General features: G+C 42.5%; 3 protein-coding genes and 1 non-coding gene across 4 annotated transcripts; 1 reads left to right on the forward strand and 3 right to left on the reverse strand.

Moving 5' to 3' along the window:
* Positions 1-8,486: 8,486 nt before the first annotated feature.
* Positions 8,487-48,445, forward strand: LOC129510713 (uncharacterized). The gene is made up of 19 exons (XM_055326910.1): positions 8,487-8,589; positions 17,301-17,389; positions 18,401-18,515; positions 20,766-20,894; positions 24,555-24,671; positions 24,768-24,886; positions 25,086-25,187; positions 26,712-26,838; positions 28,875-29,076; positions 37,023-37,167; positions 38,732-38,917; positions 39,992-40,056; positions 40,876-40,960; positions 41,543-41,612; positions 43,799-44,018; positions 44,157-44,247; positions 46,620-46,733; positions 46,972-47,096; positions 47,888-48,445. Exons 1-19 carry the CDS (start codon positions 8,515-8,517, stop codon positions 48,031-48,033), a joined length of 2,322 nt encoding a protein of 773 aa, XP_055182885.1. The 5' UTR covers positions 8,487-8,514; the 3' UTR covers positions 48,034-48,445.
* Positions 48,446-53,068: 4,623 nt separating this feature from the next.
* Positions 53,069-97,878, reverse strand: BUB1 (BUB1 mitotic checkpoint serine/threonine kinase). The gene is made up of 25 exons (XM_055327683.1): positions 97,765-97,878; positions 94,231-94,290; positions 94,013-94,151; positions 92,823-93,019; positions 89,529-89,572; positions 88,629-88,729; positions 86,677-86,729; positions 86,393-86,577; positions 85,029-85,180; positions 79,616-79,875; positions 77,818-77,876; positions 76,401-76,529; positions 76,195-76,305; positions 75,332-75,431; positions 74,206-74,287; positions 71,845-72,019; positions 69,572-69,656; positions 65,455-65,693; positions 63,684-63,827; positions 57,443-57,558; positions 56,938-57,099; positions 56,599-56,756; positions 56,332-56,506; positions 55,682-55,788; positions 53,069-54,329 (listed from the first exon to the last, which is right to left on the reverse strand). Exons 1-25 carry the CDS (start codon positions 97,788-97,790, stop codon positions 54,134-54,136), a joined length of 3,255 nt encoding a protein of 1,084 aa, XP_055183658.1. The 5' UTR covers positions 97,791-97,878; the 3' UTR covers positions 53,069-54,133.
* Positions 67,654-67,794, reverse strand: LOC129511233 (small nucleolar RNA SNORA29). Its single transcript, XR_008664782.1, has one exon. It is a non-coding gene; the product is annotated as a small nucleolar RNA SNORA29 (small nucleolar RNA).
* Positions 97,879-104,518: 6,640 nt separating the features above from the next.
* LOC129511197 (uncharacterized) lies at positions 104,519-108,110 on the reverse strand (the record flags this gene model as incomplete). Its single annotated transcript, XM_055327760.1, is given in 3 exon segments — positions 104,519-106,350; positions 107,100-107,300; positions 107,303-108,110. Coding segments are annotated over 3 exon segments (2,817 nt in total), but the record flags the coding sequence as incomplete, so codon positions are not given.
* Between the last annotated feature and the right edge of the window lie 2,528 nt (positions 108,111-110,638).

Below are 110,638 nucleotides of genomic sequence, written 5' to 3' on the forward strand. Positions count from 1 at the left end.
ACACTGTTTGATTACTGTAGGTTTGTTGTAATTTAAAAATCAGGAAATGTGACCATGCTGGGTGTGGAGCCTACTTAAAAAATCAGGAAATGTGAGTCCTCCAACTTTGTTCTATTTTTGATTTTGTTATGGATATTCTCCTGAATACAAAGTGGTATATCATTGTGATTTTGATTTGTGTTTTCCTAATGATGAATGATGTTGAATATTTTCATGTGTTTATTGGCCGTTTCTTTATCTTCTTTGGAGAAAAGTCCTTTTCCCAGTTTAAAAACTTGGGTTCCTTTTTTGTTGTTGTTGATGAGATGTAAGAGTTCTCTCTATATTTGGAATACTAGACCCTTATCAGATATAGGTTTTCCCCACTATCCAAAGGCAGAATATTCCTAAGAAATCTAAAATGGTGTAAAGTGAAGAAGCAGTTACTATTAATTTACAGTTGACCTTTGAGCAATATGGGGGTGAGGGGTGCCAACCTCCTGTGCATTCAAAAATCCATATATAACTTTTGCTTCCCAAAAAGATAAGTAGTAATAGCCTGCTGTTAACTGGCAGCCTTACTGATAACATAAACAGTTAACACATATTTTGTTTGTTATATGTATTATATACTGTGTTCTTACACACAGTGAGCTAGAAAGAAGAAAATATTATTAAGAAAATCATAAGAGAAAATAAATTTACAATACTATACTGTATTTGTCTCAAAAAAAAATCTGCATATAAGTTGGGCCCACACAGTTCAAACCTTTGTTGTTTAAGGGTCAACTTATATGGAAATATTTTTGAGTGTTCTGAGACCCCGAAAATAACCTCTTAGGCTTTTCGGATACCTTAGGACACATCTTGTTAATGGATGCACAAAATAAGTTGAGATAAAGCATATGTGTTCAAAGACAGAGTTCTTAAGTACGGCGGCTGGATGCTGAGATGCTGAGTGTGGCTCCTAGGAAACGAGTGTGGTGGCGCCATTCTCGCTGCTCAGGCTGCCTCTAGGGCTCAAAGCAAACCCAATGCTGAACAACTTGGCCAACAGACAGGAGAAAATGCTCAACATCACTTGGCACCAGGGAAATACAAATTAAAATCACAGTGAGATACTACTTCATACCTGTCGCAATGGCTAAATTGAGTTTGTGGAGAAAGGAGAACGCTTTCTGGGTTGGTGGGGATGCAAGCTGGTGCAGCCACTCTGGAAAGTAGTATGGAGGTTCCTCAAAAAGTTGAAAACAGAGCTGCCGTATGATCCAGCAATTGCACTACTGGGTATTTATCCCAAAGATAAAAATGTGATGATCTGAAGGGGCACTTGCACCCCAATGTTTTATTTTTTATTTTATTTTTTTAAAAGGTTTTATTTGTTCATTCGTGAGAGACACGGAGGTGGGGGTGGGGAGAGAGGCAGACATAGGCAGAGTGAGAAGCAGGCTCCATGCAGGGAGCCCGATATGGGACTCGATTCTGGGTCTCCAGGATCACACCCAAGGCCGAAGGCGGCGCTAAACCACCCGGGCTGCCCACACACCAATGTTTTAGTAGCAATGTCCACAATAACCAAACTGTGGAAAGAGTCAAGATGTCCACCAACAGATGAATGGATAAAGAATTAGTATATATATATATATATATATATATATATATATATATATATATATAATGGAGTATTACTCAACCATAGAAAATGAAATCTTTGCCATTTGCGATGACGTGGGTGGAACTAGAGGATATTATGCTAAGTGAAATAAGTCAGTCAGAGAAAGACAATTATCATATATCTCACTCATGTGGAATTTAAGAAACAAAACAGAGGATCATAGGGGAAGAGAGGAAAAAATAAAACAAGATGAAATCAGGGAGGGAGATAAACCATAAGAGACTTAATCATAGGCAACAGGGATCCCTGGGTGGCTCAGCGGTTTAGCTCTGCCTTCAGCCCAGGGCGTGATCCTGGGGTCCTGGGATCAAGTCCCACATGAGGCTCCCCGCATGGGAGCCTGTGTCTGTGTCTCTGCCTCTGTGTGTGTGTATGTGTCTCTCATGAATAAATAAATAAAATATTTAAAAAAAATCATAGGCAACAAACAGGGTCACTGGAGAGGAGGGGGCAGGGTAACTGGGCGATGGACATGAAGGAGGGCACATGATGTAATGAGCCCTGGGTGTTATATAAGACTAATGAATCACTGACCTCTATCTATGAAACCAGTAATACATTATATGTTAATTAATTAAATTTAAATAAATTTTCTTAAAAAGGAAAAATAACCCAATGCTGAATGCTGCTTTTGCTTTTCATCTTTTTTCATAACAACGAAAATCCTCTTCAGTTTTCTTTTAGTTAGTGAAAACAGATACTAATGCAGGTCTTTCAAAAAAGCTAAGTAAGGGGATCCCTGGGTGGCGTAGCGGTTTGGCGCCTGCCTTTGGCCTAGGGCGCGATCCTGGAGACCCGGGATCGAATCCCACGTCAGGCTCCCGGTGCATGGAGCCTGCTTCTCCCTCTGCCTGTGTCTCTGCCCTCTCTCTCTCTCTCTCTCTGTCTCTCTCTCTCTCTCTGTATGACTATCGTAAATAAATTTAAAAAAATTAAAAAAAAGAAATCAAAAAAGCTAAGTAAAACAAGCAAACAAATAAACAAAAACAAAACACCTAAGTGGCTCAATGAGAACTTTCAAAAAGCAGAGGATACCTGTGTATGATTTTAGATACAGTATTTTCCTCATTCTGTGGGTTGCCTTTTCACTCACTGAATAATGTTCTTTCATGGACAAAAGCTTTTTTTTTTAATTTTAATGAAATCTAATTTATCTATTCTTTTATTTATCTATTTTTTCTTTGGTTGTTTGTGCTTTGGGTGTCATATTGGAGAAGCCACTGCCAAATCCAAGGTCATAAAGATTTTCCTCTATGTTTTTCTTCTAAGAGCTTTATAGTTTTAGCTCTTTTTTTAAAAAATTTTATTTATTTATTCATGAGAGACACAGGGAGAGAGAGAGGCAGAGACAGAGGCAGAGGGAGAAGCAGGCTCCATGCAGGGAGCCTGACGTGGGACTCAATCCCAGATCTCCAGGATCACGCCCTGGGCTGAGGGCAGGTGCTAAACCACTGAGCCACCTACGCGTCCCCAGACCAGGGTTTTAAACAGCAGATTTCATTTTTGAACTCTTTCAGGGTTCAAAGAATACATAGCTAGGTCAGACTGCAGCTCTGGCAACAGCCCTTCCACTTGAGGGAAATAAACAAGTGACCATCTCTCCATCAGGGCACAGGTAAGATGCAAAGTGGGGCTCTGGGCCTCCTAAGGGAGGGGAGGAGGAAGCCTTGAGAAAAGTGTCATTTGGAAATAGCTTCACACTCCTCTTTTCTGTGGTTGATTGCAAGGTATTGATTGAAACCATTTCATACCACTTCTAAAAATTCTCACTCAACAAATACTTGTTGCGGGACATCTGGGTGGCTCAGCGGTTGAGTGTCTGCCTTCAGCTCAGGGCATAATCCCGGATCAGGGGATGGAGTCCCACATAGGGCTCCTTGTAGGAACCTGCTTCTCCCTCTGTCCATGTCTCTGCCTCTCTCTCTCTGTGTCTCTCATGAATAAATATATAAAATCTTTTTTAAAAAATACTTGTTGCAAACCTTCTATTTTTCAGGCACTGTTGCAGATGCTTGAGAAATATTTATGGACAAAATAGAGATTTCCACCTATATGGAGATGCAATTCTATCAGGCATAAACAGGCACTCAACAATAAACCTGAAAGATTAAAAATTATATGGTGCAGTAGAGGTGATAAGGGCAATGCCGGAAAGTAGAAGATCAGGAAAGGAGAGCAGCGGGAGAGCAGGAGTGGCTTAAAGCATTGAGTAAGTGGGTCAGGGCCCATCTCCCTGAGGAAATGGGATCTGAACAAACACTAGAAGGGATGGGGAGTTGGGCAGGTGGGTGCTGAGGGATTGGTTGGAGCTAAGGCCCTGCAGAATGTTTGAGAATCAGAAAGGGGGCCAATGAGTCTGGGGCAGAGTGAATAAGAGGAAGGAGAGGGAGATGGAGTCACAGGCTAAGCAGGCCTTATGGATGCACAGTCACGTAGATGAGTTGAGAAGATTTGCCCTCTACTGTCAACTATGTTGTCTTTACCCACATATCCTGACTCCGGCATCTTGGTGTTTAAGACACTACACCGGGGCACCTGGGTGGCTCAGTCGGTTGAGCCTCTGCCTTTGGCTCAGGTCATGATCCCAGGGTCCTGGGATGGAGTCCTGTATCGGGCTCCCTGCTCTGTGAGGCGTCTGCTTCTCCCTCTCCCTCTGCCCTTCCCCCTGTGCTCACATTTCTCTCTCTCTCTCTCTCTCTCTCTCTCTCTCTCTGCCTCAAATAAATAAATAAAATCTTTTAAAAAAAGTAAAACATTGTACCAAATCTTATAGGATTCTAGGAAATAATTGGCAAATGCAATTAGGTAGAATCCTTTGGTTAAATATGGACTTACTTTTTCTCAGCTGAAACTACCTTATAGCTACTTTTTTTTTTTAAGATTCTTTCTTATTTATTTATTCATGAGAGACACATAGACGGAGGCAGAGACACAGACAGAGGGAGAAGCAAGCTCCTTGCAGGGAGCCCGACATGGGACTCGATCCCCAGATCCGAGATCACGCCCTGAGCCGAATGCAGATGCTCAACCACCGAGCCACCCAGGTGTCCCTGCAGCTACTTCTATACAGAGGAAAGCAGAGCCTTTGGGCTGGTACATCTGGGTTTATGATCCCAGTGCCACCTCATCCAAGCTGTGTGACCTGGGACAGGTCAATTATCCTTTCTGGGCTTGTTTCCTTGGTTCCAAAGTGAGGATATGGGAATTAGTACCTGTTACAGGCTTCATTGTGCCCCTTCCCCATGACCAGATTCGTATGTTGAAGTCCTAGCCCCCCAGCATTTCAGAATGTGACCCTATTGGAGGTAGGATCTTTACAAAGATAATGAAGTTAATGTGAGGTCATGCGTGAAGGTCCTAATCCAATAAGACTGCTGTCTTTAGATGAAGCAGAAATCTAGATACAGAAGCACACAGAAGAAAGACCATGTGGGGACACAGGGAGAAAGTGGCCATCTACAAGCCAAGGAGAGAGGCCTCAGATGAAACCAACCCTCCAACACCCTGATCTTGACTTCTAGTCTGAAGAACTGTGAGAACGCAAATTTCTGTGGTGTAAGCCCCCCAGTCTGTGGTATTTTGTTATGGCAACCCTAGCAAACTTACACAGTATCCCAGAGGTACTGTTATGGGGTGCGCTTTTTGGTAACTGGTGTCTAAAAGCTGTGCTTTCTAAATATGTTTCATTCTTTCCCTGCAAATGTACATTCTCCCCACCAGCAGAGATGCTGCCAGGAACAGACATTCTCAGGCACGGTTACCAGACTTTTAATTTTTTTCCATTACAAAATAGACAAAATCTTTCATTAAATAGACAAAATTGCCATTTAAGCTCCATCCCTCCATCTCTGTTGATTTTACTATATACAAACATATGAAAGTAAAATAGTTAAAAATGAAACCTTGTAGGAAAGTGTAAGAGGGAAAAATTTATCTCTCCCTTCAAGCTCCTACTCCCTGCTGTGTGCTCAAAGGAAAGCACTGATGACAATTTACTTATGTATCCTCCCAGGAACATATTTTATTTGTTTATCAGAAAATATAAGTAAACACGACCTTTACAAAATTTATACAAAAGATCCCTCCTCCCCCATTTAATATCTTGTAGATTTTTTTTTTCCTATCAGCCATATAGACCAACTTCATTCTGTCTCCTGGGCTGTATAATATAGCTCACATAATTCTAAGTTTAAAGGTCAGATGGTTCAGGGGAGGAAGGTTCCAAAAAGTAGTCTTTCCATGAGGCCATCAGAGACCTGGCTGCTTGCATCTCTCTGCTGTGCCGTCTGCAGCATCATCTTCAGCTGAGACTGGTGGCAAGATGCTTGCCAGTGGCTGTTGGGAATACATGTTTTTTACCTTTGCATTCATAGGACAAGGGGAGGGAAGAGAAAGAAGCCTCTTCCTATGGGCCCTAACTTCTTTTTAGCCAGGGCTAGCCACTACAGAGGCATAACTGTATAGATTGGCCTAAGCCAAGCAGGATCATTCCCTAGCGGGAGATGAAGTGGAGGCCTGACCGAGTCTGGGTTCTTGGGTGGGCAAGGTGTGAACAGTAGGTCAGGGGGTCAGCAGTGTTTGCAGGGTAGGAGTAATCTCATTTGCATAGAACTGCATTCAAGTGTGTGCAGGTAAAGAAAGATGTAGAGAAGAATGTCACCACAACTGACTAATAGTGGTTATCTTTGATTCATTGTTTCAACTCTTTACAATGAATGAATACATTTACACTTTACAAAAAAAAAATCAATTTTAAAAGACCTGCCATAAGACAACCATTCCATAAGTCACCACATGGGCTAGAAATTGGATAACTGTCTTTTCTCAAGGGCATGCAGAGTTTTAGGTGATTTTCACAATAAACATTATAAGAATTATTTCAGACATACTGCAGACATGGGTCATTGGCTACAAGCTGGTATGAATTCTGCTTTGCCATTTCACCTACTTACCATATGTCTACTCAGGAGATGGGGATTCAAAGATGAAAGTTTCCTGCTTTTTCCTCCACTGGCAACTTATGTCCTAGTAAGGTGGGACAGCATATAGCAAATAGAAGAACTAAGGCACCATGTGGTGGTTTTCATGAAGAGCATGGGACGACAGAGAGGAAGCAATCCACTGACTGGGAGAAGTGGAGAAGGATTTGTAGGGGTTATATTAGAGTTATGTGGGAATAATCAGAGGAGGTGGGTGGCGGCAAATGCAGTGCCTAACATGCCCATGAAGTAGCTGGGGCCACATGGTATTCTCATAGCAGGCCAGCCTCCTGGCTAGAACTCAACTCTGGTGTTGAAAGGCAGGCTGGTGTCCTGTATTCATTTCCTATTGCTGTGTAGCAAATTGCCACAAATTTAGAGGTTTAAAACAACATCCTTTTATTATTTCATAGTCTATAGGTCAGATGTCCAGCAAGGCATGGCTGGACTCTATGCCCTGAGTCTCAGGTGCCTGATGTAAAGGTGTGGGCAGGGCTGTGTTTCTGGAGGCTGATGGGGGGAGAATTTGCTTCCAGGTTCATTCAGATTGTTGGCTGAATTCAGTTTCTTGCAGTTCTCATCTATCTTAAAGGCAGTAGCATCCTGGCCAGGCACATTGAACCCTTCCTGGACTTTTAATCTCTCACCTCCCCCTCTGCTTTTCTCTGTCTGATGCTTTTAAGGGCTCATGTGATTCCATTGGGCCAACCTAGATAATCCAGGATAATCTCTGTGGTTTTTTTTTTTTAAGATTTTATTTATTTATTCATGAGAGACACAGGGAGAGAGAGAGGCAGAGACACAGGCAGAGGGAGAAGCAGGCTCCATGCAGGGAGCCCCATGTGGGACTCGATCCCGGGTCTCCAGGATCAGGCCTTAGGCTGAAGGCACGCTAAACCGCTGAGCCACCCAACCTGCCCATAATCTCTGTATTTTAAGATCAACTGATGAGTGACCTAAATTACATGTTCAAAATCTCTCTTGAGGAGTAAAAGAAACAGATTCACAGTCCTAGGAATCAGGAAGTGGAATCTTTTGGTGGAGGGTAGAAGTGATTCTGCTTGCTACAGTTCTGGAGTTGGACCTTGGAAGTCGTCAATACCTAGCACAGAGTCCTGATGAACCACCATGCTTCCTGCTGGGTGACCAGGGCCAGTCCCAGCCCTGCCAGGCCTCCTCCCTCTCTGGAAAGTGTCAGTGAAGTTGGTTGGTATTGAGCCAGGGACCTGTTGGCCATCTACCCTGTTGGCCAAGGCTCATTTCAGAATTGGCCTCCAGTATTTTATACTCACTGTTATAATAAATGCATGATCAGCATTTTAAAAAATCAGAATCGGTCTCAGGAAAAATCTACATTTTTGCTTTCTCTGGAAAATTCATCAGTTCTGGCAACCCTGAGTTCCAGGCCAAGCTGGAAATGGGGACAATGGGGGAAGGGAGGAGGGTCCGCGCCCCTTCTCCAAAGGTATCTGCCTTAGGAGGCTCCGCTAGGACGGGGAGGGGAATTCACCGGGGCCTCGCCACGGCCAGCCACTGAATCTATATGTATTAACCCATTTAATTCTAAAACGACTATTTCATTGGTGCTTCCACGGCCGGGGCTTTAAGCCGGGGTGGCCTCCCAACCCGTCGGCGGCCCGCCCCCGCCCCCGCCCCGCCCCCGCCGCCGCTCCGCCCCCCCGCCCCCGGCCCCGGAGCTCCGAGCCCGCCGCGCCCGCCGCGCCCGCCGCCGCCGGTCCTCCCCCCTCGGGCCCCGCGGCCGGCCCCGCCGTGGTCACGTGAAGGGCCGAGCGCAGCGCCCAGCGCGGGCCTCCCGGCCGAGGACAGAGTCCGCCGCGGCCCCGACGCTCGCGCATCCCGGGCCCCCGCGCCGCCGCCCAGATGCCCGGGGCCGGCCGAGCCGCGGGGGTGCGCCGCCTGCGCCCGCGGCGCCCCGAGGAGCCGCCCGCCCGGGAGGTAAGCGGGCGAAGCCGCCGGGCTCGCGGGGAGCCCCGAGCGCTGGCGGCGCGCGCCGACCGCGGGTCTCCAGCCCCGGACCCCGCGCTAGGTCCGCGCGGGCTGCGGGGGCGCAGGGCGCAGGCACGAGACCGCCCGCCCCGGCCGAGTTCGTCCTCGGGGCCGCGGGAGCCCTGGCGCCGGGCCGCTCCGCTGGGAAGCGCGCAGGCGTTGGGAGCTCTCGGCATCCGCGCCCCGGGATGCCCCGGGATGCCCCGGATGCCCGGGCCGCAGCCCTGCGCGCCGGAGTCCGTGGGGCGGCTTCGGGTCCGCGCCGCCTCCCCCGGGCGGCGGCCGAGCTGAACCCGCGCCCCAAGCCCGCGCCGGGGCTCCGGTGCCAAGACAGCGCGCGCCCCTGCGCTCCCCGGGTGCGGGTGGCCCGTGCTCGCCGCACTGCGCTCCATGGCGGCAGAAAAACATCCGAGGGCCCCCTTGCAGGAAACGCCCGGGAAGAAGGCTGCAGGATGTGGGGCTGGGAGTTGCTGATGCAGCCCCGGCTCTTCTGATCCCCGCGGGACGAAGCCGCTGGGCTCAGCTCTGCACTTTGGAAGACGTGGAGCTTCCCAGCAAACCGTTCCTGGGCTGTTTCCTCTCGCTGAATAAGAAAACTCAAGAGTGCAGAGGGAGCCAGAACTCCAGTCGTTGGAGCCCCAGCTCTGATCCAGAAAAATCCTAACTGTGAATTACAGGATGAGGGGGCCCATTACCTGGTGGAGCCTCTGGTGTGCCCAGCTGTAAGGTGGAGATGATAAGTCACATCCCCTTAGAGGAGTCTGAGGACCTGTCAGGCCCAGGGCACAGTGCCTGGCACACAGTGTAATGACAGCCAGGCTTCAGGCGGCTGGGAACGTTCATGTGTGCCTCATTTCCTTCGGGTTGTGCAAGCGTGTGGGAGGTGAAGGGTGCCTTACTCCCCTCTTCCTCTCCTTCTTGAGCTGGCTTCTTCAGCTCTGGCCTTTCAGGTATCGCTCCTGCCTCTTCTCGGAGGGCTCCCTGTAGCCTGCTGGCTCCTTGTGTAGGGTTGAAAAGCCCTGCCCGGTGCATTGGCCTCCCTCTTTGGTCTGCTGGTCTCTCAAAGAGGCCTGGCCACTTCCAACAGGCGAATTCTACTATGTCTCCTTAGGGGAGAGGAAAGCAGGTCATGGAGAGAGAGGAGGGGAAGGATTCTTGGTCTCTAGCTCTGACCCAACCCAGGCTGTGCTCTCTTCGTACTGCACAGCCACGGACCTGTGATCACCAGAGTGTTCTGTGACAAGAACATCTTTTTAGATTGAGATTGTCACTGTCCTCCTTCTGTGTAATGTTTCTTTGTCTAAATAAGAGAAGAATGTAAGAAACTAATAATAACTTGAGACCTCAAAAAATGCAAGAAGGGTTGAAAATAGCCCAGAGTTCTTGATTAAGTCCTGGGTGAGGCTTTTGGCTTAATGCGCACATGCAGGAATCACATACTTATGTCTCAACATCTTTCAAAGACTGCTCCCTGGGGGACAGGCATAAAAAGTGAGGAGCCTGGTACCAACTGGTAATTCTAGCAGAATCCCCCATTTTCTGAGATAACTGTGATGACTGAGTCATTGAGCCAAGCAAGGCTCTGACCTGAGACACTTGGTAGCTACCATGACATGGTTTGTTTGGGTCGCTTAATAAAAAACTACCTAGTCATCTGAAATGCATATCCACCCTCTCCTTTCAAGCAGTTTTTTAGAACCTTTTTCTGCCTGGTGTTTCTTTGGGAAGATTCTAAGATGGCAATCCACTCCTTTGACCAACACTTTCGGCTTTGAAATTGAAATAACCCAATGCTAGTGATTCTCAGCCTTACTGTTCTTTAGAATTCCCTGGAGAGTTTTGAGAAATGTATCTGGGTTTGGGCCCTACCCCAGAGATTCTGATTTAATTGGTCTGAGTGTGGCCTGGGTAACAGTAACTTTAAAGCTACCAAGTATTGAAAGTGCAGCAGAGGCTGAGAGCCCATGTCCTGTATGCTGTTACTTTGTGATCTATATGTGATTACCTCTTGATATTTCTGTGCTTCTCTTTGAATGTTCTTATTCTTAAAACTTTTCATTCAAGTCTTAGATTACCTGTCTTCAGGGCTTTTGGTCTCCTAGTGTTCCCTTATAGTGATTTGCAGAGAAGTTTTTTGCAAGAGGAAAATGGAGTAACCAGGAAGGCTTGGGAGAGTATTGGTTAAATCCGGTAGTCAGGGACACCTCAGTGGCTGAGCATCTATCTGCCTTTGGCTCAGGTCGTGATTCCAAGGTTCTGGGATGGAGTCCTGATTTGGGCTCCTGGCGGGCAGCCTGCTTCTCCTTCTGCCTATGTCTTTGCCTCTCTCTGTCTCTAATTAATAAATAAATTTTAAAAATCAGGTGGTCATAAGCTGAAGTGCCCACAGGGGCCAGGGAGGGGCATAAAACCAGTGGCCTAGGTGAGAATGATTCAGCTGGAGAGGAAAGTGGGGCTTGTGGTGACATAGAGGGCATGTCTTTTGCCTGAAGAAGACCTTGGTTATCCACCTCCAGTTGGTTATAGCTACAGGGGCTATCACAGATTGCAAAAATGGCCACAGACTCTTCCCATCCTGGCTACAACCTCATTTGCAATTCTTTACATCAGGAGATGGAGTCAATTTCTCTAGCCCTTGAGACCCCCGACCATGAGACTTGCTTTGGCCAGTGGGACGTTAGCCAATGTGACACAAGCAGAGACATGAAAAATACTCGAGCATTGGTCCTTACTCTCCTGATGCTTCTTGGAACCTTTTGACCACCAGCATCTGGAAGACCCCTGGCTAGCCCGCATGGTACACATGGCCAAGACATGTGAGTGCTGCTGTCCCAGGCCATCTCCTCCAGATGACCACACAGATCAGTTACGTTGGCCTAGACCAGAAGGACTGCTTGGCTGACCCACAGAATTTGAAAAAAATAATGATTGTTTATTCAGGTGACCTGAATATCAGGGTGGGTAGCAAAAGCATATTGAAACAGGACTCAGCATTACCAGATGTTATGACCTTTCAAAGAGAAACCAGAAGTTTCACATTTTTGTGTAAGCTCCAGTTTTTTAAAAAATTTGTATTAGTAGCCAGCATCCATAAAGCACTCTCAGGGCCAAACAAAACATATCTTTAGGCTGCCCTTGGCCTGCAGGTTGTTGGTCTCTCTGCACAGAGGGACATGAGGTGTTCATACTAACAGTTAACTGCCACCTGTTCTCTCACTGTCTCACCATGGCTGCTATGCCCCAGCTTACCCTTAGCAGCTAGCTTTTTTTTTTTTTTTTATGTGAAATGCCCACAGTATACTTTATAACTCCAGCTTCTTTTGGCAGTCTTTCCTTTTGGATTTGGAAGCTGCTGGTATTGCCAGTCTTCACGGAGGAAGTGAGATTTGATGTGGGCCCCCAATGAAGGAAAGTTCTAGAAAGGGTACTCCAGGTTTTAGGTGAGCAAGAGATCAGGCATGGAAGTGGGGTTAGCGATGGGACAGTGGACAATGCATGCCCTAGTTTTGGCTGGAGAAGAGGCTACAGAGGGAAATAAGGGAGACAAAGTTGGAGAGAGGGGAGATCGTGGAATCCCTCAATGCCAAGCCAGGAGTTTTACATTTGATTCTTCAGGCACTCCTGGCAAAGAGAATTCACTAGAAGCTTTTGAATGGAGGTTGCGTGGGAAAGCAGGGATCAGCTCCATTCCAGGCATCAGTGTGCCCATAACCAGTGGGGGGAAGGAAGGGAGGCAGGATGACACAGACTGAAGATATACTGGTAGAGGGAAAAACTGAGATGGGAGAGAATATTCCTTAACATTTATGGTAACTTCTTTTTACCTTAGCTTATGGTTAGTTAGGTTAATTTTCTTATATATCGAAACAAAACACACTGGCTTTTTTTCAAAGCCCTTCTATCCACAACTTTGTCAAGGTTCTTGTCTGACTTAAAGGTGTCTGGAGCTTCCCATTGTTTGTTCCTACACTGGGGACTTTGGGGAAGTTCCTAGCTCACTACTAAGGCTTCTCGAAATGATCATTCCCTCCCCTGCTGTGCTTACGGAATTCTAAGTTATTCACCTTTCCTCAGAATGAAGTTTCCCAGGATTGAGCAGGTTGGAGGAGAAAAACCCAAAAATCTTAAATACATTTTCCAATCTTGGGGAGAGGAAAGAAAATGTCCCAGCTAGAAGAGGAGAGAAGGAAAATCCAGAGAAGTCAGTTATTGCCCTAGTGCCATGAGAATACAAAGCATACAAGAAGCTGGGCAGCCTGGGTGGCTCAGCAGTTTAGCGTGATCCTGGAGACCCAGGATCAAGTCCCATGTTGGGCTCCCTGCATGGAGCCTGCTTCTCCCTCTGCCTGTGTCTCTGCCTCTCTTTCTCTCTCTCTCTCTCTCTCTCTCTCTGATGAATAAATAAATAAAATATTTAAAAAACAAAAAACAAGGGAGCCCAGGTGGCTCAGGGGTTTAGCGCTGCCTTCAGCCCAGGACATGACCCTGGAGACCTGGGATCAAGTCCCACGTCAGGCTCCCTGCATGGGGCCTGCTTCCTCCTCTGCCTATGTCTCTGCCTGTGTGTGTGTGTGTGTGTGTGTGTGTGTGTGTCTCATGAATAAATAAATAAAATCTTTAAAAAAATAAAAAACAAAAAACAAATCATACAAGAAGCAGTAGCAAAAAGGACATATTGAGACCAGTGATTTTCCATCTTACCTGCATGTTGGGAACTTCACAGATTCATCCTGGGTCTCACTTCCTTGAGGTTCTGATGCAGTTGGTCTGGGCAACGGGATCTTTTGGAACAAAGCTTTGGAGGTGGTGGTATGTGCTGTGGGAGTTCAGAACTGCTACCCAGGCAGACATTGGTGCATCCTCAGGGCCAGGGCAACTATTTTGAGGTGCAGAGCCATCTATAAGCTACATCTGGAGGAATACTGCTTTTCAGTCTTTGCTTGTTTTCATGGTAAGACACAGGCAGTGGTTCGCTTGGAAACTTGAAGTATGCAATTTTGAAACAGCATGTCTAACACAAGCCACATTCTTGAGTTGGATGAAAATGATTTGTTTTATGGGGAGATCCAAATGGCCTTAGTACTAGTGAGAAAGCTCATTACAGTAAGTTTGCTTGTTGAGAGAACTTCTTCCCATGCAAAGAGGGGCAGGCACCTTAGAAGTTGCAAACAAATAGGATGGAGAGAGGGAAGAAAGTAGAAGCAGAAGACAGAGTAGATGAGATTTTAAAAGAGACAGGTGTCAAAAATGGAATAGCTAAGAATGGGAAAGCTTGGAAACATTGCAAAGGTATTGCTGTGGTTGAAAATATCAGCATATTTGAACATAACAGGCATGAGTTCAGATGGCAAGTAGGGAGTTGGAAGAGGTGCCATGGTGCTTATATCATTCAGTATGGGGAGCCTGGTGATGTCTGAGGTGATGTCCTAACCCCCAGGGTATGGCTCGCCAAGGAATTGCTGGTGAGCATTTTTTAAAAATTAGTGTGCGTTCATTAAAAAAAAAAAAAAAGCTCTTGTTGATACTAGCCATTTTCTACCTAAAACAGATTTCTAAGTATATCCTGGCGAGCTCTAGTGTTCCTCAGTGTTTGGGATGTTCAATGGAAAAATACTTGGTATTAATAGATTGCCTACTGAAATATTTTTTAGATATGTAAAAGAAAAATGTGTGACAAGTGTTTAGCACATTTATATGGTGCCTCTTAGTTTTTAAAGATTTTATTTATTTATTTATTTATTTGGAGCACAATCGAGGAGGAGGGGCAGAGGGAGAGGGGGAATCTCAAGCAGACTCTGCACTGAGTGCGGAGCCCAATGAGGGGCTCCATCCCATGATCCTGAGACCGTGACCTGAGCCAAACTCAAGAGTCAGATGCTTAAACAAATGAGTCACCCAGGTGCCCTAGTGCTTCTTAGTTTTTAATAATCTGCCTTTAAGGATTGTTATACCAGCTCTGAGATGGCATATAACTCAAGAGGTGATGGGTTCATTCTTATAACAGTTAATTCATCTTTGAGATTGTTGCTCCACATCTATTTTTAATCAAAATGTTTATCTTTCTTTTTTGGCCAATTTTTAACAGTTTTATTGAACTATAATTGATATAAACTACACTTATTTAAAGTGTGCAGTTTGATGAGTCTTGGTATATGAGTAAACTTGTGATATTAATACCACACTCAAGGTAATGGACATATCTGTCACACCTACAAATTTCCTCATGGCTGTTTCCAGCCCATCCCTTTTCCCATCCCTTTCTCCCTGTCCCCAGGCAACTTATCTGGTTTCTGCCACTATAGATTAGTTTGCATATACTAGGGTTTTTTTGTTTTTTTTTTTTTTCATATACTAGGGTTTTATATACTCATATATAGTAGGTACTTTTGGTGGGGGACAGGAGTTAGCTTCTTTCACTCAGCAAAATTATTTTGAGATTCATCCATTTGGTTGTGTTTATCAGTAATTCATTCCCTTTTATTGCTGAGTAAACTTTCATAGTACACATACACCACATTTGTTTATCCATACACCTCTTTGTGGACATTTGCTTCTGGTTTTTGACTACTAAGCTGCTATGAACATTTGTTTACGTCTTTGGAATGATGTTCTAACATAAGCCACATTTTTGGATTGAATGTAAAGTCTTCGTATAGATCTATGCTTTCTTTCTCTCTCTTTGGTAAATACTTGGGAACTGGAAAGGCCAAGAAGCCACCAAACTGTTTTCCAAAGTAAATGCACCATTGTCCAATCCTACCAACAATGTGTGCGAGTTCTAGTTGCTTCACAACCTTGGCAACACTTGGTGTGGTCAGTCTTTAGTTTTAGTCATTGTACTCAATATGAAGTGGTATCTCATTGTGGTTTAAATATGTATTTCCCTAATGACTAATGATATTGAGCATCTTTTCATGTGCTTATTTGCCATGTAAACATATATCTTTAGTGAAAGATCTGTTAAAAGACATATCTTAGTAATTAACTGATGTTTGTGATTTTTAATGCAATATAATTTACTTTTTTTTAAAGTGTTGCAATATGAAATAAATTTAGGAAATGCAGTTCTACTGTGTCTACAAGTATGTATTTTTTATTTTAAATTTTAAAAATGATTTTATTTATTTATTTATGGGAGACACAGAGAGAAAGAGGCTTAGACATAGACAGAGGGAGAAGCAGGCTCTCTGTGGGGAACCCAATGCGGAACTTGATCCCCAGACCCTGGGATCATGACCTGAGCCAAAGGTCGATGCTCAACCACTGAGCCACCCAGGTGCCCCTACAAATATGTATTTTTATATATTTGTATAAAGTTTCAAATCCTTTGACCTGTCTGAATACTAGATGTGTTTGCAAAATTGACTTGCTTGAGCAGCGATGGATTTCGATTCCAACTCAGACAGGAATATGGTCTATGTTTTGAGGAGGTAACTCCGGTAATTGAATAGATAATCAGATTGTTTCTCTCCTGAAGTACATAGGATGGTCTAAATAGCTAGTCTGCGTGTGTGTGTGGTTTTTTAAATCTTATTTATACAGAATCAGAAGTGTGAGTCATCACAAATGGGGCTCAACTGTACTGGTCATGAGGAGATGTAAAGTCAGATCTCAAGATGCTCCTTTGGCTGATTGATTATAAATCATTTTCAACTCTATGAATGTTGGTGAGAAGCAAGAAAACATGATGCTCATGTACCATTTAGAGTTATATCAAAGCTGTAACTTTGGGGGGAACAATTTGGTAGTATCTATCAAAATAAAAAATGCAAATACCTTTCATTCACAAGTTCAACTCAATCCCACAAAAACATTCATATGGCATAAAGATATGCATGTGTGTAATATGTATTTTTAAATATTCAATGTAATTGTGTTCAAAATAGAAAAAAAAGGGAGCCACTGCTACAAAGGAACAAGCATTTGTTAAAAAAGAATGGGGTAGGTCTATATGTGCTGTCATGAAAAAAAAATGTCCAGAATATATTGTATCATACGAAGAAAATTTTATTATTTTTAAATTATGTGTATGTATAGAGTGGGGTCGTACCTTAAGAAGAAGTTAGCTTCAAAACTCATCAAGCAAGGCAATAATGCATGTGTCAAAATTACCCTTGAAAAACAGTCTAATCAGGCAGCCCTGGTGGCTCAGTGGTTTAGTGCCGCCTGCAGCCCGGGGTGTGATCCTGGAGACCCGGGATGGAGTCCCATGTCAGGCTCCCTGCATGAAGCCTGCTTCTCCCTCTGCCTGTGTCTTTGCCTCTCTCTCTCTGTGTCTCTATGAATAAAAAACAAACAAACAAACAAACAAAAACAACTCTAATCACCCATCAAGTACCCTAAATATAACTTAGTGTTTCTATATATGGGTGTGTGTAGCTCTATATATGTTTGTATGAATATACCACTTAAGCACATGTATACTATTTGGTGCTTTCTTGTTTTCATTTCTTCCTCCTCTGAGAGCCTATTTTTGAATTCAAGAATGTTAAGCATGCCTGTGTCCAGCCTCACTGCAGGGTTCCAGTGCTTGATTACCTCTGGCAAGAGTGGGATGGGAGGGAGATGGGGGTCGAGTTTCTTTTTGTACTTACGTATGAAAAAGAGAAGTGTCCTTTCCTATTCTGACTAATATTCTCTCCTTACTTTCTCCCACGGAGGACGAGGACCTTCTCTTAGCAGCTGCTTATGTTTCTGATGCCCAGTACAACAGAAATGTTCCATTTGAAACATCTCCTCGGGCCATCAGGTAATTAAAGTGTTAAACTGTCACATAGAGCAAACTGTCCTTTACTACTTGAAGTGAAACCCAAACAGAAGACAGAAGACGTTGTATACACAAACATTTTGAGAGGTCTCTAGGGTAAGGCACATAGATTTGGATAGAATCCTAAAATTTCAAGTTTGTTTTTTTAAGTTATAAGAGCATGATGCCTCACACACAGAAAAGCATTCAATAAATACATTAAAGACAGATAAATGAGTAAATGAGAACATCCAGAACAGGAGATAGGACATCCAAAGTAAAACACCTACCATCTTTTCCTCTTAGACATGGTTTGTCCTCTTAGAGCCATCTAAATGAAAAGATTTATTCTTTTTTTTTTTTCTGTTCCCTTGGGACGTAATCCATACATTTGTTCTTTTCATAAGAATTGCACCTTTTCTCTCTCACCCCTAAAGGTTGAACTAAGAGCAAAGATTTGGCTCAAAATAAAACATTTCTTATCATCAGGGCTCAGCTCCAGTGCCTCCAAAAGCAATGAACACTTCATTCCTGGAAGCTTCGAGCAGTTTGGGGGGACTGTCCCCCACCCCCAGGAAGAGAACTGTGTGACTTCGAGATCTCTCTGAGTCTATCATGTTGAGATGGGATGATGCACATTTTAAAATTGGTTAGGCTACCATGCCGCATAATGATAGGTCACTTTAACTGAGGGTTTGCTCTGTACTGGTCACTGTTCAAAGTCCTCTAAAAGTATTCTCTTATTATTGTCACAGTCACCATAAGGAAGGTACTAATCCTAGCTCGAGACTGTTAAGAGACTGTGCTATGAGAGATGATAATATGTTGATTTTTTTTCTGTTAGTGTTTTGTAATGTGTGCTCAATGCAGCACTGTCCCTTGCTCCCTAGAATTTAAAGGAAATGTGGCCAGAGCCATAGTTTGTATTTTATCTACCAAGTCTTCGTGGGAAGTTTGAATGCTGTTCAATTCCTGCTCCTTGATTATAAACATCTTTATTCTTTTCGTCTTCAGACTTTACTATTTTTATAACCACTGGACAATGCAAGTAGCCATCTACTTCTTTATTTGTGTAGACCTTTCTCTCGCTCTGTTTGAAGAACCTGCGCTGTTTCCACTGCCTTTCTTGGTAAGCATTAAGAGCAAAATGGCTACCCAGACTTTGCCATTGCTGAGCTGGGTCCCATTCCTCTTCATCCCCCCTTCCCGCCCCGATTCCAATAAATATGAACATGGTTTTATTTTTATTGCTGGGGACTGGAATAATTCTCCCTACCCATTGAGCTGATGCTTCAGTCATAGGGCATTTTCAAAGGAGTAGAAGTTAAATTGGATAGACATATGATATTTTCTATTTTTTAAAATTTTTATTTAAATTTTTAAAAAAGGGGGAGGTGGAGCAGCAGGCAGAGGGAGAAGGAGAAGCAGACTCCCTGCTGAGCGGGGAGCCCAGCATGGGGCTCGATCCCAGGACTCTGGGATCATGACCTGAGCTGAAGGCAAACACTTAACCGACTGAACTACCCAGGGGCCCCAGACAAATTATATTTTCAAAACATATCTATTAAGTGGCAAGTAGATAATGTCATGATATGGTGGAATATGCAACTTCTTGTGCTTGTCACATTTCCAGCTTTTTCCATAGTCCTAAATCACTAGAGTATTTATTGGTGGTTAGTAGCTGATCACATATGATTTTGAGTAATACATCAAATTAACCAACTATTCTAAATCAGTCTAAGCGATAAATTGATGATCTACTCATGTTAATTCCCGACTTGGTGCTGTCCTGCCTCTGAGAGTAGTTATAACAGAGACAGAAGGACTTGTAAAGCCCAGAATATTTACTGTCTGGTCCTTTAACAGATAAAGTTCATTGACATCTAGCCCTAAAGAGCAGACTTTTATTGCCTCCCATGATTCTGTGGGTAACTGGGCCTAAGTGGGCAGGTTTTCTGTTCGTGTATTATTAGCTGGGGTGGTGGATAACTGGAAGCTCTGTTGATTGCAGGCAGCTGACAGGTGCTGCTGGCCATCAGCTGGGAGCTTGCCTGGGTAGAGTGGTGGCCCAGAGTGACCTGCTCTCTTTTGCACAGCTGCTGCATGTGGCTTAGGCTTCTCTTGGCGGTGGGGGTGGGGGGTGGGTAGGGGGGAATCCAAGAAGGAGCATCGTGGTCTACAAGCACTCTGAGCTCAGGCAGCCCAAAGCTGTGCGTAACCACTAACAAACAGAAGGGTGAGGCCTCGGCAAGAGAGGCAAGGGGCTGAGAAGACAACCCCAGGGAAGGCTCATTGAGTCCAGAGCGGGCCTTGCTAGGGAAGGACTGACTGGGTCTGCATCACACTTACTGATGTTCTTGTTGGCTAAAGCCTCTCAGATACTGGAGTCCTGAGTCACCACGGGAGGACCCTCACTCAGAGGGCTGAAAACTGGAAGCATGGTTCATGCAGGGCCACCAAAGTGATGGTGTAACCCACTTCCATATGATTAAGATGCCACAATTGATGGAATCTCTGAATAGAAAACTTGTAGCCCAGTGACTATCAAACACAGAGTTGGACAAAGTGGAGCTGTACTGGCCCAGAGTCTGCCCCTTTCTTCTTGTCCCTTAGGGAATCCATTCCTCCAGCCCTCACCCCAGACCTTTCTGTCTTCCCAGTCTCTGCCAGATTGCCCTTTCCCTATCTCTTCCTGCTGTGCCACCCTCCTCTCCCCGTGATGGAGATAATTGCCCTGGCTAGGGAGGACTTACTGCCTCAAGGCAATCACAAGACAACATGGGCTGCGGTTACAGGCTGCCCATCTGGCTGGCTGTAGGGATTTTGGAGCTGGTGTCCCGTAACCTATGGAGGAGACAGTGAGGACTTGACACTGGGGCTCAATGGCCTCTGTTGTTTGCTCTAACCAACCACACACAGGCAGAGGGCAGCAGTGGCAGAGATGGCTAAGAACGACCCATATTTCAAATCCCATCTTTGGGGAGTACTCTAGTATTAGAAAAGCTGAATGTCTAGATGCCTACTCTAAATATGAGCATGGGGATTGGAGAGCACAGAACATGGCTGTTTCTATCGTCCCTGGCCTCCTTTTTCTGGGGAAATGCCTTCTGAGTCCCTTGCCTACTGATTAAGCCCCTCCCAGGAAGCCCTGCCTGTTGGGTCATGGGATTCATGGCTCAAGGGCAGGTTTCCTTTTAAGAGTAAGAAACCATCCCAACCAGCAAAGAATTTGACTGCAACCGTCAGTGGGATTAAGGGACACGGCTGATTCTCAGAGGGTGGCATCAAGGTGGCTGGGGTGTGGGGCAGTTACAAGAGAGCTAAAGCTGAAACTCCCCATGGCTGGGGGCTGTGTTTCTTCTCCGTTTTCTGCATGCAGGCTACCTCAATAGCAGAAGTGCTCTGTCTGACTGCGTTCTTTGGGAGACTTGTACATTTTGCAAAAGTCACTCCCCAGATGGTTTTCTGGAAGGATACGAAAAACATCTGCATCATGGTAACCATAGTGGTGAGTGATCATTATAGTGCCCTGAAGAGTTTGTGATCAAAGGCAGAAACTATGAAGAGAAAAGGTGGAGTAGATTTGACTTGGTTAAAGCAACAGTGACAGACTTTGGCACAGCAAACACCACTAGCACAAGTACAAGTGAACCCCAACTGTGAAGCAAATAAGGCAAAATATGACAGTGTGAATGCTGTATTTGAAGGTAACAAGAGCACTTCCAAATTGAGGGGGGGAAAAAAGAAACTCCAATAATGCTGAAAATAGAGGAAGGCATCTTGTAGAAGAAAAAGTAAATAATGGTAAATATGAAAAAGATGTATAATTTCATTACTTAAGAAAAATATATTAAGACAGCAATTAAAACACCATGTGTTTGTCTATGAAGTGGTGTGAGCAAAACTGCGAGAAAAAAGAACCTCTTACCCTCTACTGAAGGGACGAATAAGCTGTCTTTCTGGAAGGCTGTTCTGCAGTTCCTTTCAGAAGCCTTCAATGTGTATTCCATTCCTGGGAATTTAGGAAAGGAGGATGTGTTCAAAGATATAGCCACAAGAGTGGTCATGGCTGAACTGTTCATAATACCGAAAAATTGGAAACAACTCCATTTCCTGACAGATACATGCTAAAGAAAAGGTGACACATCCATTCAGCCCTTTAAAATAGTGCTGAAGTAACATCCTGTGTCTGTTCCCAAGGGGAGGTGCTTATCATTCATTAGGTCAAAAGAACAAGTTACAATAGAGCTGAATCTCATCTTGGTTAAGAAGAAAAAGGAGAGAAGGTGTACAACATTCACAGGGCAATCTGGGAGGATATACGCTAGGCAGCTATGCCCAGAGGGGCTGTACGTAATCCCCAGGGAGGCCCCTTCGGTGATTAGATAAAGGTACTTGAGAGTTAGCATATGGCAAAGCAGCCAGCCTGCCTGAACCATGGTTCTTTCCAATTAACCCCTGGCTCAGGCTGCAGGCCTCTAAGCCATCTGTTCTCAGAGCTTCCACAAACACTGATAGGTAGGGGTCACCATGCTATAGCTGTTACCCATTTCGCCTCCGAGTTTCTTTTGTCTGTGGCCAACTGCTTGCTAGCAGTTTCTACATCTGCGTGTCAACACAAACCTAGTGGGATGAGACCCACTGTCTTTGACTCCAGCGCTCCCCTAGCTGTTTGTGCCTTAGGTCCCAACACCCAGTTCCTAATCCTCTTAGTCAAGATTCCCTTTTCTTTCTTGCATTTGGCCTCCTCAGAGACCCTCACAACACCTCTTGCCCCGTGTCCATCCTCCCTGCTTGGACTATTGCAGTAGTCTCTGATGTAGCCACACATTGTCTCTTTGTTGCATGCCATTCTGTTCCCACAATGTGGTCCAGGCCCTGGCCACCCCTTTTGGGAACTGCCACGGTCACCTCAACCTCAGTTCCCCGGCTGATACATCCGTTTGAGATACCGCAGCTGGATTAATTCTCCAGAAGCACATCGTCGATCATTTCCCTCTCACACTGAAAAATGTCTGTGAGCTCCACCAGACAATTCAGTGCCCCCAATCCTGCAAATTTTTTCACAGAGGCCTCTTCACTCTAGCCAGCCCGAGTCACCTGCCACCCTACGCACGTACCATTGACCCCTCCTCAGGCTGCGGTGGCTCTTGTGCCTGAAATACCCACGGTCTCTTCTCACCTTGCTCTGAACATTTGTTTTGATCTCCCTTCACGCATCTGCTGAGCCCTCAGAATATACAGACTACCTATCTGTGCTTTTCTTATTTTTAGAAATATTTATTAAAATATTTGTGGCACACTCAGTCTGGGAGGGGTACCTGTGACCACAGGCTTGGGTTTGGTCTACAATGCCATCCATGCTGCCCAATGCAGAATGGCAGAAGATGGAGAGGGGAAGTGGGAGAAGGAGGTTATTTTTGGAAGAAAGAGCAATCCAAAAAATCCTGAATATATAAGATAGAGGCAGATGCTCCTGCTAATCTCCTCCCAAAAGAGGGTGTTCTTTCACAACCTCATCTGCTGCTTGGCCCCATCCTAGGCCAGGGTCTGATGTACCTCTGTATCTCCTAAAACTCCTAGCCCAATGCTTAAGATACTGTGGGCACATAGGCACTCTAAAAATTTAAGTCAGATCACAGTGCTTCCCTGCTTTGAATCTTCCAATGCCTTCCATCTCACGTTGTAGAAAAGCCAAAGTCCTTGTCACAGCCCAGGCTCTCTCGTCCTCTCGTGTCTTCCACCCACCCCATCCCACACCCTCCGTGCACAGTGGGGCTGCTTCAGGCTGCTGTGTGCACCCTCAGCCCTTTGCCACACCTGGGTGTTCTCCAGAGCACAGACTACCACCTGCTGCAGAGCATATTTATCATTGGGACTGTTCTTTCTTACTGGAATGAGCGCTCGTGAGGGCAGGCATTGCTCACTAAGCTCTTTGCTCTCTCTCCAGAACTAGAAGGACACCCTACACTAAGACACACTCTGTAAATGCACGGATGGAGTGAATCGAATGAGAATGCACTCTTGCCCTGTCTGGGTTTGTCCATCATCTGTTCCCTGGCATCTCACTCCTTTGCCTTTGATGCCCTCATTTGAAAGACTTCCAGGATTCTCCAGGTCCTGGGAATAAGACTTACCCTTTTAGCCTGGCCCTCAAAGCCACCTGCCACTAATCCTCATCACTTCCTGCTTCATCTGACTGCACCCCACAGGGCCCTCTGCTTCCCAGACACACCAGGACTGTTCCTCCCTGAGAGTCCCTTTACTATGTCTTATTGCTGTGGCTCTTGACTTTTTTGAGTTTTATACTTTTCAAACTATCTTTGCTTTAAGATTACATCAAGGAGTGCCTACCCATGTAGCCTTCTCTAATGCCATAATGTTTGGTTATTGCCTGTCCCAAGGGAGCAGGAGCCTGTCCCTGCTCCCCTGGGACAGCCACACTGGGTTCCCTCTGATCGGTACCCAGCACAGCTAGCCTCCTCCTATGTCTGCGTCCTGTCTCTCACCTTGTGTTGGATCTTACTGGGGCCTCTGTGCCTTGCTCAACAAACACTTTGATGGTGGTAGATTATTATTTTTTACTTACATTTTCCTAGAACACATTAGGTTCTTCTTTTGCCCTGTTCTCAGGTGATCACAAACCCAGGCAATAAGGATCAGTAAGGATTTTCTGTGTTCTGGATTTTCCTACCTCTATTGCTAGGCAACACAACCTCTCTTTCATATGTCAAATTGAAGAAAAGTTAAAGTTAATTAGGATGTAGTGTGGAAGTATGTAACAGTGCAGATAACTGCATGGGCTCTGATGTCAGACTCCATGGGTTCCACTGTCAGTTCTGCCCCTTTCTAGCTATGTGGCCAGGGCCACATGCTCACCCTCTCTGTGCCTCAGGGGTCTCTATCCAGGGATAGTGCCCACCTCAGAGGTGTGGTAAGGATAACCGAGAATAATTATGGGAGGTGCTTTTTATATTCCATGGCACATAATAAATACACAAATGACAGCAATTATTAATCTTCTATTACAAAATTAGAATTATACTCTTTATGAAACTTGCATTAGTCACCTTCCTTCTGGGTCAGCGAACGCGCATCCACACTGTCACTTCCTGTGTGTGTCCTCTAGCAGTGTGACACTGATGGTTTTGTCCTGTGTCTCTTACAGCTGACCTTAATCGATTTGATTATCTATGGTTCCCTGGAAGCTGTTAATATCCACAGCATTCGGTGGTCCAGGGCCCTAAGGCCAGTCTTCCTAATTAACTTCCCTGAAAGCCGTCAGGTAAGGATATACCTTAAGGATATGCAAAGGTTTGTTTTTGTTTTTGCAGAAAATTAGCTGATTTCTTGTACCTGAAATTATATTTGATCTCCACAGATCCGAAGAACTTTCAGAAGCATCCGGAACACTCTGCCCGATATCCTCTACGTCTTCCTCTTGTTTATGTTCAGCGTGCTAATCTTCTCCCTTATGGCCTTGAAGCTTTTTGGGGTTAGGTGAGCACACTGCTTTGGAAGTTTCTGCCTGTGAATTCTCTCCTGTGTGGGTTCAGCCTGATGGTGGCAGAGTTTGTCACAGGAGTCTTCCTCATTCAGACCCTCCAGGAGTGCTCTTGAAAGGGGAAAAATGCGTCAGAAACCACAACTTTTTTTATGTGTGTGAGTTCCTCACTCTGTGTTTTTGGTTCCTCCTTAGGAGTCTTAAAACAGTGGAAGGCTTGCCCTACTTCACAGATATCCTGGAGATAGCGTTTGAACTCTACGTGCTGGTCACTACTGCGAACAGCCCCGATGTCATGTACGTCCATCCCAGCTCACGTTCATGGACATTTGCTACCAGGACAGACTTCACTTAGTTAAAGACGGCTGTCTGCTAACACCAGCAGGCCTGAGAAAGGCGAAATAGTGATTTTTCTATGTATTCATATTCATTATAAAAATTTTCAAGGAATGTGAAATGTTTACACTAATGATAGCCTACCCTCTTTATTTAAAACTGAATTTAGGGGATTAAAAAAAAAAACCTGAAAGCAACAGGAAACATTTCTTGAGACACAACTCTTAAATATTTGAGCCCACTTTCTATTCCGGGACTTTTTTGAGTCTTAAATTTAAGTAGTAAGACATCTGTATGAAGGAGTCATGACTTGACCTTCTAAGCATTGGTGTGCTTTTCTGGTTAAAGGAAGCGAGAAAGAAATGTAAAGATTCACAGTTGTTGCCTTCCTCCCCAAAATGCCAATTTCTCCACACAGGTGGATTTTACTTAGGAGGAAGACATTATGTGGGTTTTTTTTTCCCCTAATGTCCATTGTATTATGGATTAGCCCTGTTTGTGGAAGTGAAATTATTAAACAGCACTATGGAACTCTAACTGCAAATGTCAGTCCCAACTCATGCTGTACTGCTCTTTGGGACAGGTGCAGGTTTTCTGTCATCTAGTTCCTTTTTTTTTTTTTAAGATTTTATTTATTTATTCATGAAAGACACAGAGAGAGAGGCAGAGACATAGGCAGAGGGAAAAGTAGGTTCCTGCGGGGAGCCCGATGCAGGACTTGATCCCAGGTTCCTGGGATCACGTCCTGAGCCAAAGGCAGACACTCAACCACTGAGCCACCCAGGTATCCTTGTCATCTAGTTCTATGTGGGATCATCACGTTGTTCTGGGTTGTTGCTCACTCTTGAGCCTGGTTCAGACAAAACACAGGCAAGGTACAGTTCTGGCCAAGGGTGTTCTCTTGGATCTTTCCCTCAAACCCTGCCACCAGTGCCCCCCCCCCATTTAAAATATGATTTCCATTAAAGGTGGAGTAAGCACACATCCTGATTTATGCCTCTCATCCTGGTGCTATTATTATGGTGCCCCTTTCCTTCTCACTGTCCTAGAGTGGCTAGAAAATTATTGGGCCCCCCAGCAGACCACCCTGGTGTCCCTGAAGGGCCTTGAATATAAGCCCAAGCCACACTGCTTTGAGAGTTCTGGGCAAGTCTGTGTCCTTTCTAGGCTTCAGTTTTCTCATTGTGAAGGGAGGGAATGGGATCAGGGAATCTCCAGGGTCCTAGCTGCCAACTCTATAAGGCACTAAGAAATTCAGAAGGCAAGTTCTGAGTCAGCTAGTTAGCGTTAGGGCTGGTGATGGCTCTGTGGCCCCATTGGATAGCGGATAACGATGCAGCATATGCAGGGCAGTGAGAGTGAGAGAAGTTTTTGCTATGCCTTGTGCATGTGGATTGTCCATCCAGGATGGCACCTAAGGCCAGCCTTTTATGTGCTGGGGACCTAAGCTATGAAAAACCATGCAATATCATTCTTTCATTCTAGGATGCCTGCCTATAACTTCAGTCGGTGGTACTCTCTGTACTTCATCACCTACATCATCATCAATACCTACATCTTCATGTCCGTCTTTCTGGCTGTGGTCTACAACAATTACAGGAAGCACTTAAAGGTACCATACATGAGTGAAAGGCGGGTGGGGGTCGGGGGACTGGGCATCTGGGCTGGGTCCACAGGCGGGGAGGCTGACAAATGCATGTGGTCAATATTTGAAAGTGTCCTTTTTCTTTTTGCTTTGGCCAGTCTGAAGACTTATTCGGTGTCTTGCTCTATTCTGCTAGGTGGGTCGGCTCTTTACCAGTCTAGTCATGGGTCTAACAGTGAGTCTCGACATTGTGGGCAGTGACAGGGCTCTTGCTTTACTCCTTGCTCTTAAGGCATGAAGTTGCTCATGGCTCCTTGAAATGTTTTTCCTAAGAATGGGGGTTGGGGGGAATCCCTGGGTGGCGCAGCGGTTTAGCGCCTGCCTTTGGCCCAGGGCGCGATCCTGGAGACCCGGGATCGAATCCCACATCAGGCTCCCGGTGCATGGAGCCTGCTTCTCCCTCTGCCTGTGTCTCTGCCTCTCTCTCTCTCTCTCTATCATAAATAAATAATAAAAATTAAAAAAACAAAAAAAAAGAAAATCTTAAAAAAAAAAATGGGGGTTGGGATATTCTGCAAGCTCCCAACTCCTTTTCCCCTCTCCAGCAGAAGCAGAAACTTCTTAAAGCCAACAGTTCCTGCCCTGGTACCTGCCTGTTTGATTTATGTCTGGAGAATTCCTGGAGGTGTTGGGTGGGCAGAAGCTTCTGAGTACTCGGAGTGGAGGATGTTTTATTTCCAGCCCAGAATCCACCAGGATACCTCAGCCATGTCACCCCTGCACACCTCTCTCCTTGGTTGTTTTTTCATATTGCAAGACTAGCTGCACAGATAGGCTTTTCATCAAAAAATGATTTTCCTTAAGGGAAGACTTTGCCTTTTGGCTCGTGATCCTTTTCGTTCTGTCCTGAGTTTTTCATTGCATAGGGCTGCTGCCACCAGGGAACAAGAAGAAAGTCAGGGAGAACTTCAATAGTTTGCAGCTAAGGAGAAACAGATGGTAGGGCTAAGCCTGAGATTTGGCCCAATTGGCCTTTGAAGATGTCTGACCTGTCTGGGCCCTGATGAGTCTATGCACTGTGGGGCCTTGGGCTACCCCTGCCTCAGACACCAGGCCTCCAGGGACCCTCCTATCCCGACTTCCTCCCTCTGGGTGGAAAGAGGCTGTCCCAGAGGCTGTGTGCCTCTCCTCTTTGCCGCTGCTGGACAGAAGTGTTGCTCTAGCCCCCACCCCCAACCCCAACCCCAACCCCAAGGAAACATTTCTTTGGGTAATCCTCTGCAACAGGGATCCATCAGCAAATGTCTTAAATGTGCTTTAGGTGCCCAGCACCATTCAAAGCTCGGAGAAGTCAAAGACGATTAAGACACAGCCTACACCCCTTAAACAGTCACAGTCTAGCCACATAATCAATTAAATGAAGATGTTATTGGGTAACAGGCTTACAGTGAGCAGTAGGAGTGGGCATCAGGTGGCTGGCATAACCTGAGGAGGGCCACCCAGCCTATTCTCTCTTCAGGAAGATTCCTGAAGCTCCAGCCAGATGGCAGCTCTAGGCAGGCCAGCTGTTCTTCCTGCCCTGGACCTCTTCCTTCCGGACCACTTCTAGCCTGGTTTCACTTCCCCCACTTTTCTCCTCCCCCTCTTGTCTTTCTTGACTGACTTAATGGCAGCTCTATCTTCTCCCTTTCTGGGTTCTCCCTGTGTCTCGGCAGCACACCCGATTTCCTTCCTTTCTGGAATCTCCCTTCCTCCTGGGCAGAGTGGAGTTGGGACCAGTCTGCCTCCTGCTGCTCTGTTTCTCATCACACAGATTATCCTTCACAGACTCCCTCATTTCAACTTGGTAAGATGAGTTTTGTTTATGCAGACGGGATAGCTATGCATACCTGCAGCCGGGGAGGGATTGTATACCTTGCTTCATAGACCCATTGGTGCCTTCTCTTTGGCTTGTCAAATACCCTGAAACATTTAGGGGAAAGAAACAAGGCTTTCTTGGATCTTTCTCTTTCAAAAACCCACAATCCTGTTTTTTAAAAAACCCACAATTCTGTTTTTTAAAGAATGAGATTCTCAAACTGGCATACCTGAAACGTCGCAAAATGATAGAGGCTTTCAACATTCTGAAAGTCAAGGTGGGCACAGAGTTTGTGGTGACAGAGGCCCAGTGGAAGCGGCTGGCCAAGATCGTGATGCCACACATCAGCAGTCCCCACCTGGAGCTCCTTTTGAGGATCTCCGACGAGGGACAGAAGGGGCACGTGGGTAAGAAGCCTTGGCCTCTTACATTCCTCTTTGCTGTATGTTCAAAAATGGGTGACTCCTGAGGGTGATTCATAAAACAACAGTATATTATTTAAGTTTGCAAATAAAAATGTATGCTGGTGCTCCCTGCTGGCAGCAATTCAGTGGAACTTGGGTCTTCACGCTGTGTTCCAACAGGGCTGTCCCCATACGAGTTGTCAATGTGTAAGGAACCATCCCAAAGCTTTTACCTTGTCACAGTCATTCCACTGCTGATCCTGCCTTAAGGAAATCATCTAAAATAGAAGAGAGCTGTGGAAATGAACATCTACATCGCATTCAATATTTGAAAGCAAAAAGTTGAAAGTAACCTGAAATTCAGGTATTAGTGGTGGGTAGCTATTATGAATGGCACTTCATATCTGTGGCATGTTTAGCATGTGTGAGCCATTGCCATGAGTGTTTTCAGTACATGGTGTATATGTGATCACTGAGGTGGGATTTTTGTCATCCTCATTTATCAGTATGGAAACTGAGACTGGAAGAGGTTAAGTGATTTGCCCAAGGCCACGCAGCTGCAAAGTGGTCGAGGCTTTCTGATTCCCAGACCTGTGCTTTGTGTTAAACCGACCCCAGATTCTGATAGCCATGTAATGGGAAATCTTGGTGACATTAAGAATGACTGTAAAGATGATATGTCAATGTGGAAAGATGTGAAGTGACTAAAATACATCCCAAATTGTAGCATAACCTTGCTTCATCCGTTTCCAGAAGAATCTAGATGGGAACAGACCCCAGGGGAGTGGTAGGTTCTACAGGATGTAAATTTACCTGAGACAAGGACTCTCAAACTAGTCCTGCAGAGCCATAGGCCTAATGAGGACTCCATGCACGTGGGAGAAAGAGATGACAGCGGGTCTCTGGAACTTATGTAAAAAAAAAAGAACAAAGAGAAATGTACAGTAAGGCACTGGTCAGTGGGTAGTGCTCACATCTTCCAGTGTGAATTTGGGATCTGGGATAGAAAACCACCTTTGCCCTCTTGAATTAGCAGGATTTGACAAGCACCTTCCATTGAGCCCTGAACGTGTCTCCTCAGCCACCCCGCTCAACATAATGGCTCTGAGTGTCTGGTCGGGAGCCAGCCTGATGACCCCTGTTAAGGACTGGTGATGGTTGCCTATGCCACTGAGCATGTCAAGGTTAGGGTTCTGCCGGTGGTGGGGAAGGGCAGCTGGTGCCCTGGGCAACCCCTGAACGTGGTGCTTCCTGAGTTGTGTGTAGTGAAGCTTCTTAATTTCTCACCTGTCATATAGTCTGTCCCTTTGGTAAAATACAGCAAAAATTAAATACCCAGAAAAATTAAATTAAAAAGTGTAAAATCCAAGTCCCATCTTTTCATTATTAGAATCAGTGAACATGATCCTGGCAATTGTTTGACAAGTTTTTATATTCAGCACTTATCCCACAAAGGGTGGGGAACACAAGAACAGAACCAGGGACCACTATTTGAAGACCACTGCTCTAGTACTTAGAGGAGAGGGTTGATACTTGAGTCTCCTTGGATGTCCCACTTCAAGAACCAGGGTACTGTGGCTGGTCACTCTAGTCGAGGTGTTCCCAAACTTCAGCCCCTCTGTTTTTGAGAATTCCCCTTTGGTGATTTTTTAGTACCTCTGTTGCTTCTAGACAATTGGGACTCTGAAGGTGTCAGTGAATCTTTAGAGCTTTATGAGCTTTCTTCGCAGTTCCTTCTGTAAAGTTTATTCCTAGATTAGTAGCAAAAGGTCAGATGTTCTAAACCTAGAGATGGGAACTTTTAGGAGTCTTTGTCATGCATGAGAAGGCCCATATACTTGGGTATCTCCGGCTCATCTAGAAAAGATACACATGGTCTCCAGGACATACTCATACAAATGTTTTTTGGTTGATGGGGTCCATCTAACTTTTGATAGTCATCTCTCAAGTGGGAGGATGAACAGCTTTTTTATGTCTTGTCAGCTTCTTCCATGTTCTGGGCTGTAAGTAGGGTAGCTCTTAAACAAACTGCTCGGTTGTATAGGATAAATATGGAGCATACCAAACACATCCAAGTTCTCCTGGCCCCCCTGCTTGTTTGGATGTATCACTCCATGAATTACATGAGCAAGAGGAAGGAGGAGCTTTTTGATGCTACCCCACAACTTCCTGGAGAGTGCCAATGACGATCTGGATACCAGACACCACCACCACCACCTGCCCGTCTGTAGAGGTTCTTTTCTGAATGTGGGTTGTGATCTTGTACAGGGTGAGATCCGTAAGTGTTACCGAAGGACAACTCAGTGACAAAAGGGAGCAGAGGAACCTGACAATGAGGCATGGCTCAAAGCCGCTGTGCTATAGAATGTTTTCATGCTGGCCAAGAACAATCATAGCAAGGGAAATGTGTGAACCAGCTGACATTATATCTCCTCCAAAAGTGAGAAGCTTCGTGTCTTTACAGTGCTCCACAGTCATCCAAGACATAATAAAAGTCAGTATAAGTGTTGCAGACTTGTGAGAAATAAGAGAATCTCCATGGGCAAGGGCTGTAAATCCAGATCCCTGAGCAGAAGACAAAGATGGCAAGGACCAGCCTTCTGTGCCTCATATGAAGAGCATGATGAACCTGTTCTGAATTTCATCTATTAACTTTAATATACGTTATTGTAGACACATACACAGATAGTCATACCAATGAATATGCTTAAATGCCGGTGTGACTAAAGCCTGAAAACTTTAGTTTTTATAGCATAATGTGAGACAATTGTTGCATAATATTTTAATTTGAGTGCCCTGAAGAACAAATCTATTTATACATAGGGACATGACATTTTAACTTCTTTGAAAGTCTTAGGTAAATCCAGGTTGTTGACTATTTATCTCAACATTCATTCATGCAATGCCCCCAACTCAATTAGTAATTTTAGGAAATACGCTTTAAAAACCATATTGCTGACACTAAGGATTTGTCAGAGAAGAAAACTGCTTGCTGTTACCACACGGTTGAAGTGGGCAACTCTACAGGGCCTTGTGATTTATAATATTGTGTAAGATTTACACAAGATGATTGATGAAGATCTAACTTTTTAAACCACAACAGTTTAAATCATGCCACGTGGTTCTAGCCGATGGTTAGGTTTATGGATGCTTAAATGTTAGTTGAGATCATGACACCAATTGACCTATAAAGGTGAAGGATGTGAGTAGTTCCAGCCATTTTAACCTCTTTGGAGAAAAAAAATTATACATGAACTAAAATACATATTTATAGTTTGTATTTACATTGGAAAAATCAGGAAAAAGACATGAAGCCACATTTTAAACCCTAAATCATAGAACAATGTACTAGTTTTTCTTTACAGGGAGCATTATATCAATTTGGTTTAAAATTTTAAATTATTTTAATTTTTTTAATGAATTAATTTTGTAACATTTTAATCTTCATCACAAGTCTTTAGATTTCAACTTTTTAAACCAGATCTTTAAAATGTGTCTTTTTACCAATAAAATTAATGAACATTATTTTTCTCTCCCAGTGGCCTTTCTGCAGCAATTAATTGTTGGCCTATTGTTAATTTATACATCTTTATAAATAATTTTTTTTAACTAGAGACATTAAGAACATTAAATAAAGCTAGAATTTCCTGGTTTCTACCTGATTTTCTTAAGAAATTATAGGAATAGGGGATCCCTGGGTGGCGCAGTGGTTTAGCGCCTGCCTTTGGCCCGGGGCGTGGTCCTGGAGACCTGGGATCGAGTCCCACGTCCAGCTCCCTGCATGGAGCCTGTTTCTCCCTCTGCCCGTGTCTCTGCCTCTCTCTCTCTGTGTGTGTGATTATCATGAATAAATAAATAAAATCTTTAAAAAAAAGAAATTATAGGAATACTGTTTAATAGTTTGTTGTATATATTTTATACTTGAGGTCAGACTTTATAAACCAATTTGTTAATTCAGGGTATTATCTGGAAGACATGTGTGTCAAGGAGAAAATCATTTAAAAACCTGTTCATATTATACTTTATTTCTTTAGAATTTTTAATATGTTTGTGCAAGCTAAGAGTTTGTCAAGGATTTTGTTAAAAGAAGCAAAAAACGTGATCATTGAACTTGAAATTCCCCTTTTCTTCACTCTAGTGGGTGTTTTGTTTGTCAGTTTGGTTTATGATTTTTTATAAGGGGTGGATAGGACATTTAAAGTATAAAGAATTTTTTATTGATTTCTTAATTTTGTGAGAGTCTTTAAGTCTCCTTTCAGAACTTTAGGAAAGAAGTGTTTGCTTTAACATAATCAAATTAACAATGAGTTGAGAAATTTCCTGGTTGTGTTGGTTTTCCAGGGCAGCCATGACAAAGTACCACACACTGGGCGGCTTAAACAACAGAAATTTATTTTCTCATGGTTCTGGATGCTAGAAGTCCAAGATCAAGGTGTCAGCAGAGTAGGCCTCTCTCCTTTGGCTTGTAAATGATTGCCCCCCCTGCATCTTCACATGGTCTTTCCTCTGTGTGTGTCTGTGTCCTAATTGCCTCCTCTTGTGAGGACACCAGTCATATTGGATAAGGGCCCATCCAGTGACCTCATTTTAACTACCTCTTTAGAAGAGGCCCCTTTCCAAACACAGTCACACTCGGAGGTCCTTGCAGTTAATACTTCAACATATTAATTTTGAGGGGACACCTGTCAGCACATAACACCTGTTTTGCTGGTTCTGGCCAAGATTGTTGTCCTCCTCTAGAACTTTGTTCTATCTAAGGTTTACCTCCCCCCACCCTTCCACATAACTAATCTTTGATATTTACATTATCTAAATCTCAGACTTGAGGGTGCCTGGATGCTCAGTGGTTGAGCTTCTGCCTTTGGTTCAGGTCATGTTCCCAGGGGTCCTGGGATGGAGTCCCACATCGGGCTCCCAGTAGGGAGCCCGCTTCTCCCTCTGCCTATGTCTATGCCTCTCTCTCTGTGTCTCTCATGAATAAGTAAATAAAATCTTTAAATAAATAAATTTATAAATCTCAGACTTGAGCATTTGCTTCAGGAGGACAGAACCGCAGTAGTTGTAATTCATCTGCTGCAGACTTACCCATCCATTTAAATGTGACCTTCTTGTCCAGGCTTCAGATGACACCACACTGACAAAACTAAGCTACACCTGAATGTAATTCTCTTACTCTCTAGTGGCTCTACAGACATTCAGCAGAAGTAGCTCATGACCTTCTGAGCAGGTGAAGGAGGTAGGAAGGCACTCCCAGGACACACCCCTGGGACCTCGATCTCTATTTGGTGGCTCATGATTGGGAGTCAGCAGGGAGTCTGGGTCATCGGCCCTTCATTCTGAGAACTTTCAGAGATAGGACAAGAAGAAGGCACCAGTGAGCTTATGGCTCAGTAGACTCCCCAGTATTTTACTTTTTGCCAAATAGCATGGTTGATTGAAATATTGTTACCAATGCAACCACATCTTTACATGAGATGGCCGGCCAGTAAGATTTGTCAGCTTTTAGGAACCATAGGGTATATTTGATAGGATCTAAGTCTAGATGTCCAAAAGACGCCTTTGTTCAACTAACACTTTCAAAGACAGTGTTAATAACAGAAAGTTGAACAGAATTACATGCTACATGGTGGTCTCCACTCTGTAAGAGCAGAGGATAGCAATACTTCTGTGAATATTTTCTCTTTTCCATTTGATCAGCAGTTATGAGCATTTGTCGTTTTCAGGGCTAAACACTGGAATTCTATTAGTACCCAAAATGTTAAAACTTAATCCAGTATTAAACTGAAAAACACAAACTTACCAATATGGGAAGAAAAGGGCTGAATAGAATTAAAGAGAATATGGCAGAAGTAATGTATCTACAGCAATAGTTGGCCGATTATGGTCCATAGGCTAAATATGGCCCTACACCTGTTTTGTAAATAAAGTTTTATTGAAACACATCCATGCTCATTCATTTGTGTATTATTTATGGCTGCTTTCACGCTATAACAGCAGAACTGAGTAGTTAAAATTGAGATCATTTGACCTGCAAAGCCTAATATATTTACTATCTGGCCCTTTACAGAAAAAGTTAGCTGACTTCTGATCTTCAACATAAGAATGTCCGATGAGTATAAGTTCCTTCTTAACACAAAATTACTATTGTTTTGATTCTCTTTTTTTTTTGTTGTTGTTGTTGTTGTTCTACTGAATCTTCTGGATGAAAAGATGTGAACCCAGTGAGACTAACAGATTCCCTTTTGGTTTAGGTTGCTTAACGTATGATGTTTTAGCTGGGTTCCTGTCAGTAGGTCACCCAAATCCTACTCATGCTTGTCATGTCATTGTCTCCCTAGCCAGTGATGGTGGGGTTCATGCAGCCCAGGCCCTTGGATCCAATTATCCTGTCACCTAATTCTCCAAGTTTGCACTTCTGCCTGAGTAGGTGTTCCATGCCTTTGGCTATTAAGACATGTATGTATATTTTCTTTCTAACTCTGAAGACTCAGGAACTTGGATATCCTAAGACATCTATGTGTGTGTGTGTTTTTTTTTTAATTTATTTACTCATGAGAGACACACACACAGAGAGAGAGAGGCAGAGACAGGCAGAGTGAGAAGCAGGCTCCATGCAGGGGGCCCGATGTGGGACTCGATCCCAGGTCTCCAGGATCACACCCTGGGCTGAAGGCAGCGCTAAACCACTGAGCCACCCGGGCTGCCCCATGTGTGTTTTTTCATCTAATTTTATGGATTCATGTTCTTTTGTGTTCTTAGCACCATACAACTGTTGAGGAAAATAGCAACATGAATGTGTGACATCACTCAAGGCTGTATTTGATTCAGGCTCATCACTCGGATGAAGCCACGCTTCTGCCAGGGCTGAAGCTTATTCTTTGCCTGGACATCTGTTGATGGCAGTTCTGTGTCATCTTTCTTGCACAATCCACGCTGTACTAACTGTAGAGCCATCATTCATTGTTTGCTCCTGAAAACTGGAATGGAGCTATGTATATCTGCCAGGCCCTCTGAATGAGAAGACTTCTAGGATAAAAAAATGCCCACCCCAAACTTTGCCTGTTGTCTCAGCTAGACCCAATCTGCACTGGTGATTTCTTTCAACAGCTTTTTTAAAGTTTTCCAAACATCAACTTTGTTTCTAAGCGTCAACTTAGTTTTCAAAAAAAACTTGGAAAGAAATTGTAAGAAGAACTTTGTAGGAAGCAGTAACATCCTTTACATATCCTGATTTCATCTATGGGATGAAATTCTTTACATTGTATGGAGCAGAAAGTTCATACACAAATGGGGTTGAAAACCAACCCAGTTGAGTCATAGTCAGCATCCAGCCTGTCTGGTTGGAGAGAGGTGTGCAGGGTAGTGACCCTGGACATTTGGCAGATCTGGAGAATACTGGCTCTGTAGCCACATGGGTCCAGGCTGGTCAGAAAGAGTCTGGTGAACTTTGGCTTGGCTCTTGGGCCAACTTGTTGTGGAAGCTGTGGATTTGAGTGAATCTCTGAGGAGGGGCAGGGAGGGAGGGTGGGCAGAGAAGAGGATAGGAGATTGAGGGAAGGGGAAGGAGGTGGATTACAGCTACTTTGGAGGCTTGGTGGGGAGGCAAGAGAGGTGGAGTGGAGGCTGGAAAGGTAAGTCAGGCAGACACTGAAAGTAGGGATGGCCCATGTGAAGAGGTAGGTGGGTAGAAGGCAGGGGGTGAGGTAGCAGCATCTGTGAACTACCAAAATCACATGCTAGTGTTGGCTGCCTTGGGTTGGCTGCAGATCTGAGTGAGGACAGGTGGCTGTGCCACTTGATGGCTCCTTGGCCTTGGGCCTTCACCTTTTGAAGCTTCAGATCTTCACCTAGGAAACGCAGAAACAAGAGTCTGCCAACTTAGTGTCACCCTTTGAACCTTAGTGTCGCAGTGGCCGTGCATTTGGGATCATTTTTTTTTTCCATTGCAGACAAAATGAACTTTCTACGCTTGGCTGACCTCCTCAATATTCAGGTAGTCGCCATCAACATCAAGAGACACCCACTGGAAGACTGGATGCCTCGGGTATACCAGTCGTCTGCAAGCCTCCTGGTCCAGAGAATGGTTCGGCACAGGCAAGTGAGATAGGGTCTGTTTTTTCTCAAGTTGCTTTAAAAAGAGACGAGTTTGCAAATGCTGTTTGGACTTAATATATTTCATTACTGAAGCTATAAATCAGCCCCTTGCTTGCTGCTTTTTGTTCTGGCCATGCTATGTTTGACCTCAACCAAAAGGACAGGCTTCTTGATTATGCTTCCTTCTGCCCTATTTCCTAAGATGCTCAAGGGCCACAAACTGGATGTGTGCTCTCTGAGCCAGAGAAGCTGACTGCTCTCTGAAATCAGAAGGTTCCAGCCCCACCCAAATCATTAGGAAGTTAATTTCAGATATGGTGCTCTGACTTTGTAAAGTGCATAGTAAGAACTCATGCATTTGAATTATTGGAATGATTGTTAAGAAGGCCAATTAATTCTCTTATTCTCAAATAAGTGAACTCCAGAAAGAATCTTTCATTCTAGTTGCAGATCTTAGGTTTCATATGCGTGGCCTGAAGTGTCCCTATCATTAGTGGCTCATCCTCTTGCTGTCCTTGAATTTAATGTTTCATGGAAGAGAATGGTTGAGAAGTCCTGGAAAGTGGCTCAGCCTGTGATATTTTTTTTTAATTTTTATTTATTTTATGATAGTCACACAGAGAGAGAGAAAGAGGCAGAGACATAGGCAGAGGGAGAAGCAGGCTCCATGCACCGGGAGCCCGACGTGGGATTCGATCCGGGGTCTCCAGAATCGCGCCCTGGGCCAAAGGCAGGCGCCAAACCGCTGCGCCACCCAGGGATCCCTCAGCCTGTGATATTTGATATTTATCAAAGCTCTTTATGTAGAAGCTTCTTCCCATTAATCCCAGCCTTGAATTACTGATGTGTTTCATGTGCTGGAGGTTTGTGTGTCCACATGTGGCATCCAGGATCCTAGGTCTACAGCTTCACAGAGAACAGTAGGGTTGGAGCCTCTCCTGTCTTCCCAGTGTCGTGCCCAGGGTTCACCCGGGGTTCTCTGCAGCATGGGAGATAGCTACCTGAGCAGAGCAGCCTGCTTTTTCATTGGAAAGTTGGGGCTGAGCCCACTTCAGACTTGGTGAGGATGATGGACATGTCAGTTCCCTGAAAGGCTTGTGTGCATTAGGGGTAAACAGGTTTTCAGCAGCTTTCTTAGTTAAGGATGTTAATTTTCCAGGGACAAACGGGTGTCATGATCCCATACTAGGCCCTAAACCTTCTACTTGCCCCAGTTCTGCCTAAGCTTTCATCTGAGTCAGGGACTGTGCCCCCAGAGGGGCACCTGGAAAAACCACACCTCTATTTCCCCTGTCCTTGATCACCAGGTCTTCATTTTCTCCTTGGCCAGAAGGACTGCCCCAGTGTCAGGGGGAGGCAGGTGGATTTCAGGACCCTGGCTGTGCTGGAACCTTTATGTACTTGAGTCAGAGTGTGCTCATGTGTGTGTGCCCATGTTGGGATGGGGTTGAGAGGCATCTCAGAACCATGACATTGTCGGGAACACAGTAGCTGCTAGAAGGTTCTGACCATGCTCCTTTCACTGAAATGTGTGATGACAGAATCTCTTCTTTTTTCATGGCAGGATTTTTGTCTGGGTTTATGATGTCATCATTCTAGTAAATGCCATATTCATTGCTCTGGATGAGAAAAAACCCTTCATCTCTAACGCAGAATGGCTTTTTCTTTCTCTATATATTATTGAAATTCTCCTGAAACTGTACACATATGAGCCCAGAGCCTATTTTGGCAGGAAGCAGTTCTGGAACTGGTGAGCATGTGTGTTCTGGGGAGTGGAGGGGGGCTTAGAGTCCATGGGCAAAGGGGGGGGTCTCTGTCCATTTGGGGAATATTGTTATAGTTTCTTCAAGCTCTAGCTGCCTAGTTTTGGGGCATCTGATAATGAAATCTTGAGGGTGTAGGAACATCTGGTTCAGACAAAGCTGTTATTTATGATGTCAGTTTCAACTGACTCTAGCTAAAATTAGAATCACAGATCACAGCATCCTGGTTTTGGAAAGGATATTGAACATCATATCCAAGAAGTTCCTTCCATAGCTCCCTTGGCCCACTCCCTAGTCTTTTTATCAGAGAACTTGGCACGTAGGCCTGGACAACGAGATTGTTAACAAGCTCTTTCCTACATGAGATGTGTCACCTGTGGCCTCTTTCTTCTACAGACTGTGTACCTCCTGGTCTTGAACCATCACCCATGTGCTGCAGACCATCTCAAATGTCACTGCATGTTAGAAATGGCAGGACACAAAGATACAAGGCACACACACACATGCCTGTCTTAAGTAGCGCACAGCTTGGCAGGGTTGGATCTCTGCGATCACTGCATTTGGTGCCAGGAAACTCACTAGCATGCACATGTGGCCAAAGGGGAACTAGCTAGTCTTGTCCAGTGCTTTGGCACCATTGTCGTTTGGTACTATTGTTAGGCAGAAGAGTAACAATATGTTGGATTTCCCCTTTAGTTACAAAGTTACCATGCACTTATTAAAATTAATACCTAGAAAGATTATACTGTGTATTCTGAAAATGTGCCAAAATATTCTTGCAAGCATATAGCTATTTTGGAAGACAAAGTGATAAGAATTGGCTGATTACTACACATACCCTTGGGTGGTTCATTAGAGCCACTAGTGAGTGATCACTGGATCATTCAAATGTAGCATTTCTTGCTTCGTCTCTGTTCTTCAAAAATTATGGAAATCAGTTTCTTGGCTGGATCATTGCTTTGCCTAAGATACTGGATTCAAAGTTTTCTTGGGATCAGTGGCATCCTGAACTTCTAGGCTTTTCCCTTGATCTTTCACCAACTTTGCTTCTGCACCATTAGGTTTGATACGCTGATCATCATCGCGGCCCTGGTGGCCACTGTGGCCAACGCCACCATTCAGTCAGGTCAGTACCATGGACCCTGGGCCTCACCACCTCCTGGGATCTTGCATTCCATCCATAGTCTTTGTGGAACTTCCACTGGGTGGCAGTAAGGAAGACATTGGAGATGGGGCAGGGGGTACCCAAGGGAATTAATAGAAGTGTTTCATGTTCTGGAGAGAGATGGTAGCTTAGTGTTTAGCTGTATGTTAGAGATTATATTTGTATGCATCCATCACACCAGATCCTGCCCTGGTCACCTCCTCTCCAGACCTGCCCGCAGTCTCATGGCTTAACCTCCATGCCTCTGACCCTCAGCCCATCTCGGCCCCCTATCCAGGGTCCAGCTGGAGCTGGAATTCTGCATAGTTCCTTGCCCTCTGCCCTATTGTGTCTACTCCTCCTCTGGCTGCACCCGCACATCCCACCCCACCATGCACAATCCTTTTGTAGACAGCAGAAGGTGTTATTTAGAGATGGTGCAGCTTCATAACACAACTCTCTGAAAGGAGTATTGGGAAAGGAAGGGCTTGAAGAAATGTGTTCTGTAGAACCTGATGCACAGTCATTTCTTAGATATGGCCTGAAGCCTACACCTGCTCTCATGATTCTCTAGCTCTCAGGGGAGGAGGGAATGCCTGGAGTGGCTTGGCTTTGCTAGGCGAGTGAGTGATTCAAGGTGGCACTTGCTTCCTCACAGCTCAGAGCCACTGTCCTGCTCTGGAAGTGAAGCCGCGTCTCTCCCCTGAACCCACAGAGTCTCAGACCTCATTGATTACATGGGACAAGCCAGAGGCACTCACAAAATGGAATGTTAAACGACTGTGGTTTCTGTCCTAGCAGGAAATTATAACAGTCAGCAGATACTGGATATTGTCTTGATATTGAGGATACTCCGGCTCCTAAGGATCATTGTCAGTATTCAGAGGTAAAGAGGGAGTCATGTGCACCCGAGTGGTTCCCACAGTGGGCCCTGCTGGAAATCGCTCCTGCCTCAGAATGATAAACACCCCCCATTACGAGCCTGGAATGGAACTTGTATGGAGGACCCAGCCCCCTCTCAGCATGTCAGGGCAGGCAGGGGAGCCTTCGAAGATGGCAAAGAGCACTCAAACGTCAGCTTCCTGAGGGCAGGGGTTCTATCGATCATTTTCATCCCTGTGGCCCCTTCCCTCAACCATGCAGGCTCTACAGTGGCTGCATAACAGTGGCTGTGGAGGCAGCTAATGCTAACCTGAATATGCCAACCATTGTCTTTTGAAATTCTTCCAACAACCTTTGAGAGGGGGGCTTTTCTTAGCCTTTATTTACAGGTGATTACAACAAAGCTCAGGGAGGTTAAATAATTCCCCCAGTGGTGCACAGCTAAAAAGGCAAATTCCTGACAGTTTCTAAACAGATCCAGTACTGGGGGGAAGAGATATTAAATGAAACCTGCTAGCGTGGTGTCAGCTTTACTTTCTGGCTTCCCCTTTTGCCGCCTTGTGCTAGAAACTTTGTTTTATCCTAGATTCCGGCTTATCGTGACCACCTTAATTAACATTGGCCCCACGATACTGACGTTTGGTGGACTTGTCTTGGTAAGTGGCTTGTTCTTGTGGCTGTTCTATGTGAAATAAGCAGTATGATGTTCGTTCTTGGCAACTCTCCGTAAGCCTTATTTTAAGCAAGGAAAAGAAAGGGAGATTAAGTAAATGAGACTCACTGATTTTGTGTAATCCTTTTTAGAAATATCCAGTGTCTGGAAACACTGGGCATATACCAGCTAAGGTACACCGGCTACTGTGAGAGACACCAGAACTGCAGTGGGTTAACTCGGCCATGATTTCTGTGTCACCCACAGCCTGGGTAGGTCAGCATGACTAGCAGATGCTTCTCAGGGGTGCAGGCTCCTTCCGGCTCATGGCTGCCTGTCCCTCCCCCACCCCCCAACCTCAGATCCTTCTTTGTTCTGCTTGTGGCTAAAGCCCACCTGCTCCTCACATCCCCAGTGGTGAGAACAGCCACCCAGGGATGCATGGGGGCTGTCGCCTCCTGCTTAGGAGAAGTTCCACACTGTGAATGAAGGTGGTCACTCTGCCACAGGGTACTCACTTTGCTTTCCTGTTCTCATGGTAAGAAATTCTATTAGTACAGAAGAACAAAGGGCAGACTCTAGGTCACCCATTTCCATTCCCCATATGTGTCTTTCCTGGAGACAGCCATTATTAAAGTTTTCCTGTTCCTCTTCCTCAATATCTCCGTGTACACAAGTATATCCCATAATTGTGTGTATGTATCTAGTTTATTGTTCGGTCAGATAGAATAATCCACACGAAATGCTGCACGATTTTGAGGACACATGCATCGTGTAGGCTCTGCTATGATTAAAAGTGTCCCACTGAGGGAAGACTCTGGAACACATCCAACTAGCCCCTCTACTGACAGACCACTAGGGGGTGTCACTTTCTTGCCACCACAGCTGATGTAGTGAGGTCCTTGCACCTGCATCTTAGTGCCTCTGTTCCAACTGGATGCATTCCCAGGCAGCAAGGCTGGGTCAAAAGGTAAATGTGTTCAAACTTTGGTCGGCCAGTGGCTCCGTCCAGAGTCATGCTTCCTGTGTAGTCCAGACGACAGCATGTCACAGCCTGTGCCTCTGCACCCCTCACAGCCGGGGCTTATGAGTCATTGCACGTCTTCCAGTCCGATGGGACAGAATGGTGCTGTGTGGCTCTGACATGCACTTCTGTCCTGTTTCACAGGCCTGAGTGTCTTCTCCATGTTCTTTTGGCCACTTAGCGCTTATTTTTTCGGTAGACAGTGTGTTCATATCCTTGGTCCATTCTGTTAACTTAAAAATATGATTTGCAGGAGTGTTTTGCCAATTCAGGAAATAGGCTGTCGGTAAGTTGTTTCTAGCATAATTACTTTTCCTTCTCTGTCACTTGTTTTTTGAGTTTTTATTTTTTTCCTTCACCTAAAGGATTTTTGTTGTCTATTTTGGGAGCTGTATAATCTTTTAAATTAATTATATAGTCGTCTTTGCTAATCTTTTATTTCATAGATTATTGTATAATCTTTTATCTTTTTTAGTCATGCTCAGTGGGGACTTCTTCTACTCAATTTATTTTTTTTACATTGGACCCTATGGTACCTTTGAAATTCATCTTATAAAAAATGGGATTAAGATACAGCCTTATTATTTTTTTCCTAGCGGGCCATCTATTGTTTTGGTTTTTTAGATTATTTATTTATTTATTCATGAGAGGCACAGAGAGAAGCAGAGACACAGGCAGAGGGAGAAGCAAGCTCTCTGTGGGGAGCCCAATGTGGGACTCCATCCCAGGAACCTGGGATCACAACCCAAGCTGAAGGCAGACGCTCAATCACTGAGCCACCCAGGCATCCCCCAGCTGTTGTTTCTTGAGGATTTAGCCCACTAACTTGCCCAGCAGCTTTGTTTTGGGCTGTAGAAGCCCACTGGAGAGGCGGTGCTGTGGTCCAGCTGGCTGGGTCCTGTGTCTCCTCCGTGGACAGTTCGGGCTTCTCCAGCAGAGAAGAGCCAATTGGTCCACCCTTCCCCACCCTGACATGCTTGAAACTCGGCTGGGGCGGGCAGCCACTCCGGAATCAGAGTGTGGCACTTCCTGCCAGGTCCACCTGCGTCCATGTCCGCGATTCTCCCGCCCCTCCTGCTGGCTTCTCGCCGCCAGCTGCAGCAAGGATGCGCCCTTGCACGGCTGCAGCTCGATGCGCCCTTGCTGACCTGTGCTGCCCCTCCCAGGTGGTCTACTACGTCTTTGCTATCATTGGGATGGAAGCATTCCAAGGCAAAGTCCGGTTCTTCGACCCGAATTTCACCACTCCCGAAGCTCAGGTGTGTGGGAACCCAGCCTTGACCGGCTCCGCATTCGCCCGAGACCACTATTGCAAGAACAACTTCAACGACCTCGCCTCCTCGTTCATCGTGCTGATGGAGCTCACGGTGGTGAACCAGTGGCACGATATCCTTTCTGTGAGGGGACGGACTCCCAGGGCCTGCCTGCTCCCTGGGTTTGGGGGGGAGGGCACCGAAAGGAACTTCCAGGAGCATCCTGGTCACCTGCCCAGTTCCTTGAAGCTTTGATTCCTTAGCTTTGCACTCCTCGCAGGTGGCTTCGCTCTGGTGACTCACCAGGCGGCAAAGCTGTACTTCATCAGCTTCCACATTGTGGTCGTCATTCTCATTGTTAAGTGAGTTTACTCCTGCCCCGTTGGCGATTCCAGATCTTCATCCCTTGTTCTGGCCACCTAGTGTGCACCATGCGAAGGCACCGCAAGGGAGGAGTGTCACTTGCGTTCCTATTTGTGTTCATCGCTGTCTGCCGGTGCCGTGCACATCTATAGCTCATGCATATCTCATAGTTTTATAAGTTGTTTGGGTCAGAAGGACCCCAGGGTCCTGGCCAGTCTCCCTCCCCTTCCTCACCCAGACCAAATCCCTTTAGAGCATCCCTGTGAATACGGTTCACCCTCTGCTTAAATCCATGCATCTACTAGCTTCTTAGAGCCTCAGAGGTTGTTCCCTAGTTGTCCATCTCTGGTACCTCTCTGTCCTTGCACAGGTAGAAGGCACTGGTACAGTCCTTTCATTGGTTCTAGGTCTGTCCTGGTCCCTCTTTCAGGAGAGAACTCAGTCACTGAAAGCTGCTGTGACATCCCATTACTCTAGAGGGCTTCTGTTCCAGCTTAAGAGTCTCTGATTCTAGCTCCTTGGTTCCTCCATGGGACCTGAACCTGAGTCCTCATGATCACTAGAATTGTCTTCTAGAGAGGTTTTCTGGTTGTCATACCCCTCTCACAGCCTGGGGTCTGCAGTTCTTGGGGTGACAGCCCAGCACCCGGTGCCTTCCTTATTACATCAGGCCTGCTTTGGCCAGCCACCACCTACTGACTTTGGCTCAAGAATGACTCAAGAATACTGGCCGAGGGGCACCTGGGTGGCTCTGATGGTGAAGTATCTGCCTTTCACTCAGGTCATGATCCTGGGGTCCTGGCATCAAGCCCTACATCAGGCTCCCTGTTTGGTGGGGATCCTGTTTCTGCCTCTCCTTCTGTATGCCACTCCCCTTGCTTATGCTCCCTCTCGCTCCCTCTCTCTCTCTCTCATAAATCAATCAATCAAATCTTTTTTAAAAAATATTTTATTTATTCATGAGAGGTACAGAGAGAGAGAGAGAGAGAGGCAGAGACACAGGCAGAGGAAGAAGCAGGCTCCATGCAGGGAGCCCAATGCAGGACTCGATCCTGGGTCCCCAGAATCATGCCCCAGGCTGAAGACGGTGCCAAACTGCTGAGCCACCCAGGGATCCCAATCAATCAAATCTTAAAAAAAAAAAAAAAAAAACTGGCCAAGGGAGGAGAGGGGAAGAAACCCCACTGGTAGCTCTGATCAGGCTTGCTTGTCCTTACACAGCCTGAATAGAATATGTAGTGGGAACACGAGAGAAACGCCTCTCTGGGTGGCTCTCACAGAGGTTGCCGGAGTGCTGGGACCAGCAGAGGCAGGGCTTCTCTCCTCTCAAATCGTGTGCCATGGTGGGAGCCCTGGGCTCCATCATCCCCGTAGGTCAAAAACGGCGGAGGGTCTGAGGTTCTTGCCTGCTTGCAAGCCAGCAGCTTCGTCTGCAAGCACATGCCCCATATACACACCGTATATACACCGACAGAAGCCACGGCCCCCTGGGTCAGAGACAAAGTTTATTAGTTGTGGCGGAAGCGGCCACAGAGCAACACACCGTGTCAGCTCCCTGAACCTTCGTCCCCACTGGAGAAGGAGGAGGAGGGAACCCCACAAGGAGGAAGGTGAACTTATTATAGGGTTGCTGGGGACCTGCCTCTCCTCCCTTCTGCAGAGAGAGAGAAAAAGAGGGATTTTAGTTTCACCTGGAATATAAGCAGATCCCCAGGGAGGGCAAGGTGAACTTTGTATCTTTACTATCCAGGACTGTCTCTGAGGGGAAGCATCTTGGAGCTTTCCAGCTTACTGGAATGTCTCGTGGATGAACCTTCCTAAATCAGCTCTCAGTGCCTTTGCTCAGACAACCCAGGCTGCACCTTGAGATATTCAGGGAGAACTGTCTACCGACAATTGTTGGGCTTAAGCCCCTGTCCATCCCAGAAATAAGCTAGATTTTCTTTTTTTTTAAGATTTTATTTTGTTTATTCATGAAAGAGAGGCAGAGAGAGAGAGGGGCAGAGACACAGGCAGAGGGAGAAGCAGGCTCCCTGCGGGGAGCCCGATGCGGGACTCGATCCCAGATCCCAGGATCACGACCTGAACCAAAGGCAGACACTCAACCGCTGAGCCACCCAGGCGCCGCTATAAGCTATGTTTTCTTTTTAATATTCACTGGTTAAATAGGTTGTAAAAGAAAAATGTTTTTTCTCCAAATGAATGAAAGTTGTATCCAGTCCTTGAGAGACACCGTCGTTTCTCTCTTATGCGTTGCATTGTCTTTGCAGCAATAGGCTGCCTTCCTGTTCAGGCTCAGACACTCTTTAGAACTGGGATTCCTTGTTGCCTAGACCACAGCCTGCACCCTCTACCTCTCACTCTTTCTCAGTATTTTCATAGCGTTCATCTTGGAGGCATTTTTTGTGGCATACTCCTTAGAAAAAAGTGAAGTCGAAACTGCTATCGAGAAGAAGATTCAAGAGCTTGGAGTGGGAGTTCAAGAGTGAGTAGTGTGTTCCCCTCGATATCACTTACAGACTTTGGGAAGCGGACTGGCCACGTCCACTCACTCAGGGCCCCATGGCATCCAGCATGGTCCTATGTGCCAGTTCTCAGGGACCCTCACTGGGCAGGGGAGAGCCCCGGATGTGGCTGGACAGTGACCCGGGGCTATGGCTGGGAGGACATGTGAGGGACTCAGTGAGGGACTTGACCCTGTTCATGTCTCTTCTTCCTTGAAGAGAAGAAATGCAGGATGGGAAGCTCATTGATAACATGGATGCCAAAGACAGTGGCTTCAGTGGGGATGATGGAGACAACAAAAGGAAGGCCTTGAAAGGATTGTACTTCAGAATTGCATCTAAAAGTAAGTTTTAACCCAGTGCAAAACTTCTTCCAATCCATGCTCTCCTCACTGCAGCCAGCGAGATGTTTCCAGAATGCAAATCTGACCTTCAGTAGCTTCAGGATAAAGACAAGCCCTCCTTTCATGGTTTCTGCAGCCCTTATGCCTGATTTCTCTCTTTCTCAATCTCCCTTCCTTCCCACCATGACCTGCCATGCTGGGTGGATGCCATTTGTCATTAAGTGACAGTTTGGTCACCATTTGTCTTCCTTGTAGACTCCATGTGTGCTGGGCCATGTCTTCTTGCCTTCTGTGGTGTCCCCAGGGCTTCACTATGTGCCTAGGGCACAGGAGCCCCTAACAACTATGTGTTTAACTACTTTATTCTCAATGAACCAGTGGTTGGCTGAATAACCCAGAGCAACCTGACTGTCACTTTGGGCTTTGGCCAGGGTGCCTACAGTAAACTCAGGATGAGGAGCATGGCATAGATTGCAGGGACAGTGGCATGAGCAGGACACCCTTCCCAGGTGTCACCCTCCTCAATCCTCCAGGGAGGACCTTTTTTTTTTTCTTGGTTTTCTTGAGCCTTGCTTGGCCCCAGAGCTCAGTGGTATCTGCACCAGCAGAGATGAGTGATTATTTCCTGATTTTTTCATCCTTTCTTTCAAAGACAATCTGGGTAGCTGTGCTGAGAGCATTGTCTTTGACTTAGGGGCCATCCTTCCAGAAAGCCTCCCCCTGCCTGGGCTGGATGCTCCCCTCTGACCCCAACACATTTGAGTTCCACATGCCTTTCTCCTTCCTCCTAGAGTATAGGACTGTGGACGCCCTGCTGCAGCAGATGTTCGAGTCCGAAATCACTCCAGAGGATGAAGGCCCTTCCTTGGATGAGATTCTGAACTTGTCACCCAGTGACATATATCCCAAGAATCCCAGTCTTGGAAACAGTGCATGATTCTGGACTGGAAGGGTCCACACCTGGAAACCAAGCCAAGCTAGCATCACCTCTTGCATATGCTGTCTAGAGATGGCTTTCCCCACTGGGTTGTCTCTGTGGCCTGACCAGCCTGGGCTTCAGCCCCGTCTGCCCTGCGAGGTCAGCTGAAAGGTGTGCAGAGGCTGCCTCTGTGTGACCTGCCGGGGGTGGTTCTGAGGTCTGTTCAGAGCAGTAAGGAGGAGATCTATGAAGAGATCATGAGGAGCACTTATCGTACGCCTGTACGTATGTGTGTGAGGTCTTTTCAGTGCATATATGAAAGCTTTTCATTTATTTTTATATGATATTTTGCTATTCTGTTAAATCCTGTGCTACATGTTATGTGAATGACTTTTGAATATTTAAATATAGTAAAGGAATATATCTAGTATAGCAGCTCTGAGATGCAGTGTTTATTCAAAAATGAAGAAAAACATGAATGTGAAAATAAAATTCTGTCACAATTGCTTCTTTTTCAGAGGAAGGCTCTCAAAGCTTCTTTAATTAAATTACAATTATAGCAAGATTTTGAGTAGGTCACTCTCCAAGGTCACTTTCCCTAGCTGGAAATCTCCCAATGCAGCCACATGCTCCTTCTCAGAAATTAAAATCATTTTATTAACACAATTTTTAATTGTGGTAAATACTCAAAAAGTCCCCACCATAACCAATTCTAAGCATATAGTTCAGTAGTTTAATGTATATTCATATTGTGCGACAGCTCTCCAGAACTTTTGTCATCCCAGATGCAACTGTGAGCAGTCAGTGGTGACTCCCTAGTCCTTCTCCCCCCTGGCTCCCCCAGGCCTGGCAGCCACCACTCTACCTTCCATCTCTGTGAATCTGACTACTGTACCTCACAATTACATTTTAAGCAAGATGTCAGGGTATCACTCCTCATTCTTCTGTACCTTGTCACGGGCCCCACTCTAAGGCACAGGTCCATGACCCGAAGTCTCTGAGCTCCGTGAGACCTGAGTCATGTGTTCTGTCAGGGTGACAACTGAAGCTAGCTTGGGAGGGCCATCTCCCCACTGAGGCCCCCTTCCCAATGGTGATGCTGAGTTTGTTGTTTGTCCTGGAAACACACCAATCCATTTACAGTCATGTCTGTCATGCATATGAATATATGATGTACCCTCGACCGACACGGGGTGGAGGCAGTAGGGTTGCTGACCCCAGAGGAGTCATAGATCTGCATAGAACTTTTTGATACCCTCCCCCAAAAACTTTACTAACAGCCTACTATTGACCAAAAAACTAGTAACATAAACAGCTGGTTAACACATAGTTTACATATAACGTGTTTATATATTATATTCTTACAATCAAGTAAGCTAAAGAAAATGTTAAGAAAACCATAAGGAAAAGAAAATACATTTATTATAATACTGTTATAAAAAAATATAAGTGGACCTGCTTATGAGTTCAAATTTATGTTTAAGGGTCAACTGTAATTGCATTTTTCATCCTAAATGGGATGTCATGACATTTTTCTACACGTTGTTCAAGAACTTTTTTCACTTAGCAATACTTTTCATATTGAGATACATATGTGTACATTGGTGTATACACACACACACACACACACACACAAAGTGCTGCCAAGGATTCCATATCATCAGTGCTCCGTGGTTTATCGAAAACTTTACTTATTCATGGGCCTGTATGTCATTCCACCTGTCGGACATTAAACATTACAGAGTAAACCTGGTCATGTAATTTACTTCATGTGTGAACCGCTGGCTGGAAGAGACTGGATCCCATGACCACTGCCTGGCAGCAGCCCCCGTGGCCACCAGGGGGCCCCAACCACCCCCTTCACCACCAACAGTCTAAGATAAAGGGGAACCACAGGAGTTGGGGCAGCCCGCCCCTTTCTGCAGGTCTTTCTTTACCCCTGCATTTTAGCACATGGTCTCCCAGCAGGAATCAGGCATGTGATTCCTGTCTCCCCCCAGGGGGATGGGGCCACATGATTGTGTCAGCCCCTTCCGAAGCTGGGAGCCCAGCAGGAGTCTGCACCTCACTGGTCCTGCCCTTGGGAGCAGTCTCTCCCTCTTCTCCACTTCCTGACTGAGAATGGCAACAACCAGAACATCCTGGAAGCCGCCTGTGGAGGGTGGCAGAGTCAGTGCCGGCACGGCATCCCCTGTCCCCTGACTGTAACAGGAGACTGAAATCACTTGTCTTCTCCAAGCTACTGTGGGAGGGGGTGGTTCTCTCTTACAGCACCCTAGTCTGCTTATGACCTAATCAGTCCAGAAATGGGTTTGTCTGAAACATTTCAGAATGGAACCAAGAGAGATGGATTGACTCAGGGAGGAGGGAAATGGAGGACTCCTAGGATCAATGGCAGAGAAAGGTGTGGAGGATAGTAGCTTGCAGGTGTGCTTATAGACTGTGCCAAGTGCCCAGCTAATTAGGGGCCACCTCTTCTGATAGGCAGGAGTTATGCTTGTAGTTCCTTAGCCTGAGGAAAAATAATTTTAGAATCACTGCCTTCAACCACAGATGTGATCCAGAGGGAAAAGGCACTGAAAGGAGGAGTCTCTAAATCTCCTAAGTGACCAGATTGGTTCTTAGCTAGAACTTAGAATGTGGAGCGGGGGCCAAGAATGAAGAGAGGCAATGCCTTAACCGAAGATAGATATTAAATCTGAACCTACACTGAGTCTCGACAATGTCTGAGCACTTAGCAGGACCTGCACCCCTGCTCAGCTTTGCAGGAAACACGGATGGGTAAGATCCACCTCTATCCTCAGGGAAACTTCAGTCTCCTTACTGGAGTGAGCCGCATTTCCTCCCTCCAAGTGCTGACTTCTCACGCGTCCGTTCCAGTGGTCCTTTAGATAGAGCTTTTTCCTTGTGCAGATAAACATATTTGTGTGTGTGTGCAATGCAGACAGCTCATGGATAATTAAATACAGATGATTGCTATAGTTTGTAGCAGGTAATGGACACACACACAAAAGACTATTTGGCTGAAGTGCTTAAAGTAACTCACTTTGTTCGGATGGAGCCTTTCTCCCTGGAGACAAGGCTGTTGCTAGGAAATGAGTGTGTGAGGTTTATTTAAGTAAAGCCCTTGGCATAGAGCAGACACCAGATGGGCCACAGCAGTGCTGGGACGACACCGTGGTCAGACTGAGGTTGTTGGTGTGAATAACATGGAGGATATTTGGAGTGTGATGGAACTTGAAGATCCAGCAATAGCAAACAGGCTGATGGGAACAAAGGACATGTCAACAGGGGCCAGACACCAAGTGTCCTCCCCGCCTAAGCTTGGCACCCACAGCTGCCTTTCATGGATGGGCACATTTCACTCTTAGTTAAATAAACAGCACCCTTATCTTCCTTTGTCTTGCTTTCCTCTCAAAACAGTCATTGTCAAAAGGGGAAAAAAAACCCAAAACCCCCACAATCTTGGCTTTATCAGTGCTTGATTATTTTGACACTCTAAGAGTCAATTTAATGTTAGTTTTTCTGATGAGGTCTATCCCTGGGTCATTTTCAGCTTCCTTCCAAATTGAGTATGTGTGTAATCAGTTATGCAGATTATATTCTTTATGTTCAAAATAAAACATATTTTAGAATCCCATCCTATTAATTTATCCTGCAGGCACATTTGCACATGCACTCACTTTTTTGTAGCAATAAAACTGTGAAACCAGTTGTCTCTAAATAGATGATTGGTTAAATAAACTATGGTACATTCACATACGGGAATGGCTTACAGATGGGCCAATGCAGATGGAAACATGGGCAAGAAAACTGTGAAAGTGTCATAATTCACATTTGTAAGAAGAAATGGATGAGTACTTCTTCAACACGATTAAAAATGTCTCCTTCAGGGATCCCTGGGTGGCGCAGTGGTTTGGCGCCTGCCTTTGGCCCAGGGCGCGATCCTGGAGACCCGGGATCGAATCCCACATCGGGCTTCCGGTGCATGGAGCCTGCTTCTCCCTCTGCCTGTGTCTCTGCCTCTCTCTCTCTCTCTCTGTGACTATCATAAATAAATAAAAAAATTAAAAAAAAAAAAATGTCTCCTTCAGGCCGGCCTCATGAGCATACCAGATACACGTGAGAAGAGCCTCCACTAAAGCAGGAGGCAGGGAGGCCCAGTGCCACTACTGCATAGCCCTCTTCTCATGGTCCTAGGCAACAGCCAGCGAGTAAAAAATGCTATTTTCAGTAATTGAAAAGTCACCAGTGAAAAATTGGGAAAGACGTACACAGGATTTTCACAGTGAAGATTACCTACTGGGAAACTTCAAAAAAATCATCTGAAAAGCTTTTTTTTTTTTTTTAATAGAAATCAACAGGCTTCATATATTCAAACTACCAGCTAGAGAAAACAGAAGAAAATTAGATTTGACTGACTTAAGCAACCAAAAGTTTAGTTCTAAGTATTTAAATCAGTACTAGTATCAAAAAATAGAAAAAATAAGAGGAACTTTATTTCTCAATTGAGAATAGCATTTTGAGACACAAAAGCCAAAAAAGGCCATTTAAAACTTTACAAAATCTGTGTATAAAACAAAAATTTAAAACATTTATGGACACAGAGATCTTGAGTTAGGAGACAGATGACAAACTGGACAAATATTTGTACCTCACAAACAAAGGGCTCCTTCAAATTAACCTGGAAAAGAACAATGCAAATGAAAAGGAGGTAAAGAATAAAGAGTTCACAGAAAAAGGAGAACACACATAGCTCTTGAATTTGGCCTAATTTCAGAAGAGAATGGAAATGAAGACAGTAAGGAGATGCCATTTTCTCAAGTCAGAGCAGCAAGTGCCAAGAGCCTGATCCATCCTATTAGTGGATGTGTGGGGAACAGACTGATATATGCTGGCACAGCCCCTATGGGAGGTTTTTTGCAGATGCTCACCTAACATTTTAAATGGGCTCAGCAGTTTAAGCCAGCAGTTTCTAGGAACTTACAGATACATCATATAATGAAATATTACAGTCATTAACGGAAATGAGACCATCCTATATGTAAATACACGTTACATTTTAAAAACTGTTAATTATGCTAGTTGTATGAAAAATATACAGAAATATGCAAGAATCATTTTTGGAAAGATCAAAAAAAAATAGTCATGGGCACCAGGTAGCTGGGAGTGAGGGAAGGAGGAGGAAGCAGTTCACTCTGTGCTCTTGATTTGGGTGTTACCTCCAATTTCTTTTCATAATGCTAAGGAGAGGAGGGAGGGATGGAGAAATGAAGTTCAGTTCAGGGAATAGGATCCTTCCAGCTTTAAAAGTCAATTGATGCTAAGTTGGCTGCTATTATCTTAGAGGTACTTAATGATTTATACAGCTTATAAAACTGTTTTCGAAGTGGAAGATATTCCTTTGAATGGTACTTTTTAAAAATAAAAAAGCTTAAGATTTACACCTGTAATATTTCCCAGGGACAGCACTGAAGAATGCTACAATAAAGAACAGACAAATTTTGGGGCACCTGGGTGGCTCAGTCGGTAAGTGTCTGACTCTTGATCTCAGCTCAGGTCATGATCTCAGGGTCCTGGGATTGAGCCCTATATGGGGCTGGCTCCCTGCTCAGTTGAGAGTCTGCTTAAGGATTCTTTCTCTCTCCCTTTGCACCTCACCCCCTGCTTTATCTCTCAAATAAATAAGTAAATCTTAAAAAAGAAAAAAAGAACAGGCAAATTTTATCCATAAGAACTTGAAGTCCTTTGAATATCTTTGAAGAATTTTTTATTGTATACAAATACAAACCCTCAACTTAGAAAAAAGCTGTCTAGCTCCTTTTTTGGCTTAAAGTGAACAGGTCAGTATTAAAAATGATTTTAGAGAATGTTCAAATCCAGATTATTCTCATGAATGCCTGCATCTCAAGAGGTGCCCCATCAGCCTACTGGGTACCTTACCGGGTTGTAGACTTTGTTGAAATATTTGAAACAATTAAATTATTATATTTGAAACATATATTTTATGGACTTTATTAAGAAACATTTAACATATAAACAATGAATGTGGAAAACAACAAGGGTCAGAGTGCACAGGCCAGCATTTACAAAGTGATTTTTAGGGAATATCCGTATTTTATTTTCTAGAACGCTTATATTCTAAGAGCAGTACAATCAGCCTATTACGTAGGGTCTTAATCTTGCTTGAATAGTGTTGTTGAAATGTTTTCTTCAGATTTTGCTTTAACAAATCTAAAGATGGAAGATTATGACAATCTGGTATGTTCAACATGATGTGAAAAAATTCACTCCACATGTCCAGATGAGGAAGCCTGGAGAGACAATGCATAAATACAAAGTAAAATGTAGTATTTAACACGTAGGGCAAACTCACTCTGGCCTCTGGCTTCTACGTGCTTGGATAGCTGAAAAGAACTTCACCTAAACACAATTTAATGCACCTAGAATTGGAATGTTGAATCTATTATAAATAAGAGAAATTAAAGACCCAATTGAATGTCTTATATACACCTTACTCCAAAAAACTGATTTAAGTAGTCTTAGATTAGTAACAGGTCTTCAGTGGAAAAACTTTCTCTTTTATTCTTAAGAAAATCAATCTGCTTTTGGCTACATTTATATACCACACTGCCAGAATCTGACAATCTGGCTGAGTAGTTCTGATGGGCTTAAATATATACAGATGGGCCGGGACCGGGTAGATAAGCTGGACTACCCAGTCTAGATAGAGCTCAGATTCGGAGTTCCAACTACCATAACCATTAAAATTAACTGTAAAATCCCTATGGCATGGAAAGAAGGCAGTGGGGGAAAAAAGCAGAACACAACTAAATTTGTGTTTCAGACAGGAAATTCAGCCCATTACTATCAGGCCTGCTGAGGGTTGAGACTATTCTCTATACTGGTGGTCAGAGACAGAAGCCTTCTGACTAACTCTCTGGTCCTTTGATTATGAGCAAGAGAAGGAATAAAGCATTTGCTAAATTTGATGACTCATTATATAGAATAAATCATAGCTGTTCTAAGTTTTCCTTCCGGGCCTGAATCGAATCTTATTTAGATACTGACACTACATTTTGTAAAATTACTGCCAACTGCTTTTTCTTTTCCTTTTGTCAGGGTAGGTGGATGTGTATGTGAGGGCTGGGAAGTCTCCGCTTAAATTTCTTCAAGATACAAACATGTAAAACTCCATTTGGCTTTTTGGAGACTAAATTTGAATATACTCTTCTACATATGTTTTCATACCTCAAAAAAAGTTAAAGTATAAGTGATATAATGAACATACATGTACCAAATACTCAAACATTACCAAGAGCTTATTCAAGTAACACTGTATTAAGAGAGCCATCCATGTTGACAGGAAGAGTTCTAGTCTAGTTGTTAATTTTCACTATTATTTTACAGATGAGAGACATTTGAGTGTGTAGAGGATGCCCACTCCTCAGCCAGTTTTCACTGGTTCTATGAGGCATCGGCTGCCCCACTCTCTAGAAACAGCAGTTGTAGAGCTATGTAACTTGCCCAGCATCCAGGACTATGTGGCTTTGCCTCACGTCCCAAGGCAAGACTTTCCCAGGCAGTGGCAGAGATCCATTTCCACCAGACGGAACCCAATATTCTGTTTATGCTCTTTCACTGCAGTACCAATGCAAATACTTACCTCCTAAAAAGCCCTTCAGGCTTCCAGACTCCTCCTTCATTTTTCACTTTCATGTAAGTGCCAAAAAGCATGCAGTACACTGTTGCAGCAACTCCAAAGTAATCAATCTATAAGGAAAATTTAGGTATATATGACTAAAATAGTAATTTACACATCAGTAGATTAAAATGTCTAACTTATGCAGCAAGTTATATAGTCACAGGATTTTACTTTTAAACAATTTGGGAAGACATTTGTTCAACGTCCCACTGATACCCTGGTGAATGCTGTCTAGGCTTTGCTGGAGGCTTCCTAGCCACCGCCTCTGGCTGGTCCCTTGGAAAGCTGTCCTCCCTGAGCTACCGTGTCCTTCTCAAGTCCCTTGTTTTGTTACCCAGGGGCAAACACAGCGCCCCAGCTCCTCTTCCACATGGGCAGCTTAGAAGTCCTCCCACCTGCCTCCCCGGGGCTCTGGTGGTTGGCCTTCACCTGTGCTCTGAAGCCTCTAGCTGCAGGGTGTGCCCATAACTAAAAATGACACTTGAACTGGTCTTAAATCCAAGGACAGAAGATGACTAGACCAGCTCAAACTAATTAGATCCCCAAAATCATTTCTGAAATATAGTAAGTATAAAGAAACGATTTGTAAACCTCTCCCTTTAGTTCCGTACCTGGTAGTTCCATGGTTTGTTACTGAGCATCTCAATACACTGAAAACCAGATGTTTCACACTTTCCTGTAAATGTAGTTCCTTTGGGAAAAAGTTTCATATCTATACTCTGACCCAGATCAATCAGTGCCAAGCCAGCAGATATATCATCATCTTCACCATCCTGTTCCAAAAATCTGTATCAAACACAAATAAGGGCAATATGAGCACAAAGCATAAAAGGCTGCTGGGGATGTGGCAAAAACTGTGTTAAAAGTGCAACACTTGCCTGCTCCCAAGTATGAAATTGTCTGGCTTAATGTCTCCATGAATAATTTCACAGTCATGCACTTGTTCAATCATGCAGAGCATCCTGATCGCAAAGGAGAGGACTAGAGCTTGAGGCATCACTTTTTCTGGGGTGTTTTTATAGAGGTTAATAGCATTCTAGAAACAACATAGAGTGGAATCTTAAATTGGTTGCAAATGATTGATGAAATTCCAAGTCAAGAGCTTTGCTCCCATCTTCCACTTCAATAGAAGCTCCAACTACAAAAGATACATGCAAGGCACAAGGCAAAAATGTACTTCAAACTCATGTTGTCCTCATGATAATGAATATACTTACTAGCAACGTGCCATAGCTGTAGAGATCTCCTACTAACACACTGCCATTCTGGAATAAGTGGGCAGAATAGAATTTGATGAACATGTGTCGCATGCTTGGCTTTAATCTCTCCATCAGCTGGGTCCCAATGTAGAACTCCCAGGGGTTGGCGGGCTTCTGGACCTGCAAATCAGATGTGTGACATTCACATCTGGCCTCACATTCTGGAAAATGATAGCCAGAAAAGCAACTTCGACTCCAACAAAGGATGTGGGGTAGAAAGTGATGACAAGTTATGGACTGTTGCTGAAGAATAGGACTTGCTCTGAGAGCACTTCTGTGGCAAGGCCATTCTAAATACTTGCCACATAGTTTTGGTTTCTTAATTGTGAACCAGAAAAAAAAAAAATTGTGAACCAGAGACCTAAATGAAATTACCATTGTCTAGAAAAAGAAAATGAGGCCAATAAAATCAAGTTCTAAAATTCAGTTCTATACTACACAAAGAATTGCTCAGATTATTTACCTTTAAAACAAATTTCTGTTTATTTTTGGTATCATTCACCTCTCCATGGGTAACTTCATAGACTTGGGCAAAGGCCCCTTCTCCAAGAAGGTGATCGACATAGACCAGCAAGGAACCTTAGAAGACAGATGCGTCAAAATGAAAAAAAAAAAGGGCTCAGAACATTATTTTTGGTAAATTTTGTATTTATAGAATTTTCTTGGGTGCTTGATTGCTTTCATAAATACAAATGGATATAACTCCCTCAGGAAATGTTTTTCCTGTCTTAAAGGAAAGTTAAACACCTGCCACAAAACAGCTCCCTTTTTTAAATGATGTGCCAGGCAAATAGAAGCAGCACTGCTGGGTGCCAGGCCAGCCACTTAATGGCAGGAACGGGGCAGACATGCTCTCTTCATCAATATTTTCATATTAAAGGGATAATGCCTTGGCAAGACCATTGTAATGTTAGAAAGAACATACAAAGATCTTTTGTAAAGTCCTAAACAAAGATCTACCATATGCCTTTGAAGAACACAAGTGTTTTACACCTGGATAAAAAGGGTAAAGTATATTTGCACTAATATTTCTAATAGAATAATTACAATTTTGTATTGAAGTAAAAATTTTATTTTAGAATAGTTTTCAATTGGGATCCCTGGGTGGCGCAGCGGTTTAGCGCCTGCCTTTGGCCCAGGGTGCGATCCTGGAGACCCGGGATCGAATCCCACGTTGGGCTCCCGGTGCATGGAGCCTGCTTCTCCCTCTGCCTATGTCTCTGCCTCTCTCTCTCTCTCTCTCTGTGTGACTATCATAAATAAATAAAAATTAAAAAAAAAAGTTAAAAAAAAATAGTTTTCAATTTACAGAAAAGTTGCCTCTACTGTTACCAGTTTCCTCTACTGTTAGCATTTAATAACCATGGTACTTTTGTCTCAAATACAGAACCCACATTGGTAGGCTACTAAATCCACTCTTTATGTGGATTTCACTAGTTTTTACCTAATGTTTCAGGACAAATCTGTCAAGTCTCCTTAGCCTCCTCCACTAGGTTGGAACAGTTTCAAACCTTTTGTTTTATGAGACCATGACAGTTCCAAGGAGTACTAGTCAGATAGAATTGTAGAATGTCCTTCAAATTGGATTTGTCTTGCTATTTTTAATAACAATGGGGTTATTGGTTTGGGGAGAAAGACCACTGAGATAAAGTTGTTAATAGATTTTCAAAGTAATTTTTAAAAATCCACATGTTCAAAATCAAGTATAAAAAAGTAGACTTCTGGTTTCTAATCTGGCATGTTAAGGAGCTTGGAAGTCATCACTCTACTTCCACAATAAAACAACCACCACCACCAAACTGAAAATCAGCAAGTCTTCATAGATCCATTAAAGAACTGAAGTCATAGGGCAAATTGCTGTCCCCGAAACTGGGGAGACAGATTGGTGGATACAGAGAATAACAGCTTGCCAGAAAAGAAGCCCAGGAACAGAAATCACCACTGGAGCCAGTACCAGGAGGATTATAACACTACAAATGCCTCAGATCTTATTTAAGAACAAGTCTTGAGGGAAACCCAAAGTCAACAAGGGAGTCAGAAATAAGGACATGAATGGAAACTTTAGCCTCTACATTAGCAACAAATAGCAAACACAGCTTAATCTTAAGTCAGATAAATCCTACAGTAGAGGCCTATTTTATCTCAGTTCCTTTTACTCAATAGATCAATTTTTTCTAACAAAAATTATAAGGTATACTAAAAGACAAAAAAAAAACAGTTTGAAGACATAGAGCAAATATCAGAGCAAGACACTGATATAACAAAGGTTTTGGAATTATAAAACCAGGAGTTTTTAAAATTATGATTAATATGCTAAGAATTATAATGGAGAAAAGGATAATATGCAAGAACAGATGGGAAATGTAAGCAGACAAACAGAAACTCTGAGAAGGAATCAAAAGGAAGTGTTAGGAAAAAAAATCTCACTATAACAGAAACAAAGACTATCTTCGATGAGCTCTTCAATAGGCTATACATGGCTGGGTAAAGAATTAGTCAGCTTTTAGGTACGTCAATAGAAACTTCCAAAACTGATTTGCAAGGACAAAAAATTTTTACAAAGATAGAAAAGAATGTTCAAGAGTTATGGGTTAATTACAATAGGTGTACCATATGTGTAATGGAATATTAGAAGGCAGGGAAATGAGAAAGGAATAGAGAAAATATTTAGAGTATTAATAGTTGAGAAATTTCCAAAATTAATGACAGACTAACAAATCAAGGATCTAGAAATTTCAGAGAACACAAGACAATAAAAATAGCCAAAAGTCTATACCCAGGCAAGCTGTATTCAAACTGCAGAAAATCAGACAAGAAAAAAATATTGCAAGAAGCCAGAGGAATAAAACCACCTTACCTATAAAGAAACAAGGAGAAGAATTACATTGACATTGACTTCTCTTTGGAAACCATACAAGCAGGAAGCGAGCAGAATGTTAAAACGAAAAACTATCAATCAAAAATTCTGTATCTAATGAAATGATTTCTTCAAAAGTAAAGAAACAAACCCTTGTTTATACAAAGATTAAGGGAATCTGTCATTAGTAAGCCTGCCTTGCAAGAAATGTTAAAAGTTCTTCAGAGAGAAAGACAAGGAGATGATCCAGAAACTTAGATCAGAAGAGTACAGGAAAAAGGAATTAAGTGAAGATAAAATATTTTATTTTTCTTATTCTTAATTGATCTAACAGCTAATCAAAATAATAATTGCTATAATGTATTCAGTTAAGTACAGTTAGGATAAGTGAGAGAGAGCATCTCTTATTAACATACACGTTAAAAAAAACTCAACAAAATATTAGCAAATCAAATCCAAAACATGTATTAAAAAAAATTATTTACTATGACCAAGTGGGATAGTGCAGGTACGCAAGGCTGGTTCAACATTCAAAAATCAATTAATGAATCTATCACGTGAACAAACTAAAAAGAAAAATCACATGACCTTATTATAAAAACAGAAAGTGTTTGATAAAAGTCAATACCCATTCATAACAACTTTCTGCAAACTAGGAGTAGAAGGAAGCGTTCTCAACTTGATAAAGAACATCTACAGCTAACATTACTAGTGAGAAACTAGGTAAGTGTTTTCTCACTAAGATGAGGAATAAGGAAAGAATTTCTCCTCCCACCATTTCTACTCTGGAAGTCCTAGCTAAAACAATAAAACAAGAAAATGAAATAAAAGGTATATAGATTGCGAAGAAATAAAAAAAGTCCTTGTACACAGATGACAAGCATCATCTAGCCAGAAAATGCCAAAGAACAACAACCAAAAATCCTCCTGTAATTAATACATGATTATGATTACAGTAAGATTGCAGGATGCAAGGTCAATATATTAAGTCAATTGCTTTCCTATGTACCAGAAATTAGTAAGTGGAATTTGAAATTAAAAAAGCACAATACCACTTACATTAGTATCCTCCCAAATGAAATAATTTGGGTATAAATCTAACAAAATATATATAAGATCCATATAAGAAAAACAACAAAACTTTGATTTAAAAAATCAAATAAAGGCAGCCCAGGTGGCTCAGCAGTTTAGCGCCGCCTTCAGTCCACGGCGTGATCCTGGAGACCCAGTATCGAGTCCCACATCGGGCTCCCTGCACATCGGCTTCTCCCTCTGTGTCTCTGCCTCTCTCTCTCTCTCTGTGTGTGTCTCTCATGAATAAATAAATAAATCTTAAAAATAAATAAAAAATCAAATAAGATCTAAACAGAAATATTCCATATACATGGATAGGAAGACATGATATTGTCAAGATGTCATTTCTTCCCAACTTGATCTATAGATTCAATGCAATTCCAATAAAAATCCCTGCAAGTTATTTTGTAGCTACCAACAATTGATTTTAAAGTTTATGTGAAAAAGCAAAAGGCCCAGACAGCCAACACAATATTGAAGAACAACAAGTTGGAGGACTGACATTATCCAACAGCAAGATTTACTACAAAAGTGACTGTAATCACAACAGTGTAATATAGATAAAAAGAACAATGGAACAGAACAGAGTCCAGAAATAGAGCTAAGCAGATAGCCAACTGATCATTGGCAAAGGATCAAAGACAGTTCAATTAAGAAAGGATAGCCTTTTCGGGTAGCCTTGGTGGCTCAGCGGTTTAGCGCCGCCTTCAGCCCAGGGCGTGATCCTGGAGACTTGGGAATGAGTCCCACATCAGGCTCCCTGCATGGAGCCTGCTTCTCCCTCTGCCTGTGTCTCCGCCTCTCTCGCTTTCTCTCTCTCTCTCTCTGATGAATAAGTAAATAAAATCTTAAAAAAAAAAAAAAAAAAAGGAAGGATAGCCTTTTCAATAAATGCTGATAGAACTGGACATCAACATGCAAAAATTAATCTAGACCCAGAACTTATACCTTTCATAAAAGTTTACTCAAAATAGATCATACACATTAATGTAAAACATTTTATAGTTTTAACTATAAAATTCCTAGAAGGTAACAGAATAGCTAGGTGACCTTGGGTTTGCTGATGACCTCTTAGACACAACATCAAAAGCATGATCCATGAAAGAAATAAATTGATAAATTGGACAAAATTTTAAAATTTCCACTCTGCAAAAGATACCGTTAATAGAATGAAAAGATAAGTCAAAGACTGAGTGAATATCTTAGTGAAACACTTAAGTGATAAAAAGATATTCAAACTCTTAAAGATACAACAAACTCTTAAAACTCAGGAAAATGGGGGAAAAAAAACCCTCAAAACTAAGAAAATGAACAACCTGATTTTTAAAATATGGGCAAAAGATCTGAATACATGACTCACCAAAAAAGACATACAGATGGCAAATAAACATATGAAAAAAAATGTACAACATCATATGTAACTAGAGAACTGCAAATGAAAAGCAATAATGAAATACCATTGCACATCTATTAGAGTGGCCAAAACCCAAACTACTGATAACACCAAGTGATGGTGAGGATATAGAGCAGCAGAGCTCTCACTGATTGCTAGGGGGAATACAAAATGGTACATATTCAATTTGAAGGCAGTTTTGGCAGGTTCTTAGAAATAAACATACTCTCACTTGTCCCAGAAATCACAACTCCTTGGTATTTATCCAAATGAACTGAAAACTTATGTCCATACAAAAAGTGCATAGGGGTTTTACAGCAGCTTTATTCTTAACTGTCAACAGTTGGAAGCAACTAAAATGTCCTTCAATAGATGAACAGATAAATACACTGTGGTACATTTGGACAATGGAATATTACTCAGAGAACGTAAAGATAGAGCTTTCAAGTCATGAAAAGACAGAGGAATCCTAAATGCATATTGCTGAGTGAAAGAAGCCCATCTGAAATGCTTGCATACTGTATGATTCCAACTCTATGACATTCTGGAAAAGGCAAAAGTGAGACAGTAGTAAAAAGATTAATGCTTGTCAGTTTTAGTGGAGGGGAGAGATGAATACATTTGTCAAACCCCATAGAACATAAAATACAAAGAATGAACCTGAATTATGGACTTGAGTTAATAATGTATTAATATTGGTTCATAAACTTTAACATATGTACCACACTAATACAAGATGTCAATAGGGAAGCTCTCTCTGTGTGTGTATATGTGTTTATGTGTACACACACGTATATAAAGTATCTTGTGTGAAGTCTCGCTCCACATCCACCCTGACAAGCATTTTTATTAGTTTTGAGTATGCTTCATGGGCTCTCCAGAAATAGCATCGAATATATGTTATCTTCCCCCTTTTTAAGAAATAAAAGGTAGCATATAATACTAGTCTGCCCTTAACAGCACGTTTTGGACATCATTCCCTATCAGTACAAAGCAAACTATATTTTACTGTAGAGGTGTTCTATAATTTAAAGAGTCTTCATAGACACCTATGCTGTTTCCAATGTTTTGACACACATATGTCATTTTGAACGTATGCAAACCTATCTGCAGGAAATTCTTAAAAGTAGATGTCTAAAAGTATATACATTTTTATTTTGATAGACATTACCAATAGCAATTAAAATCTTACCATCATTGCTTAACAAAGTGTTCTCATCTTAGTGTTACAGATAATTTATACCTCTTTTCTAGAGGTCAGAGTGGGTCATAGGTACTAGGTGGTACCAGGGATAGTACCAGAAGGAGAATCACACACTTAAGAGTTACCATCAACTTCCCATATAGAAGCAAGAGTTTTATTACCCATATTGTCCTTACCCAGTTGAAACTCAGTCTTAGGCTTGATGGCTGGAAGTTTACACTGCCATTCATAAGTATTTGGATAGGATCTCACTGGTTTAGAAAGCCCAGATAAAAGTTTGAGAATCAACTCATCATCCCATGGATTCTCAACAGTAAAGTCTTAAAAGGAATGGGAACAAAAGAAAAAAAGAAAATGAATTCATTATCCAAGAATTTTCTCAAAGAAACTATAGCCAAAACAAGTAGAGACATTCATCAAATAAGCTTTCAAAAGCCTTATCTTTAAAAGAGCATTGATTCAAGTAATAACCATTTGCAAAAAATCAAAATGGCTCATCCTGCACAGTTCATTATTTGTTATTTTAGATAAAGAAATTTATATCATCATTCAGTGGTGACTAAGGAAATGAACACCAGAGTGCCTGGGTAGCTCAGCGGTGAGCGTCTGCCTTCGGCCCAAGGAGTGATCCTGGAATCCTGGGATTGAGTTCCATGTCGGGCTCCCTGCATGGAGCCTGCTTCTCCTTGTATCTCTCATGAACAAATAAATAAAATCTAAAAAAAAAAAAAAAAAAAAAGAACACCGAAGGCTTCTGTTCCACTTGCCTGGAATTGCTAGATTCTGCCTTTAACATAATTATCTTAAAGGTAGACCTGGATATTAGTTACTTCACTCAGATATATATTCTGTAACTTGCTTTCCCACTTGTATCTACAAAACGCAATGCTTTTCAAAACATAATGACTTTCAATATTACTTTTTATGGGCAATTTGCATGTATGAGATGGACTTTGGGTTCACACACAAAAAAATCATTTCTAAAGGGAAGAATAAAGTCTCTGTTCAATTTAGCATGCTATAAAAATTCTTTCAGTAGTAGTTATCAAAGACTAATCCAGCATGAGTCACACATACTTAGTGTTAAGCATATATATATATATATATGTGTGTGTATACATATACATATATATACACACAAATATATATAACCTGTCCTGTGTGCTTCATGTTTGGTCCTTATAAGAAGACTCTGAAAAAAAAAAAAAAGAAGACTCTGAAATAGGACCATCACCTCCACTTCATAGAAAAGGAAAGAGATCCACAGAAAATTGAAATAAATGATCTTGGCCAAGATCACATGACTGCCTAAGAGTGGGAGCTAGGATTAGAATCTAGTCAGTCAAAAAAAAAAAAAAAAAAAAGAATCTAGTCAGTCTTCAGAGTCTGTATTCTTTTCTTTTTTTCTTAAAGATTTTATTTTTCATGAGAGGCAGAGAGAGAGAGGCAAAGACATAGGCACAGGGAGAAGTAGGCTCTCTGCAAGGAACTTGACGCAGGACTTGCTCCCAGGACCTCAAGATCATGACTTGAGCCAAAGGCAAATGCTCAACCACGGAGCCATCCAGGTGCTCCCAGAGGCTGTATTCTTAACCACTATGCAAGACTATCCAATATCCAAGACTGTTTCTGGGTAACCAGTGTAGAGCAGTTAAGCCCTGAGCCTCTTTACTTAAATGAAATGCCTGGCACAGTAGGCTCTCCAATTCTAACTCCCTCCTCCGACAGGAGTGACTTTGATACATTCTAAAATTAAAACAAATTAATCTGCCCTCCAGGAGTGCCACTGTTGTACTGCACTGTGATCCAGTTTGCAAGTTTGTCTGAAGTTGCATTCTACTCCATGATATTCAAGTCCCTGTCCTTTAAGCTTCTTTTATGGAACAGTTTTCACCAGCCTATTGTTCTTATTCAGGGACACAATAAAGATTGAACATCTGTTCATACTTGGAGCATAGACATTCTCAAGTGAACTAGTCTGCATCCGTTCTGCTTGGTGCCCAGCGCTGGCATCTGGTGGATCTTCTGCAATGGCGAGGTTAGGGTCTGTGAGTTTACAAGCCTCAAGACTCTGTGCTACCTCACTGGTCAGCATGTCACCTGCAGCAGGCTGGCTCACATGGAGCAGGGATGCCGAAGATACAGCTGTAGGGAATGCTGGCTCTAGGCTTTTCTCTTGAATTGGACTGGATGTGTTCAAGGAACAGATAAGAGGAAATAAAACAAATGATTACAAGACTATTAAATTTGATCACAATATTTCACAAAACAGTTTCCTTTTCATTCTACAGAGGACATTTCAAAACTTCTTTACAAAGAGCCGATTAAAGCATTTTCTTCAGACAAATACATGCAAATACACAGCTTATACAATATGAATAGAAATAAAATCAAAGACATGGAAACATTCAATAAATAGGTGAGGGAATGGATATTCTCTAGAGGGAAACATGGGAAGGGGTGGGGTTATTTCCCCAAGATGTCATCAACTTGGGGAATCAAGACTGAATATCAAACTTTATTCCAAAATGGCTCTCTCTACAGCACTGAAACAGAAAATGTCATAATCCAACAATCTAGTACCAATTTCTTTCACATAGAGTTGATCTGTATTATTCATGGATCCCATATTTGTGAATTCTCCTACATGCTAAGACTCATTTGTACTCTCTGAATCAATACTCATGGTGCTTTTGCAGACATACATGACGGTGAAAAGTTTTGGTCACCCAACATACACATTCCCAGGGAAAGTAGAATAAGGCCATGTTCTGCATTCTTGGTCAGCTCTCACACTGTCGAGTGTCCTTTCGCAGTGCATTTAATAACATGTTTTTCCGTTTTTGTGATTTTGCTGTTCCCCGAAGCGCAGTGCTAAAGTGTTGTCTAACGTTCCTAAGTGAAACAAGGCCGTGATGTGTCTCATGGGGAAAATCTGTGTTAGATAAGCCACATTCAGGTATGAATTATAGTGCTGTTGGCCTGGAGTTCAATGTTAATGAATCTACAATATTTATTAAATAAGGTGTCTTTAAACAAAATATTATGAACAGAGGCTCACAGAAACCTAACAAGGAATGATGGTTCAGTGTTGGGTAATTCAGAGTTTGCAGTGATTTTATACAAAAGAAGTGCAAATAGTAAGACTCAACTGTGCGTATCTCCATTCACATAAACTCTCCTCCATTTTTACACCCACATAAACACAAACACATGTCTAAGTGTGCATCCTTATAAAAATAAATATATACATGCAACTTTATGTTGCATTCTTACTTCTAGGCGGCATTTTTCCTACAAGGAATTTTTTTTATTTTTTATTTTATTTTATTTTTTTTTAATTTTTATTTATTTATGATAGAGAGAGAGAGAGAGAGAGAGAGAGAGGCAGAGACATAGGCAGAGGGAGAAGCAGGCTCCATGCACTGGGAGCCCGACGTGGGATTCGATCCCGGGTCTCCAGGATCACGCCCTGGGCCAAAGGCAGGCGCCAAACCGCTGCGCCACCCAGGGATCTTTAAAAAGAAACTAGTTTTGGAATAATTTCAGACTTAAAGACATGTTTCAAAGATCATAGAAAATTCCCATATACTCTCCACCCAATTTCCTCAAATGTTGTCTCATACTACTGTGGCTCCTCTGCCAAAACCAATAAACCAATATTTGTTATACAACTCTTAATTAACCTCCAAACCTCCTTTGGATTTCACCAGTTTTCCCACAGAGCCATTTATTTGCTCCCAGATCGAATCATGGGTACGATGTTGTATCCAGTTGTCTCCTTACCCCCTTCTCATCTATGATGGTTTCTTAGTGTTTCTTACTTTCCCAAGACATTGTCAGTTTTGAGGAGTACTGGCCAGGCATTTTGTAGAGTATCCCTCAATTTGGGTTCCTTAGATGTTTTCCTCATGTGAAGAATCTTCCAAAGGTAAAAGTACCCTTCTTAACGCAAAGACTATTATGAGCCATTGCTTGTGAAATTAACCTTGATCATTTGGTAAAGGTGGTATCTGTCGGGTTTTTCTATAGTCTTTATCATGGATTTTAATCACTACAAACCATTTAATTCAGTGGATGTATGCTGGAATAGAACAATTCCCTGATTCTTAGATATTAAAAATATTTCCAATATTTTAATCAACTAATTTTTTGTTCAGTCATTTCATATAGGAAGAGGACACAAATAAATCCTCCCTCTTCAGATCATGGCAATTTTTAATCTATCCCATAAGCATAGCCACCAAAATCTATTATTGGGAGAAAATGTGGTAGTCAAATGGGAATATTTCCAATATTTTGTATTACAGCAAAACAGATATTAGGGGTATCCATGCACACAGAAAAAACTGCTTTCGAACTCATATAAATTGTTACTAGCTACTGGAGTACCAAATTATTATGGGTGCATAAGGTATCAATAAAACCCTTTTCCCTTCTTGAGGATTTGAGTTTTGGTTAACTTTCTAGCTCTTCTCCCCTGAAAACTTGAAAAGGTAAGAGTATCACCGTCACCAATGTTGATGGTAAAAAATAACCATCATTGGTAACAGAATTCTAGACTAAGAAAATTAGAAATACATGCTGGGGAATTCACAGCTTCAGGCCCCAGATATGAGGACTCTCGTAATGGGCCTATCCTTTGTGGGAACTCTGGATCTAAATCTATGGAGGGTTACAAGAGCCACTGACACCCATGGAAATAAGGCTTCTAAGCTAGGGAAACTTCTGTACCTCGGTCCTAAGTGTTTCCTTTTGACTTGTTTCATGCAGGCCAAAGACAATATTGTGTTAGACAGTAATTCCCCTGGCAACTGATTTTTGTCCTATGTATTTCTATATTAATCTTATGCCAAGTGTGGCTTATGGCACTCTTGTAAATCAGAAGATTAGTTGTATGTAGAAGTTTCCTGTTGGGCAGTAACAGACTGTGTTAAAGGCAAGATCTGTTAATCTGCATTGATTTTATTAATAAGGGACTTAACTATTTTCTACATGCTTTTCATTTTTTCTTTTGTAAATTCTGCTCAAGTCTTTTATCCAATTTATTTACTGGAGTCTTAGTTTATGAAAAGGTGTTTAATAACAAGAGGCAGTACAGCATAGTGGTGACAGCAAGGCCTCTGAACCTAAGAGATACAGGTAGAAATTACAGTGATGCACATTTGAAGTTGTATGACTTTAGGTCATTACTTTAAATCTCTAGACATGGTTTCCTCATCTGTTAACAGTGGAAAAGAACAGTTCCTACAACTAAATTTACTGTAAGGTAGGCAGCCCTGGTGGCTTAGACGTTTAGCATCCCAGGATCCTGGAGTCCCAGGATCGAGTCCCATGTCGGGCTCCCTACACGGAGCCTGCTTCTCCCTCTGCCTATGTCTGCCTCTCTCTCTCTGCCTCTCTCTCTCTCTCTCTCTCTCTCTCTCTCTGTCTCAAATAAATAAAATCTTAAAAAAAAATAAATTTACCATAAGGATTAATTAAAGTATATAGTACATAAAAAATATCAGCATTACAATGGAATATAATAAATACTCAAAAGATTACAGTTACTTTCCGTGTCTGTTACATTCACTGGACTATTCAAATACAGTGGAACTTTACTTCTGCAAAGCACTAGTGTATGCTACACCTGGATTTTGTTTAAGTAGCTTAGAGGCTTAAACATTCTATTGTCTTCCTCTTAAAGGAAAGTTATTGCTTTTCTCAATTAGAATGGGTCTAAAGAAACAAATATGTGTTTGTTCAGTTCTACAATAGTCCTTACATGTCAGGGTCTTTGGCTGGTAAGAGTCTGTGCAGTTCTGTTCTCGAAATGAGTACAAGTCAGTCATGGGAACCACTCTCACAGAGACTCTGCTGCTTCTCTCACTGCCCTGACATATCCACTGTTGAGGTTTATCACTCTATGTATATCTCTAGAGAGTACCTACCTTCTGGCTTCTACCTACAAGTCAATAAAATCTCATGTGCCTCAAAGTGTTGGAATTACATATTCCACTACATACTAAAAGCAAAGCCAGAATGACAGTGGAATGACAGAACCATGCACACCTCACAATACCTGAACTTTCTCTCTTTTGAGGGTTCTACGTTTTCTTCACGAGAATCCAAAGTCACATGGGTACACTCTCTTGCTGCCACATTTTCTGAAATATGTAGAAAATTAGAGAGACATTATGCATGCATATGATTTTATATGGTTATAAAGTCCAGAATTCCTTTTTACAAGGACTTCCATTATAATTTCAAAAGTGTTCCACGGTAAAATTTTCCTTAATATTTTTAAAGTGGGGGAAAAATCACTAAAAAATTTTTTTACTATTAATATTTGTGAGCACTTCAACTTTATACATCCAATCCTTCAAGAGAAAAGGGTCCAAAGGATGGCAGGTCTGCTGTGGGCAAGATGACTAGCCTGTGGATGTTACTGGTATGGGTGGAGGGCACACCATGCTTTAGGAGAACCTGATGACAAGGACATGGAGAGTCAAACACTGGAATGCTTCTGGAGAGCAGAGATTTATTGAGTGTCTTACTGTCTATAACTGCTTTATTTATATTTAGTATTTAGTCGGTTAGCATTTAGTTGATTAAACTGATTTAAGAGTGTTTACATGAGGAAGATACCTGGCAATTCTTAACAACACTCCTTTTAACTAAAAACAAACAAAGTTTATCTACGGAAAGATAAACTACATAGGTGGTACTATGGAGTATATATACTCTATATATATACACACAATACTATAAATAGCCCAGTATTAGACTGAACTGAATTTTATCAGATATTGTGTCACCAAACAGGTGCTAATATTTTTTAGCACTAGAACATTAGCTTCTATTTATCCAACCAAAGTGCAAATACTCCAAGAACAGCCAATATTGACTCTCTGACTCAACTGATTAAACTAGTTTTCCCAAATTTTTTTGTTAAAATAGCAAGCTTATGATGGCATTTAGCAATTGTCCAAGTATCAACTGAACTCTCCTTTAAAATCCAGAAAAGAAAGGTAACATACTGGTTTAGTAGTCTAAGAAAAACTTTTTACTCCTTAAAAATTTTTAGGTCTACAAGTTCGACTTATTAAAATGTGATTCCATGTAGGGGAGTGAAATTCTTTGACAGTTCTTTCATTATATTGCTTGGAAGAACAATTACTCTTTTTAATAAAAGTGTCAGTAATGATGGAGTTTGTCTAGGAAAAAACTCATCAAAATGGTAAAATGGTCCCAGACCTTATTGTCAATATATTTTGTAGGTTGGTACTTAATAGGTAATAATTAATTATCTGTGCTCAATGGCAATGTCATGTATTAAGGTTCAATTCAGATAAAGACTTTGATGTAGGAGTGTTATGTTTAGGGGAAATAAGAACTATCTGCATTTTATCATTACTCTCTTAAAGTTCGTCATTAAAAAAAATAAGAAAATAGGAAATTCCTGAATGTAGTACTTGGCTACAACTCTAAAGTAATAAAATTTGGGATCCCTGGGGGGCGCAGCGGTTTGGCGCCTGCCTTTGGCCCAGGGCGCGATCCTGGAGACCCGGGATCGAATCCCACATCGGGCTTCCGGTGCATGGAGCCTGCTTCTCCCTCTGCCTGTGTCTCTGCCTCTCTCTCTCTGTGTGTGACTATCATAAATAAATAAATAAATTTTTTAAAAAAGTCTTTTAAAAAAAATAAATAAAAAATAAAGTAATAAAATTTGTAGACATATACCAAGGACTAAAATTTGCTATTTGCTACTCTTAAAATAGAAATGTTCATTATTTTTAGCATTCAAATAACCTGTCTGTCCCGGCCATGTAGTTTGCAGTAAACATAGCATAAACCTATATCCTATATAAATGGGTTGGACTTTGTATATCTGCCTTTAAATGCTTCTTTTTTTTTTTTTTTAATTTTTATTTATTTATGATAGTCACACACACAGAGAGATAGAGAGAGGCAGAGACACAGGCAGAGGGAGAAGCAGGCTCCATGCACCAGGAGCCCGACATGGGATTTGATCCTGGGTCTCCAGGATTGCGCCCTGGGCCAAAGGCAGGCGCCAAATCGCTGCGCCACCCAGGGATCCCCCCTTTAAATGCTTCTATAGGTTTTTTTCTCCCGTTCTATCTATAATCTAAGTTACTAAGTTTCTAAAATGCATAGACTTTCGGAAAACAGTATGCCAAAAGAAAAATTCATACAGGCAAGGATAAGTAAATGGATTTTAAATTTCCTCTTGATGATCTTTAAACTTCCATTTGGAATGTCTAAGAAGAAAATGTAATCCTGAATGAATTGAAGGTGGCAGAAGACAAGACACTCAAGTGGTGTGACACACACCTTTATCCTCCAGAGCAGGCACTAAATCTGTTGGTGGTCTGTGGAAAGGTGTGGATGCAAGCTGTGCGGCAGCTGTGAAGTGTCCAGGGCTCTTCGGACTCGGTGCCAGGGTTTTGTTGCAGCGGACACCCCAGACAGTTGAGTCATCGGAAAACTCTTCAGTGTGAGGTACTTCCTACAACAAAAGATGAACTGAAAAAAAAAGAAACAATCTCCCTGTCTTGGCAACAAAATTTAACTCATTGATACTATTTAAGATTTTAAAAAATGAGGAATTACAGAGGAAATAGATGTCACCCCTGGCTAACACAAAGTCAAGGACATCAGAGTTCTGTTTTCCCCAGAAGCAGGACACTTCATCTTTAACACACCCCAGTGCAGTCACACTGTATTCAAGGGTTGCATTTTATTTTCCAATTTTTACTTTTTTTTTTTTTTTTTAATTTGAAAAGTCTAGAATTACAGAGGAGTTACGAAGATCATACAGAGTTTCCATGTGCACTTTGTCAAACTCCCTCTGATGTTAGCATCTTACAGAATCCTGGTGCATTTGTAAATACTAAACAATCCTACTAACTCTAGATGCTATCTGGATTTCATCCTTTTCCCACTCATGTCCCTTCTCTGTTTCTGGCTCCAGTCCAGGACGCCACGTTGATTTAATTGTCATGTCTTTTTGGGTCTCCTCAAACTTGTGCCAGTTTATTGGTCTGTCCCAGTGTTTCTTACATGGACATTTCTGAATACTGGTCAGGAGCTATGTAAAATGTCTCTCCCATCTGGGTTTAATTTTGGCTTTTTCTCATGTTTAGAGTGGGATATAGATTTCAGGGAAGAATATCAGGGGTAAAGTGCCCTTTCTTATTACATCACATTAGGGGTACATGATATCAACATAACTTATTACTGATAAGGTTAACCAATCACCTGGTAAAGGTAGTATGTGTTAGGTTTCTCCTCTATGAGGAACTGTTTTTCCCTTTCTTGACCCTTATTTGTCAGAAGCCTACATGGTCTAGCCTATACTCAAAGGGAGGTAAATTAAGATTCACCTCCCGGAAGGAGGGATATTAAAGTATTTGTGGACATATGTTAAAACCACCACATTAATAATTTGGGTGAGATAGTTCAAATATCATCCTTCTTCTTAAAGTTTCACTCGTTAATTTTAGAATTTTAGCATTCCCTGTGGATCTTGCCTGGAACAAGGATTACTATGGTGTTCCAGTGGTGATTTTCTATTATCATTCATTCCTTCTACATTTATTACCTACAATTCTTCTGTAAGGAAGGTTTATTTTGTCCTCTCTCCCATTTGTTTATATCAATACAGATATTTATTTTGTTTCTAAGGTTATAATCCAATACTACCTTATTCTACTTATTTTCTTATTTGAATTGTGCCAGGTTTGGCCATGGGCTTATTCAGCTTGCCTCCTGAGTTCTTTTATTAGGCCATCTTTTTTTTTAAAGCACTTTCTTACTTTCTGGCACCACAAGATGCTCTAGGCTCATCTTGTATTTTCCTTCTTCAGCCCCAGAACTAGCTATTTCTCCAAAAATGCAATGGTCACATTTTAGAATCAGTACACAAAGACAGAAACTGCTGAGTCAAAATTGTACTTGGCAAAACCATTCACTTGCTGATAAGGTGTCACCCATGGCTTATATAGTACATAGTTTTTATATATTCAGTCCATTATTTGAAGTTTTTAAGAAGGTCAAGAAGTTCATCAGAAGTATTAGTGAACTGAGTGATAATTCATTCAAAAGAATCCACTGGGGAATTCAAACTATGAGCCAGGATTTAGTACAGCTTTCCAGTACTGCTCTCTAACATATCACAGCCAGAGGGCTGGGTAGGAGTGAGTGGAGAAAGCACATCACGTGGTTACACTCAGGGCTAGAGTGGAAGCTGCAAACGGGTTGGATACAATTGCTGCTGTGACAGAAGAATGCTTTGGGCCAGTCCACTGCTGACACTTGTCTGCTGAGTTATGCTGATGATGAACTAGTTCAGTTTAATTCAGACTTGTTGGTTTTTCTCATATTCCATTGTAGGCCTTACTTCTTGGGTCTCAGAAAAAAATATATCCCCTACTTGTTCCTCCTACCACAAGGGAAGGCTTTGAGGGTCAGGATCCTATCATTATTTAGTTTCTTTATCTATCATAGTGTGTGATACAAAATCGATACTCAAATAATTAGCATACTGTTCCCCAAAACCCACTCTTCATATAACTTTGTATTTTCCAGCATTGTTTTACATACACTATCTCATTTCATTGCCATACCACTTGGTAAAATGAAGAGGAAAGAACTGTAAGATCCATTTCATGGATGAAGCAGTGAGGTACTTACATTGGGTTTTGAAAGAAATCTGCTTACAGAGCGTTCTCCAAAGGTCCTGGCTCCTGCGGGTTTATTTTTAGGCTGTGGTAATCTAAGGAAAGATTTGTAAAATTATAAATTGTAATATACTACAGGAAATACTACCACTTGAGACTGTAAGAAATATTATCCACTTATCCTATTTAATTAATTAATACTTACATACACATTCCTTACTTTGACACAGTAGTTGTAAGAACACTGAGTGCAAATGGAATTAACTTGACTATGTACATAAAAATAGATTTACAGTAACTTAAGAGAGGGTAGAAAAATATAAAATCTCTACTACACGGAGTTATAAATTTTAAGAACAAAAAAAGAGGTAGGGCCACGGCCAACAGAATGTCATGGATGCCATATATTTTATTTCTTATCTCTAGGACTAGGTCTAGCCATGGAATTTCGCTGAGAGCTGGTCAGACTATTTCCTTTCTACTTCAAGATGAATCTCTTCTACATCATGATACTCTTAATTCATACCACCTCTCTTTCCATGGTTTAAACTGTAAACTGAAAATTGCTGGAGTTACCCCCTCTACTCCCACATATGGCGCCCTAATGTAATGTCTTTCAGCTTGAAACATCTCTCAGCAGCATGACTCAATATAAGACACTTCCTTTTCTGTAACAATCCTACAAATATAATAAACAGAGCATGTATGGATACTTGTACTGGTAAACTCATTCACACCTAATACAATTTCAAATCTATAGAACCCCTCAATTCTCCGATAATTTATAACCATATTGTTTTCCTGTCAACACATGCTTTTGCTATGGAAGGTCTGCTTTCTTGTAACTCCTGTGTAGCAATGCGGATCTAGAGAAGATCTTCAGCAACAATCTTCCCATTACAGGATTAAAAGGCTCACCAGCAGCAGAGCTGGCACTGAGACACAGACCATTTGATCAGCAGGCCACATTTTCTCACTACCTCAAGTCTCAGAGGAAGCTCTAAAGCATTTCATGTCACTGTGACAAGAGATATCTCCCCCAATCCACCATCTCTCTTTCTTCTAACACTGGAGGAAAAACTGGCTAGTTGTTTCTTCAGGTGAACATAGGAGAAAACTATAACCAAATGTTTCTTTACCCATAATTTTCTTTGTTTCCATCTTCAAACACAGGAAAAGCAGATGACAAAGAGGAGATGATCTTATTGACTCCCCAAGCCCCAGAAGAACTTGCATTTTCTGCATTGGAGTAAATAGTAGCATTTTATTAATATAGTAGGAAAAAACGCTAAGGTTTATGCTAAACTTCACCTACAAATAAGAAAATGGAATAACAGCTTTCAGAAAAGAACTGATACATTTTTCAAATACTAGGTAATAAGATAAGTCACTCTGTAGTGAGATGAAGTGACTTAACCATGGTCACAGTGTTTAACTCTCAAGCCTCTAGGTCTTGAGTTCCTGCTACATGCAAAGCGTAGTATTCATCATTCTCTTAAAACACTGCTCTCACCCAATGATGAAAAAAAAGCTCTCTCCAGCCTTCTTTCCCATTTTCTATAAGAAAGAATTAACCTCTTCACTTTCGATTCCAAGGTCTCCCGAGTCTAGGTATCCTATTTATCTTTATCATGATCTCTCTCTCTGGCTTCCAGCATGAAACCTGGGACTCTAAACAAATGTGGGCCCCAACACTCCACCCAGGACATTCCTCTACCAGGGAAGGCTCAAGTCACACCTCGAGCGTTCAGGTTTTCCTGGCCATCCCTTACCAGGATTCTGTCCTTCTGTAGTACTTAGTTTTAAGAAACAAAACAAATCTATGACAAACACTGAGTACCTTTTCAAACACTGTTTTTTTTTTTTTTTTTATTTCATTCATTCCCTGCCCTTATGTGACAAGCTAATCAAGGGAAGGGCAATTTCTTGTATAAATCCTTGATATTTTCTGTGGCAACCACCCACAATGCCTGTACCTAGTAGCGTTTAAATAAAGTATTACTTTGAAACTGGGCCTCAAATGCATCTTCATTTTGATCTAGAGATGGCCATTCATCCTTGTCATCGGAAATATCAGGAAGTGTAGGAGCCTGAAACATATTCATGATGAAACCTTAGAAGAATAAAAAGAGTAACTGTAAACATGAGTGGGAAAGTGCTTTCATTAATTTGTTGCCAGATGCTACACACTCAAACCAAAGGCTTTACCTAATGCTTCTTTTGTGTGTACGGTAGGTGATGGCTGCACCCTGGATGGGGTCGCCTGAACCGTTCCCAGCGACGTGTTTGGAGTTGTATGAAAAGAACCTGCGTTAACAACCTTATGTGTTTCAGACCCTATAAAAGAAATGGGGCAAAATGCATTACCAGCAGAGAAATCAGAGTGATTTAGAAGGGACACAATTTAAGAAACTTATTATAATCAAAACATTTTATTATTGCTGATAATTATCACTAAGGACTTCTGTTATTACAGTGCTTGTATAGCTCTCATTTTTATTTTTATAATATTCTCATGAGGTAGGTAAGGTACAATTATCCTTTTACAGAAAGAAATGAAAATTCAAAGAGATTAAGTGGCTTGGTCTAAGATCATTATCAAATTTAGCAGGTTGTCATAACTAGTACCTTTCACTCTACTATATCCCAAGAAATAGAGGTTTATAGTTACACCATGAATCTTAAGATTGGCTTTCCATCTTACTCAGCTAGAGTCCAGACAATAGCACCCAAGGCCCCACAAAACCTGAGCATGTTCACTCAGACCTCCCCTCCCTCCTTCTCCTCCGATTCACTCTAGCCACCTCTCGGCCTCTTTTGCTGTGCTTAGGAGCCATCAGAGTCCTGCCTCAGGGCTCTGTACTTGCTCTTCCCTTTGCCTGAAACAGGTTGTCCAAGCTAGCTGCATAGGCAGTTCCCTCCTTCGAGATTTTATCCAAAATATCATTTTCCTTGTGAGCATCTTTTCTGGTCACCTCTGAAACCTTAATCCCCTTCCTCCCAACACTTTCTTTACTCCTCTGCCTTGGCCTTGATGGGGGTTTTGTTCTTTCTGTTCATGACTGTGTCCCTAAGTACCAGAATATGCCTGGCATCTCGCAAGTGTTCAGGAAGTCTTGGTTAAATGCGGGGGTTATCAGCTGTTTCAAGCAGGTTTGCTCCCCACTAGGCTGTCACCGGAGAGGATGCCAAAGTCAGATGGGGGGGAAATCAATACACAATCGAGGTATCTTATTTTGTTCATAAAACTTACCTTTTATGCAAATGCCTCTAACAAAGTATAATACTCCTAATTAAACTTTTAATTACCTTCCCTACCTCACAATATATTAAAGATGACTCTTGTTTTTGATAAATCTGCTGAGAAATTTAATAAAAAAGGTTTCACAAATCAAGTTTCCAAAGGATTCTAATTAATAAGATGTAATCAGGAAGTGGATTTCTACTCTACTTGAGATGGCCTGGGGCTTACCTAATCATTAAATGCTAAGAATAGGAAAGTGAACACCTAAGTTCATTAAGGTTTGAAGTCTTTATGAGCCACTGCCACCAAACCGGTCTCTCAGTGACCTGCAGGATTCTGGGCAAAAAGGTCAGGAACAAATTTACTATAATTAAATATTACCTTCTTTTATCTCTGCTCCGCTCGGTGGCTTGAATTCATGAGTGCTTTTAGTCACACATCTGAAAGAGAAAACTCTTGAGATATACTAATTCTCAAAAAAGAACAGTGAAAAAGTCTGCAATTACAAGCCTGTTCTTAAAATACAGATGGAAGTGCTTAGGTCTATAGTGTAAGTAAACGAAACATTTTTTTTTCTTTCATTTCCTTTTGAGGTAAAGGCCAGGTACCACATGTTTGCTTGACACAGTGGGCCTGTATTTTAACATTATGATGATCGTTCCTATATGTGGTAGGGCAGAATAATGGCTTCCAATTCAAACGATCCCATTTATTACATAGGCTAAGGGACTCACACCCAGGTCCAGGCCTGGGTGCCCAGTGCAGCTAGCCAGAGTCATGTTATGGGAAGCACTTGCATGTTTTAGCTGCATGGGCCACCCCTCATGTGATGAACCAGTAGCCACGAATCTTCTGGTTCTTCAGACTTTAAGAGTTATCGAGAAGTTTAAAAAATGGCACAAAAGACATTTATATCATGGTTTGAAGTACAATCATGACAGTGGACTTCATCGATTTAACATTGTTAGAATTCCCTTAGCAGGGACCATGCTAGGATATAAAGTAAAAAGCACAGCACACTTAATTTTACAAATCCCCACCAAAATGTCTTAAAAACATTAGTTTTTATTTGAGATTCTAGATAAAGGAACCTTTTCTCTGCCATGGTAAGTTGTCTTGGCTAAATAGAGTATCAGAGGGGTCCATTAGGTCCCTTGCCTGGGCCAGGATCAGGGTCAATCTCAGTTGCTTCTGACTGAGATCTAAGTGTTCAATAGATTAAAGAGTTTCACAGTTTTATAGGGTCAACTGGGTCTGGTTTCTCCATCTGCAGGGGCAGTTAGACATTCAATATCTCTTTGGGCCTGTAACTGCTCTCCTGTTTTTATTATTTTATAATTGCATTAATGATAAAGAACTAATGAAGTCATACCCCCCAATGACACAACAGTTCTTTTTTTAAATATACTGTACAACACAGGTCTGAATTATTATTGCAATGAGTGAAAAAGCATTTTAAATCTTATTTCCAGGAGAAATCATTGATAAAAGTTAGTCTTAAAGAACTAGTACTTGTAAATCATAACCTATGTTAAGGAGTTTAGCTCAAGAAGAGGGTCAAAGTTACACTGTAGCTCTCATTTTTTTCTAATGGATCAATAAAATTGTTCTGTGTAAAGGGAGCATGCCAAAGTCACTAAAGGTAAAAATTTAAACAGAGCAAGTTATTGTAACATTAATTATAATTTCTGAAATATAGGAAAATACTTCAAAATTGAGGAAAAAGATAAGATTTTGGCATATTGTGTAATAGATATGAATCCCCAATTGCTCCTGGTGAAGACAGAGGATTATGAGAACACATGTCAAGAGACTGTCTGGACAGGAATAATAACTACATGTATTCAGTTAAAGCCAGCAGGAAAGGCAATTTCAGTTTAATAACTGAATACTTTCCAGTTACAGAAAGATTGTTAAGTTTCAGTGTACTGAAAATTTTTAATTCAAGGTTAAAGTATGAAATGAAGTAAATACCCTAGAAAAAAATTAGAGTACTAAGTCTGAAAGATTTGGGGTATTGTGGTAACATGGTTTTTCAACAACATGCCCATCTAAAAATTATTTTAAAAACAGGAAGCACTCATCTTTTACATACTGTTCTTGACACTGCAGAACATGTTAAAGAAGCTAACAAATGCCATTCATGTAGCTATCGTCTTGAGGACTACCTTTGCCTTACCTGGCATCTTTTCTGGCCTCTGTAAACATGGAGTCTGTCGCTGGTTGAGCTGGCAAAGGAACAGGAGGAAACAGACTCTGGCTGATGGCTGGGGACACGAAAGCAGCAGTGACAGCATTTGCCATAGGAGGAATAACAGGAGTCACCTCTCTGGGTTTCTCTCCTATGTTCTTTGAGGTCTCATGATTGATGGCTGGAAGAGACGGAACTCTCAGTTCCTGCTGGGAGCTTACGCTTGGCCCCATAGATGCTGGATTAACCTTTCATGTTAAGCACACAAACAAACAAACAAACAAAAATACCGCAGCCAATTAAATCCAGGATATTACTAATTAAGTACTACAGCTTTTCAAAGTATGGTATCGGTCTTCAGTGGCTTCCTCTCCCCTTGTATCTCCATCCCCCCTTCAGGTATTCTGAAATAAACAGCCAACAACAACAAAGACCACTTTACATGATGGATGCTTCTGTAGCTTCTTTTATTTTTTTTAATTTATTTTTATTTATTTTTTTGCTTCTGTAGCTTCTTAACCACAGATACAACTGGCAGCTCATACTTCTAGCCACTGAAATAACCAGCCCCTACAGTTTTATCAGTATTTAAGAACTATCTTATATCTCTTAATTTTGGGAGAGGACCAATGAATCAATGTCATCAAATGCTCATAATGGTATTCCTTCCATTAAAATACACCTGGTAACTATTTTCTCTTGAATGGATAGAAAATGTGAATATGAATTGCAATAATAGCTGCCACAAAAGCATGGCTCACAATGGGAAGGTTACCAAGCTCTTAACCTAAAAACCTTTGTTTTTCTACTTACATGTACTTAGACTATAACTGTGCACTTTTATGTTAAAAAGTTAAAGGAAAAAAAAAAGTTAAAGGATACAAGAGTTATTAATTCCTCAGCATAAGAAAATATTCTCACAAATGGTTAAGAAAAGCACTAAATATCTAGGGTAAAAATAGTTATTTCATAAACAAATGGACAAAATATTAAAAGTTCACCTTTACTAGTTATCAAAAACATAATTAGAAATGATCTATTCCATTTTCTCACTACCAAACTAAAAGATTAAAAATAATCATAATATTCAATTCTGAAGAATTATTTTGAAAAAGAACAATCACACTTTCTATACCAGATATCAAAACTTACAACAAAGCTATGGTAAATGTACAATATGGAATCATCAAGAAGAAACCTTATATTAACCAAAACAAAGGTACAGACATTTTAGAAACTGATTTTGTATATTAAAAATTAGTATGCGATAAAGGTATTTTCAATCAAGGGGAAAGGCTAAGTTGCTCAATAAATGTAGGGGCAGGTGGTAACACATTTGGGAAATATATCCTTATGCTATCAAAACACAAAGTCCAATGCAGGGAGGCTTTTGGTTAAAGACAGTGGCTTAAACATATGCTTTTTCATCTACTCCCTCTGAAACCTCCCCAAAAGGATAATAAAAAAATTCTAACACCTGAAATAGCAGGCAGAGAAAGCTGATTTGTGGAAAAGCTCATATATTTAGCTACATCTCAGAATGGAAGTGAAAGTGGAGCTAAAAGCAGGAACACCCCAAAAATTGATTTCCTTCCAGAACATCATGCCCAGCCAAATTATTGCCCAAGTGGGAGGGTAGAAGATGCTTTAGACATGCAAGTGATCTCAAAAAATCAATATTCATCTGTGAATTTTTTAAAAAAATTCTTTGGGGGGTACCTGAGTGGCCCAGTTGGTTAAGCATCTGCCTTCAGCTCAGGTCATGATCCCAGGGTCCTGGGAATAAGCCCTGCATCAGGCTTTGCTTTTCCGTCTCTTCCTCCCTCTCCCCTTGCTCATGCTTTCTCTCTCTCTCTCTTTGTCAAATAAATAAAATCTTAAAATAATTAAATTAAATTAAAAATCTCTTTGAGACTGTGTGCCACTAAAATGGGGATGATAAAAGGAAACGATGCCATGGGAACTATAAAATAAGCAGGGATACACCAGTAGAGAGAAGTGAGGGGAGGGCAGCTTGCTTGTAGGCCAACCTGGAGGCAGAAAGGCGGCTCTGGGAGGCATGTGGACAAAAGAAATGAAACAAGAGCACATCTGATGCATTTGAACATAACGAAAGCATTATTTCTAAATACTTCCGAGAGTCTAGAGAAATAACTGATAAATAAGTACCACAAAAACATAGCAAAAGAAGATAATTAAACAATTATTTTAATAATTTCCTGGAACTATCTAGGGAAAAGATAAATTATATAAGAAAGGAAATCCAACTATATAAGAAAAAATATACAACAATCCAACAGAAAAAGGAACAAAGTACATCAAAATCATTTAAAAAAAAGACAGTCACTAAATATTTTGTTAAAGTCCAAATTCACCTGTGATTGGAAAAAACACATCAGATGGTTGAAAATATTTAGGATAGCTAATGTTAGCTAAGTGTATACAAGACACACATACTTTTATTCACTATTATGTGAGTGTAAACTGGTAAATTTTTGGAGGGGATACACATAGTATCTTAGGTACACAGACTTCAGCAGCAATTCTACTTTTCTGTATCTTTCCTAGAGAAGTAATGTCACAGGTACAAGAATGCTCACTGCAGCATGGTTTGTAAGTTTCCACATGACACATGCCCTTCCTAAAAGGTAGAACAGAAGACTGCACTGTTATTAAAAAGAGTTAGTTCTCTATGTAATAACAAGGAAAGATCTGTAAGATGGGTTAGATAGCAAAATCAGAAAGTAAGTCTTAAAAAAAAAAAAGAAAGTAAGTCTTATTTATATAGAAACTTCAATTCTATACATATTTATGTGTTCATTCTCAGTAAAATTCTAGAAAAATGCAAACTACAATATTGGCAATGAAGAACATTCGTTTATATACATGTAACTATATACATACATGCATACATACATATATATTTATCTTTCCACTGCTTTTATAAAATCATATGGTCATGCATATTTACTTATTAAAAAAATTTTTTTTAAAGATTTTATTTATTTATTCATGAGACACACAGAGAGAAAGAGAGGCAGAGAGACAGGCAGAGGGAGAAGCAGGCTCCATGCAGGGAGCCCGACATGGAACTTGATCCCAGGACTCCAGGATCACACTCTGGGCAGAAGGTGGCACTAAAACCGCTGAGCCACCCAGGCTGCCCTGGTCATGCGTTTTTAGAATTTTCAAAATATGTAAGAAATTAAGGTATTACTGGATAAGTTACATGTACAAGAATGAAACTGGATCAGTTTCTTACACCACACAAAAATAGACTCAAAATGGATTAAAGACCTAAATCTGATATTTAAAACCATAAACTCCTAGAATGGAACATAGGCAGTAATTTCTCTGACACTGGCCATAGCAACATTTTTTTAGATGTTTCCTGAGGCAAGGGAAACAAAAGCAAAAGTAAACTGTTGGGATTGCATCATAATAAAAAGCTTTTACACAGCAAAGGAAACCATAACAAAACAAAAAGTCGATCTACTGGGAGAAGATATTTGCAAATGATACATCCAGTAAGGGGTTAATATCCAAAATAAATAAATAATTTATACAATTCAACACCAAAAAAAAACAAACAACTGGATTAAAAAGTGGGTAAAGAACCTGAATAGACATTTTTCCAAAGAAAATATACAAATGGCCATCAGACACATGAAAAAATACTTATCATCAGGGAAATGCAAATCAAAACTATAATGAGATATCACTTCACATCTGTCAGAATGGCAAAAATCAACAAACATAAGAAACAACAGGTGTTGGCAAGGTTGTGGAGAAAAAGGAACCCTCATGCACTGTTGGTGGAAACGCACATTGGCGCAGCCACTGGGGAAAACAGTATGGAGGTTCCTCAAAAGATTAAAAATAGAAATATCATATGGTCTTGTAATCCCACTACTGGTTATTTATCCAAAAAATGAAAACACTAATGTAATATATATAGATAAATCTATGTATCTATAATGGAATATTATGCAAGCATAGAATAGGGATGAGAGCATGTCATTTGTGACAACATGGATGGACCTAGAGGTTACTGTGCTAAATGAAATAAATCAGACTGAGAAATACTGTATGATTTCACTCATATGTGGAATTTAAAAACCAAAATAAATGAATAAACAAAAAGCAAATCAGACCTACAAATACACAGAGCAAACTTACAGTTGCCAGAGGGGTGGGAGGTAAAGGGATAGGTAAAATGAATGAAGAGGAGTGGGAGATACAGGCTTTCAGTTATAGAATGATTAAGTCATAGGAATAAAAGATATAGTGGAAGAAATATAGTTGATGACATTTTAATAGCATTGTATGGTAACAGATGGGAGCTACACTAGTGAACATAGCATAACATAGAGAGAAATTGAATCACTATCTTGCACTTTTGAAACTCATGTAACATTGTATGTCAACTATACTCAAATTTAAAAAAAGTAAAGGAAAGAAAAAGAAAATGAAATGGTGTGTGCTTGGAATATATCAGGAAGCAAGACAAATACAAAGGGGCAAGAAAACTTTTGGGGTGATGTATAGGTTCACTTTTTTTTTTTTAAAGATTTTATTTATTTATTCATGAAAGACACAGAGAGAGAGAAGGAGAGAGGCAGAGGGAGAAGCAGGCTCCATGCAGGGAGCCCGATGTGGGCCTCAATCCCGGGACTATAGGACCACGCCTTGGGCTGAAGGCAGGGGCTGAACTGCTGGGCCACCGAGGGATCCCCTATATGTATGTTCACTATCTTGACTGTGAAGATAGTTTATGGTTGTATGCATGTCAAAACTTAACAAATTTTACACTTCTGATATGTGTAATTTACTGTATTTCATTTACATTTCTATGAATATCTTAAATAGAAGAAAATTCTAAAAAAGAAGAAATTAAGATGTTAATCTTCATTGTATCCTATATCACAGGTATATATGTACAATGTGAAAATTTAAGCAATCATTATGTACCTTAAATTTATCCTCAATTTACCCCATCATTAATAATTTTAAGAAAATACATGAGTCTAACAATTTCATCACCTTTCCCCCTTCCAACATGAAACAATGGCAAAAAAAATAAATATCTTGATAATTATTGAAATAATTACATTCAAATTCTCATTATATGAGTTACTGTGCAAAAAATTTTTTAAAGACTACACATATGAATATATAAACATAAATATGTACATATAAAAACATACACAATCTGTAACTTCCTTTTCTCATTTTACATTTTGAGTATCTTTCTGTGCCCAATTGTAAAAATTTGCAATGCTGGTAGTAGCTACATTGGCATCAGAATTAAGTCTAAAAATATGGCCCAGAAAGGAGCAAGTAAAAAATGAAATCAGTTGCACTGGGCATGGGAAGCACCCAGCAAAGAGCACACACATACCTCAGACCTTTCCTGGAACTCAGGCAGATTCTCCTGGGAAGTCTCCACCACCTGATACAATTTCTTATGAAGTTCATCCATTTTCTGTTTTAACAGTTGTTCTTCAAAAGCATTTGCTTCTTTTCTTTTCATATAATGTCTGTCTTCATTTACTTTAGGAAAGAAAACATGGTTTCCATGCAAAGTTTAAACTCAGGTCATCAGAGGAATACACAGAAAATGAGTGAAACATTATTTTGGGGATGGCAATTTTTTTTACTGGTCTTTTCCATGTGTATTAGGTTATCAGAACAGAAAGGTGTATTACTTCTTAATTGTAATTTTTACCTGCCTTTAAGTATGGTTACTTGTAGGTTCAGGGCATATAGGTTATAAAAATTTACACACTGATCAATAAAATATTTGGTAATAGCACAGTATGCTATCAATCAGTTCTTCTAAAATAGTCATGGTCCTGCAAGTCATTTGAAAATGGAAGTTTTTAAAAGAGCTAAAATCTCTAGGTGTTTTCTAAGAAGAAACAGGAGCCGAATGTATTGAAAGGTCAGTGTCACTTGCAGTGACTGCTTAACATAACCACCCCACATACAAATCAAATCCCTTGGCTGAGACATTAGGTCACTGTGTGAAAGAAAAATGAATCTGTGCATGACACAAAATGGGTTCTCCATGAGTGTTAGCTGCCTGTTCTCAGTTGTTGAACAAGTGAAAAATGGTAAGCAAAAAAAAAAAAAAGGCCAACAAAGCAGTTATCCAAATGGCTTAGATGGTATAAAAGCCCTCAATGAACAAAAGTTCACTTTCCTCTCTAAAGTCGACATTGTTACAGTAAAGATGAGCTCAGATGTTGGTGTTAGCATTCAGGGTTTTCCCACGAGGGATGAAACCTGACATGCTATATAGCCATAAGCGACATGGCCCTTTGATCAGAGGACTCCATCTGACTGTCTCCTTTGTCATGCTTGCAGATTTTAGACAGTCTCTTCTCCATTCCAGTTCCTCACCTGATCCTTTCATAGTAAAAATAACTAACTTATAGGTTTAAAATTACCATATTCAGAAATTCAAACCCATACAGATAATATTTAAAAGCTTAAAATATCACTAAAAGGCAACATTGGTATACCTATTTTATCTATATCAGTGCTGTTTCAACTCTGAGCTTTGCTGTCACGACAGCAGTTGAGTCCCTAGACAAATGTGGCTACTCGTATTTAACAAAGATTTCTAGGCTTCTCACAGATGAGCTAGAGACTTTACAGATTCTTTCAGCTTAGTCAGTTACCTGTTTAAAAAGGTAGTTTACTCAACAGTTATTATTTTAAATGACAATAGAGTATTTTAAATCATAAGAGTGCAAGTACCCCACTGTTCATGTTTTCTCCGTTGATTGTATTTCTGGGCTCTCAGCTCTTCAAAGGAAAATTCTGATTCTCCACGAATAAGCTTCTCCTTGCAATACATAACAACCTGCTGAACATCAGTTCTGGCTGCTGCAGATGCTTGTGCAGAATAACCTGATTTAGAAATCAGGATCACCCTTTGTTCCCTATAATGGGGAAAAATGTATTATTTACCACAGTATACTACTAAAATAGCTCTTGAAGGAAACTAAGTAATAGATACTGCACAGGTTATATATACTTGCTTTTTTGACTCTTTATCACAAGCTGAAGACATTACCCCAGAAATTTCTGAACCCTAAAAAGACAGAAAAGAAACATAAGTATTCACTTAACTGATGAGAAACTAGCACCCAAATTATTTCACAGAACAATATGAAAGTATTGGAGGAGCTTCTTAATCATCACTAGGTTTATTTATTTTTTATTTTTAAAAGATTTTATTTGTTCATTTGAGAGAAACAGAGCTACCAAGCAAGCACAGGAGGAGGGGCAAAGAGGGAGGAACCCAAGTAGACCCTGTGCTGAGCACAGAGCCTGATGTGCGGCCTGATCTCTTGACCCTAAGATAATGCCCTGAGCTGAAACCAAGAGCAGATGCTCAACCGACTAAGCCACTCAGGTGCACCAATCATCAACTAAATTTATATATGTTCTTTAATTTAATTATTAGTTATTGATTATTAATCTTATAACTTTTGTAACTAAAGAGTCCAATAAGAAAGTGATTTAAAAAAGTTCTTCTTGGGGGGTACCTGGGTGGTTCAGTTGGTTAAGCATCTGACTCTTGATTTCAGCTCAGGTCATGATCTCAAGGTTGTGAGATCGAGCCCACTTAAGATTCTCTCTCCCTCTGCCCCTCCCCTGCCTCACTCCTTCCACCACCTCTTCGATAAAAAAATTTCTACTTGGTAGTAGAGAAGGGCTCTTATTTCCCTCCAACTGACAGACTAGGAGCTGGACCAGTGCCAATGTGTTATGGGATTAATATTCTAAAATTCTTTATCAATTAAAAAAAAAAATCACAAAAATTTCCTCCTGGTACTATTCTATTCTCAGGAGTTCCCAATGCTAGTACTGATTCACTAAATAAATATTTATTGAATATCTCATTCATGTCATGTCCTGAGCTAGGTCCTGGAAATGTGACCATAAATAAGACCCATCTCTGCTGTCTAAAAGTTTACATAATTGGGGCAACAGGAAGCAATGAGGCTGGTAAATGTGTAGAATGTAAAATGAGATCGTTTGAGAATCTAAGTTAGAAATGCATATTCCATGTCTAGGAATCTGTTACATCAATAAAACTTGCACATGTGCACTAAGAATTAGTGGATTTAGCTTAGAAGAGGTCCTTAGCAAACTGAAAGAGCAATTGTACCACAAAGAGGAAAGCTTCTAGAAAACAAGGCTGAAGGAAGCAAAGACTTGAGCCGAAGAGATCATAGCAGGGCAAAAATCTCAAGGAGGATGAAGGACAAGTACAAGTAGAAGACCATTTTTCCCAATTATAATGGCAGGGAGGGATGCAGTTACATTTACTGGTTAGTGGCAGAAAATTGACAGATGTCATCTAATGGTTTTTGTTGTCTCATTTAAACACTCTTATTGTCAGCTCCTGAAGGAGAGGTTAGAGACCTCTAGGTCCCAAGTTTGAGAGAAGTGAAGTTTAAAATCACTACAAGGTGGCATTAGAGAGTGAAAGGGGACACATAAATACATAAAACATAAAGAATAAACCAGGAAATTGGAAACATAATTTCTGGAGAGGAGTAAAGCCCTGGTTGAGGTTATAGGCACCATCTTTCTAAGCTCTTGAGTTTTTTAAACAGAGCTCAGGAACCTCTAGGTGGGTACTGTCCAGTGCAGGAGGGATTCCGGGGCCTAAGTGAGGAAGGCTGATAGACAAAGAAGAGAAGCTGCTAAGGAGGAAGTGAAGACAAAAGGTTACATAGTGGGGGCCCCTAGGCCAAATAAACACAGGAAGCTAAGGCCAGACTGTAAGTTATTTAAATTTAATATTCGAAGTGAGCAGTGGTAGATGACGACAGGCCACAGGTGCAGGTGGCTGACAGAGAGGTTAGAATCAGAGGGATAATGTCAAACAAATGAAATGTCAAAGTGGATGTGAAAGGCACCTAGATGACCGTTAAATGCCATTCCCCATTTCCACATAACCCACGAATGTTATTATTACCTGATTCTTAGAAATGCAGGCTGAGTTATTTCCTGGATTTGATTTTGATGTCATCATTTGGTTTAAAATCTGAGCATTATGCAGAGGTTCTGAGGTTCTCACTATAGGAGGAAAAAGGATGAAATAAAGAGAAAGAAGGGTAAGATCATATTAAATAAAATTATTACAAATACTTTCCCCTGGTCTTTCAGTAAGTAGCATAAGAAATAAAACAACTCATTGACCACTGTCTCAGAAAATTGTAACTAAAACATTTTTTTTAAGATTTATTTATTCATGAGAGACAGAGAGAGAGAGAGAAAGAGAAAGAGAGAGGGAGAGAGAGAGGGAAGCAGAGACACAGGCAGAGGGAGAAACAGGCTCCATGCAGGGAGCCAGACATGGGACTCAGTCCCGGGTCTCCAGAATCACACCTGAGCCCAAGGCAGCTCTAAACTGCTGAGCCACCCAGGCTGCCCTAAAACACTTTTTAGATAAGAGAAACATTGTAGAGATAATTTAAACAACAGGATAGGATAGTTGATACTTATTGATGTCAAGAACAACATTTCTATAAAGAACATTTCTTTAAAAGTTGCATTAAACACTATGATACAATTCAGAATAGACGGATTCTCAGATTCTCGAGTAAGTCTTGTCCTCTATCTTGGGCAATTTAAATTTTTTTTTAAGTCCTAAAAATATAATGAAATCAAGTTTTCTTGTGGGTTTGCTTATTTAAATTGTTACAATAGAGTTCTGCTCTCCAGAGATTTTTTGCAAGGCATTATTACCAGGGCGCCTTCCCCATTATCTAAGACAATACAGTCAATAAATACCAGATGAATTTTTTTTAGGGAGAAAAAAAGGCAGTGCATATCAGAGACTAACAACTTAGACATTTAGAAAGTACTATTTTACCTTGAGTTGGCAAATGCGTTTCGGTGAGGCGTGCCTGAAATAACCTGAATGACAGGAGTGAAGGCATCAATAAGGATTATAAATTTAGTTTAATACATATTTGTATTAAAGTGAAAACTATATCTATCTAGATCGATCTAAACCTATAGAGATAATAAACAAACAAACAAACCTATCAAGATAGCTAATCATAAGCTAGTTAAGACTGAGGTTAAAAAAAAACATGAGAGACTCCTAACTCTGGGAAACGAACAAGGGGTAGTGGAAAGGGAAGTGGGTGGGGGGGGGTTGGGGTGACTGGGTGATGGGCACTGAGGGAGGCACTTGGCGGGATGAGCAGTGGGTGCTATGCTATATGTTGGCAAATTGAACTCCAATTAAAAAATAATAATAATAAAAAAAAGACAGGTCAAGAGAGAACGTAAAGTTGAACATTAGAATTGCTTCAAAATTAAAAAAAAAATTCTGGGATTTTCTTCATATCCAATACACTACATTAGAAAAACCCACTTTTGCCTAGTTCATGTTAGTATTTCTTTTTGTTTAAGATTTTATTTATTTATTCATTAGAGACACAGGCAGAGGGAGAAGCAGGCTCCTTGCAGGGAGACTGATGTGGGACTCAATCCCCGGTCTCCAGGATCACACCCTGAGCTGAAGGCAGGTGCTAAACCACTGAACCACCCAGGGATCTCCTGTTATGTGAGTTTAAGAAATACTAACATAGGGGATCCCTGGGTGGCTCAGCGGTTTAGTGCCTGCCTTTGGCCCAGGGTGTAATCCTGGAGTCCCAGGATCGACTCCCACATCAGGCTTCCTGAGTGGAGCCTGCTTCTCCTTCTGCCTGTGTCTGCCTCTCTCTCTCTCTCTCTCTCTCTCTCTCTCTGTCTCTCATGAATAAATAAATAAATAAAATCTTTAAAAAACAACAAACAAAAACCTCACATAACCAATGTACCCTCTTTCTCTGTGTATCAAGCACAAATGTTACAACATGGGATGCTTGAGCTCCCTATGTTAAGCATTCTACACATCTGGAACATAATGAACATATAATGTTTAGAAGAAAAAAGTCCAAAACTTAGACTATACTCCAAAAGGCAGATATATTACTGCTCATCTGTGAGAACTTTTTTTAAATATGTCATTTCATGGCACCTTTGCACACCAACTCACCTGCCAAGTAATATGCAATTTCCAAACCTAACATTTTTGGGTGATGTGAGCAAGAGTGTATAGCATAAAGAGATGAAAAGATGTACAACCAAATGCCAAATCTTTTGAGTCTTAATTCAAACAAACCAGTAACTTAAAAAAGAAAAAAAATCTACAATGTTTTACATGATGAGGAATTACTGAATATTAGAGGATATTAAAGAACTATAGTTAAAATTGGAGGTTTGAAAATGGCATAACATTCTGTAAAACAAAAATCACTTTTTAGAGATGTTTATGTGTTTGGGGTAAAATATTTTGCTGTCTTGGATTTGCCTAAAATTCCTCTGCATAGAAAGTCATGATCAAATGTTAATATTTATTAAAAATAGGTGATAGGTAAATAGGAAGTTCATTATACTAATTTTTTTTAATGTATGCTTGAAAATTTTCATAATAGGGACGCCTGGGTGGCTCAGTGGTTGAACATCTGCCTTTGACTTAGGGCATGATCTCAGAGTCCCTGGATCAAGTCCCACATCGGGCTCCCCTCAGGGAGCCTGCTTCTCCCTCTGCCTGTGTCTCTGCCTCTCTCTCTCTCTCTCTCTCATGAATAAATAAATAAATAAATCTCTAAAAAAACAAGAAAAGAAAATTCTCATAATAAACTTTAAAAAGAACATGAACACTGTAGCAAAGCTGAAAACAATGAGTGTATTAAATGCTGGTTTAATAAGTTTTTTCATATGCTGCTAGAGAGGGGGCCAATAAAAAACTGGTATTACCTTTTGAGTAGGTAATGTAGTTATAAGTACCAGAAAACTCAAAAACTCATACATCCTTTGATTAGTTTCAATTCTGAGAATCTATCAGAAGGAACGAGATAAAAATAGGAAATATATTGGGAGAAAACTCTATAATAAAGGAAAAAGACTGAGACAAAACTGCAGGTGTATTAAAGCAGTGTAAATCCTTTAACAAGCAGAGAAAAACATGCCAACTAAAATGCCAGGTTTCTTCTGTTTCTTTGGTTTTCTGTATTTTTAAAATTTCCTGGGCAGCCAGGGTGGCTCAGCGGTTCAGCGCCACCTTTAGCCCAGGGCATGATCTGGAGATCCAGAATCGAGTCCCATGTCAGGCTCCCAGCATGTTGTCTGCTTCTCCCTCTGCCTGTGTCTCTGCCTCTCTCTTCTCTGGGTCTCTCATGAATAAATAAATAAAATCTTAAAAAAATAAATAAAAATTTCCTAAATGAGGTATATTAAATCACAGAAAACAATAAAAGTTGTGAAAAATGAAGTTATTCATTAAAATATTCACTATGTTGCTCTTTATAAAAATCAAAATGTGGAAACACCTTTAACGCCCATTTAGAGACCACTTCATAATTTTTTTTTAATTTTTATTTATTTATGATAGGCACACAGCGAGAGAGAGGCAGAGACATAGGCAGAGGGAGAAGCAGGCTCCATGCACCGGGAGCCCGATGTGGGATTTGATCCCGGGTCTCCAGGACGCGCCCTGGGCCAAAGGCAGGCGCCAAACCACTGCGCCACCCAGGGATCCCTAGAGACCACTTCAAATATGACATAACTCTGGGACAGATTTTCACCTACTTTATAAGTAGTATAAAAATTCATAATTTCTTAAGGGCAGGATAAAGCTCAATATACACAACAGATAATACAGTATGATTTACTGTTAAAATATACAAATCCAAGGATGCATACATAGGCATAGGAAAAGATAAAAGATAACCGGAAGGCAATGCACCAAAATGTTGACTGTAATATTTCTGGGCAGTTTCCTTTTCTTTATACTATTCTGCACTATTCACATTTTTACAATGAGAAGGTTTTCCCTGTATAAACAGATAACAATAAAGGATTTTTAAGAGCAAACATGACATTTTCAAGTAGGAAATACCATGCAGAGTTTTTTGTTTTGGTGTATTTTGTTCTTTTTTTAAGATTTCATTATTTATTTATTTGAGAGAGAGAGAGAGAGAAAGAGAGAGGGCATGAGCAGGGAGTCAGATGCCAGGCCCAATCCCAGGACCTCAAGATCATGACCTGAGCTAAAGGCAGATGCTCAACCAACTGAGCCACCCAGGTACCCTGAGTTTTATTTTCAAACTACCTGTAGTGTTGTTGCAGCAGCTCTCTTGGTTCGGCCTGGTTTTGAAGTCCTCTTCGAAACACAGCACTGGCATGCTGCAGCTCTCCCTGACCTTCCAGATGCCCCGCCCAGGCTACATAGAGAGGAGATGACATGGTCCCGATCCCATGGTTGTACAGAAACTCAAAGAACTGATGAAGATCACTGTTGTACTCAGCCTACAGAAACCCAAAGCAAACAGATATAAGAACAAAGGAATTGCTGGTCTAGGTATGGCCCAGAGCCCAGCCACCTTCTATGCTCAGTCTTCATGGAGGCTTTCTAACAGCAAACCTAAAAGTTAAACTTATTCCTTTTCTTAACATTCAGTGTCCCCCAAATTACCCACACTATTTCCCAGGGTAGTGACTTCCGTAATGACTCATGATATAAGTGTTATGGTTGTCTTAATCAAGCTTGCTCAAGTGCCATAGGGTGCCTCAAATACTGGTATTTTGTAATTTAGTGAACAAATCCATTTTAACTCTATCCATTCATGATTACTAGAACTCATGCCCTCAAAGCCTTCATTTCAAGACTGAAGAGACCCAACCTTTTAAAGCTTAACCTGAAATAGCCTTATTCTTTTAGTACTAAATTTACTTCCTGAGAATTAATATTTTCTTAATTATTTACAATGAATCTAATTTACTCCCAGGAACCCTCTGAGTACCTGGCAGTGGGAGCTTATCTTTCCATCCTCACATACCTCTTATTCAAAAAACTTTTAATTTAATGATTTCTATCTCATGTCATAATACTTACTTGATAGAGGAGGAGGGCTTTATTTTTTTAAACTTTTTTTTTAAGATTTTATTTATTTATTCATAGACACAGAGAGAGAGAGGCAGAGACACAGACAGAGGGAGAAGCAGGCTCCATGCAGGGAGCCCGATGTGGGACTCGATCCCGGGTCACCAGGATCACACCCAGGCTGCAGGCGGCGCCAAACCGCTGCCCAGGAGGAGGGTTTTAAAATCAAATTCTTGACTCTGTAATACAGAAGCCAAAAGCTTCTAAAATACACATCTCAGCCCATACAACTTCTAAAAATTTTTTATTACAAACAGAAGAATTAAAACAAGACGATCTAAAATGATCTTAAAATCTGGGGAAATAAGCAAAAGTATAATATGATTACAGTTTGATTATACATCTGAAAGTATACTTACAAATTTTAAACAATAATTGATGAATCTTGGGTCATTGTGGTATTTCTTCTTATCCAAAAACTCCTTCATTAAATGTTCTAATAAAGTTGTCAAGTATTCCTTATTCTCAGGAAAATTCTCTTCTACCCACCGCATGTAACTAGAAAAATATAGATAGCATTAATTTTCAGGGCAGCATATAGTTTGTTTAGAGGAAAAAAAATAAACTAAATGCTAACCTTTCCCATTCACCAAGTGGGTCATCGCCCTTGTAGCTCTGCATATGGGCTTCAAACATTCTAGAAAAGAGAAAAATATGCACATAACTTATTAGGGATGATTCCTAAAAGCAAAAGATATTTTTTTCATTTTATATGTCTCATTTATACACCTTAACATGAAAATCTTAAATACTAGTTCAGATGCTATATTAAAAATTAAAAGATTATTCACTTGGAAGTGGTCAGAAAACTTAGATGCAGTGTTTTTCCAGAAGAAAGCAAGACCCAAAGTCCCTGAAGCTAGCCCTTATGAAAGAGGCAGCTAGAAGAGGGTCTCGGACTCTATCCCTAAGAATCTCCTTCTCCTGTCACTGATGCCCAATGTTGCTACCATCATGAGGGGCAGTGTCCAGAAGTTGCTATTCCTCACATGATGAACCCCTCCTCTTGCTGCTCAGGAGCTTGGCTAAGACTTTGCTAGGAGACCTGAGGGGGCTTATGAGTGGGTGTGGGAGCCTAGGGCACCACCAATCAGGTTCCCAGATAGTTTGTTTTCTGGGCCTCAATGGAACACAGCATCCCTGAGGAAGAACACATAATGGCAATGTTCATAAATCAGCCACCATGGCTCCCTCTGCTTGCTGCTACTTCTGCATATCCAACCACAGCTTAAAAAAAAAAAAAAAAAAAAATCAGCCAGGCAATGAAAGTTCTCTAGGGGCACTTCAGTGTTAGGATGGGGGCAAATGAACAAACAAACAGAAACAAGTAAAATAAAGTCAGGTGACATTAAGCACTTAGGGGAAAAAAACAAAACAAAATGGGAGATGAGGCAAGAGTGTGTCAAGAGTCACAATTTTTAGATAGAGTGGTCAGGGAAGACCACTCTCTCTGAGGGGGTGACACTTGATCAGTGCCAGGGGGCCATGAAGCTATTAAAGTGTGCTGAGCTGGAAGGATGGGGTAACAACATGTAATGTGCATTTTAAAACATCCCTCTTGTCCCTCCAAGTAAAGGGGACAGAAAATGGGAACACAAGTGGGCAACCAGTCAGGGAGCTACTATAATCCCAGTGGGTGTGAACTGGACCAGGGTGGGAAGAGAGCAAGTACGGAATTTGGGGTGTTTTGGAGAAAGAAACAATGAGACTTGCCTTTGGGATTGCTTCACTGGGTGTGAGAGAGATTCAAGCTAAGAAAGACGTCAGGTTTTCCATTAGAGAAATTACATGACTTTCGAAAAGAAAAAAAAAAAGGATTTGAAAGCAATACTTTCTTCTGGCTATCATATCAGTATACCAATGAAATCAATGTTTCTTATGACTCAAAATCTAGAAGCCAAAAAAGAAAAGCTAGATAAGCTAGATAAACTATATACACACACACATATAAAAGCTTCTACATGTCAAGTAAAACATTAAGAGTCAAAAGAGAAATGATAAACTGGTATAAAAAAAGAGCTTTTAGAAATTGGGGGGAAAACAATGAAAAAAAAAAGGGCATTCCACAAGAAAATACTCAACCTCTCTCATAAGAGAAATTTACCTCATTCAGATACAATTTCTCAGCTATGAGATTGGCCAAACTAAAAAACAAAACAAAACAACAACAACAAAAAAAACATGGCAACCATGTATAGATGAAACAATGGAAACAAGCACTCTCACATCTTGCTTGCAGGTAAGAGTGCTCTTGATCCCTCCCAAGGGAACAGGTAATATCTGCCAAAATTACAGATGGATCTACTTTGACCTAGCAAATCTACTTCTGGGACTCTAGAAAACAGATACATCTGTACATGTATGTGCAAAATGCCACATGTACAAGATTTTTCACTGCAACTCTATTTAGCAAAATGACTGTCAATAATCCAAGGTTCCATCAATGGGAGACTTTTTGAATTGATTATGGTACATGAAATATGTAGTTGTAAAACAGATCGAAAAAGAGCTCTATAAACTGATAGAAATCTCCAAGGATACTGTTAAACAAAAAAAGCAGTGTATATATGCTCTGCTACACTTTACACGAAATATAGGCAGGAATTGCACACACATATACATACATAACACTCATCCATATACACACATACATGTATGCATATAGATATACTCATGTATTATTATAATATAAATATATCGCAAAAAGAAACATTTGAAAAATAAACTAGAAAAATGGTTATATATCAGGGGGTGGGTGAATAGATAGGTATAATAAATCTCAGTGAATACTTTTCTAAATCTTTTTCAAAAACTAAATAAATGTATTACTTACTTTTAAAAATTAAGAAGTAATTACTTCTAAATTTTAATCTCCTTTTCATGCCTCAGACGTGAGGAAATTTTCCCCAAAATATGTTAATAAATAAGCTGCCCCAAATAAACACTTCATATTCCCATACCAACCACATTTTCCTAGTAAAATGGCCTGAATACACTGTAAATTAATACTGAAAACATCCAGTTCACTGGAGCAAATTAGTCTTTACAAAGTCAAAATAAGGTCAGAAATACTTGATTTCCCTTTTTAAAGTGGGGGAAAACAAGCTTCTAAAAGTGAAAGTTTTGCCGGCTAGACTGAAGGCTAACGAAGTCTTAAAGCAAACAGGTTTTTGCTTTGGCTGTACTTAATGATCTCCGCCTTCTGATCCCCAAGAGAGTACATTACCTTGGTGCTGATAAAACTAACCGGTTTTATTTCCTGTCACATATAACTGAACTGCTTTAAAATGCGTTTGAAACAATCTAGATAAATCACCTGAAGTCGTAAAGCAAAAGTGTGGGAATTTAAAGAAATCGCTAGCAGGTTGACATAAATGATAATAAACATAGCTTTAAAAAAAAAAAGTTCACGTTATTCACAAGACTTTTTTCAAATTGATTGTGGGATTACGGGTAAGAGCTATTGTAAGTTCTCTCCCTACTGCAGTTTTCGGGTTGTTGTTTTTTTTTTTTTTTTTTTGACTGTCTTTGAACGTTTCTCATGAAACCTACACGCAAAGCTTAGGGTTGTTGATGAGAGACACACAGAGAGAGAGACACAGGCAGAGGGAGAAGCAGGCTCCATGCGGAGACCCCGCTGCGGGGCTCCATCCGGAATCCCGGGGTCACTCCCTCAGCCGAGGGCGGGCTCTCAGCCGCTGGGCCACCCAGGAGCCCCAAGAACTTCGGGTGTCTGTTGGGTTAGACACTTTTTTTCTCCCAGGGCGGCGGTCCGCCCAGAGCGGATTCCCTGCGGAGATTAACCGAGAGCTCGGAGGGAGGGCCTCACGAATTTGGCCATATTCCCCTAAACTGCCACCGTGCTGGCGGCCTGGAGGACGAGGGCCGGGGTCTCAGCGGACAGCGCCAGTTACACGGTCCGGGGTCCTATCCACGACCCACGAGTGGCTCACAGCCTAGCTGGGTGGGAGTGAGGGCGGGGAGGAGACACTCCAAAGCCACGGCGGGGGCGGGGGCCTGCACACCCCGAATCCTAGGTCACGCCCACCCCGCAGCCTGCAGACGGAGACTGCGCCCCCGCCTAGCCTCATCCCACCAGACCCACACTTACTGAAGGACATTTCCCGGGTTATCCATGGCGAGAGGACGCAGGCCCGCAGCAACACCGCGGCACCAGCGACGAGCCGCCGCGGATTTGAATCTCCCGCGCAGCCGCACTCGGCTCAACGAGCGTTGGCACGGCGTCTGGCGATTGGCCTCGGCTGCAGACGGGCTGGCCAATCGCCGGCGCAGTTGCCGGGAGCCCTTTGTCCCGCCTCCCCCCGGCGCGCCGCTGCTTCCTCCCGCTCCCGCGCTGCCGCGAGTCCCGCAGTGAGCCCGCAGACCGCTCAGCGCTGGTTGGCGTTTGTCGTGCGGCGTAAAGAGGGGGAGCCCCGCGACGCGGCGCGCGGCGGTCGGCGCTCCAGGGCTGGTTAGTGCCCTGGCCCGGGGCGTGATCCCGGGTGCCCGATCGAGTCCCACCTCGGGCTCCCTGCATGGAGCCTGCTGCTCCCTCTGTGTCTCTGCCTCTTTCTCCCTGTGTCTCATGAATAAATAATTTTTTAAAAAAATCTTTAAAAAAAAAAAAAAAGATTACACGTGGCCTATGAAAATGATGGGTTAGCGCCCTCGCAGACTTCTGGGCTTGATGTAACATCTGAAAGGCTGTAGGGGTGCCCCAGAGCGGAGGAGGGGGCTGTTTCCTGCATCCAAATGGCGATTAAAATAAGAATGGAAGAGTTTGGGTAGATTGTAGGATGCCAACAAGGAAACTTTCAACATCTTCTGTGGAACTGGGAGCTCTGGAGACTCAAGTTCTGGAGAATTATAAACAAAGGGACTTGTGAAGGAGTCCAGATGTCTAGGAAGGAATATGTAGTCTGCTGATCACTTCCTGCCTGAAAGTGAATTGGAGGAGTCTGCCTCAGCTCCTCTGCCCCTTGGACTTTAATGACTTCCCATCCTGCCTCTTCAGGTTGTTTCAAAAGTCACATAACAGTGCAAGTAAATACAGAGAGTTATTAATCCGATTACCTTCCTTTTGCAGAAGCTGTGTGGGTGTTTGCTCTCTGAGAGCCCTTAACAAATCTCTTAAAAAAATAATAATAATAATAATAATAATAATAGTGGCTGTTGGAAATCCTGACTCTCACAGTCAAGGGTTCCTTCCAGAGTGTGGACCTATTTGAATCTACAAAAGAATCCGATTTGTAGCCCTTAAAATGGAAAGGGTGCTCACTCTGGGGTCTTTAGGCAAATGTTAGGTTCTGCTAACCATCACAGGAATTAATAGATTGTTGCACTTATTTAGGCTTTCTTTTTTTAAAATATTTTTTAAAAGATTTTATTTATTCATGAGACACACACACACACAGAGGCAGAGACACACACAGGGGACAAGCAGACTCCATGCAGGGAGCCTGTTGCAGGACTCAATCCCAGGTCTCCAGGATCACACCCTGGGCTGAAGGCAGGCGCTAAACCTCTGAGCCACCCAGGGATCCCCTCATTTAGGTTTTCAACTTGCATCTGACAAGATGCTCCATCATCAATTAGGAAATGTTGATTATCCATCATATGTATACCAGGTGTCATTGGACACCTAATACCTAATTACAATCTTGTGTTAGACTCAAACAGATCCTTCCTTAAGAAGCTAGGAGCTTTGTCTGGGAGATGAAGACACAGTCATAGATACTATTTAAAGGTGGTATACATGTGTATTAGGTGCCGTATTACTGTTCGGATTATCAGGGGATCCAGAGGAGGGAGGGTAAATGGGGACTCTCTGTCACATAAAACTTCATGAGGAAGGTGGAACTTGAATTGGGCCTTGAAGGGGGTGGATCTCTCCCTTACTGGCATAGCAATTTTTAAATAAGTGGCTTTGAAAGTTTCTCATGACACCTGCACACAAGGTTTAGAGTTTTTGTAAGTTAGACTTTTTTCTTCCAGAGTGGTGATCTGCCCAGGGTAGATTCTATTACGAAGAATAAAGGAGAATTCCCAGGGCCTCACAAATTGCCCAAATCCCCCTAAAGTGCCATTTTAGCCATAGCCCAGGTGAGGAGGGTGGGGGTGTCAGTGAAGAGTGCCAGTTACATGGTCAGGGGTCCTTTCCTCCACTGGGGAGTGGCTCACAACCTAGTATGGGTAGGGGTAGGGGTGGTGAGGGTGTGGTGTGGACATACTCCAAAGCCAAGGGAAGAGGCAGGAGGGGCAAAAGGAGACAGGACTGAGGGAGAGCCTGGAGGAGGTCGTTCTTGGAGAAAGCAGGTTTACTGAAGGATCACCCTGGAGAACTGTTAATGAGTAGTGGAGATTTTTCTTGAAAGACTGGTTTGATAGTTTGATGGCAAATCTTAAATGCTAAATTAAGGAATTTGTACTTGATCATAATAGTAATCGGGCCTTTTGGGAGCAGCAGGTCCAGTTATATGTAAAGTACACCTTTCCTGCTTCAGGGGCAGAAATATGCAGTTACAACTTTCTCTTTCTTTAAAACTCTAATTGAAAAAAAATAAAAATAAAAATAAAACTCTAATTAATCTGCTGATTTCAATATTAAATTACAAATTATGTAGATTGACTAATCGATTCTCTAAATATTTAGGAAGGCCAATAGATAAAGTATTTTTATTTGTATTTGGGTTTTCAGTGACTTGTTATCTCAGTAGCATAATCTCCAAACTTACTGGAGGGACGCCAGGCCATGTCAAGGGATGAACCTCCAACCTCAACTTTTCCAAGAAACAGCAAATGGGCAAATGATTCGAACTTTTTTTTTTTTTTTTTAAGAAAGGTGGTGAAAGAGGGCGAGGGACAGAGAGAATCTGCTGAGTGTGGAGCCCAATATTTGGCTCTGTCTCACAACCCTGAGATCATGATCTGAGCTGAAATCAAGAGCTTAACCAACTGAGCTGCCCAGATGCCCCATGACTCAAACTCTTAATCTGGCTATCAGTTTCTTGATCTGTAAAATGAAAAAAGAAATCTGCTTCCTTTTCTTTGTGTTTCTCTGACTTCCACTATGTTATAACCTTACATGTTTCTCCACTTAATTCCCGGACTCTCTTGGGTTGTCACATGATATCAAAGTTAGTGCTCTGTTTAGAAAAGAAAAATGAGTATTTTCCCCTACGTTCTGTCTATTTGACAAATGCAAGTAATCACAGACATACATTTATCTTCCTTCCTCTGGGAATTTAGAGTTAGTCAGTATTAGATGTATTGCTGAAACATCATATAAAATTGGATATTTATAATTAGAATAGTTACAGAAAGCTTATGAGTGTTTTAAGGGACTATGGAATATTAAGAATAAAGTTGATATGAAAAAAAAAAGAATAAAGTTAATATGGAGGAAGGGAGATACAGAAATCTATATTAGAAAATGTTTTTCAAAGCAGTGTGAAGAAGAGGCAAGAACGACCTCTGGACTGGCCAAAGCCCGCATGCCGCTGCATCTTGGAGTCCAGCACTAAAGTCCTGCCTGCCACCATCGCCACCATGCCCAAAAGAAAGGCTGAAGGGGATGCTAAAGGAGATAAAGCCACAGAGAAGATCTGCAAGGTTATCTGCTAAGCCTGCTCCTCCAAAGCCAGAGCCCAAGCCTAAAAAGGCCCCTGCAGGGCAGCCTGGGTGGCTCAGTGGTTTAGCGCTTGCCTTTGGCCCAGGGCATGATCCTGGAGAGTCCCACATTGGGCTCCCTGCATGGAGCCTGCCTCTCCCTCTGCCTGTGTCTCTGCCTCTTTCTCTCTGGATCTCTCATGAATAAATAAATAAAACCTTAAAAAAAAAAAAAAAGGCCTCTGCAAAGAAGGGAGAGAAGGTACCCAAAGGGAAAAAGGGGAAGCTGATGCTGGCAAGGATGGAAATAACCCTGCAGAAAATGGAGATGCCAAAACAGATCAGGCACAGAAAGCTGAAGGTGCTGGAGATGCCAAGTGAAATGTGTGTATTTTTGATAACTGTGTACTTCTGGTGACTGTACAGTTTGAAATACTATTTTTATCAAGTTTTATAAAAATGCAGAATTTTGTTTTACTTTTCTTTTAAAGCTATGTTGGAACACTTCATTGTTGTTTTGGGGAAAGGGTATATATGTCACTAATAGAATATCTCTGGAGCTAGATTGGTAACAAGGGGAAAAACACCCTTCCCTTCTAGTTTTGAGAAACCTCCTCTTGGCATCCCGGCCGGGAGGGGGTGGGGGGGGTGGGGGGATTCCTTGATGTTGACACACATGAGTCACCTTGATGGTGTGAAAAAACTAAAATTCATTTTTTAAATGTCCTCTTCTCCTGTTGGACCCTGGCTCAGGGGTGCCAACGTGTCCCGGTGGACGCCCCAGAGACTCAGACCCCAGACAGGCAGATGCAATTAGCAAGAGGGTTTATTGAACGTTTGCGCAAACTGGCTCTCCGCCTCCGAGGAGGAAAAGAGCCCCGATTAACAATTACAGGGATTTTTTTTTTTTCCAATTACAGGTATCTTTTAAAGGCAAAAGGAAAGAAACCGCCTAAAGGCAAAAGAACCGCGGGAGTCGCGTAGCGTCCAGGTTGATTTCACAGAGGGTCCACATGAACCTATTCAGGGACATTCCAATCAGGGTGTGGGGGAAAATGGTTTTCTTATTGTGAACAGAATGCTTTTAGTTGCTAAAATTTCAGGAAGGCGCCTGGATGGGCTGCCTCTGGGTTAGGGCTGGCCCTACTTACAAGGGGGGAGGTTTCTTCATTCCCTCCTCTTGTTTGGGCTGATTTTAACCTTAAAATCTTAGGGAACATTTATTTCTTCAGTTTGGAGGGCCCGACATTGCTGAGTTAATACCAGAGCTTGGGTAATAGACAATCTTTCTCCGATGAAGTGGAGCAGCCGGTTGAGGACGCAGGGGCCGAAAGTTAGCAGCAGGAGCAGGATAACTAGAGGGCCCAGAATGGTAGAGATTAGGGTGGTCAACCAGGGAGACTGATTAAACCAGCTTTCAAACCAGCCCTGCTGGGCCTCCCGGTCCCTTTGTCTTTCATTTAACCTTTCCCTGAGTTTGGCCATGGAGTCTCTGATGACTCCAGAATGGTCTGCATAGAAACAGCATTCCTCTCCCAGGGCCGCACACAGTCCTCCCTCTTTCAGGAAAAGTAAATCCAAGCCTCTCCTGTTGTGAAGTGCTACTTCTGAAAGTGAGGTGAGGGACTGTTCTAACTTAGAAACGGACTGCGCTAGTGTCCGTAGATCCTCATCTACAGCTGTTTGGAGTTCTATATAACGCCGTGAGCCCTGGATCAGAGCAGCTGCGCCAGTACCCACCCCAGCAGCGACCCCTAGTCCCAACATAACGGCTAAGGTTAGGGAGACAGGTTCGCGCCGAAAACGGGTGGGAGGTTTATCATACTGATTTTCTAGAGTTTCAGCAGGGTGATAGAACACCCTGGGTATGATCTGCACCATGACACAGAAGTCGTTTGAGCTATTTAGAACCTTAGCCGACACACAGAGGGTGAGGCCTTTGTTGCATGCCCACCAAGTTCCCGGCTGGGGCTCCAGGTAAGAATCAGTCCCCCAAATCGGGGTGGTAGTGTTGCAGAGTCTCTGGTAGCCCCGGGGGGGGGGGGTGTTCCTATGCAGGTTCCCTGTCCTGAAACTTCTGTAAGGGTGAGTTGTGGTTGGGAGTCGGGTGTGCATCCCTGAGTGCTAGTGATGTTATTATAGGTCCCTGAAGTAGCAATTCCCTCATAATAAGGCGGGGGGGGATGCAAGGCAGAGCCAGCAGGATTTAGTTACATCGGGGCTGGTTCGATTAAGGGCCAGGAATGCCCCTATGATAAGATTAAACAGTCGTTGTCCCGTCTCGGGTGACGACCGAGGGGTTGGAGTGACCGCGAAGTTAGTGGGTGTGGCACTCCCTGCGGCTAGGGCTGGGGCTGTTAGTTTAGCAGGAGCTCTTTGTTCCCCGATCGCCACGGGGTCTGGGGATTTTATTTTTAGTTTAATTCTGAATATAAAACCATCATCTGTTCTTTCTTTGTATAACCTGAGTCCCCAGTATATCCATTGGCCAGTAAGTAGCCCTTTTTCCGGGCTCCGTGAAGGATATCCGTAGGGGATGACACCACCCTTGGCAGGGCCCATAATTAAGGGTTTTCCGTTTGCTAAATGTCGGGTGAGTATAGTTAGCCTTGACAGTGATATAATCCCAGGAGGAGGAGGGCCTCCATTCTGTATCCCCCGTAGTTTCACACCCCCAATTTTTACAATAGAAGTATTACCCTCCTCCACAGGTGGGATTTAGCCTGCGATCTCTGTGGTGCCCGGGACAGACATAAAAGGGAAGAGTGGGGATCCCTGGGTGGCGCAGCGGTTTGGTGCCTGCCTTTGGCCCAGGGCGCGATCCTGGAGACCCAGGATCGAATCCCACGTCGGGCTCCCGGTGCATGGAGCCTGCTTCTCCCTCTGCCTGTGTCTCTGCCTCTCTCTCTCTATCATAAGTAAATAAAAATTTTAAAAAAATAAAAAAAAAAGGGAAGAGTGCTTAGCATGGCCCTTCTTTCAGGCGTGCCACATCCTCCCCATGGGTCTAATCCCAGTCGCCCTGGAGGGCTTTCTTGGTTAGGGGCTCTAGAGGTGTCGAAGTATCCCTCTAGGCCCCATGGGCTAGGGGCCCCTATGGTTAGCTTGCATAGGTCAGGATATAGGTCAGGCCACCAGGTTCCCACGGGGGGCGGGCTTAGTTATAGACCAGACCTCGTCACCCCCAGACGTTAGTACCTGCCAGGTTAACCTTTTGAGGGCATGAGGGTCACCTTTGGCGGAGGTGAAGAGCGCTAGGAGAGGTAGGAATATAACAACTGTCATTGAACAATTTTTGAAAGTCTTATCTTGAGCGGGTTTTGGGTGCGGTGGAGCTTCCATTGGAGTGGCTCGTCCGGTCCGTCCTGGCTGGCGTCAGCGGTGCTCGTTGATGGGGCGCGCTGGACGTGTGAGGCGTGGACCCAAGCAGCAATGCCGTCTACCTTTAAGGCGGTTGGGGTGGTCAGTAGTACAGTATATGGGCCCTTCCAGCGGGGCTCAAGCGTCCTGGACTGATGTCTCCTGACATAGACGGAGTCAGCGATCTGGAACGGGTGTGGGCCGGTTGTGTCTCCGGGGCGGTAGACAGCCGCAAGGGGTTTCCAGATCTGGTGCTGGATAATCTGGAGCGCCTTTAGCCTGTCCTGTAAACCGGGAGTGTTAGCAAGAGGGTCAAGAGCAGAATCTAGTAAGTCCGTTACTGGTGGGGGACCTCCATAGAGAATCTCGTAAGGAGTTAGCCCATGGCGCGCGGGAGTGTTCCGGACTCGGAACAGAACCATAGGGAGGAGTTGGACCCAGTCTCTAGTGCCAGTCTCCAATGTCAATTTAGTTAGGGTCTCTTTAATTGTTCTATTCATTCTTTCTACCTGACCTGAGCTCTGGGGTCTGTATGCACAATGTAATTTCCAATTTATCCCCAGTAATCTGGCCACCAACTGACTTACCTGGGAGACGAAGGCGGGGCGGTTGTCCGACCCTATTACCTTGGGCAGTCCAAACCGGGGGAAAATTTCTTCCAGGATTTTCTTGACAACCACCTGGGCGGTTTCTCGCTTGGTGGGGAATGCTTCTGTCCAGCCTGAAAAGGTATCTATAAACACTAGGAGGTACTTGTTACCATATTTACCTGGCTTGATTTCGGTGAAGTCTACTTCCCAATTAGTTCCGGGTTTTTCTCCCCTCATCCCGGTTCCCTCAGGCATCTTGAAGTGTTTGGTATTTACCTTAGCACAAGGTACACAAGCGTCGGTTACCTGTTGGATCAGGGAGGGGAGTTTGGGAATGTAATAGGTCTGACCTTCTCTCCGGAGGAGTGCTTTTAATTTTTTTTGTGTGTGTCCGAGGTGAGTCCATCGGTGGAGGTGAGTCATCAGTTCTTTGGCCCTTTTCTGGGGCAGGACCGTCTTCCCTTGGTGTTTCCAGACCTTCATTTGCTCGTCATATTTTGCCCCTATTTGCTGGACGATATCTAGGTCGCTGTCTGAGTACTCGAGAGAGAGTTGCCCCGGTGTCCGGACAGCCTCTGGTACTTGTAGGGAGAGGGCCTGTGGGCCTAGTGCAGCGGCCCGTGCTGTCTCATCGGCCATCCTGTTCCCCTCTGCTACTGGGTCATTGCCTCGCTGATGCCCAGGACAGTGAATTATACTCAGTTTTCTCGGCAGAAAGAGGGAATGGAGAAGATCTTGTATTTCTTCTCTGTTTTTGATGTTTTTACCTGCTGAGGTTAGGAGACCCCTTCTACGGTATATTTCTCCATGAACATGGGCAGTTGCAAAAGCATATCTGCTGTCAGTATAAATGTTGACCTTTTTGTCCTTAGCCTTTCTTAGGGCCTGAGTTAGGGCTATAAGCTCTGCCCTTTGAGCTGAAGTCCCAGGCTCTAAGGCACTGACCCAAATGACAGCTTTCCCATCTACCACGGCTGCCCCGGCTTTACGCTCACCATTTCGTAGAAAGCTACTCCCATCCGTGTACCAGGTTGCTTCAGCATCTGGCAAAGGCTGGTCCGTCAAGTCCCCTCTGGTGCCATGGACTTCAGCTAGGATCTGGTGGCAATCATGCATTACTAGGGAGGGGGACTCGGTTTCTGGAAGCAAGGTGGCCGGGTTTAGAGATGTAGCCGTTCCAAACCGTATCCGCTCAGAATTCAGTAACATGGCCTGATAATGGGTGACCCGGGCGTTTGAGAGCCATCGATCAGGAGGCTGGCGGATGACTGTCTCTACGGCGTGGGGGGCCACCACAGTGAGGGGTTGGCCGAAAGTCAACTTGTCTGAGTCTTTTACCAGGACTGCCACAGCCGCTATTATTCGGAGACATGGGAGCCATCCTGCAGCCACGCTGTCTAATTTTTTTGAAAAGTATGCCACGGGCCTTTTCCAGGGTCCCAGTTTTTGAGTTAGGACCCCTTTGGCTATTCCATTATGTTCATCAACATATAGCGTAAAAGGCTTGGTTACATCTGGGAGGCTCAGGGCAGGGGCGGTCAATAAGGCCCTTTTTATTTTGTCAGAAGCCAATTGTTGCTCCTTTCCCCAGTGGTAGGGGGTGTTGGATTTCCTGAGAGGATATAGGGGAGCTGCCATCTCCGCAAACCCGGGTATCCAGAGGTGGCAGAACCCAGCACTGCCGAGGAACTCTCGTAGTCCTTTGGCATTAGTGGGTGCTGGGATCAGGGCTACAGCCTTTTTGCGGCTCTCCGTCAGCCACCTCTGGCCTCCTTCCAGGAGATATCCCAGATAGGTCTGTCTCTGGCCTGTCTCTGGCCTATTTGGGCCTTTTTGGCGGAGGCCCTATACCCCAGTTCTCCCAGTCTCTCAAGCAGGGCCCCCGTACCTTTTACACAATCCTGTTCTGTCCTAGCCGCCAGGAGCAAATCATCCACGTACTGCAGGAGGACGAGGTCCGGATGGCCAACTCGGAAATCTGCCAAGTCCCGATGCAAGGCTTCATCGAACAAAGTGGGGGAGTTTTTGAATCCCTGTGGCAGCCTTGTCCAAGTGAGTTGTCCTGAGAATCCCGTCTCAGGATCTTTCATTCAAAGGCAAAAATAGGCTGGCTTTGAGAGCTTAACCTTAGGCGAAAGAATGCATCTTTTAGATCTAACACCATATACCAGACATGGCTTGGGGGTAAGGTGCTGAGCAAGTTGTAGGTATTCGGCACCGTGGGATGTATGTCCTCTGTCCTCCAGTTAACCTCTCGTAAATCTTGTACCGGCCGGTAATCTCCTGTGCCGGGTTTTTTTACGGGTAGTAGAGGAGTATTCCAGGGTCACTGACAAGGTATTAAAATGCCCAATTGTAATAGTCTCTGTATATGGGGCCGAATGCCTTCTTTGGCCTCTTTGCTCATTGAATATTGCCAGATCGATATGGGGGTGGCCGAGGGTTTTAAGTTTATAATTATGGGTGGCTGGTTTACAGCTAGTCCCATTCTGGCCGTTTCCACCCAGGCCTGAGGGTAGTTAGTGAGCTATTCAGAATCTAGGGGCTGCACGGACGGTGGAGAGTCCTCGTGCAGCCGGTGTTCATCCTCTAGGCGCAAGGTCAGTACCTGGAGGGGCTGCCCTCCCGCGCCAGTAATAGTGGCCCCTTTTTGCTGAAAATGTATCTGGGCCCCTACTTTTGAAAGAAGGTCTCTGCCTAGGAGAGGGTAAGGGCAGTCTGGGACCAGTAAGAAGGAATGCGTTACTTGCCCAGTGCTCAGGTGGACCTTCCGTTCGGTTGTCCATCGATATAACTTGCCTCCAGTTGCCCCCTGAACCCAAGACGTTTTAGAGCTCAAGGGTCCTTTTGCCTCAGTTAAAACTGAATGTTGAGCCCCCGTATCGACCAGGAAGGTCACCGGCTGTTCCCCCCACTTTAAGGGTTATCCGAGGCTCAGGGGGGTTCCTGGCCCTGACACCCCTAATCTTCATCTTCTAGGGACAAAACAGGAATGGGCTTCTTTTCAGGTCCCTGCGTTTGGCCCCTCTTTGGGCAATCTTTAACCCAATGTCCTTTTTCTTTGCAGTAGGCACACTGGTCTCGTTCAACCCGTGGTCCTCTTTTGTCTCCCAGGTCCCTACTCTGTCCTGACTTACTCTGCCCTGAGCCCTGTACTACGGTGGCCAGTATAGCCTTCTATTAACCTCTCCAGAAAACCTGCCGGCGTCTCATCTTTTCCCTGCACTATAGCACGTACCTTTGCCAAATTGGTGGGGCGACGCCCTGCCCCTTTGAGACCCGCTAGGAGTACCTGGCGATAGAGACGGAGCCGCTCCCTACCAGCAACAGTGTCGTAGTCCCAGGTCGGGCGAACCAAGGGGAAAACATCCTCAATTTCCTTAGGCAGCTGGGTCGGCCTCCCATCCGCCCCCGGGACGTTTTTGCGAGCTTCGAGGTAGACGCGCAGTGTCTCCTCCGTGGTGAGGAGAGTCTGCGGGAGCTGTTGGCGGTCATCCCGGGTCGGCTGGTCGAGGTGTCCATTGGGTCCTGGCTGGAAGACCAGGGCCTTCACCTGCAAGATAATGTCAATATTAAAAGCTCCGTTCCTGGGCCACCCGACGTTGAAAGCCGGCCACTCTGAGGAGCAGAAGGTGACCCATCTTCGTCTTCTGACTTCGACCGAAAGATTGTGTGCCCGGCCGGCGACTTCTTTCCAGTGATCTAGAGTGAGGCTTAAAGGGGTGGTTACAGTCTGCCCCAGGGGTGTAGAGAAGGGGTGAGCGGTGGGAGGAGGGCAGGAAAGGAAGAGAAACACGGAACGAACAGACGCACACGAACGACAGGACTGGCGCGGCAGATTCAGATGGGAGCGGTCGCGAACACGACCCTCCCCGAAGAGGAGGGAGTGCCGGGGCTCCGTTCCTCTTCCAGACCACTCCGGAGTCCGACTCCGGAGGGGGACCAGGGGTCTCGGGCACGTCTGCCTCCCCCGCTGGTCCAAATACAGAATACAGAGTACGGCGTCCTGCAGGCACAATACAGACCCGGCACAAAACAGACCCGGCCAGTCAGACAAACGGACGAGACAGATATGACATTTAGCGAGCTCGGTCTTACCTCCTACCGGTCTTAGGATTGAGTCTGGGGCGTCTCAGATCCCGGACGAGCCCCCAAATGTTGGACCCTGGCTCACGGGTGCCAACGTGGCCCGGTGGACGCCCCAGAGACCCAGACCCCAGACAGGCAGATGCAATTAGGAAGAGGGTTTATTGAACGTTTGCGCAAACGGGCTCTCCGCCTCCGAGGAGGAAAAGAGCCCCGATTAGCAATTAGAGGGATCTTTTTTTTTTTTTTCCAATTATCTTTTAAAGGCAAAAGGAAAGAAACCGCCTAAAGGCAAAAGAACCGCGGGAGTCCCATGGCATCCAGGTTGATTTCACAGAGGGTCCACATGAACCTATTCAGGGACATTCCAATCAGGGTGTGGGGGGAAATGGTTTTCTTATTGTGAACAGAATGCTTTTAGTTGCTAAAATTTCAGGAAGGTGCCTGGATGGACTGCCTCTGGGTTAGGGCTGGCCCTACTTACAAGGGGGGAGGTTTCTTCACTTCCTCTCTGCCTTCAACATAGACTTGACTCCCTTAAACCCAGAGACCTGACCCTAAGAAATGGTTCCCAGTATGTCAGGCAATCTGGACTTTAGAGTGTCACCACTGAGATGACATCCCACAAGAGTTCCTTTTTTTTTTTTTAGCTTGCGTATCTTCAGGTTGATAGTTCTGCCATTTTCATTTCATTTCCTGAAAGTCAGGGTCTGCTTGTGAAAAGTTGTTAACATGCTAAATGTGAACTGTCAACCCTCACTCTAAACTTTCCCTGTTGAGAGCATCACATGAAGACTTCACTGGGTTTTATAGTGGCTTTCTGATTTTGGTAGTCTATTGAAGAAGGGAGTTTGAAAGTTGTTGTATACTGTTAACGATCGTCTGCCCATGTCCTGCCTGAAATACCATGACTGCTTATGAAAAGTATCTCTAATAAAGCTGGATACAGTTTGGCTTAAAAGAAAATTTTTTTCTTCTGTGAGTTATGACTTCAGAAGATGCCTCTGTTGTCCAAACCTCTGTCGTCTACTCTTATGGATAAGAACTGTATGTATTTGGTCTTTTGGATGACCAAAGTATATTTCTCATATATACTTGCTCTTTCTCTGCAGATTCTGTCTTATAGTTCACAAAACCTTTGGAGTTTCCTTGAGAAAATGCGGAGAGTGGTAAAGGTGTCTTTTGTTACGTTAATGAGGCAACTTTTGAGAGCACTTAAGGGATGCTGCTGGTTGCCCCACAACCTCAGTAGAGGCGAGAGATTGAAGGTTGACACAGCCAATGGCTAAAGATTTAGTCAATCATGGGATCCCTGGGTGGCGCAGCGGTTTGGCGCCTGCC

The sequence above is a fragment of the Nyctereutes procyonoides genome, unplaced genomic scaffold (genome assembly GCF_905146905.1).
Source record: "Nyctereutes procyonoides isolate TBG_1078 unplaced genomic scaffold, NYPRO_anot_genome, whole genome shotgun sequence".
NCBI lineage: Eukaryota > Metazoa > Chordata > Mammalia > Carnivora > Canidae > Nyctereutes > Nyctereutes procyonoides.

What these genes read in the sequence shown, in the direction of transcription:
- LOC129510713 (XM_055326910.1), top strand. Translation starts at nt 8,515, where the DNA reads ATGCCCGGGGCCGGCCGAGCCGCGGGGGTGCGCCGCCTGCGCCCGCGG. An exon ending in ACATCTCCTCGGGCCATCAG is followed by an intron (nt 17,390 to 18,400) that starts GTAATTAAAGTG and finishes TTTCGTCTTCAG; the next exon opens with ACTTTACTATTTTTATAACC. An exon ending in CTTGGAGTGGGAGTTCAAGA is followed by an intron (nt 46,734 to 46,971) that starts GTGAGTAGTGTG and finishes TCTTCCTTGAAG; the next exon opens with AGAAGAAATGCAGGATGGGA.
- BUB1 (XM_055327683.1), bottom strand. Translation starts at nt 97,790, where the DNA reads ATGGATAACCCGGGAAATGTCCTTCA. An exon ending in TGAGAATGTCTATGCTCCAA is followed by an intron (nt 63,828 to 65,454) that starts GTATGAACAGAT and finishes ATTCCTTTTAAG; the next exon opens with ACTTTACTGTTGAGAATCCA. An exon ending in ACAAACCATGGAACTACCAG is followed by an intron (nt 55,789 to 56,331) that starts GTACGGAACTAA and finishes TTTTCCTTATAG; the next exon opens with ATTGATTACTTTGGAGTTGC.